Source organism: Pleurodeles waltl, chromosome 1_2 (assembly GCF_031143425.1).
Source record: "Pleurodeles waltl isolate 20211129_DDA chromosome 1_2, aPleWal1.hap1.20221129, whole genome shotgun sequence".
NCBI classification, from domain to species: Eukaryota; Metazoa; Chordata; class Amphibia; order Caudata; family Salamandridae; genus Pleurodeles; species Pleurodeles waltl.
In genome coordinates, this window is record NC_090437.1 from 208515633 (window position 1) to 208659811 (window position 144179).

Consider the following 144179-nt stretch of genomic DNA (forward strand, 5'->3'; position numbering starts at 1 on the left):
CATAAGTCCCCTGGGCATGGCCATTGGGCAAGGGGGCATGACTCCTGTCTTTACTAAGACAGGAGTCATGTAAATGGCGTCTGGGCGTCGTTAAAAATGGCGCAAATCGGGTGGAGGCGATTTTTTGCGTCAACCTGACTTGCACAATTTTTAAGATGCCCTAGCGCCATTTTTCCCAACGCCGGCGCTGCCTGGTGTACGTGGTTTTTTTCCACGCACACCAGGCAGCGCCGGTCTGCTTGCGCCGGCTAACGCCATTCAATAAATACGGCGCCCGCATGGCGCTTCAGAATGGCGTTAGCCGGCGCAAAACTTTTTGACGCTAAACTGCGTTAGCGCAGTTTAGCGTCAAAAAGTATAAATACGGGCCAAAATGTCCTGGAGTCCATAAAGCGGAATACGTCACCCCACCACTGAAAAAGAAAGCTGCCTACCACCGTGATGCAGCTGATGTGTTGTGAAACCAGCAATTCCTCCTTGCTGCAGTGATGCCTTACATTTTCCCACAAATTACAGCTGCTGAGACCTTTGATTCAACATCTCTATTCCCTGATGTGTGTGTGCCCCCCTCAACTTCAACACCAGCACCACCATGGCACAGGAGGCACCACACACATCAGAGGATGAAAATCTGGAAGGAACATCATTCAGCAGAAAACGCACCTGTGGCACATGGACAGTGTCTCTTTAGTTCTGTGCTTAAGATCATGCCATTGTAGTAACTGGCAATGTGCCCTCTTCACTCTACCACTGTTGACTCATCACACAAATACTGCTGTAGTCTCTTTTCCTATCTATTGTCAATTTGCATGCCTTGCGCCACCCTGTAAATACAGCGCAGGGATTTTGGCTTCATTGGGCCACATTAACGTCAAATTGAATTACGTTAATCTGGCGCAAGGTGGCGCTAGGGGCCTATAAATATGCCCCTCAATGGCTTGGGAATTCTCATGTGATAAATATTCTGTACATTGCACATCATCCAAAACAAAACCTGTACTAACTGTTGGAACTCTATGCATTGTGTGAAGCTATTACACTGAGTACTGCTCACTCAAACATAATTAAGGTTACTGATAGCATTTTGGACTGCCACAAAATGTCTGATTCTTCCAATCATGTTATAAGCAGGTACCAGTCAAGATTACTCATGGCCTGTAATATACAGAATACAAGTTTCCTTTATTCATTAACGAGGTGGTCCAAGAACTCATGACATGCCAGAATGATGCTCCCAGCTTAGGCAATTAGAAAATCCCAATTCTTCTTTTTGCGGATGACTCTCTATTGATCTCAAAGACCCCTATGGGGCTGCAAATTCTTGTGGATAGATTTAAATCATTCTGCTGGAATTTTGGTTTAGAGCTTAACTCGAAGAAAACAAAATTGATGGTGCTTCGCTCTGGCTCTCGTAAGAAGTGTTCGATCAGGTTAGATGGAGCTATTTTAGACCAGGTTAGCTCTATCGACTACTTGGGTGTGAGGCTTACAGACTCACTCCTCTGGGACGAACAAGTCGGTAAGAGTGGCGGGCTTCTGCAACATCGGGCAGCATCCATATTACGCCTTTACAGGAATACGATCGCTAAAGTTGTGTTTCCAGCAGTAAAGATCTATGTGGCCAAGGCACAGGGTGCTGCTGTTTATGGTGCAGAGATTTGGGGCATGACAGATAGCAGTAGGATAACTAAAATTGAGAATAGCTTTGCTCGGGCTCTATGTGCTTGTCCCACTAGCACCCCATTAACCCCCCTTTTTTTAGATCTAGGGCTTAAACGTATAGCCGATTTGATTATCTTACGGCCCCTACTATATTGGGTGAGGCTTTGGGTAGTTCCTGAACTGGCTATATATAAGTCTTCCCTATTAGAATTGTTAAAAACCTCTAACTCCATGTCCATACCATGGATCAAACACGTATCTAGTTGGTTTTGCATGCTAGGACTGAGGAACTTCTGGGAGAATCCCCAGCAACTTGTGAAGCCCCATGTAAAAGTATTGAAGAGAGCTTACTGGTCCCACATATGTAATAATTACATTTCTCAGAAATCTATTGATTTTAAATGGTACCCTGTGTTTGAACCATACTTAGATACAATACCTGATTTGTTAGGCCAAAGTTTGTATGCCAGATTTCGATTTGGAACACTACCCCTGAAGGCCTTAACGAGCAGATGGGGACCTAAGTCAAGCTCTGATACCTGTCCTGTATGTGGCATTCCTTCCGAAACAGTAGAACATTTTATGTTTTTTTGTCCCGCCTATTCAATCCCAAGGTTTAAATGGATATATAAAATCTGTAGGGAATTGAATTTAAGGAAATGTTTTTTAGCTTTGCGGATCTTAAAAAGCCACAATTCAAATGTGACAATTTACGCAGTAAGTAAGTTTTTAGCAACAGCATGGCGCATACGCACTTTTTATTTACAATGAGTTGAAATTGTTTTAAGACGGGCAAACATGGATCATTCTTTTTTAAAAATTTTCTATGACATTATGGTTTATATTATTATATTATATTGTATTGTATTGTATTGCTTTGATGGTCTGTTGGCCGAATAAAGCTTATGTGAAACACACACACAACACAAGTTTCCAAAAATATTTTGGATGGTTGCACCACTACAACATTGGTGTTCCAACCAAAATCTATTTCCCAAATGAGGTGGAGTGCAGGGTTCCAACCTTTTGACCAATGAATGTTACACTACTTACCAACACAAATTGATGGTGTCTGATTACCTGTTTTGGAATTTGTGTCCATGCACGGTCATAGTGTCAGGTACATTACTGAATAGTGTATTGAGTGGCTGATACCACTGCCAGTCAGACAGGTACTTGGCCATAGTCACACATGTAAATCATTACTGAATGCACACCCAAAGGCATTTGTTTAAAGTGACCTGTACAAACATGATAGCACCCAGATCGTTAATCATCATGGAGACCATATTGTAGGAAACTAACAAGATTTATTGTGACTATAACATTTCTACTTATCAAATATATAAACTACACAATAACCTACACTAACCTAACCTATACTGACTCATCATAGCTTATCCCTACAGCTAGTTAATCAAATCTAAAATTAGCTTGTACATGTAATGCCACATGATAAACATTGACCCCCACCCTCCATAAGAGACATAAGACAACAAGGATAACATTATCTATAGCTAAACATTGACTAACTAAACCTAATGCCTAAACAAATGTATATATATTTTTATTTTCTTTCACATTTACCCCAAAACATAACCCACTCCCTAAGAAAAACAGAAACAGCAAAAAACTAAACCCACCCCCTAATAACAATACCAACTATGTCCTAAAACTAACCTACACTATGATAACTCACCTATGTCTACATACCCGACTATAAAAATGAACTAGCAAAATTAGGGACAGGGATGGCACTGGGAAGAGAAAAGGGTCCAAAGTCGGTACCTCTTCAACTTTTTCTTGAGGTATTTAAGAATTTTGTGATTCTTATATATCTGTTCCTCCAATTTTGCCAACCTCAACTTTACATCTGCCATGTCCTTCCTCATGTCCTCGTCAAATTTCTGAGCCATTATAGCTGAGATGTTGAGGGAACAGAACCTGCAGAGCCACCGCTTACCTTCTGCGCTGAGTTTGCACTTGTGTGGGTGCTGGTTGCAGCCTGTTTGGGTGGTCCTCCATGAGGAAATGCCTTCCACGACCTCAATGCTTTTTTTAAGTTATATCTCCTGGCCATTCTGTGGTACCCTTTCTCAAAATCACGGATGTGCCTGTACCGCTCTGACCTTTTTTCAACCGCACACTTCTGTGCTGGAGTCATTGTGCACATACATGTAGGCCTTTGTGTCACTCTGCACATGCATGACTCAAGGAACACATACATCCATGAATCCTTAAACTCCTGCATCATGTTTGGCATCACATAGACATGACTATGCAAAATACCATGGTGGTCAAGCCCCTAATAGACATAGGCAGTTGTGCCTGGAAAACATGTACCCTTTGCAACATGACACATGTGTGTTTACTTCTGTGCACCTCAAAATATACATCAGATACAGAAGGCACAGAGACAGGAATGTGCTAATTGTCTGCTTCCTGGTACATTGCTGACCTTCTCATGAATGCAGGTTGGCAGAGACACACTACTTGCTGTGCTCACCGTTGTCATGGCATGGTGAAGCAATTACTATGGCCTACAGTTAGGCAAATGAAAATAAGGATGAAGCTACATTTAGGCCTTGATTTATACTTTTTGTTGCAAAACTGCACTAACGCAGTTTTGCACCAAAAAGTTTAGCACCAGCTTGCACCATTTCTGAGCACAAGCCGGGCACCATATTTAAGGTTAGCATAAAAAACAAATGACGCTAGTTGGGTGGGGCTGGCAATATGGAAGAAGGGGGTTTTGCACCAAAAGATGACGTTAGGCAGGTTAAAGTAAAAAAAAAGAAAAAACCTCTAACCAGTCTACTATCATTTTCTGACGCAAAACCACATGACTCGTGTCTTAGAAAAGCAGGTATCATGCCCACTACCCCAATGGCCAGCACAGAGGACCAGGATCCCCTGGGCATGGCCATTGCACCCAATGCCATGTGGGGGAGGGGGGCATTTCAGGGCCCCCAATGGCACTTAAAAAAAACCTTACCTGTACTTACCTATACTTACCTGGGATGGGGTCCCCCATCCTCCGCTGTCCATCTTGTGTAGGGGGGTGTCCCTGGGGCCTGGGGGAGCACATCTGTGGGCTTGTTCCATGGTGTTTCACCATGGAAATAGGCCCACAGGTCCCCTAACGCCTGCCCTGAACCAGGCATTAAATAATGAAGCAAAGCAAGCTTTGCACCAATATTTGACCCCTCCTTCCCCTGCCTGATTTTAGCGCGGGAATAAATATGGCTCTAAGGCTCCCCTGGGCATGGCCATTGCACCCAGTGCCATGTGGGGGGGGCATTTTGGGGCCCCCAATGGCACTAAAAAACAAAAATACTCAGCTGCACTTATCTATACTTACCTGGGATGGGGTCCCCCATCCTCCACTGTCCCTCTGGTGTGGATGGGTGTGTCCCTGGGGCCTGGGGAGCGCATCTGTGGGCTTATTCCATGTTGTTTCACCATGGAAATAGGCCCACAGGTCCCCTAACGCCTGCCCTGAACCAGGCATTAAATAATGGAGCAAAGCAAGCTTTCCACCAATATTTGACCCCTCCTTCCCCCGTGCCTGATTTTAGCGCTGGAATAAATATGGCTCTAAGGCTCTCCTGGGCATGGCCATTGCACCCAGTGCCATGTGGGGGGTGCCCATTTTGGGGCCCCCAATGGCACTAAAAAAACAAAAATACTCAGCTGTACTTACGTATACTTACCTCGGATGGGGTCCCCCATCCTCCACTGCCCCTCTGGTGTGGATGGGTGTGTCCCTGGGGCGGGCACCTGTGGGCTTATTCCATGGTGTGGGAAATAGGCCCACAGGTCCCCTAACGCCTGCCCTGACCCAGGCGTTAAATAAGCAAGCTTTGCACCATTATTTGACCCCTCCTCCGCAGTGCATGATTTTAGCACAGGGGGATAAATATGGCGCTAAGGCCATGAAGTCATTTTTTGCACGGGAGCACCTACTTTGCGTCTCATTGACGCAAAGTAGGTTTCCACATCCAAAACATGACTTTAACTCCATAAATTGTGCGCTAGACAGGTCTAGCGCCAAAGTATAAATATGGAGCTAGTTTTGCACCAAATTTGTGTCAAAAAATAATTAGCAAATTCGGCGCAAAACAAGTATAAATATGCCCCCCTAGGTCGTGCTTGCCAACAGTTCTGCCAACCTCAATTCCCAGGTGATCCTGTTCCCGGGACATCAAGTCTGCCCACTAGTGTATCAGCTAGTACTCAGTGAGCTGGACAAAAAAGATCCAGGAAAGCTGGAACAGCACCTTTCCCCAGTGCAGCCTTCGTAGCCCATGATCATATGGCCATCCATGGCCACCATGTTTGGAAGGTAGTGGCAGACCAACCATATAAAGCCTCCCAGTTCATCACCAGTCATCCTCTTCTCCTTTCCCGGACATGTTGCAGAAAACCTCCTCTGCAATCTGAAGCCCCACTAAAATATAACAATAATCCCCAACTAACCCCAACTATCCCAACTACCGCAACAAACATATCTACCCCAAAGACAAACCCCCAACAATACTAAGAAAATATCAGCACAAAATGACAAATACAATGACAAAATGGACTTTAGGAACCATACATAGACAGCACACAGCACAAAATAACTCTAATTAACCACTCCTCACACCAGCACAATCACAACACAACCTCTCTCAACCACAGACAACAAGACTGTACAGTAAAAGTGAAAGTAAGTTCACTTTTCCATGTGTGCAGTAAGGAAGCCCTCTTACATCACTTCCTGGGCATATGAATCATGTTTTCTGATCTGTGTCAGTTTTTTTGACGCATGACGGTCATGTGTGAATTTTTGAAGGATGGATGACATGGCATAACATTTCAGTTTAGATGCGCAGACGCGATGCGCCAATTTAAGTATTCACGATGGATAAAATGAAAGTATGCTTCATATTTTTTGATGCATGACAGGCATGTATAATTTTTAGAGGGAAGGCTGGCAGGGCACCCAGAATTACATTTCACAAATAGGTGCCATGCATCTTTATTTTTTAATGCTAGGGCAAAATATGTATTCATGTGTATTACAAGTTGTACCGCAAACACAGAAATGTGTTTCCATATGTATGTAGGTGTGTGGGATGCATGGGAGGACTGATATTGCTGTATGACACTTTTTCCCTTACATGTTTCCACATGTGTACAATGTGTGAACTGTGAGTGTACATGTGTGCTGAAACCCATATTGTTGGTCTAACACAATGTCATGTCAGAATTTCCACAGTTTGTTTCACCACACAACATATGATGGCTGGACAATGTGTGAAACATGTTCATTCACATGCTATCCTTGACAAATGTTTAGCTTAGGATGATGGTGACTTGGCCAGGTTTATGATCCAGTAACCCATAACAATGTAAGTGCAAGTGTGTCACACGCTCTTGTGTGCCCTAAGGGTCAGATTTCATGGTGTAATGCAAAACCTGTAATGTAAAGGTCTCCATGCATGACATTCTTTAAGATGGTGTGTTGACATGTGTCATGGTTGTTATGTATGTGACATGTTCCTGTTTGAAAAGTTTTTTCATTCACGATCAGTAATACATACTACAGCGGTGTGTTTAGGGCTATGACAACTACTAATTGTCAATTCCAGCATGGATATCTGTGCACCATTTTAGCAAAGCTGTGTACTCATATCTGTGTTTACTATGTTCAACTATGTAGAAGCATATGCACTCTACTTAATAGTGCGAAATATAATCTTTTTTAGACAGGTACCATGCCATTGGTAGAAGGTTCTCTTTTGTCCATACGCAAATAGACCACACCAAGCCTGGTCCATCTAGGTGAGGCATGTGGGATGAAATGTGATGATATGATTAGCACACACATTTTGACTGAACAATGATTCTCCCTTTTGTTTTACCAGACTTCCCTTTTAGCACCCATCAGTACTCCAGTGGCACTTTGTATGCCCACACATCCTAATTGTTGCTAGTGTTTGCAGAAGATGACTGTGGTTCCCTCAGCACAGTCCATTGTGCACAAGCAGCAGACCCCTGACTGTGTCAAGAGTGTATGTAGCCCCCTCTGGGGATGGGGGTGAGGGTTTGGCATCCTCAAGTTTATCATCAGCACTGCAATGCACAGTCAACCGCCGACATAGAACTGCACAATTATGGTCCCATGCCCAACTATGTCTTGGTGCCTTTTAGGTTGTTGATGTCAGGCTTGCCCTATTATTTACTAGAGACTTACAGCTTGTTTGTGCTGGACATGTCTCATCATTTGCTAGGGTTTGGCATGACTATGTATACATATGTGAAATTATTCCTCTGTTGCATTGTTAGGTCATTGATAGATTGTAGATTTGGTTCAGATCTGCAGACCCAGGGTACAGATACTGTCAGTTGTCTTTTAATTCTGTTACACTTGTTTGTGCTGGCCAAGCACACTGTTGTAGCTGTTGGCAATGTGACTGGAATACGTACTGATCTACACAATCTCTGTGAATATGTGTCTGGTGTTAGATGTCAGCAGTGTTGTGTTGTACAGTGAGTATGGGTCAATGTGTGTTCAATGTGTGTTCCTTCACACACATTGAAGGCAGATTTTGTGAGGTATGCTTCTAGTTCAACATTACTGCCACACTTTCTGCAGATTACCCTTAGTACACATCTTTCTGATCCTCACTGTCCCTTCGTTCTTGCACATCATAGTAAGTCATACTTGTCAACGTTATTGAAGGACATAGCATCTTCTATAGGCTAAGCAAAATTTGCCCTAGCATTTCCAGGCTTTGCAAGATAACATGACTGACTCCCACACATCACTGAACACCAGTCACAGCACTTGTGTAGTGTCTGAGTCACCTGCACATATTGGATGTCAAAGTAAAGCAAGCAAGTCTCTCAGCTGTCTTTCCCCATTTCTTTGTTTGACATGAGCACTCACACATATCTGCATCCTACAACCTTGGTCAAATGCACTATAAGTATATTTAGGGGCAGATTTATAATTTTCACGCAAAACTGCATTAGTGCAGTTTTGCGAGAAAAATTATAGCGCCGGCTAGCACCATTCCAAGACGCCGTGCCGGGCGCCATATTTATGGAATGCCAGTAGTGGCCGCTAATGCGTTATAAACAGGGCTGGGTTGGCGTTGGGGAAACCAGGGCTTGTGCGCCGAATTATGGCGCTACACTGTTCAGGATGCAGAAAAATTGCCTTTAAGCAATGTAGCACATTTTCTGGTGCACAACACCCATGGATATGGCTCCTGTCTTAGTAAAGACACCAGCTAGGCCCACTACCCCAATGGCCATGCCCAGGGGAAGAATGTCCCCTGGGCATGGCCGTTAGGGCCAGCACCATGCAGGGGGCCCAAGTCAGGCCCCTGAGTGGTGTTGGAGAAAAAAAAAAGTACTTTAAAAGACTTACCTGGGATGGCTCCCCCATCCTTAGGTCTCCTCCTGGTGTGGATGGGGGTGGGCGGGGGAGTCCCTGGGGCCAGGGAAAGGCACCTGTAGGCACTTTTCATGGTCTCCAACCATGGAAATATGCCTACATGTCCCCTTACACTTGCCCATACCCAGGTGTTAAATAATGGAGCTAAGCAAGCTCAGCGCCATTATTTAGGGCCCCATCACTCCGTGCTGGATTTGAGCAAGGGGGAGAAAAATATGTCACAAAGCCCATATCGTCCTTTTCTGGACAGGAATGCCCACCTTGCATCTCATCGACACAAGGTAGGTTTTCCCGTCCAGAAAACGATGTTAACTCCATAATTTTGGCGCTACATGTGACTACGGTCAAAGTATAAATATGGAGTTAGATTTGCACTGAATTAGGGTAAAACAAATGATGCTAATTCAGCACAAACAGAGTATAAATATGGGTCTTAGTTTGTGTGATTACTCCAGACAGCTATGTGTAGGGCCTGCAACTTTCAGCATGTCTGTGTCCTTCACCACAAATACATTTTGGCAAGGGTTTGTGACTTGTTTTGACACTGCTTGACATGCATGCACATTCCAAACTGGATTGAGTCTGACAGACCTACACATTTAGGTGTGTTTGGGCTCTGTATTTGACAATGTCTTGGTCAAACATGTGAGTGCCACTGAGAGGTATGTTTTACATTGTCACCTGTGATTGTGACATTCAGACATTGCTTGATCACGTAGCAGACACAAACCTACCATTGTAGGTACTGACTACTCTTTTCCTTCTGACATCTGCACAGCAGTCTTCACATGTTTTTCCTGGGTTGCAGCTCTCAAATGTCAACCCAACACACTTGTGTGATATGTGTGAGTCAATGAAATTTCTTAGTACAACTGACTAAGCCTACATTTCACGCACACATTCATGTAGCAGTGCATTGTGTGCATTGTTTGCTTATTATTGACTATGTTCCTAACTTATTTACATCTTTTGTGGTCTAGTAATGCTCTCTGAAATGTGATTGAGTTGATTAGGTATGTGATGGTGAAAAGAAGTACTGCATGACATATTTGACTTCAAGTGATTTATTTACAAAATGTTCCTCATTGATGATGTAAATTGTCTCTAAGTGAAAAAGTTGTGCACAATATTGTCTCTTCTGCGTGCTCCAGCAGCAGAGTTTTGTTGTTCCCCATCCTCCTGTGTTGTATCATTGTCCTCATCTTCCTCACTGGGGACATCTACTTGTTCATCCCAGGAGACATTGGTGCGAACACAGATAGCATTATTTTGCATACATGGGTGGGGCACATAATACACTTCCTCCAGTTAGACCTAGGCACCTGAACCTAGATTTCAGCATGTCAAATGTCCTCTTCACCAAATTCCTGGTACTTATGTGTGCTTCATTGTAAGCCCTCTCAGCATCAGTGTGTGGGTTTCCATATGGGGTCATGACCCATGGCTGGAGGTCGTAACCTTGGTCCACTGCAATAGAATGTGAGAAACAGTGTCAGACGTGGATAGGTGTTTATTGCTAAATGCCATGCCACTGTTTTGTTTTAAGTGAAGTGATGAATGTGACATGTATTTGGTATTGTGTATGTTCCTGTTTGAATGCATGGTTGTATTGATATGTGGTGGTGTACTTTCTAGTCATGGGTTATGTCTCAGGTGCCTTGTGATTATAGAATATTTTAAGGTATGACAGTTCAACCATGCAGAATATGTGTGGTTTTGGCTATATATGTGTCCCTTAGTCCCATTGCTTTAGACCTGCAGAAGAGTGATGTTGGCTAAATTTGTCCCTATTGTGAGGCATATTTATAAGCCTCTAGCACCACCTTGTGCCACATTAACGTCATTTATTTTGATGTTAATATGGCCCAACGAGGCCAAAATCCCGTGCCATATTTACAGAGTGGTGCAGTACATGCACTGTGCCACCCCGTAACCCTTTGCACTAGTATATGCCTATGCCATCCATAATGTATACAAAGGGGGCGTTCCCCCGTTAGGGGAGCCGGTAAAATGGTGCAAGGAAATCTATGGCATTTCCTTGTGCCATTTATTACGGCACTTTTAACGCCTGCTCAAGAGCAGGCATTAAAAGGGGGCTTCTGTTCTTTAGAATGGGCCCCTGTGTACTCTGCAGGAGTAGCGCCTATATTTGGCGCTACTCCTGCAGAGTACATCAAAAGAGTAAATAAAAATGGCTCTATTGCCCCCTACCCTGCGCCATGGTGCACTGTATCTTAAATACCGCGCACACATGGTGGCGGTAGGGGGTGCTAAGGGGCGCTGGGAAAGTGGTGCTGCACTCTGTGCAGCACCACTTTCCACAAATCTGCCCCTTTGTGTTTTGAGTGCTATGAGACAGGTGTTGCGCCCTGTGTGTTGCATGTGAATTTCACCCCCTTGGATTTGGAATACCTTCCTTGTACAAAGAGTTGTAGCAAATTGTTGGCTAGTATGCATATGTGAATGTAGTGAAAATGCACAGTCTGGCAAAGTTGTATGGGATGTATTAAGATGTATACAACCAATTTACAGACAGGACAGGACATGGCAGTAGGTGCTTTTCCACACTGCCCAGCATCACCAATCCAGGCCTGCAAAGTGCCATGTCTCATGCAAGGTAGTTTTCCGCAGGCAAAAAATGTTGTTAACTCCAATATTAAGGCGCTAGACATGTCTACCGCCAAAACATAAATATGGAGTTAAGTTTGTGCTGGATTTGCGTAAAAACAAATTACGCAAATCCAGCACAAACAGAGTATAAATATGGGCCTTAGGGCGCACAAGGCAATATCTTAAAAAAAAAAAGGATGGACGGAGTGGTTTCAAACACTCAGCCCCAGTCGCGGATCTGGTTTAATCCATCGATACTTTGCTTGCCACATCACCCCACTTTAGACCTAACTATATGTAAATCAATATTGACCCTGCTCCCAGTGGAACAGTCCAGCCCAAACAACCAAGCCAGATCCTCCCTGGACAGGATTCAAGCCTCCTGGTACCTGTTTCAGGGTATCACCCTTCATCAGCCAGGCCAGTTTGAATCCAGTGGTGCATCAAGCAAAGGACCCTCATCTGGGCATTCCCTAGCCACTTAGGGCGCACAAGGCAAAACCACAAAATAAAATGATGGACGGAGCGTTGAATCTTTTCTAACACTAACTCCCAGTCACAAATCTGGGTTTAATCCATCCTTTTTTTGCTTGCCACGTCACCCCAGTTTCAACCCAGCTTTTTGCAAATCAGTCTTCACCCTGCCTCCAATGGGAACAGTCCAGCCTGAACTGCCAAGCCAGATACTCCCTGGACAAGATTCAAACATCCTGGGACCAGTTCAAGGTATCACCCGTCATCAGCCAGGATAGCTTGAATCCAGTGGCACAGATAGCAAAGGACCCACGTCTGAGCATACCTTAGCCACTTAGGGCCAAAAGTAAATATCACAAAATAAAATGATGGACATAGTGTTGAAACTTTTCAAACACTCAACACCAATCACAGACCTGGGTTTAATCCATCGTTATTTTGCTTGCTACTTCACCCCAGTTTGGACCAAGCTATATGCAAATCAGTTTTGACCCTGCACTCAACAGGAACAGTCCAGCCCAAAATGCCATGCCAGATCCTCACTAAAAAAAGATTCAAGTATTCTGGTACTGGTTTCAGGATATCACTTTTCATCAGCCAAGTTAACTGGAATCCAGTGGCGCTGCAAGCAAGGGACCTATGTCTGGGCATACCCTAGCCACTTAGGGCACTCAAGGCAATGTCACAAAATAAATCCTGGACGGAATGTTGAAACTTTTCAAACATCCCCCAGTCACAAATCTGGGTTAAATCCATCATTATCATGCTTGCCACATCACCCCAGTTTGGACCCAGCTATATGCAAATCAATTTTGACCCTTCTCCCAATGGCAACAGTCTAGCCAGAACTGCCAAGCCAGATCCTCCCTGGACAGGATTCAAGTATCCTGGTACTGTTTTCAGGATATCACCTTTCATCAGCCAGGCTAGCTTGAATCCAGTGGCGCAGAAAGCAAAGGACCCACTTCTGGGCATACCCTAGCCCCTTAGGGCACACAAAGCAATATCTCAAAATAAAATGATGGAAGGAGTTTTGAAACTTTTCAAACACTCACCCCCAATCAAGGATCTGGGTTTCATCCATCATTATTTTGCTTGCCACATCGCCCGAGTTTGGACCAAGCTATATGCAAATCAGTCTTGACCCTGCTCACAATGGGAACAGTCCAGCTCAAACTGCCAAGCCAAATTCTCCCTAAACAGGATTCAAGCATCCTGGGACCTGTTTCAGGTTATCATTCTTCATTACTCAAGCTAGCTTGAATCCAGTGGCTCAGCAAGCAAGGGAACCATGTCTGGGCATGCCCTAGCCACTTAGGACGCACAAGGCAATGTCACAAAAATAAAATGATGAACGAAGTGTTGAAACTTTTCAAACCCCCTGTCATAGATCTGGGTTTAATCCGTTCGTTATTTTTCTTGCCATGTAATCCCGGTATGGACCCAGCTATTTGCAAATCAGTCTTGACCCTACTCACAATGGGAACAGTCCAGCCCAAACTGCCAAGCCATTCTCCCTAGACAAGATTCAAGCATCCTGGGACCTGTTTCAGGATATCACCCTTCATCAGCCAGGCTAGCTTGAATCCCGAGGCCCAGCAAGCAAGGAACCCACGTCTGGCCATACCCTAGCCACTTAAGGCCAAAAAGCAATAGCACAAAAAAAATGATGGACAGAGTCTTGAAACCTTTCAAATACTCACACCCAATAACAGACCTGAGTTTAATCTATTGTTAGTTTGCTTGCTATGTCACCCCAGTGGGGATACAGCTGCATGCAAATCAGTCTTGGGATTTTTTGCAATGGGAACAGTCCAGCCCAAACTACTAAGACAGATCCTCTAGGGGACATGAATCAAGCATCCTGGGACTGATTTCAGTGTATCACTCTTCTTTAGCCAAGCTAACTTGAATCTAGTGGTGTAGCAAGCAAGGGACCTATGTCTGGCCATACCCTAGCCACTTAGGGCACAGAAGGCAATATCACATAATAAATTGATGGACAGAATGTTGAAACTTTTCAAACACCCCCCACCCAGTCACAGATCTGGGTTTAATCCATTGTTATTTTGCTTGCTACATCACCCCAGTTTGGACCCAGCTGTATGCAAATCAGTCTTGACCCTGCTGCCAATGGGAACAGTCCAGCCCAATCTGCCAAGCCAGAGCCTCCCTTGACTGGATTCAAGCATGCTGGGACTGTTTACAGGGTATTACTCTTCATCAACCAGGCTAGCTTGAATCCAGTGGCACAGCAAGCAAGGAACCCACGTCTGGGCATACCCTAGCCACTTAAGGCCAAAAGGCAATATCACGCAAAAAAACAATGATTGACAGAGTGTTGAAACTTTTCAAATACTCACCCCCAGTCACAGACCTGAGATTAATCTATTGTTACTTTGCTTGCCATGTCATCCAAGTTTGGATCCAGGTATATGCAAATCAGTCTGGGTCCAGCTCCCACTGGGAACAGTCCAGCCCGAACAGCTAAGACAGATCCTCCCTGGACATGATTCAAGTATCCTGGGACTGGTTTCAGTCAGCCAAGCTAAGCTAGCTTCAATCCAGTGGTGGGGCAAGAAAGGGACCCATGTCTGGGCATACTCTAGCCACATAGTGGCATATTTATACTTGTTTTGTGCCAAATGTGCTTCATTTTTTTGATGCAAATTCTGTGAAAAACTAGCTCCATATTTATACTTTGGTCTAGACCCATCTAGTGCCAAATTTATGGAGTTAAAGTCATTTTTTGGATGTGGAAACCTACATTGCATCAATGAGATGCAAAGTAGGCATTCCCGTGCAAAAATGACTCTGTGGCCTTAGCGCCATATTTATCCCCGTGCTAAAATCACGCACAGGAAGGGTAAAAAATGGTGCAAAGCTTGCTTTGCTCCATTTGTTAATGCCTGGGTTAGGGCAGGCGCTAGGGGACCTTTGGGCCTATTTCCATAGTGGAACACCATGGAATAAGCCCACAGGTGCCCTCCCCAGGCCCCAGGGACACCTCCACCCACACCAGAGGGACAGCAGAGGATGGGGGAACCCCATCCCAGGTAAGTACAAGCAAAACTTTCATTTTATTTTTTTAAGTGCCATTCGCGGCCCCAAAATGGGCCCCCCTACATGGCACTGGGTGCATTGGCCATGCCCAGGGGACCGCGGTCCCCTGTGCTGTCCATTGGGGTGGTGGGCATGACTCCTGTTTTTTCTAAGATAGGAGTCATGTGGTATGGATGGTTTTGCGTCAGAAAATGACTCCACGCAGCTTAGAGTAATTTTTTTGACTCTAATCTACCTGGCGTCATTTTTTTGTGCAAAACCCTCTTCTTTTTTAAGGTAGCCAACCCTTTGCACAGGCTTGCACCATTCCATAATTATGGTGCCCGGCTGGTGCACAGAAATGGTGCAAGCCAGTGCAAAACTTATTGGTGCAAAACTGCGTTAGTGCAGTTTTGCATTAAAAAGTATAAATCAGGGCCTTAGGGTGTAGGAGGCTGGCCTCGTTTGAAGTGGGTACCTTGGGAACTTACACCTTATACCCGGACCAGTTATCCCTCATTAGTGACAAGTAGTAGTGTTCTAGCAGCTTAGGATGATAGAGGTAGCTATAGCAGAGCAGCTTAGGCTGAACTAGGAGACATGCAAAGCTCATGCAATTCCACTTATAGTTACACAGTACTTATACACAAGTAAAGACAATATTCAGTGTTACCAAAAATAAAGGTAGTTTATTTGGGTGACACAGTACCAAAAATATCTTAGAGGCAATACTCCTTCTGGAGGTTAGTATTATACACAATATAAACACGAGGCGCCAAAATAGGGCAAGTAATTAGACATAGGATAGTGCAAACAATAGGAAATGCTATAAAATGCAATGGGAGAAAATAGGTCTAGGGGCAACACAAACCATATAGAATGAAGTGGAATGAAAATCGCGAATTCCCCCCCAGACATGAGTAGTGTGTGTGGAATCACTGGGAGAGTAAGAATACAGAAAAGTTAAGTAAATTACCCCACCCCAGAACCCAGAAAAGCAGGAGTAAAGTACTGCAAGTGTCCTTAGGACACACTACACCTCATGATTGGGATTACTGCAAGAACTAATCAAGTCTGCAAACAACAAACAGTGGATTCCTGGATCTGAAGACCTGCAAAAAGAAGGAGACCAAGCCCAGAAGTCGAAAGAAGTTCCAGGAAGGACAGGAGCCCCTGCCAAGCCAGAAGAGGGTGCAAAAGAAGAGTCCCCAGTTGGACGAAGACCTCAGAAATGCACCCTAGGAAGATGCCAGCGGGTTCCTACATGATGCAAAGGATGTCCCACGTCGTAAACATGGATGCAGGCGAGGTTTGGTGCTGCAATTCTCCAACAAGCCTTGGTTCTGCTAAAGTTGCATTTTGCATCAACTAGGCGCTATCTGGACCCAGGAGGGACCTGGGGGCCTCAACTCTGTGTGAAGGGGAAGAGGAGCCTCTCAGCACTTCAGAGAGCCTTCAGAGCACCTTATTGCACCCACGGGTGTCCCAGGACATGGGGACAAAGCAGGTGCAAAATGTGGTTGGTGCAGCAATACAAAAGAAGGTCCCACGAACAAATCACAATTGAGGAGAGAACATGCCGGCTGCCGCGCGCGCTGAAGCACTCACTGGCTGCTCGGCACATCGCCCGACGCATCCAGTGTTTTCGGAGGTTGAATTCCTGAATCCTCGAGGGACGACGTTGCCGGCTCTTGCGCTCCCATATCTGTGAATGGGAGCGCCCCAGCGGGATAGCGAGGGCCTCGTTGGAGGTCCCAGCTTTTCCTTTGTGTTGTGCTGGCTCAGGGCCAGCCTGGAACTAGGTCGCACCAGGTGAGCAGCTGCCAGACTTCCCTTCTGGGTCAAAGTAGGCAGAGTCAGCACTGAAGCTGACAGGCTGCTTAATGGAGACACAGAAGCTGCAGGTTTGATGAAAGTGACAAGCAGCTCCAGAATTCGTCCTTTCTCTGGTATATCAGCACCCCAAGATGAGGTAAGAGATAGTGGGTGTGAGGAGAGGGAAGAGAGTCAGTTGGTCACGGTACAGCAAAAAGTGGATCCTATGAGGCGCCATATCCCTCTTGCAAGGCAAAGTTTGCCACGGGCAAACTGACTCCATCAGCAAAAACTTTTTTTAAAGTTAAATCCCCTGACAATTTGGCGATTTCGGAAACCGAGATGGACGGGAGTTTTTCAAGGGGTCAAGAGGTGGAAGTGGAGGCAGGAGGGGAAGGGGAAGATAGCTCCCAAAGTGTGAAGCACCCTCTTGATAGCCAGCAGCTACCCGCGATGTTCCAAGGGACTCTAGTCGACCGGCAGAAGGTTGGAAAAGTCTTGGATAATGAAGGGTCTGTCCCTCAAACTGTTTCATCATTGGGTGATATGTCACAGGGGAGTGAGATTCCTGTTTCCCCCCCTTGTCATCCAGCTCTGGCTTGGTAGGTTTTCGTAGCAGTTTTGGTTCCCCTATTGAGGCAGTGCTCTCAAATCTATCGGTGGACATTAAAAAGGGTTTTGCCATATCTGAAAATAATCAAGGGGAAATAAGAGAAGCTTGTGGAGCCCTGGAGAAAAAATTGGACCTTCTAGTATTAAGAACACAAGCACTGGAAGAGGCGGTGGGAGAAATGAGAGTGGAAATTAGTGACCACAAAAAAGAAATTGATTTGTTGAGGGGAAATGAGCAGGCTCTTCAGAGTAAATTAGAACGGTTAGAGAACAATTCAAGAAGAAATAATCTGAGACTGGTGAATGTTCCGGAGGATGCGGAAAGTGGGAACTTAAAAATGTTCTTGAGCTCCCTTCTTACGAGTGCGCTTTCATTGGAAGAGCCTCTTGAGGAAATAGCAGGGGATATTCAGCGAATCCATAGAGACCCCTTAAGAAAAGGCCAGGAAGTCTCAAACCCAGAACATTTTGATACATTTTAAAACCTATTCTTTGAAAGAGAACATTTTGACCTTGGCTCTTAAACAGAAAACTTTAAAAGGGGATCATTTTTCGTTTGAGGTCAGGTCTGACCTGTCGAGTGTGACTCTAAACAGGCAGTGGGAGCTAGGGAGGCGGATGGAAGAGTTTAGGAAACTAGGTGCCTCGGTTCAGATGAAGTTCCCTGCAATTCTCAAGATTGTGTATAATAATAAAATGTATAACATAAGAGAGGTGGAAGCAGCGGATGAGCTCCTGGGGACGATTAAAGATGGAGGCGTCGAGAAATAATCTGTGTTGTCGAGGGACGGCCGAATGGTGCTTCAAATTGGGTCATGGACCTGAATAATGTTGGGGGGATTTCCTGGGGGGGTAGGAGGGGCACGAGAGGGGGAGGTGAGGGGAGCACAAGAGGGGGAGGCGAGGCTGGGTTTGGGGGGGAGAAGGTCCACGAGAGGGGGGGTGAGGGGAGCACAGGGTGCGGAGTTGATGGGTGGGATATTGGCAAAAGAAAAAAGTCCTGTACACCTCAGTTTATTAGACAACCCGTAAGGCACACATAAGGAAGAAGCAGCCCAAGGAGTTTGCCCCCAGAGGAAACTTCAAATACTTTCTTTGAATGTGAATGGTCTGAGGGTGAGTGGTAGGAGGGATAGGATTATACAGTATTTGAGGAAGTCTCCTGCCCAGGTTTTGATATTGCAAGAACCGCATCTAACGGGTGAAGAGTGTAAAGTTTTATTTGTAAAATAGAAGTGGGTTCGTTGTTGTGTACGTACTGAGCAGGGCTCCCACATCAGGGGGGTGGCAATAGTGCGATCCAGTAGTATTAAAAGTTATACTGCGGGTAGGTGGGTAATAATTAAAGTTAAGTTATTTGGTATACCTGCCACTGTGGTTGGGTTCTATGGTCCTAATACTGATGATATTGAGCCTCTTAAGAAACTGTTCTGTCAATTGTTGGATTTTTCAGACCCAGTGTTAATGGCAGGGGACTTTAACATAGTATTAGATAATAAATTGGATAGATCAACCAAAAGTAGATCAGTAATTAATTCAAAGTCTCAGCAGTTTTTGAAAAAGACGATGTAGGAAAGGGCATTGGAGGATTGGTGGAGAGATAGAGTGGGGCCTCAACAGGCCTTTTCATATTATAACAAGAAGTATAACCACGCATCACGTTTTGATTATTTCTTGGTAGAACAGCTATGGCTAGGTGCGATAGTTAGTATTGAGTATCTCCCCCCGCACTTATCGGATCATGGAGCAGTGGTATTAAAAATGAATTTAGCGAGAGAAAGAGTGGCAAGTCGGTGGACGCTGGATCGCTCTTTATTATTAGATGAAGAAGTCAGAACTAGGCTACTTGCAGAAACGGAGGAGTTTTTTAAGGTGAATATGGGTTCTGCCCCCTTTGAAGTGGTTTGGGACACATATAAGGTGGAGATACAAGGGATTCTTATCAATATTGCCAGTTATAAGAACAAGCGGTATAGGGAGGAGTTAGAGCTCATGGAGGAAGAAATGAAGGTTTGTAGGGAACGCTTCTTGATGACTATAGGCGAAGATGAGAAGCTGATAAGGCAGCAAAGATTGGATGTCTTGAAATTCCAATTGGAAGCGCTCTTGCAAACAAGACTAATGCAGCGATGGGAGGCAAGTAAGTTGGCACATTTTGAAAATGGGGAAAATCCTGGGAAATTACTAGCCTGGAAAATAAAAAGGGATCAAGTAAGAAATTTGATTAAGGAAATTGAGGTAGAGCAGGGACAGAGGACTAGGGAGAGCAGGGAAATTAAGAGTGCTTTTGGACAATTCTTTTCTCAACTCTATACAGAAGAGATTGAGTTTACTGAGCAGGTGGTTCAAACTTGGTTGGGGGAAGATACCCTCCCCTGTTTATCCGTGAAGCAGCAGCATTGGTTGAATAGGCCTATCACCCCAGATGAAATTATAGCTGCCTTGAGGGGAAGTAAGGGGGGCAAGGCCGCAGGTCCAGATTGTCTTCCGGGTGAATTGTATAATGCCTTGGAGCAGGTATTAATGCCCTTTTTGTTAAAGTTGTTTTCTGAGGTATTTGTGAATGACTTCCCTGTTCCGGCATCCTGGAATGAGGCAGTCATATCATTGATTTTGAAACCAGGTAAAAACCCGGCTAGGTGTGAGTCATATAGGCCCATCTCGCTGCTGAATGCAGATTCTAAGCTGTTTGTAAAGGTTCTTTCAGGTAGGTTAAATTTGGTAGTAAAGAACCTAATTAACATGGATCAGAAGGGGTTTATTAAGGGTAGGTATCTACATGAGCTCACCCACACCTTTATAGGGGCAATAGACCTGGCAAGCACTCATAGGACCCCTTTGGGGGTTATAGCTTTAGATGCTCTGAAGGCCTTTGATAGGGTCAACTGGAGCTATTTAGTTCATATTTTAAATAGGTGTAATATAGGGAACAATTTCTGTAAAGCCATTAAACGGATCTATTCAGACCCCTCTGCTAGAATCCTAATTAATGGGGAACTAACAAATTGCTTTGGGATATCGAGGGGAACTAGGCAGGGGTGTCCATTGTCCCCGCTCCAGTTTGATTTGTATATTGAACCCTTCGCCAGGAAAATAAGACAGTGCTCTGAAATAGTTGCTTTTAAATGGGAACAGTGGGAGAGGAAAGTTGCACTTTACACAGATGATTTAATGGTATTTACTGCCAATTTATCAACTGCCCTCCCAGCATTACGAAGATTAGCGGAGGAGTTTGGTTTTGTTTCTGGCTATCAGGTCAACGCAGAGAAGTGAGAAATTATGGTATGGAATCAGGACTGGCAAGGGCAGGCTGAAATATGCCACTTAGGGTTATTAATTACACATGATATTGAGAAGTTAGTGGCGAAAAACCAAGAATCATTGGTGGTAGAGTGCATTAATTTAATGAAGGGCTGGGCCCACTTGCCACTGACAGTACTGGGAAGGGTAAATCTGGTTAAAATGTTTCTTATTCCCAAAATTAATTTTATCCAGAATGCCATTCTGTTATTAATGGATGGCAGATATCTTAAGATACTTCAACAGGCTATCACCTCTTTTATTTGGGCCTGAAAGGGTCCCAGGATTGCGTGGAAAAAGCTTCGGAGGAGGAGAGAGAAGGGAGGTTTATCATTGCTCGATCTACAGCTATATGCCTGGGCCTACCAGTTGAGGAATTTGAGAATGTTATTTACTTCTTTGGACGATTCAGTGGTAGGTGCAATGTTTAAAGCAATGACATGTAACATTCAGGGGGCAGGAAAACAGTTCCTTTTTAAGTATGGAGACCCAAAATATTTTAAGAAAATATGACTAAAAGTTCTGAGGGAGGCAGCTATGTGTTGGCATTGGGTGAAATCCATCATGAAGATTGATTATTATAATCAGCTAGCCCCTATGTGGGATTCCCCGGGCACTCCAGATGTTTGAAAGATGCTTTGGCCAAACCGTTAAGAGATGTCGGTTTAGAGTTCTGGGGGGATCTCATACAGGATACGATGTTACTTTCTTGGGAAGAACTGAGTACTATACAGGCGGCACTCTGTCTAGGTTCAAATATTTTCAACTGACTTCCTGGGCACTGTCCACTCGACAGAGTCGTCAGGGGGAGAACCCTTTATCAAAAGATCTTTTTAACGGCTCCCCCAATGGCTGCAAGATTGCAAGGTGGTATTGGGAGATTCTGGAGCAGATCGACGGAGAGTTTAAGTTGCCAGAGCAGCTGTGGCAAGGCATTATGACAAAAGAAACGGCGCAGTTGGGATGGCAAGAATCATTGAGAACGTGTTTTGAGGTAGTTAAGGCCGCCCCGTTAAGGAAGAATCATTTGTACGTGATACATAGAGCTTACATCACCCCAGCGAAACTCACGAAGATAAAGAAAGGCGAAGTGGTGAACTGTCTCAAATTTGGAGCTCCGAAGGCTGCAGATGTTCACATGTTTATGAAGTGCCCGGGAGTGTTTTTCTTTTGGACGGAAGTAGTGGGTGCACTGTCACAGATGGTAGGAAGGGAACTATCTGTAAGTCTCCCCTTAATTATTTTTGGTAAAACCAGCAATATGGTAGGGTGGTCCAGAAATAATAGGAACTTTGTGTTCTTTGCAATTTTGTTGGCCAGAAGAGAGATTTGTTTAAAATGGATGACGGCAGCCCCGCCACTATATGGGAGCTGGTTGGATATGTGTGTGAAAACTGCTAAAGTAGATCCTAAGGTGGGCAGTCCCGAGCGGAGGAGGAAAAAAAGTCAATTATGGGCTCCTCTTTTGGAAGGGGTTCCTCTCCCTTCCTCCCTCCCTTCTGTAGGGGCATTATGTCCGATGATTTAAATTAAATCCTCCCCCTCTCTTACATCTGGGTCAGCCACTGGGTTCTCCCAGGTGGGCTGAGCAGGTGATACAGGGTCCTCCTTGTGCGATACGTCCACCGTTGGCTTTAAATGCAAGTAGTCCTTGCAGGAAATAAGGTGTGACTTATTGGTGAGGTGTATGAGGACTAAAAAAAAAAAAAAAAAAAAAAAAAGAAGGTCCCACATCGCCGGAGATCAACTCAGCAAGTTGAGCATCACAGGATAGAGTGCTGGAGACCTAGGCCAGGCTGTGCATGAAGGAATTTCGCAAATAGTCCACAGAGGCCTCAGGAGGTAAAGAAGACGCTGTGAACAGGGGTACTGTCGTTCTGGGGGAAGGCAAGGTCTTACCTCCTCCAAATTGTGACAGCAGGACCTCAGAACAGTCTGTGTCGATGGAGTCCATGCTCTGTGATCCAAGGAGCAAGCTTGTCGCTGTGAGAGGAGACCAAGAGAACCGGGCATCGACTTAGAAGGTGCCTGTGTGAGCAGGGGAGTGACTCAGTCACCCCACTGGAGATTTCTTCGGTCCTTCTGGTTGAGGGTGAAGACAGGGAGTCCTGAGAGTGTGCACACCCTGGAAACTGTTGCAGTTCCTGGCTGGAGCTGAAGTTGCAGAAGACAAGTATCCCTTGTGGATACTTTGTTGCTGTTACAGCGGTTCCTGGAGCAGGCTGCGGTTGATCCGAGGTCAGAGGATGAAGTAGCAGTTGCAGAGGATTCCTGCTGGAAACTTGTAAGTAGAATCTGAAGAGAACCCACAGGAGAGACCCTAAACAGCCCTGACATGGGGATTGGCTACATTATCGGGTAAGGACCTATCAGGAGGGGTCTCAAAATATCACCTGCTGGCACTGGCCAATCAGAGCCCTCCAGAGTGCCCCCACACCTTGCAAAGCAAGATAGCTGAAGTCTGAGACACACTGGAGGAGCTCTGGGCACCACCCCTAGGGTGGTGATGGACAGGGGAGTGGTCAGTCCTCTTTCCTTTGTCCAGTTCCATGCCAGAGGGGGCTACAAGGGGTACCTGAACCAGTGTAGACTGGCTTATGCAAGGAGGGCACCATCTGTGCCCTTCAAAGCATTTCCAGAGGCTGGGGGAGGCTACCCATCCCCAGCCTGTAACACCTATTTCCAAAGGGAGAGGGCGTAACACCTTGCTCCCAAAGGAAATGCTTTGTTCAGCCTTCCTGGCACTGAGCTGCTCAGACCCCAGGAGGGTAGAACCCTGTCTGTGAGGTGGGAACACCTTTAGCTGCAGTGCAAGCCTCAGAGAGCTGGTTTGGTAGTACTTGGGGTCCATGGTGGAGCCCCCAAGATGCATGGAATTGGCTCCCCAATACCAGATTTGAAATGGGGGGACAATTCCATGATCTTTGACACCTTACATGGACATTTTCAGAGTTACCATTGTGAAGCTACATATTGGTATTGACCTATATGTGGTGCACGCATGTAATGGCGTCCCCGCACTCACAAAGTCCCGGGAAATGGCCCTGAACTATGTGGGAGCACCTTTGCTAGTGCAAAGGTGCCCTCACACTTGGAAACTTTGCACCTAACCTTCAGCAAGGTAGTTTTCCGCAGGCAAAAAATGTTGTTAACTCCAATATTAAGGCGCTAGACATGTCTACCGCCAAAACATAAATATGGAGTTAAGTTTGTGCTGGATTTGCGTAAAAACAAATTACGCAAATCCAGCACAAACAGAGTATAAATATGGGCCTTAGGGCGCACAAGGCAATATCTTAAAAAAAAAAAGGATGGACGGAGTGGTTTCAAACACTCAGCCCCAGTCGCGGATCTGGTTTAATCCATCGATACTTTGCTTGCCACATCACCCCACTTTAGACCTAACTATATGTAAATCAATATTGACCCTGCTCCCAGTGGAACAGTCCAGCCCAAACAACCAAGCCAGATCCTCCCTGGACAGGATTCAAGCCTCCTGGTACCTGTTTTAGGGTATCACCCTTCATCAGCCAGGCCAGTTTGAATCCAGTGGTGCATCAAGCAAAGGACCCTCATCTGGGCATTCCCTAGCCACTTAGGGCGCACAAGGCAAAACCACAAAATAAAATGATGGACGGAGCGTTGAATCTTTTCTAACACTAACTCCCAGTCACAAATCTGGGTTTAATCCATCCTTTTTTTGCTTGCCACGTCACCCCAGTTTCAACCCAGCTTTTTGCAAATCAGTCTTCACCCTGCCTCCAATGGGAACAGTCCAGCCTGAACTGCCAAGCCAGATACTCCCTGGACAAGATTCAAACATCCTGGGACCAGTTCAAGGTATCACCCGTCATCAGCCAGGATAGCTTGAATCCAGTGGCACAGATAGCAAAGGACCCACGTCTGAGCATACCTTAGCCACTTAGGGCCAAAAGTAAATATCACAAAATAAAATGATGGACATAGTGTTGAAACTTTTCAAACACTCAACACCAATCACAGACCTGGGTTTAATCCATCGTTATTTTGCTTGCTACTTCACCCCAGTTTGGACCAAGCTATATGCAAATCAGTTTTGACCCTGCACTCAACAGGAACAGTCCAGCCCAAAATGCCATGCCAGATCCTCACTAAAAAAAGATTCAAGTATTCTGGTACTGGTTTCAGGATATCACTTTTCATCAGCCAAGTTAACTGGAATCCAGTGGTGCTGCAAGCAAGGGACCTATGTCTGGGCATACCCTAGCCACTTAGGGCACTCAAGGCAATGTCACAAAATAAATCCTGGACGGAATGTTGAAACTTTTCAAACATCCCCCAGTCACAAATCTGGGTTAAATCCATCATTATCATGCTTGCCACATCACCCCAGTTTGGACCCAGCTATATGCAAATCAATTTTGACCCTTCTCCCAATGGCAACAGTCTAGCCAGAACTGCCAAGCCAGATCCTCCCTGGACAGGATTCAAGTATCCTGGTACTGTTTTCAGGATATCACCTTTCATCAGCCAGGCTAGCTTGAATCCAGTGGCGCAGAAAGCAAAGGACCAACTTCTGGGCATACCCTAGCCCCTTAGGGCACACAAAGCAATATCTCAAAATAAAATGATGGAAGGAGTTTTGAAACTTTTCAAACACTCACCCCCAATCAAGGATCTGGGTTTCATCCATCATTATTTTGCTTGCCACATCGCCCGAGTTTGGACCAAGCTATATGCAAATCAGTCTTGACCCTGCTCACAATGGGAACAGTCCAGCTCAAACTGCCAAGCCAAATTCTCCCTAAACAGGATTCAAGCATCCTGGGACCTGTTTCAGGTTATCATTCTTCATTACTCAAGCTAGCTTGAATCCAGTGGCTCAGCAAGCAAGGGAACCATGTCTGGGCATGCCCTAGCCACTTAGGACGCACAAGGCAATGTCACAAAAATAAAATGATGAACGAAGTGTTGAAACTTTTCAAACCCCCTGTCATAGATCTGGGTTTAATCCGTTCGTTATTTTTCTTGCCATGTAATCCCGGTATGGACCCAGCTATTTGCAAATCAGTCTTGACCCTACTCACAATGGGAACAGTCCAGCCCAAACTGCCAAGCCATTCTCCCTAGACAAGATTCAAGCATCCTGGGACCTGTTTCAGGATATCACCCTTCATCAGCCAGGCTAGCTTGAATCCCGAGGCGCAGCAAGCAAGGAACCCACGTCTGGCCATACCCTAGCCACTTAAGGCCAAAAAGCAATAGCACAAAAAAAATGATGGACAGAGTCTTGAAACCTTTCAAATACTCACACCCAATAACAGACCTGAGTTTAATCTATTGTTAGTTTGCTTGCTATGTCACCCCAGTGGGGATACAGCTGCATGCAAATCAGTCTTGGGATTTTTTGCAATGGGAACAGTCCAGCCCAAACTACTAAGACAGATCCTCTAGGGGACATGAATCAAGCATCCTGGGACTGATTTCAGTGTATCACTCTTCTTTAGCCAAGCTAACTTGAATCTAGTGGTGTAGCAAGCAAGGGACCTATGTCTGGCCATACCCTAGCCACTTAGGGCACAGAAGGCAATATCACATAATAAATTGATGGACAGAATGTTGAAACTTTTCAAACACCCCCCACCCAGTCACAGATCTGGGTTTAATCCATTGTTATTTTGCATGCTCCATCACCCCAGTTTGGACCCAGCTGTATGCAAATCAGTCTTGACCCTGCTGCCAATGGGAACAGTCCAGCCCAATCTGCCAAGCCAGAGCCTCCCTTGACTGGATTCAAGCATGCTGGGACTGTTTACAGGGTATTACTCTTCATCAGCCAGGCTAGCTTGAATCCAGTGGCACAGCAAGCAAGGAACCCACGCCTGGGCATACCCTAGCCACTTAAGGCCAAAAGGCAATATCACGCAAAAAAACAATGATTGACAGAGTGTTGAAACTTTTCAAATACTCACCCCCAGTCACAGACCTGAGATTAATCTATTGTTACTTTGCTTGCCATGTCATCCAAGTTTGGATCCAGGTATATGCAAATCAGTCTTGGTCCAGCTCCCACTGGGAACAGTCCAGCCCGAACAGCTAAGACAGATCCTCCCTGGACATGATTCAAGTATCCTGGGACTGGTTTCAGTCAGCCAAGCTAAGCTAGCTTCAATCCAGTGGTGGGGCAAGAAAGGGACCCATGTCTGGGCATACTCTAGCCACATAGTGGCATATTTATACTTGTTTTGTGCCAAATGTGCTTCATTTTTTTGATGCAAATTCTGTGAAAAACTAGCTCCATATTTATACTTTGGTCTAGACCCATCTAGTGCCAAATTTATGGAGTTAAAGTCATTTTTTGGATGTGGAAACCTACATTGCATCAATGAGATGCAAAGTAGGCATTCCCGTGCAAAAATGACTCTGTGGCCTTAGCGCCATATTTATCCCCGTGCTAAAATCACGCACAGGAAGGGTAAAAAATGGTGCAAAGCTTGCTTTGCTCCATTTGTTAATGCCTGGGTTAGGGCAGGCGCTAGGGGACCTTTGGGCCTATTTCCATAGTGGAACACCATGGAATAAGCCCACAGGTGCCCTCCCCAGGCCCCAGGGACACCTCCACCCACACCAGAGGGACAGCAGAGGATGGGGGAACCCCATCCCAGGTAAGTACAAGCAAAACTTTCATTTTATTTTTTTAAGTGCCATTCGCGGCCCCAAAATGGGCCCCCCTACATGGCACTGGGTGCATTGGCCATGCCCAGGGGACCGCGGTCCCCTGTGCTGTCCATTGGGGTGGTGGGCATGACTCCTGTTTTTTCTAAGATAGGAGTCATGTGGTATGGATGGTTTTGCGTCAGAAAATGACTCCACGCAGCTTAGAGTAATTTTTTTTACTCTAATCTGCCTGGCGTCATTTTTTTGTGCAAAACCCTCTTCTTTTTTAAGGTAGCCAACCCTTTGCACAGGCTTGCACCATTCCATAATTATGGTGCCCGGCTGGTGCACAGAAATGGTGCAAGCCAGTGCAAAACTTATTGGTGCAAAACTGCGTTAGTGCAGTTTTGCATTAAAAAGTATAAATCAGGGCCTTAGGGTGTAGGAGGCTGGCCTCGTTTGAAGTGGGTACCTTGGGAACTTACACCTTATACCCGGACCAGTTATCCCTCATTAGTGACAAGTAGTAGTGTTCTAGCAGCTTAGGATGATAGAGGTAGCTATAGCAGAGCAGCTTAGGCTGAACTAGGAGACATGCAAAGCTCATGCAATTCCACTTATAGTTACACAGTACTTATACACAAGTAAAGACAATATTCAGTGTTACCAAAAATAAAGGTAGTTTATTTGGGTGACACAGTACCAAAAATATCTTAGAGGCAATACTCCTTCTGGAGGTTAGTATTATACACAATATAAACACGAGGCGCCAAAATAGGGCAAGTAATTAGACATAGGATAGTGCAAACAATAGGAAATGCTATAAAATGCAATGGGAGAAAATAGGTCTAGGGGCAACACAAACCATATAGAATGAAGTGGAATGAAAATCGCGAATTCCCCCCCAGACATGAGTTGTGTGTGTGGAATCACTGGGAGAGTAAGAATACAGAAAAGTTAAGTAAATTACCCCACCCCAGAACCCAGAAAAGCAGGAGTAAAGTACTGCAAGTGTCCTTAGGACACACTACACCTCATGACTGGGATTACTGCAAGAACTAATCAAGTCTGCAAACAACAAACAGTGGATTCCTGGATCTGAAGACCTGCAAAAAGAAGGAGACCAAGCCCAGAAGTCGAAAGAAGTTCCAGGAAGGACAGGAGCCCCTGCCAAGCCAGAAGAGGGTGCAAAAGAAGAGTCCCCAGTTGGACGAAGACCTCAGAAATGCACCCTAGGAAGATGCCAGCGGGTTCCTACATGATGCAAAGGATGTCCCACGTCGTAAACATGGATGCAGGCGAGGTTTGGTGCTGCAATTCTCCAACAAGCCTTGGTTCTGCTAAAGTTGCATTTTGCATCAACTAGGCGCTATCTGGACCCAGGAGGGACCTGGGGGCCTCAACTCTGTGTGAAGGGGAAGAGGAGCCTCTCAGCACTTCAGAGAGCCTTCAGAGCACCTTATTGCACCCACGGGTGTCCCAGGACATGGGGACAAAGCAGGTGCAAAATGTGGTTGGTGCAGCAATACAAAAGAAGGTCCCACAAACAAATCACAATTGAGGAGAGAACATGCCGGCTGCCGCGCGCGCTGAAGCACTCACTGGCTGCTCGGCACATCGCCCGACGCATCCAGTGTTTTCGGAGGTTGAATTCCTGAATCCTCGAGGGACGACGTTGCCGCCTCTTGCGCTCCCATATCTGTGAATGGGAGCACCCCAGCGGGATAGCGAGGGCCTCGTTGGAGGTCCCAGCTTTTCCTTTGTGTTGTGCTGGCTCAGGGCCAGCCTGGAACTAGGTCGCACCAGGTGAGCAGCTGCCAGACTTCCCTTCTGGGTCAAAGTAGGCAGAGTCAGCACTGAAGCTGACAGGCTGCTTAATGGAGACACAGAAGCTGCAGGTTTGATGAAAGTGACAAGCAGCTCCAGAATTCGTCCTTTCTCTGGTATATCAGCACCCCAAGATGAGGTAAGAGATAGTGGGTGTGAGGAGAGTGAAGAGAGTCAGTTGGTCACGGTACAGCAAAAAGTGGATCCTATGAGGCGCCATATCCCTCTTGTAAGGCAAAGTTTGCCACGGGCAAACTGACTCCATCAGCAAAAACTTTTTTTAAAGTTAAATCCCCTGACAATTTGGCGATTTCGGAAAGCGAGATGGACGGGAGTTTTTCAAGGGGTCAAGAGGTGGAAGTGGAGGCAGGAGGGGAAGGGGAAGATAGCTCCCAAAGTGTGAAGCACCCTCTTGATAGCCAGCAGCTACCCGCGATGTTCCAAGGGACTCTAGTCGACCGGCAGAAGGTTGGAAAAGTCTTGGATAATGAAGGGTCTGTCCCTCAAACTGTTTCATCATTGGGTGATATGTCACAGGGGAGTGAGATTCCTGTTTCCCCCCCTTGTCATCCAGCTCTGGCTTGGTAGGTTTTCGTAGCAGTTTTGGTTCCCCTATTGAGGCAGTGCTCTCAAATCTATCGGTGGACATTAAAAAGGGTTTTGCCATATCTGAAAATAATCAAGGGGAAATAAGAGAAGCTTGTGGAGCCCTGGAGAAAAAATTGGACCTTCTAGTATTAAGAACACAAGCACTGGAAGAGGCGGTGGGAGAAATGAGAGTGGAAATTAGTGACCACAAAAAAGAAATTGATTTGTTGAGGGGAAATGAGCAGGCTCTTCAGAGTAAATTAGAACGGTTAGAGAACAATTCAAGAAGAAATAATCTGAGACTGGTAAATGTTCCGGAGGATGCGGAAGGTGGGAACTTAAAAATGTTCTTGAGCTCCCTTCTTAAGAGTGCGCTTTCATTGGAAGAGCCTCTTGAGGAAATAGCAGGGGATATTCAGCGAATCCATAGAGACCCCTTAAGAAAAGGCCAGGAAGTCTCAAACCCAGAACATTTTGATAAATTTTAAAACCTATTCTTTGAAAGAGAACATTTTGACCTTGGCTCTTAAACAGAAAACTTTAAAAGGGGATCATTTTTCGTTTGAGGTCAGGTCTGACCTGTCGAGTGTGACTCTAAACAGGCAGTGGGAGCTAGGGAGGCGGATGGAAGAGTTTAGGAAACTAGGTGCCTCGGTTCAGATGAAGTTCCCTGCAATTCTCAAGATTGTGTATAATAATAAAATGTATAACATAAGAGAGGTGGAAGCAGCGGATGAGCTCCTGGGGACGATTAAAGATGGAGGCGTCGAGAAATAATCTGTGTTGTCGAGGGACGGCCGAATGGTGCTTCAAATTGGGTCATGGACCTGAATAATGTTGGGGGGATTTCCTGGGGGGGTAGGAGGGGCACGAGAGGGGGAGGTGAGGGGAGCACAAGAGGGGGAGGCGAGGCTGGGTTTGGGGGGGAGAAGGTCCACGAGAGGGGGGGTGAGGGGAGCACAGGGTGGGGAGTTGATGGGTGGGATATTGGCAAAATAAAAAAGTCCTGTACACCTCAGTTTATTAGACAACCCGTAAGGCACACATAAGGAAGAAGCAGCCCAAGGAGTTTGCCCCCAGAGGAAACTTCAAATACTTTCTTTGAATGTGAATGGTCTGAGGGTGAGTGGTAGGAGGGATAGGATTGTACAGTATTTGAGGAAGTCTCCTGCCCAGGTTTTGATATTGCAAGAACCGCATCTAACGGGTGAAGAGTGTAAAGTTTTATTTGTAAAATAGAAGTGGGTTCGTTGTTGTGTACGTACTGAGCAGGGCTCCCACATCAGGGGGGTGGCAATAGTGCGATCCAGTAGTATTAAAAGTTATACTGCGGGTAGGTGGGTAATAATTAAAGTTAAGTTATTTGGTATACCTGCCACTGTGGTTGGGTTCTATGGTTCTAATACTGATGATATTGAGCCTCTTAAGAAACTGTTCTGTCAATTGTTGGATTTTTCAGACCCAGTGTTAATGGCAGGGGACTTTAACATAGTATTAGATAATAAATTGGATAGATCAACCAAAAGTAGATCAGTAATTAATTCAAAGTCTCAGCAGTTTTTGAAAAAGACGATGTAGGAAAGGGCATTGGAGGATTGGTGGAGAGATAGAGTGGGGCCTCAACAGGCCTTTTCATATTATAACAAGAAGTATAACCACGCATCACGTTTTGATTATTTCTTGGTAGAACAGCTATGGCTAGGTGCGATAGTTAGTATTGAGTATCTCCCCCCGCACTTATCGGATCATGGAGCAGTGGTATTAAAAATGAATTTAGCGAGAGAAAGAGTGGCAAGTCGGTGGACGCTGGATCGCTCTTTATTATTAGATGAAGAAGTCAGAACTAGGCTACTTGCAGAAACGGAGGAGTTTTTTAAGGTGAATATGGGTTCTGCCCCCTTTGAAGTGGTTTGGGACACATATAAGGTGGAGATACAAGGGATTCTTATCAATATTGCCAGTTATAAGAACAAGCGGTATAGGGAGGAGTTAGAGCTCATGGAGGAAGAAATGAAGGTTTGTAGGGAACGCTTCTTGATGACTATAGGCGAAGATGAGAAGCTGATAAGGCAGCAAAGATTGGATGTCTTGAAACTCCAATTGGAAGCGCTCTTGCAAACAAGACTAATGCAGCGATGGGAGGCAAGTAAGTTGGCACATTTTGAAAATGGGGAAAATCCTGGGAAATTACTAGCCTGGAAAATAAAAAGGGATCAAGTAAGAAATTTGATTAAGGAAATTGAGGTAGAGCAGGGACAGAGGACTAGGGAGAGCAGGGAAATTAAGAGTGCTTTTGGACAATTCTTTTCTCAACTCTATACAGAAGAGATTGAGTTTACTGAGCAGGTGGTTCAAACTTGGTTGGGGGAAGATACCCTCCCCTGTTTATCCGTGAAGCAGCAGCATTGGTTGAATAGGCCTATCACCCCAGATGAAATTATAGCTGCCTTGAGGGGAAGTAAGGGGGGCAAGGCCGCAGGTCCAGATGGTCTTCCGGGTGAATTGTATAATGCCTTGGAGCAGGTATTAATGCCCTTTTTGTTAAAGTTGTTTTCTGAGGTATTTGTGAATGACTTCCCTGTTCCGGCATCCTGGAATGAGGCAGTCATATCATTGATTTTGAAACCAGGTAAAAACCCGGCTAGGTGTGAGTCATATAGGCCCATCTCGCTGCTGAATGCAGATTCTAAGCTGTTTGTAAAGGTTCTTTCAGGTAGGTTAAATTTGGTAGTAAAGAACCTAATTAACATGATCAGAAGGGGTTTATTAAGGGTAGGTATCTACATGAGCTCACCCACACCTTTATAGGGGCAATAGACCTGGCAAGCACTCATAGGACCCCTTTGGGGGTTATAGCTTTAGATGCTCTGAAGGCCTTTGATAGGGTCAACTGGAGCTATTTAGTTCATATTTTAAATAGGTGTAATATAGGGAACAATTTCTGTAAAGCCATTAAACGGATCTATTCAGACCCCTCTGCTAGAATCCTAATTAATGGGGAACTAACAAATTGCTTTGGGATATCGAGGGGAACTAGGCAGGGGTGTCCATTGTCCCCGCTCCAGTTTGATTTGTATATTGAACCCTTCGCCAGGAAAATAAGACAGTGCTCTGAAATAGTTGCTTTTAAATGGGAACAGTGGGAGAGGAAAGTTGCACTTTACACAGATGATTTAATGGTATTTACCGCCAATTTATCAACTGCCCTCCCAGCATTACGAAGATTAGCGGAGGAGTTTGGTTTTGTTTCTGGCTATCAGGTCAACGCAGAGAAGTGAGAAATTATGGTATGGAATCAGGACTGGCAAGGGCAGGCTGAAATATGCCACTTAGGGTTATTAATTACACATGATATTGAGAAGTTAGTGGCGAAAAACCAAGAATCATTGGTGGTAGAGTGCATTAATTTAATGAAGGGCTGGGCCCACTTGCCACTGACAGTACTGGGAAGGGTAAATCTGGTTAAAATGTTTCTTATTCCCAAAATTAATTTTATCCAGAATGCCATTCTGTTATTAATGGATGGCAGATATCTTAAGATACTTCAACAGGCTATCACCTCTTTTATTTGGGCCTGTAAGGGTCCCAGGATTGCGTGGAAAAAGCTTCGGAGGAGGAGAGAGAAGGGAGGTTTATCATTGCTCGATCTACAGCTATATGCCTGGGCCTACCAGTTGAGGAATTTGAGAATGTTATTTACTTCTTTGGACGATTCAGTGGTAGGTGCAATGTTTAAAGCAATGACATGTAACATTCAGGGGGCAGGAAAACAGTTCCTTTTTAAGTATGGAGACCCAAAATATTTTAAGAAAATATGACTAAAAGTTCTGAGGGAGGCAGCTATGTGTTGGCATTGGGTGAAATCCATCATGAAGATTGATTATTATAATCAGCTAGCCCCTATGTGGGATTCCCCGGGCACTCCAGATGTTTGAAAGATGCTTTGGCCAAACCGTTAAGAGATGTCGGTTTAGAGTTCTGGGGGGATCTCATACAGGATACGATGTTACTTTCTTGGGAAGAACTGAGTACTATACAGGCGGCACTCTGTCTAGGTTCAAATATTTTCAACTGACTTCCTGGGCACTGTCCACTCGACAGAGTCGTCAGGGGGAGAACCCTTTATCAAAAGATCTTTTTAACGGCTCCCCCAATGGCTGCAAGATTGCAAGGTGGTATTGGGAGATTCTGGAGCAGATCGACGGAGAGTTTAAGTTGCCAGAGCAGCTGTGGCAAGGCATTATGACAAAAGAAACGGCGCAGTTGGGATGGCAAGAATCATTGAGAACGTGTTTTGAGGTAGTTAAGGCCGCCCCGTTAAGGAAGAATCATTTGTACGTGATACATAGAGCTTACATCACCCCAGCGAAACTCACGAAGATAAAGAAAGGCGAAGTGGTGAACTGTCTCAAATTTGGAGCTCCGAAGGCTGCAGATGTTCACATGTTTATGAAGTGCCCGGGAGTGTTTTTCTTTTGGACGGAAGTAGTGGGTGCACTGTCACAGATGGTAGGAAGGGAACTATCTGTAAGTCTCCCCTTAATTATTTTTGGTAAAACCAGCAATATGGTAGGGTGGTCCAGAAATAATAGGAACTTTGTGTTCTTTGTAATTTTGTTGGCCAGAAGAGAGATTTGTTTAAAATGGATGACGGCAGCCCCGCCACTATATGGGAGCTGGTTGGATATGTGTGTGAAAACTGCTAAAGTAGATCCTAAGGTGGGCAGTCCCGAGCGGAGGAGGAAAAAAAGTCAATTATGGGCTCCTCTTTTGGAAGGGGTTCCTCTCCCTTCCTCCCTCCCTTCTGTAGGGGCATTATGTCCGATGATTTAAATTAAATCCTCCCCCTCTCTTACATCTGGGTCAGCCACTGGGTTCTCCCAGGTGGGCTGAGCAGGTGATACAGGGTCCTCCTTGTGCGATACGTCCACCGTTGGCTTTAAATGCAAGTAGTCCTTGCAGGAAATAAGGTGTGACTTATTGGTGAGGTGTATGAGGACTAAAAAAAAAAAAAAAAGAAGGTCCCACATCGCCGGAGATCAACTCAGCAAGTTGAGCATCACAGGATAGAGTGCTGTGGACCTAGGCCAGGCTGTGCATGAAGGAATTTCACAAATAGTCTACAGAGGCCTCAGGAGGTAAAGAAGACGCTGTGAACAGGGGTACTGTCGTTCTGGGGGAAGGCAAGGTCTTACCTCCTCCAAATTGTGACAGCAGGACCTCAGAACAGTCTGTGTCGATGGAGTCCATGCTCTGTGATCCAAGGAGCAAGCTTGTCGCTGTGAGAGGAGACCAAGAGAACCGGGCATCGACTTAGAAGGTGCCTGTGTGAGCAGGGGAGTGACTCAGTCACCCCACTGGAGATTTCTTCGGTCCTTCTGGTTGAGGGTGAAGACAGGGAGTCCTCAGAGTGTGCACACCCTGGAAACTGTTACAGTTCCCGGCTGGAGCTGAAGTTGCAGAAGACAAGTATCCCTTGTGGATACTTTGTTGCTGTTACAGCGGTTCCTGGAGCAGGCTGCGGTTGATCCGAGGTCAGAGGATGAAGTAGCAGTTGCAGAGGATTCCTGCTGGAAACTTTCAAGTAGAATCTGAAGAGAACCCACAGGAGAGACCCTAAACAGCCCTGACATGGGGATTGGCTACATTATCGGGTAAGGACCTATCAGGAGGGGTCTCAAAATATCACCTGCTGGCACTGGCCAATCAGAGCCCTCCAGAGTGCCCCCACACCTTGCAAAGCAAGATAGCTGAAGTCTGAGACACACTGGAGGAGCTCTGAGCACCACCCCTAGGGTGGTGATGGACAGGGGAGTGGTCAGTCCTCTTTCCTTTGTCCAGTTCCATGCCAGAGGGGGCTACAAGGGGTACCTGAACCAGTGTAGACTGGATTATGCAAGGAGGGCACCATCTGTGCCCTTCAAAGCATTTCCAGAGGCTGGGGGAGGCTACCCATCCCCAGCCTGTAACACCTATTTCCAAAGGGAGAGGGCGTAACACCTTGCTCCCAAAGGAAATGCTTTGTTCAGCCTTCCTGGCACTGAGCTGCTCAGACCCCAGGAGGGTAGAACCCTGTCTGTGAGGTGGGAGCACCTTTAGCTGCAGTGCAAGCCTCAGAGAGCTGGTTTGGTAGTACTTGGGGTCCATGGTGGAGCCCCCAAGATGCATGGAATTGGCTCCCCAATACCAGATTTGAAATGGGGGGACAATTCCATGATCTTTGACACCTTACATGGACATTTTCAGAGTTACCATTGTGAAGCTACATATTGGTATTGACCTATATGTGGTGCACGCATGTAATGGCGTCCCCGCACTCACAAAGTCCCGGGAAATGGCCCTGAACTATGTGGGAGCACCTTTGCTAGTGCAAAGGTGCCCTCACACTTGGAAACTTTGCACCTAACCTTCAGCAAGTGAAGGTTAGACATATAGGTGACTTATAAGTTACTTAAGTGCAGTGAAAATGGCTGTGAAATAACAAGTGCATTATTTCACGCAGGCTGCAGTGGAAGTCCTGTGAAAGGGTTTATCTGAGCTCCTTATGGGCGGCAAAAGAAATGCTGCAGCCCACAAGGATCTCCTGGAACCCCAATGCCCTGTGTACCTAGGTACCATATACTAGGGACTTATAAGGGGTGCCCAATTTGCCAATTGAAATTGGTATATGAAGTCACTAGCCTACAGTGACAAATTTAAAAGCAGAGAGAGCATAAGCACTGAGGTTCTGGTTAGCAGAGTCTCAGTGACACAGTCAAGCAGTTCTGACAACACACACATTAGGCCACAAACTATGAGCATTGGGGACCTGGCTAGCAGGATCCCAGTGACACATTAAAAACACACTGACACACTCTCACAAACAGGCCAAAAGCGGGGGTAACCTTGCTGGAAAGAGGCTGCTTTGTCACACAACCCCCCCCCCCCAAACGAAGGACAATAAGGCTAACCTTGGCCAGTTGAGACTTTATTATCTAAGTGGTGATAAGTGGAGAGTAGATCTGCAATAGAGTGGTTATTTCCTTTATCATCCACTATAGGGTTACTTCCCTGTGGGGATGTAAACCACCCTGTTTGGATATTTTTACTGAACCAACAGTGTGAGTGTAAATTCTCAGAGTTCCTATGAGTATGTTTTAATGTTGGGCAGTGAGATTGGTCCACTGGGCCTATGTCAAACACAGGAGATGCTAGACAGAGATGCTGTCTCAATAAAGCCATAGCTGGACAAAAGCTTTGTCCATATGGCTGTAAGAGAGAACAGGGTTGCTGTTTCTCTTGAGTTGGAGCAGGGCGGGGCTGCTGTCCTATAAGCGCCACACCAGGACAGGGCTGCTGTCCTAATTGTTGAGAGGCAGTGCAGGGCTGCTTCACTAAAGTTTCTCTGGGGGGCTGGAGGGATGTTCCATATTTACTAAAATGGTGCAGTTTAGCACATCTGGATTAGTAGTTCCACAGAGACATACTTTTACCTCTGGAAGTCCAGCTGTGGTAGCTGATGGCTCCTTTGGTACAGGTTCCACCCCAGGACAGGTTTCTCCCACCACAGGAATAGTATCCTTATAGGCAGGGTGGGGACGGGATACTTTGATACCCTTCTTACCTGTTGATGGAGAGGAATCCTAAGATTTCCGGCCTTTTTCGCTCCTTTGCTTTTTCATTTCATCAGAAATGAGTGGAAGCAATTCCTCAGGGATACCCAGCATGGATGCATGGGTACTAAACTCTACCTCAGCCCAACCTGAGGCCTCTAGGTCATTCCCTAAGAGACAATCTACAGGTAAGCTAGGTGATACCACCACCTGCTTAGGGCCAGTAATTCCATCCCAACTAAGTCGAACTACAGCTAAGGGGAGAGACTGAGTGGAGTTATTGACATCAGTAGCCTGGTACTTCTGTCCAAGGAGGTGTTGTGTAGGTGACACCAAGTTTTCAGTAACTAAAGTGATACTGGCACCTGTGTCCCTGTAGGCCTGTCCCTCAACACCATTTATTAAGATTGACTGCCTGTACTCATCCATATTAAGGGGACAAGCAGCCAAGGTGTCAAGGCCAATGCCACCAGGTGTGACAGAAACTGTCTTAGGACTGTCTACCTCAGTTTATATTATGGTCCCAAAAATGAACCCAACTAGACCTTTAGTTTGACTATTGCCAGTAGTCCCACCGCTATTACCACTGCTGCTAGGGGCACTAGAGTCTGCTGTCTTAGTGATGGTAGACTCAGGGGCTTTACCTGGGCAGGACTGATCCCCTGGCCAATGGCCTTTACCTTTACACATATAGCACCAAGGCGTTTTCTGATTGTGTGAAGAGTTAGAATAAGATGAAGATCATTTTATCCCCACCCCAGAGGAGTTTTATGGACCTGAAGAAGGATCTTTGTGTTTACTTTTATCCCCTTGCTTGTCCTGAGATTTTTCACCATCTTTCTTTCTGCTGTCTTTGTCACCCTCTGTATGAGCGTTTCTGCTCACCCTTGTTCTGACCCATTTGTCTGCCTTCTCTCCCAATTCTTGGGGAGAGGTCAGATCTGTGTCCATAATATACTGATGCAACAAGTCAGACACACAGTTATGCAAAATATGCTCTCTCAGAATCAACTTATATAGGCTTTCATAGTCAGTCACCTTATTGCCATTTAAACAACCTTCTAGGGCCTTCACAGAACAGTCTACAAAGTCTGTCCAGTCCTTTCTGGTCTCTCTGAACTTTATCCTGTATTGCTCAGTGGTTAAGCCCAGACAATCCAAGAGTGGACTTTTAGGAATTTGGTAATTATCTGCATCATCCTCCCTGACAATTAAGAGTCTGTTTCTCCCCTTGCCAGAGAAGGACAGCCACGCGATAGCAGCCCACTGTACATTGAGGACCCTCTGAACTTTCCAGGCCCTCTCAAGTGCAGCAAACAACTTATGGATGTCATTCCCATCCTTGTAAGGAAGGACATCTTTGTGCAGATTCCTAGAGTCAAATTAAGGTTCCCTAACATTTGAATTTCTGTAACTGCTGCTGCCACCATGGGTAACTAACCCCAAACCCTGCCTTTCCTTTTCCGCAGCCTGGGATTCCCTGTCTAAGGCCAACTGTTGCTGCATTACCCTCATTCTGGCCTCCTCTAATCTCATCTTTATGAGTTCCCTATGTAGGGACTGGTCCTCATGGTTAGATGTGTGGGATGGCTCTGAAACAGAGGTAACATTGGAATGGGCAAAGGCCGATCTATCTCTAACAGGAGCCACCCTAGTGACCTGGCCTCTAGGGGTGAAGGGAGCCCTACTAGCGTGTGAACCCTTCCCACTCCCAGTTGTATTAAGGGGCCTGTTAGCAGATAAATCTGTTAAAGTACCCTCCCAAGGATTGTCAGTGTGCTCCTCTGAGACTTCCTGGTTGGAATCATCCTTTACCTCTTCTCCTGTCTGATCTGGACCAGTGCTGAGTCCCTGGTCAGCTTGGAGGAGAAGAGTTAAGAAGAACTCCTTATTGGTGTTCTTCCCAGCCCCTAAACTTCTTTCAATACAGAGACCCCTCAAACTTTTAATGTTTAGATTCTCATATGTTGTTTTCACAACTCTAGGGGCAGCTTCTACAAAAGACATATTGAAAGAGAAAAAGTTTAGGACAGTGAGTAAAAAGTTAGTAGAATAACAGAGCTAACTTTTTAGAGAAAAGAAGAAAACTTTTCAGAACTTTGTAAACACTTTTGCAAAGGTTCAAGAACTTTTTAGAAAGTTAGAAAATTACTTCTAGGTATATATTATATATGCTCTAAGTATTGGAGCAAGTGTTTCTTGTGAAAAGCACCAGAAACAAAGTGGCAAAGCAATTGCAAATACTTCCCACTGCTGGACCACCAATGTAGGAGGCTGGCCTGGTTTGTAGTGGGTCCCTTGGGTACTTACACCTTATACCAGGACCAGTTATCCCTTGTTAGTGAAATGTAGTAGTGTTCTAGCAGCTTAGGCTGATAGAGGAAGCTATAGCAGAACAGCTTAGGCTGAACTAGGAGACATGCAAAGCTCATGCAATACCACTTATAGTTACACAGTACTTATACACAAGTAAAGACAATACTCAGTGTTACCAAAAATAAAGGTAGTTTACTTGGGTGACACACTACCAAAAATATCTTAGAGGCAATACTCCATCTGGAGGCAAGTATTATACACAATATATACACTAGACACCAAAATAAGGCAAGTAATTAGACATAGGTTAGTACAAAGAATAGGAAATGCTATAGAATGCAATGGGAGAAAATAGGTCTAGGGGCAACACAAACCATGTACAAAGAAAGTGGAATGCAAATCACAAATTCCCCCCCCCCAGACAAGTATAGTGTGTGCAAAATCACTGGGAGAGTAAGAATACAGTAAAGGTAAGTAAATTACCCCACCCCAGAGTCCAGAAAAGCAGGAGTAATGTACTGCAAGTTTCCTTAGGACACACTACACCTCGTGATTGGGATTACTGCAAGCACCAATCAAGCCTGCAAACAACAAACAGTGGATTCCGGGACCGGAAGACTTGCAAAAGAAGGAGACCAAGTCCAGAAGTCGAAAGAAGTTCCAGGAAGGACAGGAGCCCCTGTCAACCCAGAAGAGAGTGCAAAAGAAGGGTCCCCGGTTGGACAAAGACTGCAGAAATGCACCCTAAGAAGATGCCAGCGGGTTCCTGCATGATGCAAAGGATTTCCCACGTAGTGAAGATGGATGCAGGTGAGTTTTGGCGCTGGAATTCTCTGAGTCTTGGTTCCGGCAAAGTCGTGTTTTGCATCAACTAGGTGCTATCTGGACTGAGGAGGGACCTGGGGGCCTCAACTCTGTGTGAGGAGGAAGAGGTGGCTCTCAGCAATTCAGAGAGTCTTCAGAGCACCAGATACAACCTACGGGTGTCCCAGGACACAGGGACAAAGGAGGTGCAAAATGCAGTTGGTGCAGGACTTCAAAAAAATTTCCCAAGCCGCCGGAGATCAACTCAGCGAATTGAGCATCGCAGGATAGACTGCTGGGGACCTTGGCCAGGCTATGCACAAAGGAAGTTTGCAAATAGTGCACAGAGGCCTCAGGAGCTGAAGAAGACGCAGTGCACAGGGGTAATGACGTTCTGGGGGAAGGCAAGGACTTACCTCCTCCAAATTGCGACAGCAGGACCACAGGACAGTCTGTGTCCTGTCTGTGTCCTGTCCTGTGTTGATGGGGTCCACCCTCTGTGTTCCAAGGAGCACGCTTGTCCCTGTGAGAGGAGTCCAAGAGAACCGGTCCTCGACCTAGAAGGTGCCTGCATGAGCAGGGGAGTGACTCCGTCACCCAACTGGAGGTTTCTTCTGTCCTTCGGGTGCAGGGTGAAGACAGAGAGTCCTCAGAGCACGCACACCATGGAAACTGTTGCAGTTGCTGTCTGGAGCTGAGGTTGCAGAAGAAAAGTATCCCTTGTGCAGACTTTGTTGCTGTTACAGCGGTTCCTGGAGCAGGCTGCGGTTGATCCGAGGTCAGATGATGAAGAAGTAGTTGCAGAGGATTCCTGCTGGAAACCTGCAATTAGTATCTGAAGAGAACCCAAAGGAGAGACCCTAAATAGCCATGAGAGGGGGATTGGATACCTTATCAGGTAAGGACCTATCAGGAGGGGTCTCTGACATCACCTGCTGGCACTGGCCACTCAGAGCCCTCTAGAGTGCCCCCACACCTTGTAAAGCAAGATGGCTGAAGTCTGGGACACACTGGAGGAGCTCTGGGCACCACCCCTAGTGTGGTAATGGACAGGGGAGTGGTCACTCCCCTTTCCTTTGTCCAGTTTTGGGCCAGAGCAGGGGACAAGGGATTCCTGAACTGGTGTAGACTTGCTTATGCAAGGAGGGCACCATCTGTTCCCTGAAAAGCATTTCCAGAGGCTGGGGGAGGCTACCCCTCCTCAGCCTGTAACACCTATTTCCAAAGGGAGAGGGTGTAACACCCTGCTCCCAAAGGAAATGCTTTGTTCTGCCTTCCTGGGACTGAGCTGCTGAGACCCCAGGAGAGCAGAACCCTGTCTGTGAGGTGGCAGCATCTATAGCTGCAGTGCAATCCTCAGAGAACTGGTTTGGCAGTGCTGGGGGTCCATGGTGGAGCCCCCAGGATGCATGGAATTGGCTCCCCACTAGCAGATTTGGAATGGGGGGACAACTCCATGATCTTAGACATGTTACATGGCCATTTTCAGAGTTACCTTTGTGAAGCTACATATAGGTGTTGACCTCTATGTAGTGCACACATGTAATGGCGTCCTCGTACTCACAAAGTCCCAGGAATGGCCCTGATCTATGTGGGGGCAACTTTACTAGTGCAAAGGTGCCCTCACACTTAGTAAATTTGCTTCTAACCTTCAGCAAGTGAAGATTATACATGGAGGTGACTTATAAGTTACTTAAGTGCAGTGAAAATGGCTATGAAATAACGTATGCGTTATTTCACGCAGACTGCAGTGGCAGTCCTGTGAAAGGGTTTGTCTGAGCTCCTTAGGGGTGGCAAAAGAAATGCTGCAGCCCGTAAGGATCTCCCGGGAACCCCAATGTCCTGGGTACCTAGGTACCATAAACTAGGGACTTATAAGCTGCGCCCATTGTGCCAATTGAAATTGGTATATGAAGTCACTAGCCCACAATGACACATTTAAAAGCAGAGAGAGCCTAAGCACTGAGGTTCTGGTTAGCAGAACCCCAGTGACATAGTCAAGCACTAATGACAACACACACATTAGACCACAAACGATGTGCACTGGCGTCCTAGCTAGCAGAATCCCAGTGAAACAGGCAAAACACACTGACATATAGGTTTTTATCTATGAGCACTGGGGTCCTAGCTAGCAGGATCCCAGTGACACAGTAAAAACACACTGACACACACTCAGAAACAGGCCAAAAGTGGGGGTAACCATGTTTGAAAGCGGCTACTTTCTCACAAAGGGCACACAAGGCAATATCACAAAATAAAAAATGGCAAGAATGTTGAAACTTTTCAAACACACCCCACCTGTTGCAGATCTGGGTTTAATCCATTTTTATTTTACTTGCTACATCACCCCAGTGCAGACCCAGCTATATACAAATGAGTCTTGACCCTGCTCCCAATGGGAACAGTCCAGCCCAAACTGCCAAGCCAGATCCTCCCTGGACAGGATTCAAGCATCATGGGACTGGTTTCAGGGCAGTACTCTTCATCAGCCAGGCTAGCTTGAATCTAGTGGTGCAGCAAACAAGGGACCCACATCTTGGCATACCCTAGCCCCTTAGGGGGCACAAGGCAATATCACAAAATAAAGTGATGGACAGGGTATTGAAACTTAACACTCATACCCAGTCACAGATCTGGGTTTAATCCATCATTATGTTGCTTGCCACATCACACCAGTTTGGACCCAGCTGTATGCAAATCAGTCTTGACCCTGACCCCAATTGGAACAGTGCAGCCTGAGCTGCCAAGCCAGATCTTCCCTGGACAAGATTCAAGCATTCTAGAGCTGGTTTCAGGGTATCACCATTTGTCAGCCAGACTAGCTTGAATTCAGTGGTGCAGCAAGCAAGGGACCCACGACTAGGCATACCCTAGCCACTTAGAGCACACAAAGCAATGTCACAAAATAAAATGATAGACAGAGTGTTAAAACTTTTCAAACACTCACCCTCAGCACAGATCATGGTTTATTCCACTGTTATTTTCCTGACCAAGTCCCCCAAGTTTGGACCTAGCTATCTGCAAACCAGTCGTGACCCAGCTCCCAATGGGAACAATCTAGCCTGAACTGCCAAGCCATATCCTCCCTGTACAAGATTCAGACATCCTTAGACCAGTTTCAGGGTATTACCTTTCATCAGCCAGGCTAGCTTGAAAACAGTGATGCAGCAATGGGAACAGTCATCTGGGCATACCCTAGCCACTTAGAGCACACAAAGTAAAATCACAAAATAAAATGTTTGGACCCAGCTGTATGCAAATCAGTCTTGACCCTGCTCCCAATGGGAACAGTCCAGCCCCAATGGGAACAGTCCAGCCCGAACTGTCAAGCCTGATCCCCCCAGCTACTACAGTCCACTGTAGACACCCTTGTATCATGGTCGGAGATGTGGAATTTATGGGTATGACTGTCTCTGTGCTGTGAGGATTTCCACACCTACACATAATCTATCATTGATTGCCGAAGTGCTAGTCCAATGTATGCTGCAATATGCCCCACAAATGGTAAAAATAAACACTATAAGAGTATCAGATATTTTTGATGATATGTAAATGGTGATGCCACCATTAAGCTTGTATTAATTGTTGGTGTAGCCTCAGGTTTCTACATCATGGTAAATGTGGGGCAGTGCCAACATGCAGGTTGTTTGACGGTGACATGGTCAATGCAATACACATTGCTGACCTATTCCATGGTAAGGACATATGTAGTGGCTTGATTAAAACTTTTGAATGCAGAGGGGGCATTGCTCCACCAGAGCATCAGTAAAAAGTTTCAGCTAGGTGGTGCTAGAAGCTTGCATATGTGGCCATATGTGCAGGTGATGTTTATTGAATGTGGTGGAGTGATCAATGTGGCATATGTGTAGTACTCCAAACATCTGTGCTTCCCTGTCCATGTGTGTGGAGTGTGGTGTAAGTATTGTTTGTCCCACTTGTTTAGTGTGTTGTCTGTGTTTTATAGTATATGCTGGCTTGCCTCCTAGTAGGCCATTGCCATAGTGTCCATCCTGGAAACGTTGATTTATTGTTGAGTGTCGAAAGATGTAGGCATCATGCACTCTGCCCCGATATTTAGCAAGGATGTTGTTGAATATTCCACATTGGTCTAAAATGCCTTGCACATTATTTGAGTGTGTGTGCTTCCTGTTCCTGTAAAGGTGTTTTGTTGCATCAGGAGGGACAAGTTGGACACATGTGCAGTCCATTGCTCCCAGCACATGCGGGAACCCAGCAACTTGGTAGAATCCTTGTTTAGTCTCCTGCTGCAGTTGCTGGGTGTTGGGGAACCCTTGCAGCAGGGTTTGAGGAGCAGGATGGTGGCCAGGGCCATAGGGAGGAAGGTAGAAAAAGATGGTTGATCTAGGCCCTCTTCTTTAACCCCTATGCTGCCAGGCCTTTTCCCCCTCCTGTGCCAGGCCTTTTTTTGCCTATTTGGAATAGTTCTCACTTAGGCCCTCATAGCTTTTTGTCCACATAAGCTACCCATGTCAAATTTGTGTCCTTTTTTTCCAACATCCTAGGAATCCTAGAGGTACCCAGACTTTGTGGGTTCCCCCGAAGGAGGCCAAGAAATTAGACAAAATACAGTGAAAATTTCGTTTTTTTTAAAAAAATGGGAAAAAGGGGCTGCAGAAGTAGGCTTGTGGTTTTTCCCCTGAAAATGGCATCAACAAAGGGTTTGCGGTGCTAACATCACCAGCTTCCCAGCTTTCAGGAACAGGCCGACTTGAATCAGAAAACCCAATTTTTCAACACAATGTTGGCATTTTACTGGCACATACCCCATTTTTACGTTTTTTTGTGCTTTCAGCCTCCTTCCAGTCAGTGACAGAAATGGGCATGAAACCAATGCTGGATCCCAGAAACCTAAACATTTCTGGAAAGTAGACAAAGTTCTAAATTCAGCAAGGGGTAATTTGTGTAAATCCTACAAGGGTTTCTTACAGAAAATAACAACTGAAAAAAACAATATTTAAATTGAGATGAAAAAAACAGCAATTTTTCTCTACGTTTTACTCTGTAACTTTTTCCTGCAATGTCAGATTTTTTAAAGCAATATACCGTTACTTCTGCTGGACTCTTCTGGTTGCGGGGATATATAGGGCTTGTAGGTTCATCAAGAACCCTAGGTACCCAGAGCCAATAAATGAGCTGCACCCTGCAGTGGGTTTTCATTCTATACCTGGTACACAGCAATTCAGGGAAACCTACCAAACCTGTGCATTTTTAAAAACTAGAGACCTAGGGGAATCCAAGATGGGGTGACTTGTGGGGCTCTGACCAGGTTCTGTTACCCAGAATCCTTTGCAAACCTCAACATTTGGCTAAAAAAACACATTTTCCTCACATTTCAGTGACAGAAAGTTCTGGATTCTGAGAGGAGCTACAAATTTCCTTCCACCCAGCTTTTCCCCAAGTCTCCCGATAAAAATGATACCTCACTTGTGTGAGTAGGCCTAGCGCCGCGACAGGAAATGCCCCAAAACATAACGTGGACACATCCCATTTTTCTACAGAAAATAGGTGTTTTTTGCAAAGTGCATACCTGTTGATTTTGGCCTCTAGCTCAGTCGGCAACTAGGGAAACCTACCAAACCTGTGCATTTTGTAAAACTAGAGACCTCGGGGAATCTAGGATGGGGTGACTTGTGGGGCTCTGACCAGGTTCTGTTACCCAGAATCCTTTGCAAACCTCAAAATTTGGCTAAAAAAACAGGTTTTCCTCACATTTTGGTGACAGAAAGTTCTGGAATCTGATAGGAGGCACAAATGTCCTTCCACCCAGCGTTCCCCCAAGTCTCCCGATAAAAATGATACCTCACTTGTGTGGGTAGGCCTAGCGCCCGTGACAGGAAATGCCCCAAAACACAACGTGGACACATCCCATTTTTCTACAGAAAACAGAGGTGTTTTTTGCAAAGTGCCTACCTGTAGATTTTGGCCTCTAGCTCAGTCGGCAACTAGGGAAACCTACCAAACCTGTGCATTTTTGAAAACTAGAGACCTAGGGGAATCCAAGATGGGGTGACTTGTGTGGCTTGGACCAGGTTCTGTTACTCAGAATCCTTTGCAAACCTCAAAATTTGGCTAAAAAAACACGTTTTCCTCACATTTCGGTGACAGAAAGTTCTGGAATCTGAGAGGAGCCACAAATGTCCTTCCACCCAGCATTCCCCCAAGTCTCCCGATAAAAATGATACCTCACTTGTGTGGGTAGGCCTAGCGCCCGCAACAGGAAATGCCCCAAAACACAACATGGACACATCCATTTTTCTACAGAAAACAGAGGTGTTTTTTGCAAAGTGCCTACCTGTAGATTTTGGCCTCTAGCTCAGCCGGCACCTAGGGACACCTACCAAACCTGTGCATTTTTGAAAACTAGACACCTAACTGAATCCAAGATGGGGTGACTTGAAGGGCTCTCACCAGGCTCTGTTACCCAGAATCCTTTGCAAACCTCAAAATTTGGCTTAAAAAAACACGTTTTCCTCAAATTTCGGTGACAGAAAGTTCTGGAATCTGAGAGGAGCCACAAATTTCCTTCCACGCAGCGTTTCCCCAAGTCTCCCGATAAAAATGATACCTCAATTGTGTGGGTGGGCCAGGTGCCTGCAACAGAAAAAGGCAACAAACTTGTAGAGATTATGGGAATAGCACAGCAAGTTGATAAGCACATATTCTTCTTTTAAACATCTTTATGCTGAATCTGCTTTGGGGACCCACACAAATGAGGTGTCATTTTACTTGGGAGACTGAGGGAAACGCTGGGGAGTAGGAATTTTGTGCTGGAGCGGTGGTCGGACAAACGAAAGTCCGGAAAATATGCTTTTTAAAGCAAATTTTGAGGTTTGCAGAGGAGTCTGGGTAAGAAAATGTTGGGGGATCCACACAAGCCACACCTCCCTGGACTCCTTGGGGTGTCTAGTTTTAATAAATGTCTGGGTTTGGTATGATTCCCTAGATGAAGGCCGCACCCAGGACCAAAAACATAGGTGCCCCTCCCCCCCAAACACAGGTAGTTTTGTAATATATCATTTTGATGTGTCCACATACGTCTTTGATGTGCCAAACACTAAAATTGTGAAAAGAAACGCACTTAGGTTATGTGAAAAAGACCCCTCACCCACCAACCAAGTTGGTGGCATGCTTCATCATCGGGGTCCCACCTGAGACACCTAGCGAGTCACAAGTGTGCTGCGACACCTGATAACAGCGGAGCAGGTTTTTTTATTTTTACCACACATACAGGTTGGATTTGGCATGAGGGTGAGTGATGGTTCAGTAGATCAAATTTTATTAACAAGAGATTTCACAAAAGTGAAATGCACTGGTTATAACTGAAAGGCCAAAAAACTGAACCAATGACTCACAGCTCGTGAGCTGTAAAGCCACGGCAAGGCACCAACCGCTTTACAGTCCATTCACACACCTTCCATACATGACATGCACAAGACCATTCACGCCGCCAGCCATGGGCCCAGCACATTATAACACTTGCATCGACAGACAGCGCCAGTCAAGGGCCCATCACTTTCATACGCCCACATGCCAGATACAGCAATCACACCAGCTGATGAGTGTGTGGACTGGCGTTTGGCTGGCACCGCCAGCCAAGTGCCACCCCACCTATATCGCCAGCCAAGCACCACCCCACGCTCACTGCCAGCCAAACGCCACCCCAAGCACACCGCCAGCCAAGTGCCACACCACCCATACCGCCAGCCAAGCGCCACCCCAAGCACACTGCCAGCCAAGTGCCACACCACCCATACCGCCAGCCAAGCGCCGCCCCAAGCACACTGCCTGCCAAGCGCCACCACACCCATACCACCTGCCAAGCGCCACCCCACCCATACCGCCAGCCAAGCGCCACCCCAGGCACATCGCCAGCCAAGTGCCACTCCAAGCACACCGCCAGCCAAGCGCCACCCCACGCACACTGCCATCACTTTTTTTTTGTTTATAAACAACAAAGGAACCACTAACTAATTATAAAATAAGTACAAAACTACAAACACAAAAGCTCTAACTAAATACATGACAGTAATGCCAACCGTGAAACTGAACATTTGAAAATGTAAAATAGGCAGTTTACGCTCACGGTTTTTCCCAAAACATTTTCCTGGTGTGGTAACTTCTAAAACAGCCGGGCACACACAGCCCAGGCTTTGAAGGGCAATTGAGGCAGTACAACCGGCTCTCCCTCCAGATTGCTCTTCGGGCACATACTCTACATTTCTTTGTGGGCAAGTCTTTTTTGGGAGTGGGAGGAATGTGATCTGGAAAGTGGCAATCTTTCAATCTAGGCACTTCCTCCACCACTTCTACTCTAGGAACTCTTGCCCATTCCACCACAATAAGGCTCTCTTTCACTGACTCCTGAAATTTAACAAATGTCATCCTTGACTCAGGTGACCAATCCTTGAACACAATAAAAGCATTAAAAGTTGCCAAATTAAATAAATGTAGGGCCAACTTTTGTACCACACATAAGACTTACGAAGAGCAGTGTAAGGTTCCAACCTCTGATCTACTCTATCAACACCACCCATGTGCCTATTGTAGTCCAAAATGCACGCAGGTTTGCACACTTCCGCAACCTGACCCCAAACAGTCACAGGGAAAGTACTCTCATCATGGATGGTAGATACCATGTACACATCCCTCCTGTCTGAAAATGTCAGAGCTAGCAGCTCATTATTCCGCAAGGCACTGCACTGTCCCCTCTCAAGTTTTTTACAGACAAGCTCCCTTGGATAGCCTTTCCGGTTAGAACAGATTGTGCCACAAGCAACAGTGTCCACTCGAAACAACTCCTTGAACAACTGCACGCCAGTGTAGAAATTATCTATGTACAAATGGTGACCTTTGTTGACAGTCATCTACCAAGTTCCCACACAATTTATTTGCTCCAAAAGTGGCCGGACAACCAGGAGGGTCAATACTGGAATCCCTACCAGTGTACACCCGGAAATTATACACCAATCCAGTACTGCTTTCTGACAGCATATACAATTTAATCCCATACCGTACCCTCTTACTAGGAATGTACTGCTTAAAAACTAAACTCCCCTCGAAAAGGACCAAAGACTCGTCCACACTTATCTCTTTGCCTGGAACATAGACCTCTGAAAACCGATCTACAAAATGATCAAGGACAGGCCTAACATTAAAAAGACGGTCACAATCAGGGTGATCTTGTGGCAAGGCTAAAGCAATGTCTACGAAATGCAGCATACGAAGAAGAAGCAAATAGCGATTACGTGTCATAGTTGCAGGAAATACAACCGTTGCCATCAAGGGACTAGTAGACCAATAAGATGCCAATGACGGCTTCCTGATCAACCCCATCAAAAAAGTCAAACCTAAAAACTTTTTCATCTCTTCCAGATATGTGGGAACCCACTGAGTAGCTCTAGACTGAGGCCTAAGTCTGGCAGCGTTGTCCCTCAAATATTGCTCTGCATACAAATTAGTCTGCTCCACAATCTCTTCCAAAAATAAATCGTCCATGAACAAGTGAAAGAAATGGACAGGCAAAAAATTTTCCGTATTGACTCTACATCCTGGGAGACCAGTAAATGCAGGTAACTGTGGCTGCTCCATGTTTGGGGCAATCTAGGTGTCACGTCTTCTAATGGGAAACCCTTCAGCCCAAGCCTGCTGCACTCTTGGCACATCAATGTCCTCCTCTAAAACAGGCCCTTCATCTGCACTGAGAGGAGCTTCCTCATCAGAAGAATACTCTTGGACAGAAAACTCACTGCCAGAATCTCTCACTTCCTCCTCTGCCTCAGATGCAGAGTCAGTCTCGTAATCATCGTCTGAAGACGACTCAAAGAGCATGCCAACAACCTGGTGAGCGGTCACTCTGCGGCTAGCCATGATCCTCACTAACAACAAATGGATTGCCAACAACAACTAGCACTAAAATAAGTAATAAACACAGTGTAGCTTTATCACAAAGAGTTATGTAATAAAGAACTATACCACTCACTTGCCTGTAAAAGCTACTCACCAGCAACTACTCTGCACAGACACAGCAATTACCAATGATATCCCACTAAAAAGAAAAAAGAAAAAAGAAAATTAGACATATGACAAATATAATTGTGCTCAACTCTAAGGACAATTTCACACACAATACTGCATTTAGTACACCACCTACAAACATGTCATTCATGCATGTCAACAATACTCCTTTGGAGTAACTTGCTTTCACTTACCTAAAACATGCAACTATGCAAACCGCAGGACAACTACTGCCAAAACCGCAAGGATCCACAGCAAAGGAAGCAAAAGCTTTGAACTAGAACAAAAAGAAGAAATAAAGGGGCATATTTATACTCTGTTTGCGCCGAATGTGCGTCAAAAATGTTGACGCACAATCGGCGAAAACCCTGCCCCATATTTATACTTTGAAGTCCGACCCCGAGGGCTTCAAAATTCCACCATGTGCATAATTTTTTGGAAGGGGGAACCAGCCTTGCGTTAATTATATGCAAGGTAGGCACTCCCTTCCAAAAAATGACTTTAAGGCCTGTGCCCCATATTTATACTCTGACGTCATTTTGACGCACAGGAGGGGGTGGGCCTTAAAAAACGACGCACAGCGTGATGGGTGCCGTTTTTTAACGCCTGGGTCAGGGCAGGCGTTAAGGGACCTGTGGGCTCAGAAGGAGCCCAGAGGTGCCCTCCCCTGCCCCCAGGGACATCCCCTGCCACCCTTGCCCACCCCAGGAGGACACCCAAGGATGGAGGGACCCATCCCAGGGAAGTAAAGGTAAGTTCGCGTAAGTATTTTTTTCAGATTTTTTCTGTGGCATAGGGGGGCCTGATTTGGGCCCCCCTACATGCCACTATGCCCAATGACCATGCCCAGGGGACATAAGTCCCCTGGGCATGGCCATTGGGCAAGGGGGCATGACTCCTGTCTTTGCTAAGACAGAAGTCATGTCAATGGAGGTTGGGCGTAAAAAAAAATGGCGCAAATCCGGTTTGAGGCCTGAATTTTGCCTCAGACCTGACCTGCCCCATTTTTTGACGCACAACCCCCATTTTCCCATACGACGGCTCTGCCTGGTGTGAGTCATTTTATTTTACGCACACCAGTCCGCAGCGCCGGCTAACGTCATTCCATAAATAAGGTGCCTGCATGGCGCGTTGGAATGGCGTTAGCCGGCGGTAACATTTTTGACGCACAACTCCGTTGGCACAGTTGTGCGTCAAAAAGTATAAATATGGGCCAAACTGTTATAATCACAAATACAAATACTTCGCCAGTTGACAAACACCCACCACCAAGGAAATTGTCCCTGGTGCCTAAGTGGCTTCTGCCCACTAGGAGGCAGATGGGCCTAAAAAAATAGGCTGATCTGCCCCCAAGTGGGGCAGAAATGGCCAACAGCTCTGTACCCTGTGTGGGGGGGGGGGGTGGACCTGGCCAAAGGGGGTGAATGGGGGTGCCCCCAGCACAAAAAAAATCTCTGACATCTTGGTGCCTTCTGCCCCCTTGGGGGGCAGATGGGCCTAAAAAAAAATAGGCTGGTCTGCCTCCAAGGTGGGCAGAAATGGCCATCACCAACGTGCCCCCTATGGGGGGCGACCCTTGCCAAGGGTGCCGCCCCTCCCACACAAAACACACACACACACACAGGATCCCTGGTGCTTAAGTGGATTCTGCCCCCCCTTGGGGCAGATGGGCATAAAAAAAATTGCCCAAACGCTCTGTGCCCCTTTAGGGGGCCACCCTTGCCAAAGGGGGCAAAAGGGGGCACCCCCAGCACTAAACTAAAAAAAGGGGAAAAAAAAAAATAATCCCTGACGTATTGGTGGTTTCTGCCCTCCTTGGGGGCAGATGGGCCTACAAAAATAGGCCCATCTGCCCCCAAGGGGGGCAGAGATGGCCAATGCGAAATTTCACCCCTTTGGGGGGGTGACCCTTGCCCAAGGGGTCGCTCCCAAAAAACATTGCCAAAACAATGTCCCTGGTGTCTAGTGGTTTTCGCCCCCCCCCGCCTCCGGGGGCAGATCGGCAGAAAAATCGTCCGATCTGCCCCCAGAGGGGGTCGAAATAGGAAAAAAATAGCCCCCAATGGGAGCGACCCTTGCCCAAGGGGTGGCTCCCAAAACTAACCATAAAAAGAAATCCCTGGTGCCTAGCGGGGCCCGCGATCGTGGAGCAGGAATCCACTGAAAACAGGCACAGGGGGAAAGGAAAAACCCTTTCCTTTCCCCCCTGTGTCTGTTTCTCCCCCCCAAACCCCCAAAAAAGGGAAGCACTCACCTGCTGAGTCCTCTCTCGCCGACGCGCTGGAAGCAAATGGCTTCCAGCGTGTCCCTCGGCAATACTTGATGACGTCGGCGCGCTGTGAGCGTGCGGATGTCATCAGATTGCCGAGGGGGGGGTCGGGGTGGAAGGGGAAGGGATTCCCCTTCCATCCACGGCTGGGGGCCCACGGGGGAGCGCTAGCGCTCCCCCTGTGGGCCGGGTGCAGGACGAGGTGATCTCGTCCGAGGCACCCAGGAACCGGTGCCTTGGACGTGATCACCTCATCCAAGGCACCGTACGGGTTAAGCTGTGAGAGTACCGCTCCTATACCATGCTCTGAGGCGTCTGTTTGCACAACAAACTCCTTGGAATAGTCAGGTGCCTTCAGCACAGGTGCTGTGCACATGGCAGCCTTCAGGGAATGAAAAGTGGTCTGGCAAGCCTTTGTTCACATCACCTTCTTTGGTTGCTTCTTGGAAGTCAACTCATTCAAGGGGGCAACAATGGTGCAATATCCCCTGACAAACCTCCTGTAATATCCAGTGAGGCCTAAAAAGGCCTTCACCTCAGTCTGGGTCTTGGGAGACTCTCAAGCCAGAAAGGTGTCAATATTTGGCTGTCCGGGTTGCATCTGGCCGGTCCCTACTTGGTGTCCCAAATACACCAAAGAACTGTCCTATTTGGCACTTTATTGCCTTAATGTGAGGCCTGCCTTTGGTAGGCCCTCCAACGCTTTGCAGAGGTGTTGCAAGTGTTCCTTCCAAGTGGAACTAAACACTGCAATGTCATCCACGTATGCTGCGCTGAGGTCATCGAGCCCAGTCAACACCTGGTTGACCAACCTCTGGAATGTGGCAGGGGCATTTTTCATCTCAAATGGCATTACTTTAAACTGGAAGTGTCCATCTAAAGTAGAAAATGCTGACCTCTCCTTGGCCCCCTCAGTTAGGGCAATCTGCAAATACCCAGACGTCAAATCAAATGTGCTGAGGTATTTGGCAGCTCCAAACCGATTCATGAGCTCATTATCTCAGGGGATGCGGTGTGCGTCAGTTTTAGTGACCACATTGAGACCCCGGTAGTCCACACAGAACTGGAGTTCTGGGGTGGCACAAGGAGCAGCAGCCTTTGGAACCAAGGCCACAGGGCAGGCCCAAGGAATCCTTGAAAACGTAATGACCTATAGGGATAACATATTAGTCACCTCATCTTTGATGCTAGCCTTGATCTTATCAGTCACCCTGTAAACCTTCAGTTTAATGGGTGAACTGTCTCCAGTGTCCACATCATGTGTACACAAGTGTGTGACCCCTCAGATCAAGGAGAACAGGGAGGCAACCTGACCCAAAACCTGGTGACAATCCCTCTGTTGTTTTGAGGTCAGAGAGGGGGAGAGGTTCACTCCCTCCACAGACCCATCCTTCTCTCCAGCAGATAGGAAGTCAGCAAGAGGCTCACTCTCTTCCTCCACCCCATCATCGTTTTTTTCCCTTGTAAGAGAACGATGTGTTGATTTCCAGACGGGGCACCTCGGATCCAAGCAGAGTAAGGTTGACTTAGATGCCCAAGGACGATGCGTGGAAAACCCAGTCACGCAGTGCCAGAAAGCTGCACTGCGTGGGGTTTTCGTCTATTAGAAATGGGGTCTTTGGTCGGCAGTCAGGTTTCCCCATCCAAGCAAGGACCCTCACTCTAGGCAGGGTAAGTCACACACAATCCAAATTATCCTGTGCCCACCCTCTGTTAGCTTGGCACTGAGCAGTCAGGCTTAACGTAGAAGACATTGTGTAAAATATTTGTGCAATAACTCATGCAAGAACACAGTATAACATCACAACAATACACCACACAGTATTTAAAAAATAGAGAATATTTATCTGTTTAAATGCAGGTCAAAACGATCAAGATATGATAAGTACACATTAAAATATCACTTTAGAAAATGATAAAAAGAGTCTTTAGTCTTTAAAAAGCAACAAGTGTCTCTTGCAATCACAAAGTACCTGGTTTGCGTTCAAATTATCCGCAAGGCACCACAGAGGAGGAGATGCGTGTAAAACGGGGAGGTGTGCATCGGTTTCTCCGGGCGCACACAGATGATGTGTCGATAGTTTTCCATGCAGGGAAGGCTTTGCTTCGATTTTCGGAGCGCTGACTAGGATCCTCTTCGGGTTGCGGGGTTTTTGGACGCCCAGGGAGGATGCAGAGAAATCCTGGGTGTGCAGGATGAAGTCACAGGAGCTGCATCGATCCTGTGGGTGATGCAGGGAAATTTCAGTCGCACGGCAGGGGCTGCGTTGATTCTTCTTGCAGGAAGTCGGGCTGCTTCATTCCGGCTCGGCTATGCATCCATCCACTGGACACTGCGTTGAAGTTCCGGTCACAATGCTGGTGCTGCATCAAGCTCCTCTCGGGGAGCTGGGCTGCGTCGTTTCGGTTCGGCGTGCAGTGATTTTCTCACCACGATGCAGGCTGTGCGTCGTTTCTGACAGGTTGTGTGTCGAATTTTCACTGCACAAGGAGTTCTTTGCAGGAAGAAGTCGTTTTGGTCCTGAGACTTCAAGGAACAGGAGGCAAGCTCAATGCAAGCCCTTGGAGAGCACTTCTCAGCAGAGCCAGAAGGCAGCAAGGTAGCAAGGTAACAGCAGGGCAGTAGTCCTTTGTAGAAAAGCAGTCAGGTGAGTCCTTTGGAAAGCCAGCTAGTTTCTCTTGACAAGTTGAAGGGTCTGGTTTCAGAGTTTCTTTACCAATGGTATCTTGTCCAGAAGTGTCTGAGTTGGTAGGGTCATAGGCCCTACTTAAATACCCAAATGTGCCTTTGAAGTGGGGGAGACTTCAAAGAGTGGCTTAGAAGTGCACCAGGTTCCCTTTCAGTCCCATCCTTTCTGCCAGGGTCCCGGTAGGGGGTTTGGCAGTCCATTGTGTGAGGACAGGTCACTGTCCTTTCAAATGTAAATGTCAGGCCCTCCACCCTCCCAGCCCAGAAAGACCCATTTAGTATGCAAATGTGTGCAGGTGTGACTGAGCATCCTGTGTTTGGGGCTGTCTGAGTGAAATGCACAAGGGAGCTGTCCAGTAACTAGCCAGACATGGATTGTAAGGAACAGAAGGATTTAAGTGCAGAGAAATGCTCACTTTCTAAATTGGCATTTCTAAAATAGTAATATTAATTCCAACTTCACCAGTCAGCAGGATGTTTTATTACAATTCTGGCCATATTTAATATGACCTGTTACTCCTTTCAGATCAGAATCTACCACTCAAACAGTAAATGAGGGTAGCCCTAATGTTAGCCTATGAAAAGAGCAGGCCTCACAGCAGTGTAAAAGGAGTTTAGGAGTTCTACACTACCAAGAAATATAAACAACACAGGTATTTGTCCTGCCTTTTTACATAGCACCCTGCCCTATGGGTTACCTAGGGCCTGCCTTAGGGGGTGACTTATATGTAGAAAAAGGGTAGTTTATGGCTTGGCAAGTACTTTTTAATGCCAAGTTGAAGTGGCAGTGAAACTGCATTCACAGGCCTTGCAATGGCAGGCCTGAGGCAGGGTTAAGGGGCTACTTATATGAGTGGCACAATCAGTGCTGCAGGCCTACTTGTAGCATTTAATCCACAGGCCCTGGGCACAAGTAGTGCACTTTACTGGGGACTTACAAGTAGATTAAATATGCCAACTGGGTATGAACCAATGTCACCATGTTTTAAGGGAGAGAGCATATGCACTTTACCACTGGTTAGCTGTGGTAAAGTGCACATAGTCCTAAAACCAGCAAAAACAGTGTCTACAAACTGGAGGGATGCAGGCAAAAAGCTAGAGTTGGCCACCCTAAGGAAGTCAGGGCTAACAGCATCGTTATCAGCCTCCATAAGTGGGTGTTGCTCATCGTTTCTCCAGCCACGATGCATCAATCTCCCAGCAACGTTGCAGGTGGAGCATTGATTCGAGCCGCGAATCCAGAGGCACGTTGTTTATCAGCTGCTTTGCGGAAGGTGCATTGAAAATTTCCCCACAAGGCATTCAGTGTGTGGATTTTCAGTTCTTGCCTGCCAAATTCCCACTTCAACCGGCCCATTGCCTGGATAGGGCACCACTTGGCAGGGCAGGAGTCACAACAGAGGGTCTGGGTGCTGGCAGGGAAAGTCTTTGATGGCCCTGAGACTTCAACAACAGGAGGCAAGCTCAGTTCAAGTCCTTGGAGATTCTTCTCAAGCATGAATACACAACAAAGTCCAGTTTTTGTCCCCTTTCACAGGCAGAAGTAGCAACTCCAGGATAGCCCAACAAAGCACAGTCACAGGAAGGGGCAGCACTTCTCCTCAACTCTTCAGCTCTTCTCCTTGGCAGAGGTTCCTATTGATTCCAGAAGTTATCTAAATTCTGGGGTTTTGGGTTCACTACTTTTACCCCTTTATGCCTTTGAAGTGCACAAACTTCAAAGGAAAGTCTCTCTTGTTTGTAAGATCCTGCCTTGCCCAGGCCAGGCCGCAGACACACACCAGGGGGTTGGAGACTGCATTGTATGAGGGCAGGCACAGCCTTTTCAGGTGTGAGTGACCACTCCTCCCCTTCCTCCCAGCACAGATCGCTCATCAGGATATGCAGGCTACACCTCAGCTCCCCTTTTGTCTCTGTCTAAAGGAGAGGTGCAAACAGTCCAAATGTCAAACTGACCCAGACAGGGAATCCACAAACAGGCAGAGTCACAGAATGGTTTAAGCAACAAAATGCCTACTTTCTAAAAGTGGCATTTTCAAATGTACAATCTAAAAACAAACTTTACTTAAATATGTATTTTTAAATTGTGATTTCAGACACCCTCAAATTCCATATTTCTATTTGCTCCCAAAGGGAATCTGCACTTTAATAATATTAAAAGGAAGCCCTCATGTTGACCTATCAGAGAGATAAGCCTTGCACAGTGAAAACCGAATTTGGCAGTATTTCACTGTCAGGACATATAAAACACATTAGTTTATGTCCTACCTTAAACATACACTGCACCCTGCCCATGGAGCTACCTACGGCCTACCTTAGGGGTGCCTTACATGTAAGAAAAAGGATGGTTTAGGTTTGGCAAGTGAGTACACTTGCCAAGTTGAATTGGCAGTTTAAAAACTGCACACACAGGCATGGCAGTGGAAGGTCTGAGACATGTTTACAGGGCTACTAATGTGGGTGGCACAACCAGTGCTGCAGGCCCACTAGTAGCATTTGCTTTATATGCCCTGGGCACCTCTAATGTGCTATACTAGGGACTTACTATTAAATCAAATATGTCTATCATGCAAAGCCAATTACACATACACTTCACATAGGAGCACTTGCACTTTAGCACTGGATAGCAGTGGTAAAGTGCCCTGGGTAACAAAAACAGCAAAAACAGAGTTCAGCACACATCAACAACCTGGAAACAGAGGCAAAAAATTAGGGTAGACCACGCCAAGGATGCGAAGTCTAACACTTTGCAAACATAAGCTCAGCCCAGGCGTGATGCAGTTTCAAACGCTCACTGTTTCTCTCTGCAGACTGATATCTACACCCTCTTTATAGCCTCTAAGATAAAGCATTTGAGTGGCTGGGCTTCTAGCCCACCACAGGACAGGCCCTAAAACACAACAAGGAAACTGCACAGTTCTGGTGATAAAAACGATACACCCCGTGACTTGGTCTCGCATCCATGACATGGTTGGAGTGGAGACATCAAGTTTTTGGGAAGACAAAAATTTACCATTTTTTGTGGTGTGTAGCAGCAGATTTCGATTTTTGGACTAGGATCAGACACCACCCAGGAAAGCTATTAAAGTCACACACTTTTTAAAACTTGACACCCAATTCAGTCCATGGTGGTGTTACTGATGTAGATCCCACTAAATTATTTTACCCATAATGCTTCACAAACCTTGAACTTTGGCTACAGGAGGCTGCAGGTATCCATAAAATGTGTACCTCCAACTGTTCCCATACTATTCCCAATAAAAACAATTTCCCACTTGTGTGGCTGGGCCTATCACACATGACAGGAAAATGCACCAAGAAAACACCAATAATATTCCTTTCAAATTTAGTCATTCTGGAGATCTGGGTAGGTGCAGTACATGGGTCTGGGTTTTACCAGCCTCAAGGGAAATCTACCAACCTCAAACAGTTTTGCAAACAAGGCATATTGTTGACTCGTCTTGATGACCTGTTCCTCAGACATTATGACCATGTCTACATTTAAAAACAGTGGTAAAAATACTGGGTTAGACTCTCCTTAGTTCCCTAAAAGCATTTCTAGAAGAGATGCGGGGCCTGCAGCACATTTCTATTCTTAAAGCATTTAAAAGCATTTCTAGAAGAGATAAAGACCATACAGCACATTCCTATTCTTTTCCATTGTGCTGGTGCTGTTTTGGCAGCCTAGCTACAATGCTGGCTCATGTGCACTATGGCGCAAGGGTGTCTACATTGCGTGCAAGATTGCTTCTGTGCAGAAAGGGGCACCTTCCTGCACAAAAACAGTCCTGGGAGGCTTTTTCCTATTTCTATGTGTGCTAGAGCATGCAGCACACATAGAGGGAAAAACGAGGAGAAATAAAAATATTTCTTGATATTGCAACTCGAAGGTGTGGGATTTTAGCACATCTTCAGGTTTACCAGGGTTGTTAAACCTGGGAATGCGTCAAAATCCATGGGTGTTACGTGGAAACACTTACTGCAATGCCCATAGAATGCCCCCCTTGCACAGATTTAGGCAACTCTGAGATTTGCACTGTCTTGCCTTACTCAATATCTATGAGGCCATTCAAAGCCATGCAAAGCCGCCTCGATATGGTTGTAAGGTCTGTACTGCAGTTGCATCATAAAAAGTGATGCAACGGTGGCACAAGGGGCTCATAAATATGTCCCAAAGTCTGAACATATGATATCCTATGCACTTTTTAAGCAGTGCATTGATTATAAGGCACTTGCAGTACAATGGGCAGAACATCTGCCATGTTTTGTAAGAGGATACAGGTGGCAAGCAGGTCCTAAGTATGATCAATGTGTATCCATTTATTGGAGTCAGTGATGATATTGTGGTATGTATCTCCTGAAACTGAATTGGCCATGGTAATACTTTAGGTGAGAGTGAAAAGAAAGATTTTCCAACTTGCTCCTTTAGAGTTCCCTGTTATTGCCATGGGGAGATTCTTGGGCTAGAGTCTATAATAACAGGCAGTATCGCCTCATGTTATAATGGGAAATGCAAGCCGTTTCTCTAGCAATTGGGAGTAACATGAGAACCTTGGATTACTAGGTCTAGTGTAGCTTTTCCCTGTTCTGTGAAAAACAGTAGGCCCAAATCTGCAGACACTGACCACCTCCTTAAAGCAGGTGCTAAATGGTTATGGGCTTTCTTGTTTGCATTTGGGAAGATTCAAAGGGGGTAGGGCAGGTTCTTCTTTCCTTCAGCTGGGGGAGCTTCGTCTGCTCTCCCCATGATGGAGGAAATTAGTGTTCAGGTATTGGTTGAGTAGCTGACAATAGCTCTCCATCTCCGGATATGTGTTTAGGTCCATAAATGACAGACATGATCATTCCAGGTCAAGTCACACTGAACACACTTTATTATCTGAAACGGTATACTCCCGGCCAACCACTCTTAAGAACGCATAACGGACCCCTGAGATAGAACAAATTGAAATACTGCATTGGCAAGTTAAGTAATGTGTAACAGACGGTATGTATCCATGAACGGCCATGTAAAGTCATATACTAGCTTAGACTGATTCTCCTCTTCAGTCAGTTTTCTCTAACTTGCAGCACGTTGGAAAGCAGATGGGAACTGTGGAGAGTAGATATTAATGCTCTGCCTCTTTCTTTGCTAAGTATAAACTCTGGATCTGTGATATGGTTTAATCCTCTTGTCTGATACAGAAATGGTGTCTGCTAAGTTTTAATTCTGCAGTCTTGTGAAGTAGAAGTTACTGCTTCATAAGCAGTGAAACTAATGATAATGGCCATCTCAAAGCTAAGAAAGGACACCAGTCCTTCTGTTTTAGCCTTGCAATCGACAACATATGGGTTGTACATTGACAAATGAATCAGGTGGGTATCCAACTTCTTGTACCATCTACGAGTTTTATGAGTTTCATCATGCGGTTGAGTATCTAGTCAGTTTTATCTACTTCACCCATGAATTTATGTATTTTTTATAATCAAGTATACAGTTTAGATTGTGCACTTCTATCAACTGTCCCTAAAACACAACCAGAGAGGTGTTCATATCATGAACTGGGGTGTGCATATGTTCTTTCTATGTGTCTGACAACTTCACAGCTAGCAATTCATTGCAACACAACACACTACATGGATTCTTGGAGCTTTTTATAAACAGGCTCCTGAGAGAATCTTTTGTGGTGTCTTTGTGCCATTGTTGTGCAGCTCACTGACCAGCTGTACTGCTGTGTAGAATGTGTCCACATAAAGGATGTAATCTTTAGGAAAGAGTTATTAAGCAAGGTCCTACTAAACCCTATCACTGTGTTTTATTGTGGAAAAGCAGCCTGCATGATTTATACTGGAGTTCTTCCCTGCACGCATTTCAGGCTGTATGCATATCCAGTGGAACTCTTGTCCTACAGCTAGATGCTGTACCAAGCTCTCATGATTGGTATATACTTCTTGAACAGCAGCCACACTTTGTAAAGTTTCAGAGATTTGTTGATTACTATATACCTTCCTGAAGTCTAAATGTAAGAAATGTTGGCTGAAAAACATTCCATGACATTCCAAACTCTGTCATGGTCCGTTTGGTCCCAATGCAGTGCTGGAGAGTTATCTTAGAAATGCAACATGAGCTGCAGAATCAAAAAATGACCTCTGCTCATGGCAGATGAGAAGTTGGATCTTCCCTAAACTCTAACAAAAGAACAGTAAAGACTGTGTTGATGGTTTGTGCAATATTCCAATGGGTAGTATAAGGCTCTAAGGGGCATATTTATACTCTGTTTGCGCTGAATTGGCGTAATTTGTTTTACACTAATTCAGTAGAAACTCAATGCCTTATTTATATTTTGACTTTAGACACATCGAGCGTCAAAATATTGGTGTTAACGTAATTTTTCGGATGCGTGGAACCTCCTTGCATCAATGAGATGCAGGGTAGGCGTTCCCGTCCCAAAAATGACTCAAACACCCTAGCACCGTATTTATCCACCCGGGCAAAAAAGACGCACGAGTGGGAGGTGGACCTAAAAAATTACATTAACACCAATTTACGTCAAAATGTAATGCCTGGGTGAGGGCAGGCGTTAAAATGAGGCAAACACACCACTACTTAAGAGAACACACAGAAGCAACATTACAACCCACAGGAGAAGATGGAGGTGATAATGATCCAGCTTGCTAGATGGCGCAGAGGACAGCAGCAACTCCTGCACTCACCACCACGACAACCTGACGCACAAAGGTAACGCAGAAAGCAGGAGAGGCTCTTGAGAACCAGGACAATCCTCCTTGGCCTCAGGGACCTGGACATTATTAGGACCTACAGACTGAACCGGCAAGCCATACTACACCTGCTGCACCACATTGAGCCACAAATTACAGTCAGCCTACAGACCCCACACAACATAGCACCTATGACAAAGCTGCTCGCTGTCCTGCACATGCAGGCAAGTGGTTCCTTCCAAACAACGGGTGCACTGGTTGCTGGTGTCTCACAGCCGTCGTTCTCTGCATTCCTGGCAAAGGTGTTAGACGTTATCATCTCCCTGACACCCCACCACATCAGCTACCCCAACAACCAGCAAAAGCAGCCGGAGAACAAACAGGGGTTCAATCTAATCCATGGCTTCACGCATGTGCTCGGTGCAATTGACTGCACCCATGTCCGCCTCGTACCACCTATAGCAACAGAGCACTTATACCAGAATCACAAGCACATGCATTCCATTAATGTGCAGGGCATAGTGGACCACCGGGAACTATTCATAATCATTTTGGCCAAGTATCCTGGGACTGTCCATGACGCCTACATATTCCGGCACAGCAGGATCAATGAACAATTCCAGGATGGACCATTTGGAAATGTCCTATTTGTGGGTAAGCCAACAAAACTAGTAATGTACACATAACACACCAACCCTGTCGGACACACAAGACATACACCACTACAGTAACATATGGCCAGCGTAACACAAATGTGTAGGTGATAACACATATGCTGCAGTACAGCACTATCATTGCACAACACTAATACATACACCCACATGTACGTAACACACCCACAACCTGACAGGCACCCAATGGGGAGGACTGATGCAGAAGTGTACCCTTTGCTATCAGCATAACTATACAGACCACTACAAGTGCCCACAGGTTGCCTACTACGTACACTTCACACACACCACACCAAACAAAGAATAGCACAGACATGTCAATGGCATACACCATGTCCATGTCAGGTAACTTCCAAATGGGCACAGATGCCCCAAGTCATGCCGTGCAAGTCATTAGCAGAACAAATATCAAACACCACACAACTTGCGCCTATATCAACTGCCTCTCATCAACACATACCTAACTTACTGGTATATGCATATACATCTGCCTGACGCATTGGATCACAGACATAGGAATAAAAGATAAATGCCCATCACATACCATGTGCCAGATGTGTGAGTTTAGTGCAACCTCACATGCAACACTCATTGACTCACAACACCATCATGTCAGTACCAGATACAATAAATGGCCCAACATCAGGCTTGCATGTGCACCTATCAACACTGACCCCTTATTGTTACCAACTGCATCCCATACTCCCATTATCGGATTCAAGTTACTGGTGGTGTACGTTTGAAATTTGACACAGATGATGAGGAAGAGTGACCCTGATCTATGTGAAGTTGACGTCGCCTTTGCATTTTTACACATGGCACAAATTCAATGCACATCTAATTTTGTTTGTTTCCTAATCTTATTGTGGGTAGCTATGGTGTCAAGGAAAGATGTTAAGGCAGTGTTGTTGTTTCATCTATAGGGCTATGGTATTACCCTGAATGTGAGTTGGAGGGCATGTACAATTCGAAGTAGAGTGTAAGCTAATAATCTGTACATACTCCACACAATGCTGACACTGAGGGTTGCCTGCCTCTTTTAACAGCTGGAACATGACCAACGAGGAACTGCATGCCTTTCAGAAGAGGGCAGTCCGCTATCGGCACATACTGACAGTGGAATCTGGGTTCAGGAGGATGGCATGCCGCTATCGCACTGGTGAGTGGTGGACATTCACCCAAGGGGGGCCCACACTGCCCACACAGGGAGGTCCTAGCACCACAGCTGTACAGGGGGCCTCAGCTGCCACCACCACAATTGCCCCAGCTGCTGCACCCTCAACATCAGTGCCACAGCCAACCACACCTGCTTCCAGTGACATGAGTGCCTTCAGGGAACTACAGAAGGGATGTCACACAGGTCCTCAGGAAGTTGGACTCTACTGAGAAGGAGATTGAGAAGAACACTAAAAGACTAAAATTCATAACGCGGAAACTCAAGAGGGTCAACTTGTGAATGCCAAAATGTCTCTCATCCCTAGTTCAGTCTCCTCCCTCTTTATTTGTTTTAATGTTTTTAGTGGGGATTAGGGGGTTTACTTGTAGGTTAGTTTAGGTTAGTGGTTTAGTTAGGATGAGTAGGTTTGGTGGGTGGGTTTTCTACTTTTTACATTTTACTATGTGGGTGTGTGGGTTGATGGTGATGTTGGGGCTTTTATGTGTTATAAAAAAATAAAATAAAAATATAACCAAATAAAATATTTGTTTAGTAATAGGTAGAATATGTTCAGTTTAGTATATGTTGTCCTGCATATGTCTTGGGATATGAGGGGGGTGGGGGCCAATGTTTAGAGTGTGTTGTGAAATGTGTTAAGTAAGTGTAGCTTAGAGTAATTAGGGTCTGTTATTGGTTATGTATAGTTAAGGTAGGTAAGGTTAGTTTAGGATAGGTGTTCTTGTTTCTTTTTAGTTTTGTTAAAATCTAATTATACATGTATTGGTACTCCCTTACTTCATGTGTCATATGCTTTGGTCTCAGGGTCTTCCCATGGGTGTAGACTGAAAATTGTGTGTTGTCCTAGGGATTCCGTCCTGCTTCCAGATCCATGTCTTGACATGTTCACCACCTTCTTACAACTGAGCTGTCACATTGCAGCTACAGCACATCTACTTGGCTGTACATCTACCATCCAGTGTATCCACCTCTCAAGGTGACTATGTTGACCATGTATAGGACAGGTAGGTGTGGTACTACAGCTGTCATTGTATGGGTTTTATGTTGGAATGTTGGGCACTGTGGGACATTTGACAACAGCCTACATTTAATTCCTACCCTGCTAAACTGACCAGTGGCAATTACAGATGAGGTTGAGTCTCTCTCCAATGTGTTCTACTGGTACTCCCAGCTGACAATATTGCCCGAGAACTGTTTCACAGCCATTCCTGCCAGATGTAGTGGGTGTAGCATACATGTGTTCAACATGTTTTACATACTCAGTGAATTGCTTTTAGGGGATGAGACCAGCATCAACGTTCCTCATGTAGGTACCATGTGCATAGATATGTGCCCACATATTTATGCACTCTTTTACTGACACTCTGTGACTTACAACATGATACACACATCACTATTCCTAGGCATAGTAGATGTGTCACAACACACAAAAACATGCTGGTTGTGTAGGTGGTGTTTAATGACAAGTGTTATAGGGTAATGTTTACAATGTCCGGGTCTGTGACCCCATTCGTAGAATCCATCCAGTTGTGACACAACACAAGTTCAGGGTTTGGGGGACATGTCATGGGACATGCTTGGATAAAGTGGCTTTCCGTGCAGGGGATTGCCAATTGAAAAGTTAGAGACAAATTCAGCCAATAGCAGAAAGGTCAACAGTGTGTTGAAGAAGAGTGCATATCTGCAACAGTGCTAACAGTGCTAACACTGGCATTATGTCATGCACAGAACACAGGAAGACACTGCCCATGTGACATGGGTTGGTGCTACTGGGAACTCCTATGGATGAAAATGATCGGTTCCACATCTTCATCCTCCGATGTGTGTGATAACTCCCCACTACCCTTGATGGTGGTAGTGGGGAGCAACAGGGGGCCAGACACACTTCAGTGGTTGGAGATGTGGACTCCCAGTTCCCGGCAGCTGCCATCTGTGGCACTACATTTGGCATCACTTCAGCAAGGAGGAGCTGCTGATTTTTAAGTATAGCAGCAACATCCCTGTGGTAGGCAGCCATGTCTGCCCTGAGGGAGACCATTTCCTGGTGCATGGAGTCCATCTTGTCCTCAAGCACGCTGATGCCAGTTTGAGAGGGCAGTTGTTGTAGCCTCTCCCTCATGGCAGCAGCTATGTCCCTCAGACACTCCTGAACTCCACGCATTGGGAAGTGTGTGTGCCGGTTGGCTGCAGACTGTCTGTAGCCATAACCATGCACGTCCGCATCCCCTCAAGGCTGGCTGCCATAGTTTGCATCCCCACCCGCACCTCCTTTCCCACTGGACTCCTACCACTGTTCTCTCAAAGCTTGTGCCTGGGTCGTCAGAGTGTCGTGGCACTTGACATGTCACGTCACTGACTTGATATTTGAGGCTCATTGGCAAATTAGGGCCATATTTGTTTAAAAGTGGTGCAGCACGGTGCTGTGCAAAAATTGCCAATGCCGCACTGCGTCATTTTGGTAACACAAGGATGCACTGTATGTAAGTGAATACGTCGCACCCCTGTGTTGTCTCCCGCGCTGGTGCAAAATTCAGCTGCCAACGCAGGCATCCTTGCACCATTGTGCAAAGCTGTATGCGTTGAGGGGTATGATTGTTTATGTGTGTGCAGGTGTCCCTTCCTGCACATTAACAATCACTAATGGTGCTTTGGCACTTCTGTGTGAGCTGTAGAATGCAGCACACACAGAAGAGCCAAAGCGTCATTTACAAATGCTTGTTATGTGCAGGAAGAGACACCTTCACGCACATAAACAATAATTTATGGCATTTTGCTCTTCCAATGCATGCTGAAGAATACAGCACACATTGGAAAAGCAAAAAAGGAGGAGATATAAATGTATTCCTCCTCGTTGCACCCTGCTAATTTTGGCACTGCCTCAGGTTGCCAAAATTCCATTTATCTGAGGCAGCAGCAAGATGCAGTGGGTGTTGCTGTGGCATCCCCACAGTCTGACCCATTGCACGCACCTTCCACACAGAGTGATGGTTGGGAAGAGGTCGTATTTACAAGGAGACATTAAGCCACAAAAAGTGGCTTAACGCCACCTTGTTAATATGGCTCAGTGCTTAGCACCACAGGAGCGTCACCGAAAGTGACACTCATGTGGCCCTAGGGGCCTATGATGCGGCCCTTAGTTCCAAAGGATTGTTCCTGTACATCATAGCTGCAGTCTAAAGCCCTATGTCCCACCTGCATGTCACATGAAGGGAAGCCCAGTTGGCACAATTTGCTGTGTCATTTCTTCTAAGTGTGTTGTCTATACTTGTTGTGGCTTGACACCATCTTTTCATGTTTAACCTTCCTTTTGCATCCATTTGCATGGTGAGGCCTTGCAATGGGTGTTGCTGTGCTCATGCCACAACACCACACAGAGCAATTTTCACCTGTCACAGTCTTACATGTTTCACATACACCCATGCTGTGCTGAGAACTTGCACCACCCCAGGGATGGCATTGCCATGACACTATTCTCTTGTTGCCATTGATGGCTCCTCATTTTGTTGTTTGTGTATATGTACCACATTGCATGGCACTCATGGACCTGGTAGAGTTCAGTTTCATCTTCTGTCTGTGTAGGTGTGTTTGCCTTACTAAACACCTACATCCTCCCCCTCATTACAGCCCTCCCTGCACTATGATACATGAGTGCAGCATGGTGACAGTACAGCTCATTTGACACAAGCACAGGGTTGAACCCAGTGATGGGCAGTATGGGTATGACATTTCTGCTGTGTACATCATTCTATATGTGACAGTGCCTGATGGTTAATGAGTCCATGGACATAGCCGTTTAACAATTTAACAGGAGTTGTACTTAGGTCAGGGCCTGAAGCAAGTAAGAGGTGATTCTGCAGGCAGGCATACTGGTCCCTTATTTCATGTGCATCAGTCCAAGGGGCACCTGACTGCCATTGTGTATTTGACCGCCCCCCACAGCACAGGTGGTAGTGGCAACTGTTGTCAATGTGGCATGCCCCATGGGCCAATGGCCTGGACATGGCAGGTTTCCAGCAGCTTGTAAACTGGCTATGGCATCTGTCCTGTCACACCAGACCAGTGTTACGTTCAACACTACCCTCCAGGTCTGATTCTGCATTTCCACCAGCCTTTGCATGGTGGTGTAACCCCCCATGAAATGGTTGTTGGTGATGTGGTGGGGTGTGGGCCTGGGTGCCCTTGCACAGCCCATGCACTTGGCATGGGCAGTACAGGGGGTCCCATACCCTGTCCATTTGCCCTTTCCATTGCCTGATTTGCAGGGCTGAGTGCAGAGTGCCCAGTTATACCCAATGCAGCCCAAAACTGGCACTGACTCTATTTGAGCCATCAACAATGTTTACTAAGTGCCCCACAGACCTACCATGAGCATACAGATTTCCAGCTGCCATCCCAAGCTGTGATTCATATTGACAAAAGCAAAGGGTTCACTGCACTGGCAGTCTTACAAACACCTGGCTTGCCCATGTACCATCCCCCACCCGTTGATGTGGAATGATCCACCATTATATTCACTGTCATACCCCATGTGTTGTATGTGTGTGTTTATTTCCCCATTCCCATGTGTCTGACATGGTTGTGCCAGAGTAGTTGTGGGCTCAGCCTATGACTGTTGTGACCTACTGTTTGCTATCTGTGGCACATATTTTTGGTAGTGGCACATTTCAGTTCAGCATCAAGATGTGTGGTTCAACACTACTTCAGTTTAGTTGGTCTGGGTAGTGGCATGTAACCAATGATGCAGGTCCAGCCTGCTATTCCCCCAGCGCCTGTTCAGTTCATTGTTCCATACAGCCTGGGGACACCCTGACTGCATGATGTAGGGATGGCTGACTCGTGTGTTGTCTATGTACAGTGTGGTGGTGCTACCGACGCATGCCTGGGTACTGTTGGGACAGTTGCAATGACTTGTGTGCTGTGAGATGCAGCACACATGCATTTGGGCAATGAGGTAAGGCAGTTGCAAGGTGTTACTGCAAGCGACACCACCATGACATAACCCCAGGAATGGTATTGACTGACTACCTGGTCTCTGAGATCTTGGTCGTGTTGGTGGTACTTATGTTCAGATATGCAAGGGATATTGTGATGTCACTACCAGTGGCACAGTGATTATACATGCCATCCATCCCATGTGCTGCATATGTACATGTAGGTATTTATGCCTGGTGTTCTAAATATGTCCAGGTTGTGTATGTGTCATGGTGCATGGCACTACCAAGGCGTAGGCACATGTGTAGCTTACATCGGGATGCAACTTGCTCAATGTGCATTGTGTCCCTCTACGCTCCTTTGACATGCATTGTGTGAGTCCTATATGCCTCCCCGTTCTTGCACTTGACATTTTAGCATAAATTCCCCCATGAAACTTACCCTGCATTTGTGGTGTTTCCTGGTAGTCTGCGCTGCCCTATCCTTGTATTCCTGTGATGATTTCCTCCAGGATGACCGCCTCAACCATTTTCTCCATCTCATCCAAGTCCTCTTGTGGTGCTGGACTCCCATCTCCAGTTTGCAGTGCTGCCTTCCTGTTCCGTGCCATTTTTTCCTTTGCCCTTCCCTTGCAGTCATGCCAGCATCTCTTGCACTCAGTTACAGTTCTCCTGACCTCTGCCACACTATTGACCTTATCCACATCCTGCTGCCAGATTGCCTCTCTCCTTTCAATTGGCAACTTAGAGGTGACGAAGAGTTGATGTTGATGCTCCGTCACCTCTCTCACCAGTATTTCATGCTCCTCTGTGCTGAAATAACACTTCCTCATTTTCTTCTCCCTCCCCCAGGTCTTGTCTGTTTCCTCCTGGCTGGCTCCTGGTTTAATGGGGTTCCCTGGGGTCTCTCCTGGCTTCCTGGCTCCATTTTGGGTCTCATTTGCACTGTTCTCTCCATTAGCATCAGTTTTCGACGCTATTACGGGCAAAAATGGTGCATTTCTGTTTTGCGATGTGTTTACATGTCATAAACCAGATAAGAGTCATTTTCCTCTGTTAACTTCATTTTGCTTTACAACAAAGTGCAATGGTTAATGTCGGAAAAAATGACTCTAACCAATTTTTTGCACCATTCAGCGTCATAGTATAAATATGACACCCGGGTGGCGTTAGCGCAGTTTTACGTCAAAAAGTATAAATCTGCCCCCTAATTCTTTTCCAAATAGCCAACTGAAATGTAAGTTCACAGTCCATGGCTGTACTTAGTAAAAGCAGCAAGGGGGTTTCGGTGCTCCCTCATAAATTGTTCAACAAACACATTTGTTTGCTCCACAGTTTCCTTTAGTAATACATCATCCACAAACAGTTGAAACTAGTGAACAACTTGTGAATAAGCAATAGAAATTGGTATTGACTTCACATCCATCACCTCTATGAATGGAGAAATCAGAGGGTAGAAACTGTTAGGGATCTGCCAACTGAGCATACTTTATTTTGTTCTGCATGGTACCTACTTTCACTCCAGATTGGGTTACCCAGCCACTGTCTTTGACTTTTATCACACATTGCGCTTGTAAAGCGACATTACATTTGCTTTGCAGTGCTGCATGGCCATGTCCTTCAAAAACACTGGAAAAGGAGTTATCATCTGATGGAACACCACCAACTGAAAAATCACCAATGGTTTCTGAGCCATGATCCTTTCCTTCACATGCAGTCTTAGTATCAGAACCCACCTCAGAGCTTTTCTGTATTTTTTATCTTAATGCTTAAGCAGCATTCATCCAACGAGGCACCATGTATGTTTCATAACTAAAACCTTTCCCCTCAATAATGTGTGCATGTATAATGTAGGGGTACTCAATTAATTGTTCACCAGCTGAGAATTCTCATAAGTATGTATGATGTAAGCAGAAAGTGAGAATGCAGTACAAGGATGCGTGATGTGCAAAATCTTTAAGGGCAAGAAAATAGTAAAAGCAATCCATTAATTTAAAGAAAAAGCTCAGTTGTATCCTTTGTCTATAGTAAAAAGAACAGTTTTGAAAGATAAAGAAAAAACATTGCAACTTGCAACACACATCAAAATGACAAACTGAAATGCTAATACAGTAACTATATTCAAAGAAGCAACATAGTAAAACTTTGAGGATGATGGTTGTGAGGAGATGACAAAACACATTAGGGCACAAACTCCCATGTGCTTTTGAAGTAGGATTGCAATTAATAGGAAAGCTCACCCCCCAATGAAAGGAAGGGAGAGGTACAAGGCTACCCACCCTGGAGACGTCACATCAAAGTGACCATAATTCATTTCTAGTAATCCATTCCTGCTTGGAGATACTGCCCTCCACACTTCTCTCCAATATTTTGGTATGTCTTTCTTCATTAATCCAGCTGGTCTGCTAATCATCTCTCTTGCCTAATCTCCACTGGCACTTATTTTTGTACCTCTCTTTACTTTTCGGTTGTCTCCACTCTCCACTCATCTGTAGTTGCACTTTGGTAATCTGGCTACTTCTTCTCAACCATGCCCTACCCTGATCTGATCAAGTGGCTTATTAAGAACCCACATTGCCACTGTTGCACTGTCCTCTGCCTGGTGGCTTCTGGAGCATGAAACAATGGAACATTTCTTGCTGCCTGGCCTTCTTTCTATCTGAAAACACTATCCTTAATCTGTACCTTGCCTCCACAGGGACAACAAGAAGTCTCCAGGTAAGAATAGTGACCCACCACAGTAGATATGATCTGTACATGGACGCCATCAAATATCATACTGTAAATGTATTTTCTTTTTGACTGCTAGATCTAGACTGAACCTACTTTTGGAGAAAAAAACACAAATCCACCAGAAAACAAACCCTGATAAAAATTAAATAATATAGTCAAACTCACCCCAGACTGCTCTCATGCCCTTTTGCACCTTCCCATTTGTGTTACTTCAAAAGAGCATGTGTTCGCTGATAAATATTTTAGCTTATTTTTTCAGCTGCCTACCTGTTCTTTGTTTTATTTATCCTTTTTGTATTAACACTACAGGGCCGGCCTCTTCTGTTTCTTGTGATGTTACTGTTTCTCTTGTGTACTGGCTAGTAAACGTTAGTTTATAGCCATCATTGACCCCCCTCATCCCTTGTATTATTCTACAAACTCTTATTTGTGTTGATTAAGCTCTCTGAAGAGATACGTGTTTTAACAATAAAGTAAATGGGAACCTGACAACAGAGGGGGTGTCTTTGGATATGTTTGATATGTTTGACACAGTGTTTCCCACGTTTTGGAGGGAAACAAATCACATTTTAATTATTTCACCTTCATTAAGACTTCCTATAGTTAAAAAAACAGATTAATGTAATACCTGAAATTCTTGCAGAGATTGGCGCATTTGAGAGATTTGCAGCTTGGTAAAGGCAGAAAACCCATAAAAGAAACACAAATAGATATTTGGAGCCCCAATGAAAGACAGACATCTTGCATTTGTCCTACTCATGGTTTCCAGAGTTTAATTTTTTAGTTGAGTGCACTGCAAATTTGTGTCCTCCCTGAAATGAGGAGCAGGAGATAGGAATATTGAATAAGTCAGCAATGGCTGTTTCGCTGTTCCAAAGGATCAATAAAGACTGACTTGTTTGGTACATGCAGCGGTGCTAAGGCGCATAGAATTTAGGAAGTGAGACAAGCCATTTTATACAGCATCTGTGCTTTTACTGCCAACAATTGGGGACTGTGTGGCACTTCTGTAATGTAGGCCCTCATTATGACATTGGCGGTCCTGGACCGCACCGCTGGCGGTGGCGGTACAACCGCCGACAGGCTGGCAGTGCGGACCACCGTATTATGACCATGGCAGTGAACTGCGAGTAATACATCCAGTTCTCCGCCTGTACCGTCAGAGTGGTGCGACCAGCGGTGGCGGCGGTTGGCGTTTCTAGGTAGTGATGGAGCCATTTACCGCCGCAGTTATTACGACTCAGGGCACTGCCATACTATCTGCGTGGGTGACACCATTGTGAAAAGCCTGGCGGTCCCCTTTATGGGTATAGGGGGAATTCAGGCTCAACACCAGATTCGCCTCCCTTGGTCACACACAACACCACCAACGCACATACATGTCCCCACACCTCTAACAACATGCCCCCACACACGTTTACACAGAAAAACACACATTCATTATTTTTCGTCATGGACCACAGAAACGCACACAGACACCCCAAACACACAGGGCACACAAACGGATACCCGCACACACCCATAGATGACATTTACCGTACCTTCCTCAGGGGTTGGACATCACCCCTGCAAGGATCCCTATGCTGAGAATAGGCCGCCCACACTGCTGACGTGTTTCCACCGTTGACACACCGCTGTGCTGACTTGTGGGTCATATTTTGGTGGGCGGAGTATTTCTGGCGTGGCAGTGTTGTTTTGCTGACTGCCGATTTTCAACCGTCATTGGCCCTGCCGGTTTGTGAAAACTGACTGTTTACTGGCGGTGTGTGTTTTTGTGGTCATAATACGGCAGTTTGGTTATCACCGGCACCAACGGTCATTTGGCGCCCGCCAACACGGCGGTCGGCCAGCATTACCGCCAATGTCATAATGAGGGCTGCAATGTCTAAAGGTGAACAGCAGACTGATCTGAGGTTTTTAAGATAATTTTCATTCATCCAAGATATTTAGAGGGCATTACATCAATCCAGGTGAAAAGTGGAAATTGTTTCTTACCCATGAATACTCTGCACTAAATGGTTTTACTGGATGAAGATGTTCTTTTAATTACCATGTTTGTAGAGGCAATGTTTGTAAATAATTTATACAGCACTTCTCTGTTGTTTGGAACCAGAGTCCACTAAAGGAGGGCTGGAAATAAAACCTATAAGTACAGCAGTAATTTAAACCCAAATTACCAGTAAATACCAATCTCATAGCAGTGTCCAGACACCATGAATGTGTTCCAACTGGGATAGGAGTCAAGAGGCCTTCATAGGTTCAGAGGACTTGAGTTGAGCTTGACATATCAAAGTGTAATATTGTATTCCCCACATACAGATGAAATTCAATTGAGATTTCTTCAATTCAACAGATCATTAAGAGGAAATGTAAAGGTTAAACAAAATTTGGGTATTGAGGGAAAGCTTGGGAACTAGAGAAAACAACATTATGATGATGGGGTTATATGGAAAATTCAAACGTTTGATTCTTTGACTTCTAGTAGATGGTTGTGGTATGTCACTGAGTACTGGTCCCGCTGTGTTACAGATATGCTTCTTCCATGGTATGAAGAGTCTCACAAAAAGTTTCAGCTTTCCTATATAACACTTGTCAGTAAATGGCAGCAGAAATTTCCAGACCATCAAAAGGTAAATCACAAGAGGGTGAGGCACGTATGATTGACAGATTATATTTTCAAGTGCAGAATACTGGAATCAGTATAACTTCTTTAAGTGACACTGGAATTAACTCTTCTCCTAAGGATCTTTTAACAGCACCTTGAAAGAGTTGGCTGACACCTTGGTTGTCTTTACTGGGCAAGGTCCATAAGAAATCTGCATGATCCATGGACCGAAAACCCGAGGACATCTTGTGCTAGTCATCTTGTGCACTGGGTGGTGCAAACTACAAACGGTAATGCCATTATCTGTATATGGAGAACACAGTTCTAAATTTGGTAAACAATGAATTAAGTGGTTAAATTTTTACTTAGGATGCTACTGCCAAGCCTGCTGAATACCTGGTTTGCAGAATACCAGTATCAGCTAACTTTTATTTTATCTCATGCCTGTGCAAGGGCATACGATTTTTATTAGGACTCTTCTTCCTTCATGTAGTATTCTAGACTCTGTATTCTATTTTTGCATTAGGTATTGTACAAGTTCCTTTTGTACTGTAGAGTGAGTGTATCTTACGAGTGTCATTCCATGTTCTGTGTTCTGGTGTCTCTGGACATGGCATGTCTTGGCAGTTGCTGGCTGGACATGGGACTGGTAGGACACTGTAAGATGGACTCTGCTACATGTCATATTTCTAAATAAACTACCATATTCTACTTACTGGATGTGTCTTGTGGTTCCTTCCTATGTAATCACCACCACTTCATATTGGCATCGAGATGGTGAACATTAGAGAGGAGCATTCAGGAGCCCATCGGCTCTGGTAAGCACGGGTTGTCACTCTGGCTTTGACAATTCCATGTTGCCAGAAAGCACTGCACTTCGCGGATATTTGTTGGAGGTATAAAAGGAACCTTTTCACACACCTTAATGAGGAGACACAGGAAGAGCTTTGGCAGCAGATGGATACATCAGTGTATGGCATTTATGACAGTATCAGGTGTGCATCTCTCTGAGTATCAACAAGAGGCATCTCGGGATGCGATTGTCAGGCAAGCGTCCCTTCAAGTGTACGAACTTTGACTAAAGAGTGTTCACAGGTGTGTTATGCTGTTTATACATGCTCAGGGTGCCACCATCGCGTTCTGCAACAGATACACTGGTTCATGATTGTTAGAAATGGGGTATTTGGTTGACAGTCAGGTTACCCCCTGTGAAAGCAAGGACCCTCACTCTAGTCAGGGTAAGAGAGAATCACCCTCAGCTAACCCCTGTTTACCCCCTTGGTAGCTTGGCAGAGCAGTAGGCTTAACTTCAGAGTGCTAGGTGTAAAGTATTTGTAACAACACACACAGTAACTCAAATGAAAACACTACAAAATGACACAACACCAGTTTAGAAAAATAGGAAATATTTATCTCAACAAAACAAGACCACAACGACAAAAATCCAACATACACAAGTCAAGTTATGAATATTTAAAGATTAAACCCAAAAATAGCACTTAGAAACACAAAATGCTTTGATGAGGTGTTAACACGGTGTCGTAACGGAGTCGTTCCCAACAATCTGACACCAGCGGCGCCGGACACGGAGTCATGTAGACCCCCTGGTACAGTACCTTGGTAAAGAAATGAAAACGAGGGGATGCGCGAAGTCGGGGATCACGGCGTCTGTGCGAAACGTAGAATCCACGCACCTCGATCGGCGTCGGTCAGGATGTGGTGCAGTGACTTCCACGGAGTCACGGACTTCAGCAGGGCTGCAGGGCTGTCAGGCCTGCGAAGGTCGTCACGTTCCAGCGAAGATCACGGAGTCGGATGTAGGCGGCGTCACCGGATTCAGCAGCGGCGTCAGTCCAAAGTCGTCCGAAGTCGATTTCCATGAATTTCCACCAGCGTTCCTTCCAAGGGCCCAGGGGCTGGATAGGGCACCACTTGTCAGAGCAGAAGTCTCTCCAGAGACTCCAGGTGCTGGCAGAGAGAAGTCTTTGCTGTCCCTGAGACTTCAAACAACAGGAGGCAAGCTCTAAATCAAGCCCTTGGAGATTTCTTCACAAGATGGAAGGCACACAAAGTCCAGTCTTTGCCCTCTTAATTTGGCAGAAGCAGCAACTGCAGGATAGCTCCACAAAGCACAGTCAAAGGCAGGGCAGCTCTTCTTCCTCAGCTCTTCAGCTCTTCTCCAGGCAGAGGTTTGTCTTGTTTCCAGAAGTGTTTTAAAGTCTGTGGTTTATATCCCAATTTCTCCTTTGAGGTAGGCCTTCTTCAAAGTAAAGTCTCTTTTGAATGTGAAATCCTGCCTTGCCCAGGCCAGGCCCCACACACTCACCAGAGGGTCGGAGACTGCATTGTGTGAGGACAGGCTCCTAGCACAGATGGCTCATCAGGAAATGCAGACTACATTCCAGCTCCCTTTGTGTCACTGTCTAGTGTGAGGTGCAACCAGCCCAACTGTCACACTGTCCCAGACAGGGAATCCACAAACAGGCAGAGTCACAGAAATGGTATAAGCAAGAAAACACTCATTTTCTAAAAGTGCATTTTCAAACACACAATATTAAAATCAACTTTACTAAAAGATGTATTTTTAAATTGTGAGCTCAGAGACCCCAAACTCCACATGTCCATCCGCTCCCAAAGGGAATCTACAATTTAATCAGATTTAAAGGTAGCTCCCATAATAACCTATGAGAGAGAGAGGCCTTGCAACAGTGAAAAACGAATTTAGCAATATTTCACTGTCAGGACATGTAAAACACATTACCATATGTCCTACCTTAACCATACACTGCACCCTGCCCTTGGGGCTACCTAGGGCCTACCTTAGGGGTGACCGACATGTAAGAAAAGGTAAGGTTTATGCCTGGCAAGTGGGTACACTTGCCAAGTTGAATTTACAGTTAAAACTGCTCACAAAGACACTGCAGTGACAGGTCTAAGACATGATTACAGAACAACTCATGTGGGTGGCACAACCAGTGCTGCAGGCCCACTAGTAGCATTTGATTTACAGGCCCTGGCACCTCCAGTGCACTTAACTAGGGACTTACTAGTAAATCAAATATGCCAATCATGGATAAACCAATCAACAATACAATTTACACAGAGAGCATATGCACTTTAGCACTGGTTAGCAGTGGTAAAGTGCTCTGAGTTCAAAAGCCAACAGCAACAGGTCAGAAAAAATAGGAGGCAGGAGGCAAAAACAATGGGTATGACACTGCATAAGCAAAAAAGTCCAACAATGATTATATATACACAAGATCAACGTGCTGTTATCCAGACACTAATTTCGTACCATAGTAATGAAGAACTGTTTTTTTTTTACAGTAAACTGCTATTGTCTTCTTCTTCAAAATATTGTTGAGCATCATTACCATCTAAACACAGACTTTAAAGGGTTGCAGATAATCCTCCGCAATAAATTAAAATGCTTTTAGCTCATCCAATGATCATTATAAAACTAATTATGTGCTTGACAATCCTTTTGTGACTCTTGGCAATTTTTATAAACTCTGTCTAATTGACACATACCTGCTACCATGTCTGGAGGGAAAAGTATTCAACAATCTCCTTATTTGCTGGATAATCCTAAGAAATCAAAGTTAGAATGGAAGCACTGGATGCACCATTAAAAAAATTATCTGATGGGCAACAACAGTGTTGAATACAGTGCTACGAAGAAACTAGCTACTCTATATAATTGTCTGGGTACTGAAGAACAAAAGATGTTTGATCACCAACCTGACATTCCGCCACCAGTAGGGGATTCAGGAGATGCCAATAATTGGAATGTATATGTGGAAGCAGAAAAACGACTGGCACAGGATTTTTCTGATGAACCAAGTACAGTTTTAGAAAGGTTCAATCTTTTTCAGGGAAACAAATTGCTGATGAAAGTATAGACCAAGATGTAGGAGCCCTAAGAATTTTACAAGTACAGGTAATTTTGAAAATGCTACAGATCAGTATTTAAGAGATCAAATTGTGTTCAATTTTTATTCTAAAAAAGTTCAAGAGCACCTTTTATGTTGCACCAATCCACCCATAGATGAGACTATAAAAATTGTGAAAGGTATGGAACAGTCAGCCCAATCGGTAAACGTATTAGCGGAAGCTTGTACATCTGTTGGTGCATCTTGCAATTCTGATAATACAATTGTGAATGTGAATGAGGTTACAAAAATACAAGAAAGGTATAAAAGTAACAGAATTAGTAAGACACATACATGCTATATATGTGGATCATACAATCATACAGGGAACAGTCAAAATTGTCCTGCACAAGGAAAAAACAAGTAATAAGTGCAAGACAGTTGGACATTTCATGAGGGGGTGTTAGAATGGGGACAAAGCCAAAATCAATTGTGTCCAGGAGATTGAACATGATTATGCGCAAACGTTATTGGCAAACTGAACAAAGTATAAATACTATGACAATTTTAACTTTAGGAGCTGACCAACCTGAAGCCAATATGCAAGTACATGATCAAGATTTAATTTCAATTTCTAAGAAGAATGGGCCATTTTGCAAGGTTAAAACTGGTGAGAGTGACATAAGAATAATGATTGACTCAGGTTCACCAGTAACTATGCTACCCACGTCTTTTAAATTGCATTGGAGTGCTGTTTTACTTAAATAAAAGTTTACATAAGAGCTATAGCTTATGGTGAAGCAGGTATTGAAACTTTTTGAGTTTTTGAGCAAGTTTTCCAATTTTCAGACAAAAAGATTTATACTAAAATATACATTGCTACAAATGGCCGGGACATCAAGGTTGGGTTGATCAAGGTAGGTTGGGCATTATACTTTGACCAGGCACCACTGTTCCTGTGATGTTAGTAGACAACAAAAGAGGAAAAAATTGATCAGCTCTCAGCTATATATTCCTAAGAATTTTCTGAATGAATTGGTAATGTCAAGGGATTTGAACATTAAATAATTTGAAAGCAAAACGCTATGCCTGTTAAACATAAAGTGCAAGATGTCCTTGCCTGTAAAAGACAAATTAAGGAAAAATCTTGATCAGTTATACCGGGACAAAATATTGAACTGATTAATGCTTCAGAATGGGTCAGAGCAGTAGTGTTAGCACAGAAAAAATGGACAGTTCCGGTTGTGTGCAGACATGCGGAAATGAAATTAACTTTTGTCTGCCCTTGAAGGAGCAAAGGTTTTTAGTAATATACATCTTAAGGCTGCTTACTATCAAGTATCACTTAAAAAAAGAATTACTTTCACCGCCCTGTTTGAGGCTTATAAGTATTTGCGCTTGCCATTTGATCTACCATCTGCAGCAAGAGTATTTCAAACAATGTTTACATTATTTAATGGTGTACCAGGAGATCTAGCATTCCAGGATGACATCTTTATCTTTGCTGAAACTGTAGAGGAGCATAATTGTATTCTAGACAAAGTATTGAGCAAACTAAGTAAGCATGGCATGACTCTTTCTAAGAACAAGTGTGCGTTTTTAACTAATAACATAGAATACCTTTTATATTGTATTACGTCTGAATGAATCAAATCTGAGGAAGACCTGATTAACCCATTAAAGGATGTTCCTGCCACTTCCAATATGGAAGAATTAAAATCATTCTTAGGGTTAAGTGATTACTACTCTAGGTTTGTGATGGGGTACGTCACCCTTATGGAACCTCCTCAGAAAATATTGGGGAAAAAGGAAAAAAAATTCTTGGGGTTTAGAAGAGCAAAATTTATTTTGGGAAATTAAGGATATTTTAACTAAGCTGCACCAAAAACTTACATCAATGGTCACAAATGCATAATCACAGTCTATGCAAGTGCCGTGGGTCTTGGTGCCATCTTATGTCAACGTGTAGACAATACTGAATATAATATGGCTTTTGCTTCCAGGGTGCTTTCTGAACCTGTAAAAAGATACAGTACTATTGAAAGGGAATCCCTTGTCTGTGCTTGGGCAATTACAAAATTTATAACATACATTTGGGGTACTTATTTTACTTTATGTATGTATCATAAACTCTGAATGCATTTGTTGGGTGACAAAGGTTCTGTATCTGCTTCTTCTCAACTAATAAGAATTCTTCCTAAACTTTAAGAATACAATTTTGACATAAGGTACATACCTGGCACTACCAACACTAGAGCAGATTGTTTACATTGTTTATCTACACATCCCACAATGGAATAGGAAGGTAATCAGGATGTAGATTTTGCTTGAAAATTAGTGTGGTGTAGCTTCTTTGGATGTTGTGGCTATATGCCAAGGTTTGATATCTGAGAGTGAATGGAACAACATGTGTGATGAAGATGAAGTTTAATTTTGGGTAAGGTGAAACAATATGTGCAACAAGGATGGCCTTCTGTGAGACAGTTTAACAGTGAATTGTATTGTTATTGTCAACTAGCTCATCAACTCACAATTAAGTCTGATATATGGTTACCGGGTGGTAAATGTATCTAAGGTGTTGAGATCTAATATAATTGGATTAGCATATAGGGGGCATTTAGGAGCCACAACCACTAAGAAAACCCTAAGCTGTTATTGTTGGTGGCCTTTTATGGATAAGGAAGTGGATGCATAAGGTCAAACAAACATTGAAGGTTGAATGAAACTCCTTTAATAAATATTTCTATGCCCAAAGGACCATGGAAGATATCACCTCTAAGTTTTGCTGGACCCATTTCAGCATTAACTGAATAGTTAAGGTGTCTAATAGTAATTACTGATTATTATTTAAAATCGGTTTATTATGATTGTGTGCCTAAAATGTACATCCAAGTGGTTATTCAATTTCTATATAAAGTTTTCTGATTAGATTCATATCCTGATGAGTTAGTCACAGATAGTGGTGTACTGGTAGTTTAAGAAACTGTTGAATCATTCTTGAATAATAAAGGTATTAAACATTACAATTTACCTTTATACACAACTCAAATGAATAGTGCTGTGGAAAGGGTTAACTGTTTATCGGAAGAGGGAATTCCACCAGCTGTGACTTGTCAGGCAGATGTTGAGTTCATTCAAAGTAAAGTGTGGGCGTATCATGATACACCTCATAGTGACACAGGAGTACCACCTTTTATTTTGTTGAGAGGAAGGCAATCACACACACAGGTTTGTGCACAGGTTGGTTAAAGGTCAAAGATTGTGCAAACATTGATGAAATAATTGATTTGAAGAAAATAAATTCTAAGGTCAAGCAAGTTCAGGAAAAAATGAAAATATACCATGATACTAGAAGGCATGCAAAGTTGAGTGATGTTGATGTAGATCTTGGGTTATGTTATAAGATATGAAATCTACAAAGACAAAACAGATTTTTGTTTTATTGGGCCATTCAAAGTTTCAAACATAGCACGTTCATCTGTCGAGTTAGATGATGGACGTTGCTAGGCTAAAGAAATTTGATTCTTCTCATTGACTTTCATTGCATAGTAGCTAAGAATAAATGGCAACAACCAAGAAATATGTTTCCACTACTATAAGTAAATGGGTGGGAAGTGATGGTTTTTCTACAAGAACCACTATTAACGACTCCACAGTCACCACCACTACACTTCACTATGTAGGTCTCACTCTTGCAGGTTCCTTTCAACACATTCCTTCTCGCATTTGTCACTGTTTTCCTTTTTTTTTACTTCCCTCTTTTCTGTCACCTTTGCTCCCTTTATTTCTCTTACACACAGTCTGATCATGAAACATAAGTCGAGGTCCCAAACAACGAGTGCTGGTACACGCTGCTCACAAACACCGGTCCTTGTTATGCACTGGGGGCAGCAGTCCCTAACCCCATGATCTACATGGGGGCTGAGATGTACCAATAAGGCTACAAGGTAAGAGACTTGGCAGAGGCTATCGTTTCCAAGGCATAATACTTTCTAAGCCTACTTCTCAAGTGCATTGATAATAAATGGTAAAAAGCTTCGTAGAAAATGTGAAGGGAAGAACGACAGCTTTCACTAGGTAGGAAGATTGTAGGACAGCAGAAGTTGACATCGTGTTCCTTTCTGGTTTTGCCACCACCATGAAAAAGAAGTCATATCCAAAGCCTTTTTGGAGTCAATGCATTATATCATATAGGCATTTGCTAAGCATCCTTCTGCAATACCTTTGGCACCATAACACTTTCATTATCAGGGTGTTTTAGCCTGTACTTAACTTGTGCAGATGGTTACAAGTGGCGAACATCCGCACTGATTTTTGGGGACCAGGATCTCTTTTGCACCAGCAGGCCCTGATTCAGCACAAAAGCATCAACAAGGCTGAAAAGAGAAAAAAGAATGAGGAAAAGAAAGCTAAGATAATAGCGATAAGGGGGGCATACGGGAGTAAAAGACCCGCGGGAGAGGGATGAAGATGGTGATGGAAGTGGGGTTTTAAGGCCAACTTTAAGCCTTTGCCCTTATATATTAATATTATCTTTTTTAACAAAATTAGCACTAGTTTGGGCTGAGCACCGACCTTTTAAGAATCGCCGTGCTAAAAGATAAGTATGCTATTGGGTGTTATATTTTGCTTAATTTGCCTTGACTTCTCACATTTACAAATTACACAGCTACTAAAAAATGTATAAGTGATTTAAAAGTCATTACAAAAATGCTGTTTACCAAACAACCTACCGCTATTTGTATTTATAAGTGTACCTCATGAACCTTGTTATTAAAGTAGCGAACTCAATGTTCCATTCAACGCCTAATTTCTTTGAGAATTGTTATTGCATAATTTTATATGCATATTCATCTTTCCTGCTTTTTATTTTTTGCTGATTGACAGACTTTAACCAGAAATGTGAACGCGTGTCTCCATTTGTTTTATCTTATTTTAGTGCTGAATTTGTTGTTCCATTTAATTTTCGAAATATCATACTGTATGCCAGTGATTTGACGTCTGTGGGGATTAGGAGCGCAGATGTGCTGGATTGAAATTCAAATGAAAAACTAACTATGAAGCTGTTCGTTGAAAGTCACTCTAAACATATTTTGTTTCAGAGAGGATATCACAGTGAATGCAGTTTAACATTAGCGAGTAACAAGGAAATATTAAGCAGTGTATAAAGTTAATTGTTTTCATTACATGCAGTTTTAGTTTGATTAGCATTTTAAAATGCTAAACTTATCATAGTTAATTAGAAAATCGCATAAATTAACTGTGAGCCAACTTATTTGGATTAAGCAATTTTTTGTAATTCAGATTCGTGGTTCTTTGGAAACATTCATGTGAATGTCACGAATATATAAAATCTGTTGTGCTTCAGGGTAGGTACATGCAGGGAGACGCACAGAAGTTAAAATGTGCATCATTAGTAAAAGTTCTTTAGATAATCTACATATGTAAATCAATTTACGCAATTCTCTTCAGGCAATATTTATCATTTTTCATGCAACACAGCAAGACACCATGCTGCTCTGTGTCAAAAGGAACGCTGCATTGCAGATAGGATTGATTCTATGTGTGCAGAATGCAGCACATGTAGAAAGAGGAAAACACGAGGAGAGATCAAAATATTTCTCCTAATTACACCTCCCCTGCAAAGGCATAGCATTTTGACGCATTACCAGGTCTACCATTCATGATAAATCCGGGAATTGCCAAAATCCATGGGTGGGAACACACATGCTCCCCCTGTTGAATGCCCTACTGGGGCAAAGCAATGCACGGCAGCGACTTGCGCTGCTTTATGATACACCAGATTTACAAAGCACTGCAGAGCCTCACAATGGCTTGTTAATCTCAATTAGGTTTTGTGTCTCTCTTGCGTTAGCTTGTATAGCGAAATGGTGAGGCAACATTTGATAAATTTGCCCCTTAATTCATAACAGATGCACCATGATGAGTATTTCTAAATGCTCTAATAGGATTGAGCCAGACTTCTGAAGAAATTGTACCTGTTCAAACCCAACCCTGTAGAAACTGGCAGAGTTTGCAACATCTCCTCGCCCTGCAGCCCACAAGGAATTACATCAGTAATTTGCAACCTCATCTGCAGTCGCAACGCATTGAGACCCATATTTACATCACAGAAAAAGGGCAGGAATGTGCTGCATTGATCTAATATGGAGCATTTCTGTCCTTTCCCCTTAAACTGGTGTCTTTTTGGCAGCCTAGCGTCAATGCAGGCAACCTTGCAATATGGTGCAAAAATGCCTGCATCACATGCAAAATTGTTTTTGTACAGGAAGGGACTCCTTTCTGCACAAAAAACACTCCTAAGAGGATAAACAAGGAGAAGTAAAGACATTTCTCCTCGTTATGCCTCTTCTAGGGAGGTAAATCTTTTTGGCACACTCCTAGGGTTACAGGTGGTTTTAAATCTGGGAAAGTGTCAAAATCCATGGATGTTGCGTGGGAACACCCATGCAACACCCATGGAAATGCTTCTCTGGCACAGAGTAAAGTAATGCTGCGGTTTACGCTGCAGTTTGTGCTGCGTTGCGTTTTTCGAGATTCACAAAGCCATGCAAGGCTGCACAAGGTAGCCTTGCATGGCTTCATAAATCTCACTTAAGGTTTGCATCACTCTTGCACTACGCTGCATGGTGTAAAAGCAATGCAAACCAGGCCATAAATATGGCCTGAAAAGTTACTAATCACTGAACCTTTGCCAAGTAGGTGTTGTCCAAGAGAAACCTTGAGAAAGACAGCTGCCTTTATCAGGGATATAGTCCTCATTCACATGGTGTGATGTGGACAGCTGTCTTCATTAGGGGTGGAGTCACCAATCATACAACGTGCGAGAGACAGCTGCCTTTAACATGGGTGCAGTCACCATTCCCATTTTGAGTGAGCCACAACTGCCTACTTTAGGGGTACAGTCACCATTCATAATGCGTGCAAGGGACATCTGCTTTCATTGGGGGTGCAGTCGCCAGTTACATGTTGTGTGAGGGACAGCTGTCTTCATTGCAGTGCTGGCACCATTCAAATTGTGTATGCAAGACATCTGCCTTTATCAGGTGGTGAAGTAAGCTTTCACATCATGCGTGCAGGACAGCTGCCTTCATTGGGGGTGCAGTCACTACTTTACACGGTGTGCAAGACGGAGTTGTCTTTTTGAGGGTGCAGTCATAAGTCAGAAAGTGTATGATGGACAGCTCCTTTCATCAGGGGTGCAGTTACCATTTACTTTGTGTGCGACTGACAACGACCTTCATAAGAGTACAGTTACCATTTACCTTGTGCACGAGGTACTTCTGGCTTAATCGGGGTACAGTCACCACTTACTTTGTGTCTGTGGGACATCAGAAAACAACGGGGTAGAGTGAAAATGTACACTTAATGAGAGAGACAGCTGCCTTTATTGGGGTGCAGGCACAAATGGCCTTGTATGCAAGGGACAGCTTCTTTTATTGGGGCAAAAGGCTAGCCAATTTCCAAAGCCGCCGTTACTGCATTAAGTTTTGTGTACAGTGTAACTTTTATTAACGATGCAGGCCGTGTGCTCCTCGATGCACCCAGCCTATTTTCTGTGCATCTGATGCTTCTGATTAGAACATTTTACACCAGAGAAAAGGATGGCCATATGATTACACAGCAATGCAAACAGTGCATCAATGCAGGCCAGTTAACACACCTTTTGGATTATTGTAATTCTAATAACTTTGAGCTCAATTCCTTAAGGTGTTAGCAGACAGTTGTACTTTTTTAATTTGTTAATTATGCCTACTCATGTGATAAGGGGGTGACCTTTTTCACAGGAAACAGTTTGCGAACTAAGCAAAGCTTGTTTGCTGTTGGGTCCCAGATTTAGCAGTCTAGGTGACTTGATAGAAACCTGATCGGTTTAATTTGCACTACGGAAAAAAGCTGTAGCCAACTCCATTTCCCATTTTCAGCATGTGGTAATCACATCTGTAGCATGAAGGATTATTTAAAGATGACATATTTAGAAGCCTACTCGGCTTTAAAACTGATCCGATGTCAGAAAGCAGCATGAACTGCCGCATTCAATGTGGTTACCATCACCTACATTGATTAGAGGACCACATTACTTTTCTGATTGAACAAAGCAGATACACCGAAATAATCTTACAACTAAGTTTCACCACTGGCGAGCCTGCAAATATATATATATATATGTATATTGTTTTGCAGTTCATACAGCAGACATCCGCCCAAGGGCATTCATTGGCCTTACATGGGCACCAGATTAGGTATGGGCAGATTGAATTATTTGCCCAGAATCACAGCATATTGATATGAGGTTAGGACTCGAACCTGGTCCCCATTCGTCATTTCGGTCCAGTGGCCATATCTCCTCCCCTTAGTGCTAGAGAAACCTGTTTATTTATGAGAATCTGCTTTCCTGGCACAGTTCAAAAGGTTAGTTTTTCACAGTAATCTATTGAACTTGAAAAAGAAGAGCAATGTCCAATATGAATGCTTGCCTTCAAAGTGTTTTCCTTGTCCTATGATTATGCTGCTGCAGATTTGCAGGGCCCCCTGACGTAAACTGACAAGTGGGGTTCAGTGCAATAAATATAATCGAACGACCAGGAACACAAGAAAAGGAATCTACTGGCCATCTGTTACATTAGGCGGTATTCTTATTTGGTAGAGCATATTACAGCACATGCGTATGCATATCTGAAAGACAGATTAATTTTTACCACTTAAGTTTCAGATGGACATATCAGGTTGCTTTTCTCCTTGTTCCTCTATTGTTCTTGCCCCTGGAGCATAGGCCCTTTACATCAGTTCTTTTTTTCAAGTTCAAAATATCTTATTAAAATGTATGATGGGATAATAGAACATGCTAAAAAGAGAGCACTGAATAAGGTACATATAAAATTGTACACACTTAACAATGCAAACAATATACCTATATAATAAAATTGCTAAGTGATATTTTTAAAAAAGAAATAATTTAAATAAATATAAAAACAGAATATAACTACTTATTTCATTTTTATATTTTTAAATAACAATGTCTTATGCAATGTATTGTTAAAATGTATCTATAAATATAATTCTATATAATAATCAAGAGGTTTCCGAAATAAATGACAATTAGGTGTATTATGAACAACACTCACAACATTTAAGTTAGTTCCTCATCTAATAAATATTAGCAGTTACCACGATGAATGTATGGATAATAATGAAGCATTATTCCAATTATTAATAGTTGATTTTAAAACAGCAGATACCAGAAAGTTGAATAATTTGTTATTTAAATCAGACATTTGTTGTGTGGATAGAGCAATAGATTTACAAATCAAGATATCATAAGAAGGATCATCAGAAATGGTAAAAATGGTGTAATAACATTCCAAACGTCTTTCCAAAACTTAATAACAATAGTACAATTATATGACATATGTCTTAATGAACCAGGACACAAATTACAATGGAACAATTTGGAGAATCTAAAAGCTTTGACTTGTGTAACTTTAGAGGAGTCCATAAACAATAAAATAATCTAAAAAAATAAGATTGGTATAAAGTAGTAGAATGCCAACCAGATATGCCATTCATCTATATGTTCTTCAATACTTCAATATAATGAGAAACAGATATGTTTAGCTGATTATTCCAAAAAGTAGAAAAAGAGTTAAGATTATCTACTGTAAAATCGTTTAATTTTTAAATAAAATTTGGAATCAGCATTTGGGGATGTAGCTACTGTTTGAATATACATTTTAAAATAAGAGGAGTCTTTCTGAGGAACATTGTAAGGAAAAGAGTGAAGGATGGGATTACACATAAGTTCATACTTGAAACTATCTGAGAAAGGTAGGTGATCCTTTTGTTGTAATTCAGTGTAAATTAAAAAGTAATGTTATTAAATACACCTTTTAGATAAGAAATAGCAGCTTTTATTAACAACTGTCAGCATTTGTGACTCTAGGAAGTTTTATGTATGAGTTATACCATAACAATAGATTTAATGTATTCGAAATAGTAGCTTGAAAAAGCAAATCGAAGTCTTGGAATTTTTGTAGATTTAAGAATGGTCAATGATTTTAATAAGGTGGTAGAATTGAACATAGGTAACAAAGCAGGTAAAGGGAAGGGTGATACCAAAGCTTGGTTGATGGGAATCCGAGAAGGTGATATATTTAGATCTGTCTGACTGAACCAAAAAAAACCTTGTTTTCAAATAAAAGCTTCATGGTATTTAAGAACATCTGGCAATCCATAATCTCTATCAACCTTAGCAACTTTTAATTTCTTTATAATTTAAATGATGAGTTTTGTTATTCCAAATAAATTTAGATATACATTTATCTACACCATTATAGAACAGAAGAGATAGTTGAAAAGGTATCATAGAGAGGAGGTAAAAGATGTCTAGAGCAATAACTATTTTTATAGATTCAATTTCCCCCCACCAAGATAAATGTAATGAAGACGACAGAAGGATTTTATCTTCAAAATATTTAAAAACATATTCACAATTCATGGTAATTTATTGTTTAACCGTGGGTGAAAATAATATACCAAGATATTTAAGTTTGTCTCTTTGCCATTTTATATTGTTGTTGGAAATCATATCTGGGATATAGTGAACAGTTAATGGAAACATCTCTGTTTTCTGTATAATTAAAATGTACTCTGAAACCTGAGAGTAAGTTTGATTTAAGTCTAGAAGAAGAATAATGGAGGATTCGGGTTTATGAAAAGATAGGAGAACATCATCAGCATAAGCAGAAGTTTTTATAACAATATTATTAATAATCAGACCCTCAATTTCCTTAAATGTTCTTATGGCAAAGAGTAATGTTTCAATAGCAAGGAGAAAAAAACAATGGGGACAAAGGATATCCTTGTCTACTGCCCCTGAAAAGGTAAAAATTACTAGAGATATGACCATTAATGAAAATCCTGGAAGATGGACCTGAAAATAGTGCTAATATCATGCAGATAGATGAATTTCCACAATTAAATGTGGCTCAAGTTTGTAATCAATAACTCCAATGGACTTTACCACATACTTTGCAGCATCAAGTGCTAGGTCTCCTGAGGGAGAAGAGAACATGGAATAAGAATCTAACGTTATTAACTGAGTGTCTATATTTCATTAACCAGATTGAGCACCATGAATTACAATATCAACAATAGAGGATAATCTGGATTCTAGGATTTTTGCATAAAGTTTACAGTCTTCATTCATTATACAAGATGGACGTTTTAAACTTTGGTGCGATCTTTATTGGGTTTCGGGTTGCCAATTATTAAGGCTTCAGTAAAGGATTCGGAAGTTGAATCAGAAATTATAAAGTGGGTAAATAGTTTGATTAGATGATGTATACGGTGAGAAGAAAAAAATTCCAAATTTCTTCCAGGATGCCACCAGGAGCAGGGTATTTAAGAGGTTTTAGGGATTTAATGACTAACTTGATCTCCTCTAGAGAGATCAGCAAATCCAGTTTATTTCTTGCTGATTCAGAAGTTTTAGGTAAGTCACATGACTCTAAACAATTATCAGTGGTGTCTGTATTAGTAGACGAAGGGTTACTTTACAATATAGAATAATAATCTAACCATTAATTATCAATTTATTTGTGTGTTATAGCTACCAGATCTATTACCATTGAAACAAAATGTACGCCTGATTATGAGAGAGTTGAATGCCAACCCTTTTACTTAACAGGGTGTTTAATTCATAACAGAGTTTTTGTAAATGATATTATCGAAACTGATAAAGATGTGTTCATATTTAACTCTCTGTTTGTCAAAATCTTAAAGTTTTGAGTTGAATGATTTATTATCGCGTGCCATAATAGATATGGTTATGGATCTGTTGTATGCTTTGAAAGTATCCCAATGATTTACCATTGAAGTAGAACCTTCTGGATAAAGGAAAAGTAATCATGTATTGCAGGTAAAAGTTTTGGCTTATCAATGTCGTTGAGTGAAATATTCATATTCAGACACCATTTTCACAAGACTGCTTAGTGAAGTCAAGTTACAGAATAAAAGAAATGACCATTTGATCAGAAAAATCAATATTATGAATATTAGTATCAGAAGTGGAATTGATTAGTTGCCAGGATATTAAATAATAATCTAGTCAGGAATAGGAGCTATGGGGAATAGAGAAAAAAGCAAAATATTTATCTGTTGGATGGTGTAATCGCCAAATTTCTGTTGGTTTTGTAGTTTTAAGAAAATATTTGAGAGAATAAAGAGCTTTGGGAGGACGATATTTAGTTGATGGCATTCTGTCTAACAAGGTATCACATATCAGATTAAAATTACCTCCAATAATGAGCAGAACATTACCTAACTTGAGAACTTCAGAAGTAAATAGATACCAAAATTTTGAATCATCAGGTGTTGGACCATAAACATTAAACAAATGTAAAACTGTATCATCAATTTTAATTTTGACTGTAAGATATTGACCTTCTATTTCAGAATATTTATTTACTATTTAGAGATGGAGTTTTTTTAGCAAAAAGAATAGCAATCCCATTGTTTTGGTAATAGCAGCTAAGGAAACAAGATTATCTACCCATTTGTATCATCTATATGAGTCTCCTGGAGCAAACATATATCTGTTTTATGTTGTGTCAAGTAATCTAAAACTTTAGTACGTTTAACCAGGTGTCGTAAGCCTCTAACATTAAAAGAAACAATTTAATTTCTATTAAGGTTATTCTTATTCACAAAAAGGAGAGAACAAATTTAAAAAAAAAAATCAGTAAAAGGAAAGATTAGCTCTAGAAATGAATGAAAAAAGGATAAGGAAAGACAAGGACAAACATATAAGAGACACAATGAAAACACAAATAATGTTATGGAATCACATACACACCCATGCACAAGAATGACCAGTACAGACAATGCTCTGACAAAGAAAGTCATAAAATGGGAATGTTGTAAGAAAATATAAAAAAATAAATAATTAAAGGTTCAGTTGTCAGACTCATGAATGCAGAGAATGTTGGTCTAAAAATGCACGAAGATCATAAGGACATTTAAATGACTTGGAGAAACCATCTTTCCAAATAATCATAGTAAATTAATCGAAGAGGCAATATTTTAATCCAGAGTTTTTCAGTCAAGATCGAAGTGCTGTAAACACATGTTGGCTGTGAGGTCGTTATAAGGAATTTGGACGTTCATTAGGGAATAATTTATAAGAAGGATGGATGACTAATCAAGAATTAATAATAATGAAGTAGGAAGATTACATGGAACCATTCTTCGGTTTACTTGGTATAAGAAATGGACTTATGTTTTGAACACTGAGGAGAGTGGAAATACATGAAGTCCGATGAGAGGACATTCAATATGAATTAATGGAAATACAAATATTGGAATTTTTATATTTATTGTGATTCTAAAGATATTTTGTGAGAGGGCACATAAAAGTAACCCGGATAAAAACTAAATCATATGTGAGGATCCTGAAGTTTGGAGTGTTATTGTTACTGCCTCTCTTTGAGTCTACTAATGTTAAATTATTGCATAGAACTTCATATTGTAGGAACTGATGTAATTATTGTGGTTAATTGATACTGGATCAACGAGTGCCTCAGTATTGTTGTAGTCAGTGAAAATGTGGACATTGAAGGACAGCCAGCGGGAGGTGGCTAACATGTTTTGTGTGCTTGCACGACTTTACATCAGTTGTAACTGAAAGACTTTTATCCTTAAACTGACACATGAAAGGACTACATTTTTGTTGTACTAGCATTCCTTTTCTTTCCCCACTTCGCTCACAAAACCCGCCAAGGCCTCAGCTAGTCCATTGCTCTCCACTATTTCCCACACGTGCTTTATTGCTCTTTTTAATATTTTTATTCAATTTTTAGGTCTTGCTTAGACAGAGCTTATGCGGTTTTGTTGAGCCCTTTTGTTTTCTAACAGCGGGCTTAGAGACTTCCCATTGCTTACCATTGGTTGGCTTCATTAATAACCTGATTTGTTTGCTTCTTATCAGTCAGTTGCCATAGGCTTCCTTGCTCTTTATTTGTGCGTCTCTTCCCTGAATAGAAGTATTACTTGTGTCCTTCCACTGTTCATTTTTGTAGGTGTTACTATTGTCTTTGTTTTAAAGCACCCTTCCCGAGTGTGTCTTTTCTGATGGCTTGTAGGAAAGTACCATCTTTCATGTTACCCCCAAGTTTACCTGTATGTCAGTATGTTTTTGCCTGTCTCACTGGGATCCTGCTGATCAGGACCCCAGTGCTCATAGTTTATGGCCTAATGTGTGTGTCTGTACAGTGCTTAACTGTGTCACTGAAGCTCTGATAATCAGAACCTCAGTGCTTATGCTCTCTCTGCTTTTAAATTTGTCACTGTAGGCTAGTGACTTCATTTACCAATTTCAACTGGAACACTGGACCCCCCTTATAAGTCCCTAGTATATTGGTACCTAGGTACCCAGGACATTGGGGGTTCCAGGAGATCCTTATGGGCTGCAGCATTTCTTTTGCCACTCATAGGGAGCTCAGACAAACCCTTGGACAGGCTGCCATTGCAGCCTGCGTGAAATAACACACACATTATTTCACAGCCATTTTCACTGCACTTAAGTAACTTATAAGTCACCTGCTGAAGGTTAGGTGAAAAGTTACTAAGTGTGAAGGCACCCTTGCACTAGCAAAGGTGCCCCCAAATAGTTCAGGGCCATTTCCCAGGACGTTGTGAGTGCGGGGACACCATTACACGCGTCACTGCATAAAGGTCAATACCTATATATAGCTTCACAATGGTAACTCCAAATATGGCCATGTAACATGTCTAAGATCATGGGATTGTCCCCTCATTCCAAATTTGGTATTGGGGAGCCAATTCCATGCACCCTGGGGGCTCCACCATGGACCCCCAGTAATGCCAAAACACTCTCTCTGAGGCTTGCACTGCAGTTACAGCTGCTGCCACCCCACAGACAGGGTACTGCCCTCCTGGGGTCTGAGCATCTCAGTCCCAGGAAGGCAGAACAAAGCATTTCCTCTGAGAGCAGGGTGTTACACCCTCTCCCTTTTGGAAATAGGTGTTACAGGCTGGTGAGGGGTAGCTTCCCCCAGCCTCTGGAAATGCTTAGAAGGGCACAGATAGTGCCCTACTTGCATAAGTCAGTCTAGACCGGTTCAGGGACCCTTTGTCCCCTGCTCTGGCACGACCACTCCCCTGTCCATCACCACCCTATGGGTGGTGCCCAGAGCTCCTCCAGTGTGTCCCAGACTTCAGCCATCTTGCTTTGCAAGGTGTGGGGGCACTCTGGAGGGCTCTGAGTGGCCAGTGCCAGCGGGTGACGTCAGAGACCCCTCCTGACAGGTCCTTACCTGATAAGGCAGCCAATCGCCCTCTCAGGGCTATTTAGGGTCTCTCCTGTGAATTCTCTTCAGATTCTGCTTGCAAGTTTCCTTCAGGAATCCTCTGCAACTACTACTTCATCCTCTGACCTCGGATCAACCGCATCCTGCTCCAGGTACCGCTGTAACAGCAACGAAGTATCCACAAGGGATATTTTTCTTCTGAAACATTCGCTCCAGGCCAGCAACTGCAACAGTTTCCATGGTGTGCACACACTGGGGACTCCCTGTCTTCATCCTGCACCAGAAGGACCAAAGAAATCTCCAGTGGGGTGATTGAGTCACTCCTCTGCTCACGAAGGCACCTTCTAAGACAACGATGGGTACCCTTGGACTCCTGTCACAGCAACAAGCGTGCTTCTAAGGACACAGAGGGTGGACCCCATCGACATAGACTGTCCTGAGGCCTTGCTGACGCAATTTGGAGGAGGCAAGACCTTGCCTTCCATGACAACAATGGTACCCCTATGTACTGCATCTTCTTCACCTCCTGAGGCCTCCTGAGGCCTCTGTGCACTATTTGCAAGATTCCTTCATGCACAGCCTGGCCCACGTCCCCAGCACTCCAACCTATGATGCTCAAATCGAGTTGTTCTCCAGTGGTGTGGGACCTTATTTTGTTGTGCTGCACCAACTGTGTTGTGCACTTCCTTTGTTCCCATGCCATTGGACTCCTGCAGGTGTTGTCTGGCATCCTGAGGGCTCTCTAAAGTGCTGAGAGCCCCCTCTTCTTCTTCATACAGAGTTGTGGCCCCCAAGTCCCTCCTGGGTCCAGCCAGTGCCATTTTGATGCAAAACGCATATTTGTCATAACCAAGGCTTGTTGGTGACTTCCAACACAAAATCATATCTGCATCCATCTTCACATCATGGGACATCTTCTGCATTGTGCAGGAACCCGCTGGCATCTTCCTATGGTGCATTCCTGCAGTCTTCGACTAACCGGGGACTCTTCTTTTGCACCCTCTTTTGGGTTGGCAGGGGCTCCTTTCCTTCCTGGAACTTCTTTAGACTTCTGGACTTGGTCCACTTCTTTTGCAGGTCTCCAGGTCCAGGAATCCAGCAGTTGTTGTTTGCAGACTTGGTTGATTACTGCGATAATCCATATCACGAAGTGTACTGTGTCCTAAGGAAATTTGAAACTTGAAGTACTTTACTCCTGCTTTTCTGGGCTCTGTGGTGAGAACATGTACTTACCTTTACTGTATTCTGCACACACTACACTTGTCTAGGGGGAATTCGTGATTAACATCCCACTTTCTTAGTATATGGTTTGTGTTGCCCCTAGACCTATTTTCTCCCATTGCATTCTATAGCATTTCCTATTGTTTGCACTATCCTATGACTAATTACTTGTCTAATTTTGGTGTCTAGTGTATATATTGTGTATAATGCTTACCTCCAGAAGGAGTATTGTCTCTAAGATATTTTGGTACTGTGTCACCCAAATAAATACCTTTATTTTTCGTAACACTGATTATTGTCTTTACTTGTGTATCAGTACTGTGTAACTATAAGTGGTACTGGAGGAGATTTGAATGTCTCCTAGTTCAGCCTAAGCTGCTCTGCTATAGTTACCACTATCAGCCAACGCTGCTAGAACACTACTACTTCACTAATAAGGGATAACTGTACCTGGTATAAGGCGTAAGTACCCAAGAAACCCAATATAAACCAGGCCAGCCTCCTACAATTAGACACTCTTCTTCTAGAATACAAATATATTAGAATGATTGTAAGTATTATACACTATTCCTAACCAATTATGGCAAACTTTATATAATCTCTAACAGATTGGTTTCTCATGATTTTCACAATATGCCCCATTAAGTAGTGTTTCCCAGTGTACATTATCCTGCCTTCAGGCGTGAAGTCAGACCTCAATACACCAAGATCTCCTCCATAAAACTGGCCCATGTGTCTTACCCCACCCATTTGACCAGTATCTCATATAATTTCTTTAAGCATAGTGTTTATGGCCCAATGAACGTTCAGCTTATGTTCTGCTCCTGTATCTTTATATTGTACAGTTGAACAATACTTCCTGTTTAAAATATATGTGGACGCTCACTTCTATTTTTCTTTGTTCTTCCTATAAAATGGAACACATAAGGTCATCTTCCCTTTAAGCACCTACCTTCCTGTCAAACACCTTCATGACCTCCCTCAGATCATCAGATCCCACAGTCTCAACATCATTTTCTATGCAGCTAACACAGAACTCATCCTATCACCCACCACCACCAGAACAAACCTTTGCAACGCCATGGCCAACGCAATTAAATGAATGAGAGCCAATTGCATTAAACTCAACTCTGACAAGACAGAAGTACTCATCTTTGGGAGAAACACATCCATATAGGACCATAGCTGGTGGCCAGCTGAACTTGAACACACACCACTGGACAACACACGCAAGCTTGGCATCATCCTTGGCAGGGAACTGACCTTGAAGCAGCAGATCAACACACTAGCCTCCACCTGCTTCCACACCCTCTGCCTACTCCACAGAATCTTCAGATGGATTCCAGTCAGCAGCAGGAAGATTGTCACCTAGGCTCTAGTTACCAGCTGCCTCGACTATGGCAGTGCACTCTTCTCCAGCATCTCCACCCAACTCCTCAACGGGCTCCAGACCTTGCAGGACGCAGCAGCTAAACTCATACTGGACCTCCCCAGGTCAACTCATATCAACCCCAACTCAGAAGCCTACATTGGCTCCCTATCCAGAAGCGATGCCAGTTCAAGACCCTCACACTTACATTAACCACCAACTGAACTTCAATCAACCCACCAGACACCTGCGCTCCTCCTAACTAACCCTCACACACACACCCCACATTCATCACAGCCACGGTGGCAGCCGTTCCTTCTCCTACATCATCACCAAGAACTGGAACAACCTGCCCCTCCACCTTCAAGCAGTACCCTCCCTTGTGGATTTCAGGAGGAAACTCAAGACCTGGCTCTTCGACAGAGACATCGCACCCCATTACCTAGATGCCCCCAGGGTAACAGCTCTCTGTTATACAAATACCGATTTATTAATTGATTGATTAAGAAATATCAGGTGCATTGACATTTAACAAACATAAGTCAAAGTTCTCTGGCTTACCAATCCTTACCATGATTGCTGACTGGTTAACAACAGAGCAGTGGTGTATCAATGTGCCTGCCGTAGTTGGTCTATCCCTATGGACTGGAGGTGCTTCTTTCCGCAGTTGGCATAGAGGTTCCTGGTGTTATCAGTCTGCATCCTGTTTGCATGGGGCATTCTTCACCTGACCACAGGTGATGAACCAGACTGCTTGGTTTTGAGTGAATATACGACTATGGTTGTGCTCCTATAGAATGCTGTTGGGACTGCACTTGTCTCTGTCTCCTTCCTTTCTCTGGCAATTCTGTATAGATGCTGACAGTTTGTCTCCAGGTCCTGGGAATTTGCTTTCGGAAATTTCTTGTCATGTTTTACCAACTGGGTAGAAACACTTCACCTTAGTATTTCTTGCAACCTTCCCATCTCAACATGGCTACAATTACTTCCAGTGATGTCTCATCCCATTTGCAATCCCATCCTATTTAAGCCACTTTGGATGGTGTTTAGTGTATCATGCTGTAGCTGTTTGTTGGCAGCTCCCTCTATATATATATATATATATATACATATATATATATATATATATATATATATACATATATATATATATATATATATATATATATATATATATATAAATATATATATATATATATATATATATGAGAACTCTGGATAGCTCCCAAGTTTAGGTGGAGAGCAGCTCCAGTAAGGAGCATCCTGCAACACCAGCGACACTCTAGATTCACTCACCTCAAATGTCTGTTTCCCTAGCAAAGATTTTATGCATAGGATCAGCACAGTGCTATCCACGCTGAGCTAGAATGGGACAAAGTATTTTGTCATTTGTACAGCAAAATCTTTAAGCATAGGATTGACACAGTTTCAGATTTTTATGATTCCAATGATGAGTCAGTTAATAAAAGTGGGGGCCAGCTTGAGCCAGACGAACTGAAAGTAGTTTGTGCACAGCCTATATTTAGATGAAAAATACAATGCACCTCACAAATTCCGGGGCGGTGAAATGCCCTCCCTAGAGCATTATACACAACAGGAAGTCAATCATATTATAGACAGATTCAAGCAGAGATCTGGGGAAACATTACTTACATGGATGGTGTGATTATTTGACACAGGAGCCTCTGGAGTAATGTTAGATATAGGAGTCACTCCTAACTTTTGTACTCTTAGCACTGACCCCATAATACAGGACCAGTTTAGGGGTAAAGGGGTAATCAGGATAACCAACAGATCACCCTACTGCAGCTAGCGGTCGTGGGGTGTAAACATAAGTATCCAACAGAATCAGACTGGCCACAAAATGACAAGTTCTGGTACACCTTAAGAGATGCAATGCAGAGAATTAAGGAGGAAGGAATGAAAATTGCTATTTTCCTGGGTTATTGTAGGAAAGGACCATCTTGCCTGGCATGTTACCCCCATATTTCACTGTATATATGTTGTTTTAGTCTATGTGTCACTGGGACCCTGCCAGGCAGGGCCCCCGTGCTCATAAGTATGTGCCCTGTTTGTGTTCCCTGTGTGATGCCTAACTGTCTCACTGCGGCTCTGCTAACCAGAACCTCAGTGGTTCTGCTCTCTCTGCTTTCTAAATTTGTCACTAACAGGCTAGTGACTAAATGTACCCATTCACATTGGCATACTGGTACACCCATATAATTCCCTAGTATATGGTAGTGAGGTACCCAGGGTATTGGGGTTCCAGGAGTTCCCTATGGGCTGCAGCATTTCTTTTGCCACCCATAGGGTGCTCTGACAATTCATACACAGGCCTGCCATTGCAGCCTGCGTGAAATAACGTCCACGTTATTTCACAGCCATTTACCACTGCACTTAAGTAACTTATAAGTCACCTATATGTCTAACCTTCACCTGGTGAAGGTTGGATGCAAAGTTACTTAGTGTGTGGGCACCCTGGCACTAGCCAAGGTGCCCCTACATCATTCAGGGCAAATTCCCCAGACTTTGTGAGTGCGGGGACACCATTACACGTGTGCACTATACATAGGTCACTACCTATGTATAGCGTCACAATGGTAACTCCGAACACGGCCATGTAACATGTCTAAGATCATGGAATTGTCCCCCAATGCCATTCTGGCATTGGGGGGACAATTCCATGACCCCTGGGTCTCTAGTATAGTTTCTGCCCTCCTTGGGTCCAGGCAGCCCTGGCCCAGGAAGGCAAAACAAAGGATTTCCTCTAAGAGAGGGTGTAACACCCTCTCCCTTTGGAAATAGGTGTCAGGGCGGGGAGGAGTAGCCTCCCCCAGCGTCTGGAAATGCTTTGATGGTCACAGATGGTGCCCATCTCTGCATAAGCCAGTCTACACCGGTTTAGGGATCCCTCAGCCCTGCTCTGGCGCGAAACTGGACAAAGGAAAGGGGTGTGACCACTCCCCTGACCTGCACCTCCCAGGGGAGGTGCCCAGAGCTCCTCCAGTGTGTCCCAGACCTCTGCCATCTTGGAAACAGAGGTGTTTATGGCACACTGGACTGCTCTGAGTGGCCAATGCCAGCAGGTAAGGTCAGAGGCTCCTTCTGATAGACTCTTACCTCTCTTGGTAGCCGATCCTCCTTCCTTGGTAGCAAAACCTCTTTTTCTGGCTATTTAAGGTCTCTGCTTTGGGGAATTCTTCAGATAACGAATCCAAGAGCTCACCAGAGTTCCTCTGTATCTCCCTCTTCACCTTCTGCCAAAGGATCGACCGCTGACTGCTCAGGACGCCTGCAAAACCGCAACAAAGTAGCAAGACGACTACTAGCAACCTTGTATCGCCTCATCCTGCCGGCTTTCTAGTCTGTTTCCAGGTGGTGCATGCTCTGGGGGTAGCATGCCTCCTCCCTGCACCAGGAGCTCTGAAGAAATCTCCCTTGGGTCGACGGAATCTTCCCCCTGCCAACGCAGGCACCAAAAGACTGCAACACTGATCGTCTGGGTCCCCTCTCATCCTGACGAGTGTGGTCCCTGGAACTCAGCAACACTGTCCAAGTGACTCCCACAGTTCAGTGACTCTTTAGTCCAAGTTTGGTGGAGGAAAGTCCTTGCCTCCCCATGCTAGACTGTACTGCTGGGTACTGTTTTGTTTGCAGCTGCTCTGGTTCCTGTGCACTCTTCCAGGATTTCCTTCGTGCACAGCCAAGCCTGGGTCCCTGACACTCCTTCCTGCAGTGCACAACCTTCTGAGTTGTCCTCCGGCATCGTGGGACTCCCTTTTTTGACTTTGAGTGGACTCCAGTTTGCTTTCCTTCCAAGTGCCTGTTCAGGTGTTTTTGCGTGGGCTGCCTGCTTCTGTGAGAGCTCCCTGAGTTTCTGGGCACCCCCTCTGTCTCCTTCTCCAAGTGGCGACATCCGGGTCCCTCCTGGGCCACAGCAGCACCCAAAAACCTCTACCGCAACCCTTGCAGCTAGCAAGGCTTGTTTGCGGTATTTCTGCGTGGGTGCACCTCTGCAAGCTTCATCGCAACGTGGGACATCCGTCTTTCAAAGGAGAAGTCCCTAGCTCTCTTCTTTCTTGCGGATCTCCAAGCTTCTTCCATCCGGTGGCAGCTTCCTTGCACCCTCAGCTGGCATTTCCTGGGCTCCCGCCCACTCTCAACACTGTCGCGACTATTGGACTTGGTCTCCTTGTCTTACAGGTACTCAAGTCTGGAAATCCACTGTTGTTGCATTGCTGGTGTTTGTTCTTCCTGCAGAATCCCCCTATCACGACTTCTGTGCTCTCTGGGGGTAGTAGGTGCACTTTACATCTACCCTTCAGGTTCTTGGGGTGGGCTATTTTTCTAACCCTCACTGTTTTCTTACAGTCCCAGCGACCCTCTACAAGCTCACATAGGTTTGGGGTCCATTCGTGGTTCGCATTCCACTTTTGGAGTACATGGTTTGTGTTGCCCCCATACCTCTGTGCTCCTATTGCAATCTATTGTAATTCTACACTGTTTGCATTACTTTTCTTGCTATTACTTACCTAATTTTGGTTTGTGTACATATATCTTATGTATATAACTTATCCTCATACTGAGGGTACTCACTGAGATACTTTTGGCATATTGTCATAAAAATAAAGTACCTTTATTTTTAGTACTTCTGTGTATTGTGTTTTCTTATGATATTGTGCATATGACATCAGTGGTATAGCAGGAGCTTTACATGTCTCCTAGTTCAGCCTAAGCTTCTTTGCCATAGCTACCTTCTATCAGCCTAAGCTGCTAGAAACACCTCTTCTACACTAATAAGGGATAACTGGACCTGACACAAGGTGTAAGTACCTCTGGTACCCACTACAAGCCAGGCCAGCCTCCTACAGTTATGCTCACCGTCTGTTAAACGGACCACTCTCTGTGTCCATGCAACATAAAATTATTCGCCTTGCCCCTCCAGCTTACAAGCAGGAAATAATGACTCACCTAATTAATAAGATAGGGCAGGCATTGAAAGATGTACTAGAGACAGTTCCCAAGTTAGTAGAGCTTGGAGACTGGACAAAACCTGAGGGATCCTCGAGGTCCGAGGGTCACACAGATAATAACAAAGTATCCAGGAGAGACGTGTTTATGGCATTACTGAAGGATGGTGTCAAAAAGAAGCAGATTGATTGGATAGATACCAAAAGTTTGTGGGAGATGTACCATAAGTGAGGGCTGGACAGAAAGGAGAGCAGCAGGAAAGTGAACAAGCAGGATAATAAACAATTGAATTGGGACCAGTCACAGATGCAGGAGGTAGGAGAAGAGAGGGAGAAAAATGTTTCTTCATGAGGGAAAGAGGAGGAAGATGTGGACAGCGATTGGTTAATTGCTGAAAACAGGGAAGGAGAAGAACCTCCTCGCAAGTGTGAGAGCAGATATCCAGTCCTGACTTGGGCAAACGTAGACAGGTTTAAATCAGATTAGGAAGCAGGCCAATCTCCGGTACAGGGATGGGCTCATAAAGATAACAAACCTGATGTTGATTTAGAAATTCACTGAAAGCACAAAAATGTTCAAAGGGTCCAGATCTCAGTTGACACAGGAGTGAAGTCCTCTTAATTTATGGAAGCCCCAAAAAGTTTACAGGTCAGCACTGCACTATGACATGGTTTGTGGAAAGCAATCTCCCGCAGTGCAGACTACTGTTCAAATGAAAATAGACAGAACGCCAAAAAGAGAATATACTGTTTTGATTGTGCACCTCTTAGAGTATATACTGGGAATTGACATTCTGAAGGGGTTGACATTATACTTGGTTGATGCTTGTTAACAATTTGGATTAAAGCTATATATTTCAGTGGCAGCAGGAAGGGTAGGTCATCTGAAGATACCGCCAGTGAAGGTTCCCCCAGCAACGAAGGGGGTTCATTTCAAACAATACAAAACTCCGTGAGGGCATGAGGAAATATGTGAGACAATACAGGAGTTGATGAAGGCAGGTGTGGTTGCTCCAGTCACAACTGAGTGAAACAATCCTCTGTAGCCCATGCGCTGAGCAGATGGGCACTATAGAATAAAGATAGATTACCATGAATTTAACAAATATACACCCCTTTAACACCATCACTTTGATTAAGAGAATACAAAAACTTAAAGGGACATGGTTTGAAACCATTGATATTGTCAAAGCTTTCTTTTCTATACCATTGGACCCTGAGAGTCAGGCGCAATTAAGTTTCTTGTGGAGTGGCAGATAATTTGGGATGCTAAGACTCTCCCAAGGACATGTACATAGCCCCACCATCTGTCACTTGCTGGTGACAGAACACCTGGATGAATTATCTGTCTTTCCAGGGGTGCATTGTATCATTAATTCTATGATGTGATGATTCAGGGAGAGACACAAGAACAGGTGCAGACTCAGTTGGACATGGCTGTGGAACTCTTGCAGAGCAAGGGGTGGATGATTAATACAGATAAGATTCAAGGACCCTCTCAAAATATGAAGTTTACAGGAATTTAATGGAATAAGGGATATAGAGAGATTTTGCCACAGGCAAAAGGAAAGATATTCAAATTTGCCACTCCCTGTGATGGGCAGGAGACTCGGCAATTCATTGAATTGTTTGGCTTTTGGAGACAGCATATCCCTCACTTGAATAAGATTTTGGCCCCTTTGTACAAAGTGACAAGAAAGAAAAATGAGTATGAATGGGCAGAGCAGCAGCAATGTACGTTTGACTTGGCAAAGGAGGCGGGTCAAGGAGATTTATTCTTATGGCCAGTACAGGAAGCAGACATTGAGGTACATGTACCATTCAGATTCAATATGCAAATTGGAGCATGTGGCAAAAACAGGGAAGAAAGAGGGTGCCCCTTGGTTTCTGGACCAATAAGCTACCAGATGATGGAGAGCGATTTACTCCCTTTGAGAAACAATTACTTGCGTGTTACTGGGCTCTAGTGAATACTGAGCAAATTACCCTAGGTCATAATGTTATTCTAATGCCTGAGATTCCAATAATGCAGTGGGTGATGTGTTCACCTAAAACTCACCGAATAGGACATGCACAAGAGGCCAGTATAATCAAGTGGAAGTGGTACATACAGAAGAGGGTCTGAGTGGGACCAGCAGGGACAGCAACCTTGCACGAACTGGTGGCACAGGCCACCGTGCAGGAAGATGAGAGGGTGCAGGAGGTACCAGAGATAAAAGAGTCACCAGCAAGGCGGGGTGAGTCGTTTGACTCCTTATCCCCTGAGGATAGGAAGCATTTATGGTTTACCAATGGCACAGCCAAGTATGTAGGGGTCAAAAGACATTGGAAGGCAGTGTCTTATAACCCAGTCACCAAGATGCTACTATCCACTACAGGAGAAGGGAAGAGTAGTCCATGTGCAGAATTGTGCGCTGTATATCAGACACTGAAATAAATATTGCCTGGGACCTGTCACATTTATACTGATTCTTTGTCTTCCTCCAGTGGGTTAGCCACCTGTCTTTCCACATGGAATGCACATAGCTGGAAAATACATTCCAAAAAGTTTTGGGGCAAAGAATTATGGCAAGAAAATTGGGAAATGCTAGAACAAAGTACCGTAACTGTGTATCATGTAGATGCCTACTATCCCACTGGCTCATTAGAAAAATGGATTCATTCCAGTGCAGGCGACAAAGCAAAAATCTCGGAGGTAGAAGTGGCAACTTCGTAAGGATGGCTAAGTTGGGTCACCAAAAATGTGGACATCTGGGAGAGAAGCCTCTAGCAGGTGGGTAGAGATTAGAGGGATGCATATTACACTAAGTTTGATAAAAAACTGTGATCATGCAGTGTCCTATTTTTCAATAGAGATCTGTCCCGCAAACTGTCAAAGGTCAATTGGGAAGAGGGATGTTGCTGGGGCAGATGTGGCAGATTCATTACACTGGGCCACTACCGACTAGTTGTGGGGGTCAATATGCCTGCAAATTAGTAGACACTTATTCTGGTTACCTTATTGCCGCCCCTTGCAAACGTGCCACTCAGTTCACCACTATAAAGACCTTGGACGGTTAATGTTGTATCACGGAGTCCCACTATAAATTCAAAGTGACAACGGGTCACATTTCAAAGAAAAATTGGTGCAAGATTATTGTTCACAACACAATATTGAGTAGATTTATCACATTCCAGATTATTCACAAGCTGCAGGACTGATTGAGAGAATGAACAGCTTACTGAAAGCCAAATTATGAAAATGTCAAGATTGATCTTTGAGAAAGTGGAGGGAGCATTTAAATGAAGCCCTTCAAATTATGAATAACAGATCTTTGACAAATGCAGAGACCCCTCTAATGCGAATGTTGACACCAGTGTTACAGATACAACCCCAGACCAACACCATCATGTATTGGGAAATAAAACCAGGAGCCTTATCTCCTTATCGAGCCACACCTGAATCTGCAGGTCTTGATTTATATGCTTTGAATATGTACAGACTGAAACCAAGAGAAATGGCTCTTCTTGAAACAAGTGTTGGTATATAGATTCCCCCGGAGCATTTCAGATTGATTGCTCCCTGATCTGGGTTGGCATTCAAAGGTATTCAGGTCTCGGGGGAGTGATCAATACAGACTACCAAGGAGAGCTCAACGTTATCCTTTTGAACATTGGAGACACTGACTTGATAATACAACCTGGAGACAAAATTGTGAAAATCGTAATAATTGTTGTGTATGGAGGAATAGTTAGGAAAGGGATGGCTCCAGCCCTTCTTACAGTGCATGGGGATGGTGGTTTTGGCAAAACTGAAAAAACCCTGGTGCTAAAGTGTGGGTATAATCCCTAAATCATCTGCCTAAACCAGCAGAAGTTATAGCTAAGGGCTGGGACAATGTACTAATCATCATGAAACTAGGAAAGGACAAGTGGGAACATGTACTAACTGATCAATGTTATTTGCGAGAATGATCATACTTATTTCTTTTACAGATCATACTGCAAGGTGTCTTTGTGCTACTTTTACCATCTGGTCAGTATTAGGCCATGTGCGTGTGGATCAGAAGGGACCGAAAGCCCCCAGCTCCGAAGTGATTGACCAACCCCTCCGATCGACATCTTTACTGCACCTCATCTAAAATGTTTGGACCCATCTTTCATGAGCTGTGCTCACCAGATCGGATTTCGTTATGATGAACATGAAGAGTACTGTTGCTGTAATTTCCATGTGCTTGGTCACCATACCAACTCCTGCCAGCATGTTACTGCAAATCTTTAATGCAACCAACAAAGATGGAGCAGTTCAAGAAAGTGACGTGTTGTCACACTTCACCTTATATGAGCACTGCAGTTTTTGCCAAGAGGTAACGGATGAAAAATGGGATCACCTGACCCATGTGATTATTCACAATATTACTACTGGTGCTGTCTGCTACAACTAAACTTGTGATACTTGCAAAATCGGAAAATGTGTTCAAATGCACCTGGAGACAATAACAGGGTTTCCTCATGAGATTCCGTGGGAACAATGAGTACTGTGTCAGCATGAAAACGATGAAACTTGTGAGAATATTAAAAATTGCATGTCTTGCCAACATATTATGACTGCTGCTAGCCACATCAAGCACAATAAACTACCAGTGAGATAGTTGTTCTCTAGTGGAAATACCACTTATACATACATTCTTTCCAATATAATGGGTGAACCCTGCACTTTTATGCAGTTAGGACTCATGATGCTTCCATTTCACTTTGTACATACTCGGGAAACAGAGTAGAAGACTGTGGCTCTGAAATTCAGTTATTATCTAAATCAGAAGATTGAGCTTAAGCATTTCTATAGTAGGAGTTCCAGGATTATCTGTTTATAATACTCAAGTTATTAACAAGTTGGCATGTTTGTCGGTTAAAAACATCAATCACACATCCATCACATTGGCCAAATTACTCCTTGATATACGAGGCACTAGAAATGCTGCATTGCAAAACAGGGCATCCATTGACTACTTGCTCTTGAAGCATGATCATGGCTGCTCAAAGTTTGAGGGAATGTGCTGCTTTCACCCATCAGATCAGTCTAAATCTTTCCAGTCTCATATTGACGCTTTACAAGAATTGGTGAAAGGAGTAAGACAATATGTTGGCAAAGGGTGGTGGGACTGGTTATTTAGATGCCTACCTGATTTTGGGCAATTATGTAATATTTTAGGTGAAATACTCATAGTGATTTGTTTTACAATTATGCTATGTTATTGTGTTCATTGCATACCTAAGCTACTTACAATGTTTAGACTGAAAAGGGTTACTTTTACATCAGTATGTTATGAGAGTCACTGGTCAAATGGTGGAGTGTATTGCTATTTGTATTTAACCACTGACTCCATTTTGGGCTTAGCTTAGCTCCAGATGCTGTCACACCGGCGGGACAAGTATTTTTTTACAGAATGTGTTTATGTTCTTCTTCCTAGCACAAGGTTACACCGTGTTGGAACAAAATGTGGGGGGATATGGAAAGTACATGATAAGAGAAGGCTTTGGCCCTGGAAATGTTTCCATCAAGAAAAAGTACAGCTTCTCTGTCTCGGGCATGCACATCAGGGCAGGGCCCATTCTTTTGTGTTTTTTTGACGCAGACCGAGCACAGCCAGCACTTGAATTTCATAACTTACGCCAAAGGAGGGGGAATTTGCAAGAACCTTCCTCTTGGGTTTGTTTAAGGTATATGTAAGGTGGAGAGGCTTGACACTGAGTTTGAAGGGGTTGTCCTGAACATGGACACACAGTTCAGGGTAAAATCTCTCATGTTGGAAAGATCTCCTACTGCCTTAGCCATCCAGGGCTCCTCGGCTTGATGTTGGCAAGGATGAAGAAATCAACCACCATGGTGATGCATTATAATTTTTAATTATCTATCTTTGCTGTCTGTATATATATATATATATATATATATATATATATATTCACTGCACACATATTCGTTGTTGAGCTATGATTATTTCAGTGTCTCAACGTTTTTTGCTGCATTCCACTTAAATGCTCACATTAATATTTTTGTATGTCCTCGTTTGAGATCTGGGAAGTGCCTTAAAAAATTAATTACTCAGACTAAGAGTGCTGTATTATTTGCATTCTTTAGCTTTGTTTGTTAGTTTGAAGTTAAGCCCTCCTCTACAGCACCAGTGAACTACTGAAAATGTACGAGGCTCTGTGTTTTCCGAATGGCTTCTGTGTTATTTCTTGTTATTTCCTTCACAGCGCGATCTCGCTGGACAGTAGTCGAGCACTTTGCATGACATTGACCCTGTTACATGGATAATTCTACTTTTGCTGGTTAGATGGATAATTCTACTTTTGCCAATTACATAGACAATTTCACTTTTGCCGATATGTTCACTGCGAGTGAACTTCTGTTTCCTTTTATGTGTCTCCTTTATATTCATGTCGACCATCGGCTTGCATATGTGAAACTGTTTTACTTTTTATTCTCAGTTTATGTGGCAAGAAAATTCTGGTTAGGAGCTTACAACGCTAATAGCTCTAACTTGAGCAAATGTGAGACCCATTGCTCTTTCTGTCTTCTGTGACAGTTAGTTTCACTTTTTTGTCTCACCGTGTATGTTGCTTTCGCTCTCTTTTCTTGCAAACCTCTTTCTCTCACTTGTCCATGCCATTCTGTATCTCTTGTCAGCGACCTTTCTCATCACTGACTCCTTCTTTCATCAGTGTTTGAGAAAAAAAATGTTCTTACGTTAGTAGTACTTGGCCATTTCAAACTACATTTTCCTAAACCGGCCATATGTTTTCTGGTCACAGAAAATACAGAAAGCTGCATTTAAAGGACTAGATGCAGTCTGTCTTTGTTCTTCAAATGCCAGATGCATTAGAGAGCATACTGTGAAACTTTTAATTCTATGCTGTGTTGATGTTTTTTGTTTTAACTTCTTGTAGCTGAGACATTTAGCTGAACAATCCGCTTTGGTTGTTACACACAGTGACTATTTTCTGTGTACATGTCACATCTTTTTCCCATCCGTGTAGCCAAAGAAGTGTGACTGTATGTTGCAGTGAGCTCATTACATGTTCTTGTTTGCTGTAATCCTTTCCACACTCTAAAATCTTTCATAAGAACTGTAGGAAGGTGGCTTTCTTCTAGCGTGGTTACCCACATTTGTGGCCTGTTTGTCAGTGTTTGTCAGTGTGTTTGTACTGTCTCACTGGGATCCTGCTAGTCAGGACCCCAGTGCTCATAGTTTGTGGCCTATATGTCAGTATGTTTTACTGTTTTGTCAGTATGGTATGCTTGACTGTGTCACTGGAGTCTTGCTAACCGAAACTCCAGTGCTTATGCTCTCTCTGATTCCAAATTTGTACTTTCATACTGGTAACCCAGTATTCCACTCCAAATTGCAATACTGGAGCCCCTCTTATAAGCCCCTAGTATATGATAGCTAGGTACCCAGGGCATTGGGGTTCCAGGAGATCCTCATGGGCCGCAGCATTTCTTTTGCCACCCAGAAGGAGCTCATACAAACCCATCTTTAGGAATGCCATTGCAGCCTGAGTGAAATAGTGTAAGCACTATTTCATAACCATTCTCACTGCACCAAGTAACTTCTAAGTCACCTGTATGTCTAACAGTCAGACACTGAAGGCTAGGTGCAAAGGAGCTGTGTGTGAGGACACCTCTTCACTAGCAGGGGTGCCCCCACATCATCCAGACCCATTTTCCTGGACTTCGTGAGTGTGGGACGCCATTATAAGTGTGCACTACATATAGGTCAATACATATATGTAGCTTCACGGTGCTAACTCCGAATATGGCCACTTGAGTTGTCTAGGAACTGGAAATTGTACCCCCAATCTGATTCTGATATTGGGGGGGCAATTCCATGCACCCTGGGAGCTCCACCATGGACCCCAGTACTGCCATAACAGTCTACTGAGGCTTTCACTGCAGCCCTAGCTGCTGCCACCTCACAGACAGGCTTCTACCCTCCTGGAACTTGGGCAGCCCAATCCCAGTAAGGCAGAACAATGCATTCCTTTTGGGTCCGGGGTGTTACACCTTCTCTCTTTGGAAATAGGTGTTACAGGCATGGGAGGGGTTTTCTCCCAGAGCCTCTGGAAGTGCTTTGAAGGGCAAAGATGGTGCCCTTCTTACATATTCCAGTCTATATCAGTTCAGGGACCCTCTAGCCCCTGCTCTGGCATGAAACTAGACAAAGGAAAAGCGAGTGACCACTCTCCTGCCCATCACCACCCCAGGGGTGGTGCCCAGAGCTCCTACAGAGTGTCCCTGAGTTTTGCCATTTTAGATTCAAAGGTGTTGGCATACTCTGGGAGCATCTGATTGGCCAGTGCCAGCAGGTGACATCAGAGACCCCTCCTGATAGGTCCATGCCTAGTTAAGTGACGAATCCCCCTGTGAGGGCTATTTAGGGTCTCTCCTGTGGGTGTTTTCTCAGATTCGGTTTGCAGAACTCCAGCAGGACGCTTCTGCATCCATAACTTCATCTTCTACCATTGAATCAACAGCAGAACTGCACCAGGAACTCTTCAACTTTCAACAAAGAAGCCAGGACGACTACTACAACTCCGTAACTCCAGTTTCCAGATCGTGCACACTTTGAGGACTGCCTGTCTTCATCCTGCATCAGACGTAGTCACTTTCCTGCTTCAGCAGGCGCCTCTCTGCAGCGATGATCAGTACTCTCGGTCCCCTCTCCCAGTGATGATCGTGGATCCTGGAACACAGGTGGTAGACTAAAGTGACGCTGACTGTCAAAAGGTCCAGCTGTCCGAATTTGGTGGAGGTAAGAACTTGCCTCCCTGTGCTAGACAGCAACCCTCTGTCCCACGTTTTTTGCAGCTCCACTGGCTTCTGTGTGCTTTACCAAGAATTCCATAGCACAGGTCCCCAGCACTCTATCCTGCGATGCTCAGCTCTGTGAGTTGTTCCCCGGCAACGTGGGATCGCTTTGTGTAGTGCTGCAATGACCACCATTTGCAACTCCTTTGTCCCCGTGGTGTGGGACACCTGTACATGCTGCCTGATCTTCTGAAAGCTCTCTGAATTCCTGAGAGCCTCTTCTGTCTTCCCCTCCTGGGTAGAGTCGACCTGGTCCTTTCTGGGCCCAGGCAGTGCCATTTTTTATGGAAAGTGAGTTTTGTGTTTACCAAGGCTTGCTGGCAGAATCCTGCGACAAAAACCAGACTGCATTCATCCATCCAACATGGGACATCTTCTGAACCAACCAGGAACCCGCATCTATCTTCTTTGGTGCAATACTGACTGTGTCTTTTCGCTGGTGGTTTTCCTTTTGCACCTTCATCCAGGTTAGCAACCTGGATGATATTGACTGTGTCTTCTCTCTGGTGGTTCTTCTTTTGCACCTTCATCCAGGTTAGCAGGGGCTCCTGTTCTCTCTGGACTCTTCAGTGCTTCTTGGACTTGGTCCCCTACTTCCACAGGTCATCAGGTTCAGGAATCCATTGTTGGTGTCTTGCAGTCTCTTCTTTTTCTTTCACTGTCTTCTACCTAGAATTCTAGCGTTTTAGGAAACTTGCTGTGTTTTACTCCTGCTTTCCTGGGCTCTGGGGTGGGGTATTTTACTTACCTTTGGTGTTTTCTTACACTCCCAGCGTCCCTCTGCACACTACACTTGTCTAGGTGGGATACCGACTTTCACATTCCACTATTTTAGTATATATTTTGTGTTCCCCCTCTGCCCATTGCAACCTATTGTGATTTTCACTATTTGCACTATTTTATGACTGTTTACTTACCTGTTTTTGGTTACTAGTGTATATATTGTGTGATTTACTTACCTCCTAAGGGAGTATAGCCTCTATGATATTTTTTGACCTTGTGTCACTAAAATAAAGTACCTTTATTTTTGGTAACACTGAGTATTTTCTTTCTTGTGTGTGAGTACTGTGTGACGACAGTCATATTGCAGGAGCTTTGCACAAGTTGGGTATATTGATCGTTATTTAATGAATAAAGAAGAAACTAAAGGATTCCTGTGAGTGGTGTTTGACCTTTGTCAACTTGTATATATATATATATATATATATATATGTGCGTGTGTGTGTGAGAGTATTTTAGTATTTTATTTGTTTCGGCATTTGTGCCCTTACAATCATAACAACAATGAAACAGTTGACACTGACATTAAAAACCAATAACAACATCCTAAATAAAAGTGTGACACAGTTGCATTCACTATAATAATTTCACCTAAAAATTCCCATTAAGAAGAAACTTAAGTTACGGTTGTATTTGCATTGTTTACCAGCCTAAAATAGAACCAAGCTAATCATTTAAAACAAGGTAAAGTTGGCAAGATAGTCATTCTTCAAGTGATAACACATGTACTCCAAGCTTGCTTTGGCAATAGTCCATCACAAACAATGAACAGAACTAAATATATAAAATGAATGTTTTTATATCAGAGTTGTTAAGCATAGGATGAGCACAGTGCCGTGCATGTCAAGCTAGAAAGACACAAAGCTTTCTGCATTTGCACAACAAACATTTTAGGTAAAGGATTAGCAAGTGCAATCCATGCTGTGCTGAAAAATGTTAAAAGCCATTTGCACTCCCGGCACATTATTACAGCTTTGAATTAGTAAAATACCATCCCTGCCAACCTAGAATAAATAAAACCAACCCCTGAATTGTTTTGCTCTGATTAGAGCTCACCGGAGAGGTATAGCTTTGTACAGGCAGAAGGTAGCAACCAATATAAGTCAAAACTGTGCTCTCAGCCTAAAACGTGGGAACTGACCAGGGTTTTCTGCTCCTTTTTGGGGCACTCTAAGCCTGAAAGGGTGTTGTTATGAGAAATATAGTCACCAATCTGACAGAAAAAGGTAGAATTCAAAGTAGTATGTCAGCTAGCTGTTAGAAATGGTGTCTTTGGTTGGCAGTCAGGTTATCCCCTGCCCAAGCAAGGACCCTCTCTCTAGTCAGGGTAAGTCACACACAATTCAAATTATCTTGTGCCTACCCTCTGGTAGATTGGCACTGAGCAGTAAGGCTTAACTTAGAAGGCAATGAGTAAAGTATTGGTGCAATAAATCATGTAATAACATAGTATAAACACCACAAAAATACACCACACAGGTTTAGAAAAATATATAATATTTATCTGATTAAATGCAGGTCAGAACGGTCAAGATTTGATAAGTACATGTTGAGATATCACTTTAGAAAATTATAAAAAGAGTCTTAAGTACTTAAAAGAAATAAGTGTCTCTTGCCCTCACAAAGTAACTGGTCTGTGTCTAAATTAGCTGCTAGAGGCCACAGAGGAGGAGATGCATGGAAAACAGGGAGATGTGCGTCGGTTTCTTTGGATGCACACAGAAGATGTGTCGATATTTTTCACGCGACCAGGCCCATGCATCGATTTCCGGCATGAGGACTTGAATCCTCTTCTGGTTGCGGGGTATTTGCGTGCCCCAGAGACAATATGGAGAAATCCTGGGTGTGCGGGATGAAGTCACAGGAGCTGCGTCGATCCGAGGGGTGATGCAGTGAAATTTCTGTTGCACAGCAGGCACTGCGTCAATTCTTCTCACAGAAAGTATAGCTGCGTCATTCTGGCTCAGATATGCATCGATCCAGGGGGCTGTGCATCGAAGTTCCGGTTGCAATGAGGGCGCTGCGTCAATCTCCACTCTTGGAGCCAAGCTGCGTCGTTCCGGTTTGGCATGCAGTGATTTTCTCATTGCGATGCAGGCTGTGCATCATTTCTGGCAGGCTGTGCATTGAATGTTCACTGCACAAGGAGTTCTTTTGCAGAGATGAAGTATTTTTGGCACTGAGACTTCAAAGAACAGGAGGCAAGCTCAATCCAAGCCCTTGGGGGGCACTTCTCAGCAGAGCCGGAGGGCAGCAAGTCAGCAGGGCAACAGAAAGGCAGCATTCCTTTTCAGCAAAGCAGTCAGGTGAGTCATTTGGGCAGCCAGGCAGTGTCTTTTGGCAGGTTGCAGGTTCTGGTGCAGATTTTCTTTCCCAGGAAGTGTCCTGTCAAGAAGTGTCTGAGTTGGTAGGGTCAGAGGCCCTGTTTAAATACCCAAATGTGCCTCTGAAGTGTGAGAGACTTCAAAGAGTGGCTTAGAAGGGCACGAGGTCCCCTTTCAGTTCCATCCTATCTGCCAGGGTCCCAGTAGGGGGCTTGGCAGTCCATTGTGTGAGGGCAGGCCACTGTCCTTTGACATGTAAATGTCAGGCCCTCCACCCTCCCAGCCCAGGAAGACCCATTCAGTATGCAGATGTGTGCAGGTGTGACTGAGCATCCTGTGTTTAGGGTTGTCTGAGTGAAATGCACAAGGGAGCTGTTAAGTAACCCAGCCAAACGTGGATTGTAAGGCACAGAAGGATTTGAGTGTAGAGAAATGCTCACTTTCTAAAAGTGGCATTTCTAGACTAGGAATATTAAATCCATCTTCACCAATAAGCAGGATTTTCTATTACCATTCTGGCCATACTAACTATGTCCTGGTTACTACTTTCAGATCAGAATCTACCACTCAAATACTATGTGGGGGTAGCCCTAATGCTATCCTATGAAAGGAGCAGGCCTCACAGCAGTGTACAACAAATTTAGGAGTTTTACACTGCCAGGACATATAAAGCACACATGTTCATGTCCTGCCTTTTACCTACATAGCACCCTGCCCTATGGGCTACCCACGGCCTACCTTTAGGGGTGACTTATATGTAGAAAAAGGGGAGTTTAAGGCTTGGCAATTACTTTTAAATGCCAAGTCAAAGTGGCAGTGAAACTGCACACACAGGCCCTGCAATGGCAGGCCTGAGACATGGTTAAGGGCTAATTAAGTGGGTGGCACAACCAGTGCTGCAGGGCCCCTAGTGGTATTCAATTTACACACCCTGGGCACATGTAGTACAAATTGCTAGGGACATATAAGTAAATTAAATATGCCAGTTGAGTATGAGCCAATGTCACCATGTTTTAGGGAGAGAGCATATGCACTTTAGCACTGATTAGCATTGGTAAAGTGTGCAGAGTCCTAAAGCCAGTAAAAATGAGGTCAGGAAAAGAGAAGGAGGAAGGCAAAATGTTTGGGGGTTACCCTGCAGAAAATGCAATTTCCAACATATCCTCCTTCCAGCCTAAAGCCAGGGTAGGCTAATCAACACTCTGATGGACTTCCCTGCTTAAGGCGATAGAACATGGACAATGGACCACTACTGCAGGGGCACTTGCCAGTTCTATGCCTTTCTGAACTCAGTGAGGCTCCTCTGTCTATACTCTCTGGGGCCACTGAACTGACCCATTGGGAACCCTTCTCCTCATCTGAGGAACCCCATCCATCTGTGAACCTCCTAACTTTAATTTGCTCACAGAAACATCCCACTATGCAGACAGTACCAGCATGGCAACAAAGGGATGTGGCCCATTCCACCCCTTAGGTCTGACTTCTGTCCTCAACCCAGGGAAAACTATGTCCACAAGGACAGCAACCTAAAGAGGCCACTGACAGCTGTCAGTATCAGGAGCCAGGCCCCAGACCATCCACTGCTAAGTGGAGGTCTTGAGCAGGGCCACTGGACAAGCTTCTCCTCCAGCCTTGAAGCAGGTATGGAGTTTCCTAGGGGCTCCTGAGGTTTCTCTGACCTCTGAGGTATCTCAGAATGGGGGGGGGCAGTAGCCCCAGGGGTCTTGTACCCTTTCTCCACTCTACCTCCCAGCAGTTCAACTTAGGGTCTGTACCCTGAGGCTGAACAGGGGACAAGGGTAAGTCCTTCCTCACTTTGCCCCTACATCAGGGCCCACATACCCTCCTCTGGGGAGTGGTACTGCCAGACAACTGAACTGTCAGGACACCCATAGGGGTCACCCCTCTCAGTTTTCCTGACACTAGGGGTAACTCATTTCCCAGAATGCAGTCATTGAGCATCTGGGGACTATGACCCGCCTCTGGGTCACCTCTCTACCCTACTCCACGGATACCAGGGCCATAGGCTGGAAATCCTCCTCATGGGCTGGAGTCACCCTACACACCTGGCAGGTGTACTGCTCTGGGGAAACTAGTCTCTCCACCATCATGGTGTGACTAGCCCCTGTGTCCCTCAGAGTGGTGACTGGGACCCCATTCACTCCCATCTGGTGGAAGTGACGACTCCCACCCTCAGGGAATACCAGCTTATCCTCTGAGTCTACCTCCCAAATGAAGGAGATGAAGGCATGGTCTAAGACCTGCCCCTGGGGACTACTTTCCCCTAAGGCCACATTGGCCACCCCTATAGAGGACCCGCCAGTGGCTGATTTCTTTGGACTGGCAGAGTTCCCATTCCTGTGACCTCGCTGGGAGCACTTAAAGCAGCAGGGTTGGGAATGGGAAGCTTTGGGCCTCCACCCACCAGACCCACCACCCTGTTTCTCAGATGGGGCATGCGAACCCTTTCCTCCCTCCTTACTCTGGGACTTGTCTGGGTCATCTTTAACCTCTTCCTCACTCTTTTGGGGGGAACCAGAACCACACTTCTTGGGGTCACTCCCAGGTACCTTTTGGACACTCTGGTGCTAACTCAGAGGTCCGCCTGTTCAGCAAGCTTTCTAGGATCAGTCAGCATGCTGTCAACCAGGTGCTGGTGCAACTCTGAAGAACAGATACTGAGCATATGCTCTTTCAGAATTGCATTATGTAATCCTCAGTGCTTTAAATGGGCCGGTACTCTCCGGTACTGAGTACCGGCACTTTTTTATTTTGAGAGGAAGAGTACCGGCACATCTCAAGAAAAACGTAATACTTTTAATTGGAGAGTACCGGCACTTCTCAGAAACAAGCAGGTACTCTATTACAGAGTACCTGCACTTCTATTTTTCCATTTAAAGCACTGATAACCCTGCGTAATTATTTACTTTACTGCCCCACACCCATCCATTCAGTGCCTTACCGGAGAAATAAAAAAAGTCTACCCAGTTCTGTGTAGAGTTTGGTGCTGTCCCTGACCCTCTGACGGGATTTCTCAGGTGTCAGCCCAAACTTGACAAGTAAAGCAGTTTTCACTGATGCATATGTGTACCAATCCCTTGGGTCCAATGCAAGGAGTGTGTCCCTCTCCACTACTGGTACATACCACCACAAGGCTGCCCCCCATTTCTCTTCAGAAACCCCATGAGCCCTTAGTGAAACTTCATAAGCAGCCAACCACTTATCAATGTCACCTCCCACCACATAACTTGGCACCACATTTTTGGGTATACAAGCCTTCCTTTCCCTAGCAGGTCCTGCATGCATGCTGCCATAATCACTGCTGGACTCAGACTGCCTTGTCTTGATATCCAGCTCCTTGAGACTCAGTTCATGAGACAACAAAAGTTACTTTTCAGCCAAGGCTTTCTCAGCTCCAGCCTCAGCTCTCTCAGCTTTAATTTGCTTGGATGCTCTCTCAACCTCAGCCTGTTTGGCTTCTCTTTCTGCCATCCTCTCTTCCTGTTGAGCTTCAAATTTTAACCTTGCCATTTCTAGTTGAAATTCCCTCTCTTCCCTCCTTTCTTCTGCGGTCAGGCCATTGCTAGAAACACTGCTCCCTGGTTTAGCAGGGGGGATAATTTCAGGGGTAACATCACCCACTTTTGGCAAAACATCCTCTGAGGGGCCATCCTCTGGACCCTCCTCCTCAACATTGTCATCTGAATAATCTTCTGCCTAGGCCTTCAGCGCCTTTTGGTATTCCTCCTTTCTGGAGTCACCCCGGGTAGGTACTCTCATCCCCTTGCAGTACCCCTTCGGCTGGTTAACAGTGTATGTCTCCAGCTTGGCTAGGTCAAAATCTTCAATTCCTGCTTGAGACCCAGCCAGAGACATGTTGAATTAGGATTTAATTAAAATGTCAGTCAGAAAACGAAATTGCAGAAAAAGATTTAAAAAATCAAGTTGACCTCCAACTGTGGGTAGGTAGTGCACACGTAGCTATTGTATGTCACTAAACAAGTACAAGTCCTATCCTCACCACTGATCACCAACATTAGAAATGGGGTCTTTGGCAGTCAGATTACCCCCGTCCAAGCAAGGACCCTCTCTCTAGTCAGGATAAATCACACATAATCCAAATTATCCTGTGCCTACCCTCTGGTAGCTTGGCACTGAGCAGTCAGGTTTAACTTAGAAGACAATGTGTAAAGTATTTGTGCAATAAATCATGCAATAACACAGTATATATACCACAAAAATACACCACACAGTGTTTAGAAAAATATATAATATTTATCTGATTAAATGCAGGTCAAAACAGTCAAGATTTGTTAAGTGCACATTGAAATATCACTTTAGAATATTATAAAAAGAATCTTAACTTCTTAAAAGCAATAAGTGTCTCTTGCAAACACAAAGTACCTGGTTTGCGTCTAAATTATCCGCAAGGTACCACAGAGGAGATGCATGGAAAACGGGGAGGTGTGCATCGGTTTTTCTGGGTGCACACAGACGATTTTTTCAAGCGGCCAGGGCCTTGCATTGATTTACGGCATGCTGACTTGGATCCTCTTTGGGTTGCAGGGTAATTCTGCACCCTGGGGACGATGATGAGAAATCCTGGGGGTGCATGACAAAGTCACAGGAGCTACGTCAATCCGGTGGGCAATGCAGGGAAATTTCTGTTGCATGGTAGGTGCTGCATCAATTCTTCTCACAGGAAGTCGGGCTGCATTGTTCAGGCTCGGCTATGCGTCGATCCAGGGGGACGTGAGTCGAAGTTCTGGTCGCAACACTGACACTGCATCAATTTCCACTCGGGGAGGCGAGCTGTGTTGTTCCGGTTCGGTGTGAAGTTATTTTCTTACCGCTATGCAGGCTGTGCGTCATTTCTGTCATACTGTGCGTTTAATTTTCACCGCACAAGGAGTTCTTTTGCAGAGATGAAGTCTTTTTGGCCCTGAGACTTCAAGGAACAGGAGGCAAGCTCAATCCAAGCCCTTGGAGAGCACTTCTCAGCAGAGCCAGAGGGCAGCAAGGCAGCAGGACAACAGCAAGGCAGCAGTCCTTTTCAAAGCAGTTAGATGAGTTCTTTGGGCAGCCAGGCATCTTCTCTTGGCAGGTTGCAGATTCTGGTGCAGAGTTTCTTTCCCAGGAAGTGTCTCGTCAAGAAGTGTCTGAGTTGGTAGGGTCAGAGGCCCTATTTAAATACCCAAATGTGCCTTTGAAGTGGGGGAGACTTCAAAGAGTGGCTTAGAAGGGCACAAGGTCCCCATTTAGTTCCATCCTCTCTGCCAGGGTCCCAGTAGGGGTTTTGGCAGTCCATTGTGTGAGGGCAGGCCACTGTCCTTTGACATGTAAGTGTAAGGCCGTCCACCCTCCCAGCCCAGGAAGACCCATTCAGTATGCAGATGTGTTCAGGTGTGACTGAGCATCCTGTGTTTAGGGTTGTCTGAGTGAAATGCACATGGGAGCTGTCAAGTAACCGAGCCAGACATGGATTGCAAGGCACAGAAGGATTTTATGGTAGAGAAATGCTCACTTTCTAAAAGTGGCATATCTAGACTAGCAATATTAAATCTAACTTCACCAACAACCAGGATTTTCAACTACCATTCAGGCCATACTAACTATGATCTGGTTACTTCTTTCAGATCAGAATCTACCACTCAAATAGTATATGAGGGTAGCCCTAATGCTATCCTATAAAAGAAGCAGGCCTCACAGCAGTGTAAAACGAATTTATGAGTTTTACACTTCCAGGACATATAGAACACACATGTTCATGTCCTGCCTTTTACCTACATAACACCCTGCCCTATGGGCTACCTAGGGCCTACCTAGGGCCTACCTTTAGGGGTGACTTATATGTAGAAAAGGGGCGTTTAAGGCTTGGCAATTACTTTTAAATGCCAAGTAGAAGTGGCAGTGAAACTGCACACACAGGCCCTGCAATGACAGGCCTAAGACATGGTTAAGGGCTACTTATGTGGGTGGCACAACCAGTGCTGCAGGACCTCTAGTGGTATTCAATTTACACACCCTGAGCACATGCAATGCACTTTGCTAGGGACTTATAAGTAAATTAAATATGCCAATTGGGTATGAGCCAATGTCACCATGTTTTAGGGAGAGAACATATGCACATTAGCACTGATTAGCAGTGGTAAAGTGTGCACAGTCCTAAAGCCAGCAAAAATGAGGTCAGAGCAAGAGAAGGAGGAAGGCAAAATGTTTGGGGGCGACCCTGCATAAAAGGCCATTTCCAACATAGCCAACCCATCTGAAGCACACAAGTGTAAAGATTCCTGATGCCCATATGTGCATGGTTTCTGATTTCAGGTACTGTTGCCTTTCAAAGTAAGTAAAGACATACAGAAGAACTAAATATTTACTACTTGTCAAATAGTCACATGTAATGCATTTGAAAGTGCTGTTTTAGCCGATTCTGAGATTCTGCATCCAAAGTCGTAGTTACCTCTTCAGGGCTTGTTATGAATATTATTTTCTTTGTTTCTAAAGTACCACTGCATTTGCCACCTTTCCATTCATAGATCACTTTAGACCCCCTGGCCGCTTATCCTTGGCAGGAGAAACAAGGTCGTTCTTCTCCATCTCAAAGTTAGCAGTCAGACATGAATAAGATGAGTGAGGTCATTCCACATGTGTGGTACCGATTTTTTTCGGCAGAAATTGAAGTTTTCTTCACAGATTTTGGTCAATATGAAATTGTATTCATTTTTTGTAGTATAGTAGTATATTCCGAGACTATCTATTATTGACTAAGCTTCCATGCAGAAAGAAAGCTTGTAAAACATCAGAATGGAGTATAGTTATGGCAAGGGAAAGAGGTCATGAGTGACAGCAGTTATAATAGACTAGCAACACTGAAGATCTGACTGAGCTGCGCATTAACGTTAATAGCAGATAAGCTGAGTGGGACTTTAGGTGAGCAATAGGTACCTGAATAATAATTATTTCTAGCCAAGACTTTCAGTTTGAGTCACTCAGACACCCAATGAAGGCTTCTGCTACCGGCTGTAACTGACTTTAGTAAGCATGTGTGTGCTGTTAGGTGTACAAACATTGAAATATGTGGACAAAGGAATAGTGTTTAAGGGTGCATATCCCCTGCTTATAGGATGCTGATTGAATTATTTGAGGAAGGAGAACGAAACCTTTGCATCTTGACTTTTAAAGTTCTGTAACGTTGACGATAAACAGTATGAGTGCAGTTCTGTATTATTATTTTTTTGGCTGACTTGGCAGGTATTACCTGCGAGGAATATTTTAAAATAAACATATAGAGGGCTTTAGCTTCACCAAGAAGACAATTTCTCACTCACGTCTTGCCATTGATTTAGGTGTATCATTCCAGATCCTGTGGAGTGTTGACATTGTAATTCATCATTCACTATTTTTAATCACAAAAGTATGCAGAATCATTATTTTTGTTTTATTTTATTAAAGGCTTTTCTTAAGTGCTCCAGACCACTTCTTTTAGTAGCATCTAAGCATTAAGGAGGGCACCAGAAGCAGAGTGGAAAGAGACAAGGTTTAGCAGTGGGTTTGAATAGACTATGGGAGTCATTATGACCCCGGCGGTTGGTGTAATGTGGCGGTAGTACCAACAGGCTGGCGGTACATACCGCCACATTATGACATTGGCTGGTTGGCTGAAGCCAACCCGCCAATGTACTACACCGACCGCCATGGTACACAATCTCCAGCCTGGGGGCCGCTGCTGTCCCACTGGTGGCATTATGACCCTGCCTACCACCATGGTTTTTGTGCGTTCGTAACGCCACGAAAACCATGGTGGTAGGCCCTACCAGTGACAGGGAATCCCTTCCTTGTCACTGGTAGGAGGCACCCCCACCCCCACAGCACTCCCCAGACAACCCCCACTCCCCCCTCCATCCACACCCCCCCTTCCAACCCTCCCCCATACACTTGCGGGCACACACCACACATTCACACACTCACTCACACAGGCATACCCACATTTATACATGCATGCATCCATTCATTCATGCACTCATTAGTACACACATCCAAACTTACACGCAGAAACACATTCACATTTCCATTAATTCACACAATCTCACACATGCACACACACACACGCAAGCAACACTACACACTCATTTGCATTCACGCACACACTCACACATTCATACACACACCCACACACACACAACATCCCCTCCCCCTCCCCTGTCGGAAACCCGACTTACCTGAATCCAGGGGGTCTTCCGGCAGGGAACGGGACATCAGCAGAACACTGCCAGGCCATATTAATGTCACAATACGGCTAGCAGTGGTCTACTGGCGTGGCGCTGCTGGTGGTAGCAGCACCACCTTAACACCATCCACCAGCATGGCCACAGTCAGATTTCACCCTTCTTGTGGTGGAAATCCGGCTGTGGTCATAATATGGCAGACGGATGTTAGCCTCGGTGACAGTTCATTGGTGGCCGTCGCCGTGGCGGTAGGTGCCACTTACCGCCAAAGTTATAATGTGGGCCTATATGTTGTCTAATGGTCCCACTAGGGAATAAACAGATGACAGTCTTAGATGTGAAGAAGTCTGAAGCCTTATTGCAAGGTGTGACCAGTCTCCAGCATCTGACTGGTGGGAATCATGTATGTCAACTAGACACCCCTCCTAGGACAATATGTCTACTGTAGTGTGTGCCATGATAAAGAGATACATTTTGAAGTATTTCCTACATTTAAAGTAGTTATTCTCAGGTCTCAGGTGGCTGGTTAAAGAGTTCCAAGGGGAGGACCCATGTTTTGGAAGATAGTGGCTTCATCTCTTTTCTATGTGAATTAATGGAGAGACAGCAGACCTCGAAGTTTCAAGTTGAATGTTATGGAGCAAGTATTTTACATGTGTTTTCTGAGTCCAGCCATGTAGCACCTCATGAAAAACTGCAGAGAGTTTTGAAGGATGTCAGTGAAGCGATTTGAAGCTTGCAGTAATGTGATCATGTCTCTTCCGATGCAGCACACTTTGAGCAGCTTGGTTTTAAGTTCTAGCGTGCAAGTGCTCTGACATGTTGTAATCTATCTGTGGGCTTTTAACCACACACACCGGACGCCCATCACTATCACTTGTTCATGGGCTTGCCTTTCAAAAATCCTTTGTTTGTCCCTCTTTGGGACAGTTTTGTTGCCGCCTTGGCCATCAATCCTGTTACATAGATAATTACACGTTTGCGGATATGTTTGTCTGCAAGCAAACTTCTTTTTTCTTTTATGTCTCTCCTTTGCACTCACGGCAGGTGTAGTGCTTTGAATTGGTTTGCTTATGATAACTGTTTTACTTTCCATTTTCAATTTATGTGGCAAGAAAAGTTCAGTTAGGAATTTACAACACTAATAGCTCTAACTCGAGGAAACGCAAGACCCATTGCATTGCAAATGCTTGTTATACATTGCTGCCAGTGCACACCGAGGACTGACACTCAAGGACAACAGTTGGTGGTGGGCCCAGGCCAGGAGCATGCAAAAGGCAGCATGAATTATATCTGGCCTGCTTCAACTGGTTTCACTTTCATTTCAGTGCTTGGGATCTTTTAGAAAAGCACCCTACCCCTACGCACTTTTAATTTAAACAACAACATTGCAGTTTGTCCTGAATGTTTGTAGCCTGCCTCGTCCCAAGGTCACCCATGATCCTGCCCTCAGCCACAATTATCCAAAGGGAACGAGTATGACGATGTTCCTAGGTGAATGGCAGATATGCACTGCTTACATCACTAACGTGATATAGGGCCATGTGTACGAACACATTTTCCCATTGACACAGAATGGGAAAAACCCTTTGCTACATCTGGCCCATAGTCATCATACCAGGAGCTGGGTGGGCGATCCTCTAGAGACACACCAGGCAGCCATCCATACCGGCGGAGAACAGGACAGGTACATACATTTATTTTTAAAAATTACTGGGCCCACCGCAGAGGGGAGACCAATTTAAGAGTGTGCGTGGCACAGACAAGGGCAGTGCACTCGATATATAACATGAGCTGGGGTGGAATGCCGTGTTCGCCCTTGATTAAAGAACTTAACTGCACCTTTTGCATTTTCCACTGAAGGAAAGGAAGTTAGCTTTACAAGAACAGCAATAGAGTAACCCATCAATGTGCACATTGTATTTAACATGCACTTCCTTATTTTTGCCATGAACAGTGAGGATCCTGTTTTAAAGCATAATGCATACAGTTTTTAAGAAAAGTAAGTATTTCAACAATTGTGGAACTACAGTACCATGCTGAAGTATCATGGTTTGGCCCTCAAATCACAAATCTGTTTCCACTGTCAGATGTGGTCTATAATGCTATTGGAATATTGACAGCTCATTAAAGACAATGAAGTGGCTCAGGACTACAAATGACTAGTACAGATGCTCTGCTACATCATTCCACTGCGTGTTTTTCCATTGCGCCCTGTTTCGTTTAGAACATTCTATCCTCAGTGGGCAGTATGTTCTAACAGCATTATAGCTTTTCTGCATCTGAACACCTTGTATGCAATGCACTATTGGCAGCAAGCCACCTTCCTTCCCTTAAGTCTTCTGTACTTACTAGCAGATAAGCTGGTGGATTTGCAGTGGCATGCAGGAGATATTCCGAACTCATGGACCATCCATCATGGTGTAGTTTATGCAGCACTGCAGACACTGCAATTCATCTGGAGCTGACCGTGTGCACTCCTGCAAACAAGCTCTTGTGAGCATCATTTCCAGCTCACCTTTGCTCCTGTGACCCAGAAATGAATTGATTAAATCGTTAATGAACACATGCAGAGTAGTAGGTGCAGAAAGTTGTGTCAAGCAGAGTAGACCAATCTAGCTTTAAAAAGATCTCAGGCTTGAAAGCCTTTTGAGAAATGTCAAGTTAAATTTTTGGCAAATCCTGTCCTAGGGCTAATCATCAAGCAGAAAAATCCCAGATCACCTGTGTTTGAAATACTTGAGACTCATCAAATTGCACAACTTCCCACTGCCACGAAATCCTTATCCCCATTAACAGAGGAAGCCTTACTCTCCAGGGTTGCCGTTGTACTAATAGGGAGACCCCAATCGACCATGAACTAGCCAGGAGGACCCACACACGACCCTCGAGAGGGAGAAGAAGAAAAGGAAGTGTTGTTTCAGTGCAGAGGAGCAGGAAATACTGGTGAAAGAGGTGACGGGACACCAGCATCAACTTTTTGTCACCTCAAAATTGCCAATTGGGAGGAGAGAGACAATTTGACAACACATTGTGGACAAGGTAAACAGTGTGGCAGAGGTATGGAGAACTGTCACTGAGTGCAAGAAATGCTGGCATGACTGCAAGCGCAGGACCAAGGAAAAAATGGCAAGGAACAGGAAGGCAGCACTGCAGACAGGAGGTGGGAGTCCAGCACCGCAGGAAGCCCTGGACCATATGGAGGAGATGGTGGCAGCCGTCTTCCCAGAGGAGATCGTCACAGGAATTCAAGGACAGGACAGCGCAGACTACCAGGAAACAACACAGATGTAGGGTAAGTTGCATGGGGGACAAAAATGCCTAAATTTTAACTGCAAGCAGGGGGAGGTACATACCTACTACACAATGCATGTCAGCCATGGAAATCAGGCAGGGGAAAGGGGAAAGGGGCACGGCACGGGTGCATGGGCTGTGCAGTGGAAACCAGGGGCACAGCACAACACTACACCAACAACCTTTGCATGGGGGTACTCTGCCATGCCAAGGCTGTTTGAAAGGTCAAGCCAGTCCAGGAGGGTACGGTAGACCGTAAAACTGGCCTGCTGTCACAGGACAGCTGGTACTGTCACAGCATAAACTAGGTCTCAATTTCCAGTCTCAGGCCATATCCGCAATTGGCATGTACCATTGACAACAGTTGCCACTACCACCTGTGCTGTGTGTGCTGGTTAAGTAGCAAATGGCAGTTAGGTACCCATGGATCAAACACACCCAAAATAGAGGGTTCAGGATGACAACGTTATCAATCCCCCTTTAGTTCCTAACAAAGTGTAAATCCTGTCAAATGCTCATGTCTATAGGCGCAATAAACATCAGGTATTGTTACTTACATTATGAAGTACACAGCAGTAATGTCATACCCATGCTGCCCATTCCAGGGTCCACCCCATGCCTGTGTTACAATAGCTGCAATGCCACCTTGCAACATCCCAACTGTCATACTGCTAAGACAACAGCATTGAGGGGGAGGACATATGTGTCTAGCTAGTTAAACACACCCGCACAGTCATAAGAGGAAATGGAACACTGCCAGGCCCATCAGTGCAATCCAATGTAGCACACATTCGCAAACATCAACATGGCACACTACCAATGCTGACACCTGTATCGTGCCATGCCAAGGCTATACATAGTATGTGCTAGGTCTCAGCAACGTACAGGTGTATGTGAAATATCAGAGACTGGGTCAGTCCCATATTGTTCAGTGTGGTGCAAGTGGCATCAGATCACCCACAGCCATTGCAAGGACATGTTAATGGAAGTAGAGGGAGTGTTGAGTAGGACAAGAAGGTGGCAACACACAATTTGGACAGAATCTACACCTAGAGGATGCAACGCAGACAGTTCCTCTAACTGCCCACACTACACGTGACATGCAGGTGGGGCATAGGCCTGTGAGAATGCTAATATTAATGACAGGAACAGTGAACAGGAACCAAGATTACAATGTCTCACTAATAGGAAGTCAGTGACATCACATTACAACTGCCACAACACAGACACACTAATTGTACAATATCTCATTGCAGAGGACGATGGCTCTCCTGTGGATATGCCTGTCTTGGACTTCCCTGGTGACATGGATGACGAGCTGACAACCATGAGCCAGCAAACCCTCCAATATGTCCTTGGACTCCTCCATACCGCACCTCCAGTCGCAAGGAGGAGTACAGATGTAGCAGCCATCACAGAGGACCCACCCACCACCCCAATAGTATGACCTGCCAGCTCCAATTCAGCTGAGGACTCTGATGACACTGGTACCATCTTTGAGAGGACAGTAGTGGGAGTACAGCGGGAGCTGGCCAAGGAGGTGCTGGTGGGGATGCAAAATATGGCAGCCATCTGCAGAACAGTCAACAGCCATGCAAGTTCAAAAATCGCTACTGCAAGGACTACAACAATGTGTGAGGGATTTCACCACAGCAGTTTGGGAGTTGCCACAACACCTGGCATCCCAAACCTTTCACTTCGTACACAAATACAATCATGACACCCTCAAGGCCAAAGTGGCTGCCTACCACAGTGATGTAGCTGCTGTACTCAAGAACCAGCAGCTTCTCCTTGCTGCAGTAATGCCCTTTATAGCCCCACAGTTGGCAGCTACCGGGAATTCTGAGTCCACGTTTTCAAACATTGAAGTGTGTGTTGCCCCTTCAAACCCACCACCACCAAGGGCAGAGAAGACGACACACACATCAGAAGATGAAGACGTGGAACAGATCACCTTCGCCCATAGGAGTACCAGGTAGCACCAGTCCATGCCACATGGGCACTGATTTCCCACGTCCTGTGCTTGTTAACATGCCAGTCTTGCTACAGTTGGTAACATGAACTGTTCTCCAGCACACTGTTTACCATACCACTATGCACTGCATTAATCTCTCACTACTCATTGGCAATTCCTGTTCCTCTGCATTGAATGACACTTCACCACAGCATGTCCAATGACATGTCCCTCACCATTACATTTGTGTTGCGTCACAATAGAAGGAGTCACACTAATAGACTTACAATCCTGCACTATGTAAATATTGCACTACAGCACTTTAAAATAAATAGCACTTACACAACCACTTTGTCTCTGTGTAATGTGACACATTAACTGTGTAGGAGATTTGTGATGTATGTTACATGTCAATGGCCACAGAATGGAATGTCAATACAACAGTGTAGAAAGAATGTGGGCTGATAACTATGCACAGAGGTCTGGATTTTATCATCATCTGTGCTTCCTTAGGCATATATCTGAAGTTAAAATATGACAAACAGTATAATGCTGTGTAGAACTGAATATGTCAGGTCCAAAGTATGTACATGATGAAACTCAGGGCCATATTTATACTTTTTGAAGCACAACTGTGCCAACGCAGTTGTGCGTCGAAACTTTTAACGCCGGCTAACGCCATTCCAAAGCACCATGCGGGCGCCTTATTTATGGAATGACGTTAGCCGGCGCAGCTGACTGGTGTGCGTCAAAAAAAATGACCCACACCAGGCTGCGCCGGCGTAGGGGAAAATGGAGCTTGGGCGTCAAAAAATGGGGCAAGTCAGGTCTGAGGCAAAATATTGGCCTCAACCCGATTTGCGCCATTTTTTTGGACTCCCAACCCCCATTGAAATGACTCCTGTCTTAGCACAGACAGGAGTCATGCCCCCTTGCCCAATGGGCATGCCCAGGGGACTTATGTCCCCTGGGCATGGTCATTGGGCATAGTGGCATGTAGGGGGGCACAAATCAGGCCCCCCTATGCCACAAAAAAAAAATATATATATACTTACCTGAACTTACCTTAAGTTCCCTGGGATGGGTCCCTCCATCCTTGGGCGTCCTCCTGGGGTGGGCAAGGGTGGCAGGGGGTGTCCCTGGGGGCATGGGAGGGCACCTCTGGGCTCCTTCCGAGCCCACAGGTCCCTTAACGCCTGCCCTGACCAGGCGTTAAAAAATGACGCAAAAGCGGCTGGACGTCATTTTTTTTGACCCGCCCACTCCCGTGCGTCATTTTTGCACAGGAGTTTAAATAAGGCGCACATGCCTTGGAGTCATTTTTTAGACGGGAATGCCTACCTTGCATATCATTAACGCAAGGTAGGTGTCCACGCAAAAAAATTACGCAAACTCCAAGATCTTTGGCGCTAGACGGGTCTAACGGCAAAGTATAAATATGGAGTTTGCTTGGCGTTGGATTTGCGTAAAAAAAAACGATGCAATTCTGGCGCAAACAGAGTATAAATATGCCCCTCAGTGTGGCCCACCTTCCCTTCAAGACAATCATGATATATGTAACATCTGACCGAAACTTTAATCACACACCATACAGCAGGAATGGATGTGTACAAGTGTATGGACAATTATGTGACCTGGGAGTACAATGTAAGAAATGATAGGTGTGAGTTATGTATGCAGAATTTCATAAGACTATGACATCACTCAGCTTATCAAGGTTCACATGAACATCAGGCTGCAGGCAGACATCTCACAGTGCCCAGGATTCCAACACCAGACTCAAACTATGACAGATTTAAAATCACACCAACCTTTACAACACATTGGGAACCATAGTTACCTTGATTGGTGGGTGCAATGGATGGCAGAGGCATAGAGAAGTAGCTTTGTTGTAGCTGCCAATGTGACAGTTAATTTGGAAGTGGGAACAACCATGTCAAGAATGGGATCTGAATGCAGGATGGAACACAAATGCAAATACTAAATTGACACTGTACACTCATGCAAAGGCCCTGATCCCCAAGCATATGACACATACTGTACTGTAAAGGAGTACATAAAACTTTATTATATCAGTATGAAAGGAAACTTAAACTATAGGAAACACCTAAACTAACCTAACCTATCCTAACTATACATTACCGACAACTGGCCCTAACTACCCTAAGCTAAACTTACTTACCACATTTAACTAAACACTGTAAACATCAACCCCGCACTCCCCTTTTATGACGGGACACATGTAGGACAACATATACTAACCTAAACACATACTAACTTATCCTAACCAAATATGTATTTTTTTGTAAACCTCAACATCATCAACCCACAAAAAACATGTAATAATATAACACCCTCCACACCCAATCCACTGATACTAACTAAACTAACAGCCTACTCTAACCTAACACTAAGCCCTCTAAACCCACTAAAGAAAAGAACAAGGAAAGAGGAGGGAGGGGAGTGAATTATGGGTGAGGATCCAAAAATCACAAATTGGCCCTCCGCGGGATCTTCTTAATACCCTGCAGTCTCCTGCTATAGCGGGCCACCTTCTACTGCAGCCTGTCCATCTGGCGCAACATACGTTGCATGTCACGTTTTAGTGTCTGGAATTCAGCCATGTCCACTACAGCAGCTGGGGTTGTCTGGGTACCACTTCTAGAAGCTGGTGCTGGTGATGGTGCCGTGGTTTGAGGGGGAGGTATAGGAGGTGCTGCTTGTGGGCCCTGGGCTGATAAGGTCGAGGGACCTGCTGGAGTGGCTGTCATCCCTGGGGCCACTGTGGTCTAAGCTGTGGTGGTGGAGGCAGTTGTGGGGAATGCTGGCCCTCCTTAGGCAAATGCCCTCCCTACCCCTGTGGCTCTCTGATGTCGATATCTCCGTGCCATATTGCAGAACTCAGCCTCCACATTGAGTATGTGGCGGTATCGCACTGCCCGCCTCTGAAATTCCCATATCTCCTGGGTATTCATGTTGGCAGCTGTAAAAATAGAGACAGCCAACCATTAGTGACATCATTGTGTGATACATCTATAGATGATATTCTAACACTTCATCAAAAATAGCACATACAGTCCAAATCACAGTACAGATGATAGAATGTCCCTGAGGAATGACACGCCAACGCAGCCTACCCATCAACTATCTAACAGCACAGCAATGCACAACAAGGTGTGTACTTAATTAAATGATCTGTGCATATTTTTACTGCTATTAGTCACATAACAAATGCTGCAAGTACTCAACATGTACCAGGCCGACTAATAACTATCTTCAGGATCAAAATCAAGGCACACAAGACCTGTGATTTGTATATGGAACTTGCAGGACGGTATGCAGCTGGTAATCATGAGGGGGCATTGTAGTTTGGAACACATTAATGCCTGAATTACATGTCTGTCATTTACACTGTGATCATAACACCTAGGTACACATATTTTCTAGCCCTAACCCTATGCCTTGGGGGGGATGGATATGCAACACATACTTTCAAAGATCAAGGACAACCACAAAGCTTTGGACAGATGTCCATGGGTTTAGTAAGTCCACCACAGGTAAGGAGGCCTGCCAGCTAGGACTGAGTCAACCATTGGACAATCACATCTATATTTATTTTTCTAATTGCGGACAATTTTCAACAACATTAGATCTCACTGACACCTTTCCAAAATCAAGCACATTGATGTAAGCACCCATCTGGCCGTGACCTGCATGCATGCCTATGACATTTCACTCAAGTGCCACAAAAATGGAGTACAATATGTGGACCAAGATTCTGCGGGAAAGTCACCCATACAGTCTTACATGTTCATTACAGGGATGCGCAAGTCTGTGTGTAAAACTCATGCATCACTGGTCTGTGTGAATTAGGGTATGACTTGCTGACTAAATTATGACACTGGCCACCTCCAAATTAATTATTGGCATACATGTAGCAACAAATCACCTTGTTCACCTGCCCATGCCTATTGCGCAGCACTCAACTCCTAATATATGACTCTCTGCCGCAGAATGTCTAACTCTACCATGGAACAAAATGTCAACCTCCAATCAAGTCACATATCTGATCACGTGCCAGCACATCATACCTTGCGATGAGTCCAACACACAGGAGTCAATCACACAACAGCTGCAAACACAACACAGGACAAACATATTAACACTTACTGGATACGCCTGGGTCCGCAAATCGAGCCACTTCACCAATTGTGTAGGGGGCTGGTCCACCTGTAAAACATGGAAGTATGATATGTGCTCAATGTCTGCCCACTGTGCAAAACTTGGAACAACAAACACTGTGTGTGACATTTTATATGATAGAGCTGCACATCAGGTATGTAGACACAACTACAGACATACTACTGCAAAAATGCATTGACACTGTCACTCCAGTGAGTGATAGACACACATATGCACACATGCACTGGCCCTAACAATCATGCGGTGCCAAACATGATTACTCAATTTTGTGCTCAATTCATTCCAGAGGGTACTCCATTTCATCATTTGTAATTGGGAGACACATGCAAAGCTGCATTACTGGTGCACTGCAGTACCAGTGAGTCAGGTATTGTGGCTTGTGCATCAAGGGACAATAAGTAATTGTGTGGTGCTCATGTGGGTTGATTTGCTTTCAGGAATTATTGTGCTTTCAGTGGTCCATTATATGTGTGCCAGTGTTGTATGTAGGTTACATATGCCACATTGGCAGTGTACCCAGAGCCGTATATGCCCCCTATGACAACATGATGGCTGGGATCCTGTGTGTTACTTGATGACAATGTTATGCTAAACATGGATTGGCCACTTATCTGATTCAAAACAACAAAAAGATGTATGCTGACAGTGACTTATTTGATCATACGTGACAGAATGCATGGGCACAGGTGTAGTCATTGCACATGAAATGTTTTACTCTGGGCCCTGTGTACCTATATCAGGTATTCTTAAATCACACTTTGCCAGATTCATTAACTTAGAATTGCCAAGTTGGGTGATCAGTGGTAGTACAACCAAACTGACACTGTCCGCTAATTAAAACATGGATTAGCAAACGTCCTACTTCTGCAATTATGATGAGGTACGTCTCTATTTGAATGCACCTTGAGAATGGCAGCACTACCAGGAATTCTGGCCGCTGATCTTAGCATACCACCATGTCTGTGATAGCCTTCATACTGAGAACTTAATAATTGTACACATGCTGCACTATATCAGCAAGAGAGTACCAAAAGTAAAATAACAACCATTTCGTCTCTTAACCTCTTGGGTGCCTTGGACGAGATGATCTCGTCCAAGGCTACAGTTCCCCTGTGCCTTGGACGAGATCATCTCGTCCATGGCACAGGGGAACTTGGGGGCGCGCTAGCGCGCCCCCCGTGCACCCCCCTTCCCCCCCCAAGTCGGGGATGGAAGGGGAAGACCTTCCCCTTCCACCCCCGACCCCCCCCCACCCCCCCCCCTGTGACGTCAGCACGCGCGCTGATGTGTCACAGGGGCCTCCCTCGTCGCGCTGGAAGCTCTGCTTCCAGCGCGATTGAAAAAGAAATGCAAAAGCATTTCTTTTTCAATCACTTGGGAGGCCCGGAGGGGCTTCAAAGGGAAGGAAAAGTATTTCCTTCCCTTTGAAGTCCCTCCGAGGGTTTCAAAAACCGGATTGCTTGCAATCCGGCTTTTGAAACCCCACTAGACACCAGGGATTTTTTTTTTTTTCTTTGAAATTGTCAAAAGGGAGCGACCCCTTGGGCAAGGGTCGCTCCCAGGGGGGGCATTTTTTTGAAAAGGCCTTTTCTGCCCCCCCTGGGGGCAGAAACCTCTAGGCACCAGGGACCATTTTTTTTTTTTGTTTCATTTTTTTTTATTGAGGTGGGGAGCGACCCCTTAGGCAAGGGTCGCTCCCCTTGGGGGAAAATTATATTTTGGCCATTTCTGCCCCCCTTGGGGGCAGATTGGCCTATTTTGATGAGGCCAATCTGCCCCCAAGGGGGGTAGAAACCACTAGACACCAGGGATTTTTTTATTTTTTTATTGTTATTGACAAAAGGGAGCGACCCCTTGGGCAAGGGTCGCTCCCAGGGGGGGCATATTTTCGGGAAGGCCTTTTCTGCCCCCCCTGGGGGCAGAAACCTCTAGGCACCAGGGACCATTTTATTTTTTTATTTTTTCATTTTTTTTTTTTTTGGTGGGGAGCGACCCCTTAGGCAAGGGTCGCTCCCCTTGGGGGAAAATTATATTTTGCCCATTTCTGCCCCCCTTGGGGGCAGATTGGCCTATTTTGATGAGGCCAATCTGCCCCCAAGGGGGGTAGAAACCACTAGACACCAGGGAGTTTTTTCTTTGCGTGAATTTCACGCAAAGGGAGCGACCCCTTAGGCAAGGGTCGCTCCCTGGGGGGGAGGGCAATTTATTTTAGGCTATTTCTGCCCCCCCTGGGGGCAGATCGGCCTATTATTAGGCCGATCTGCCCCCAGGGGGGGAAGAAACCTCTAGGCGCCAGGGCAAATTTTTTTTTTGTGTTTTTTTTTTTGTTCTTTCTTTTTTTTAGAGATGGGGAGCGACCCATCAGGCAAGGGTCGCTCCCCTGGGGGGCAAATTGTATTTAGACCATTTCTGCCCCCCTGGGGGCAGATTGGCCGATTTTAGGTCAATCTGCCCCCAAGGGGGCAGAAACCACTAGGCACCGGGGATTTGTTTTTTGGCGCCAATGTCACGCAGGGGGAGCGACCCCGTAGGCAAGGGTCGCTCCCGGTGGGGGGGGTGGGGGTTGGGGGGGCAAATTTATTTTAGGCCATTTCTGCCCCCCCGGGGACAGATCGGCCTATTATTAGGCCGAACTGCCCCCGGGGGGGGGGGGGCAGAACACTCTAGGCGCCAGGGCAATTTTTTTTTTGTGTTTTTTTTTTTTTTGTTGTTTCTTTTTTTAGAGATGGGGAGCGACCCATCAGGCAAGGGTCGCTCCCCTGGGGGGGCAAATTGTATTTAGACCATTTCTGCCCCCCTGGGGGCAGATTGGCCGATTTTAGGTCAATCTGCCCCCAAGGGGGCAGAAACCACTAGGCACCGTGGATTTGTTTTTTGGCGCCAATGTCACGCAGGGGGAGCGACCCCGTAGGCAAGGGTCGCTCCCGGGGGGGGGGGGGTTTGGGGGGGCAAATTTATTTTAGGCCATTTCTGCCCCCCCGGGGGACAGATCGGTCTATTATTAGGCCGAACTGCCCCCGGGGGGGGGCAGAACACTCTAGGCGCCAGGGCAATTTTTTTTTTTTTTTTTTTTTTTTGGTTGTTTCTTTTTTTAGAGATGGGGAGCGACCCATCAGGCAAGGGTCGCTCCCCTGGGGTGGCAAATTGTATTTAGACCATTTCTGCCCCCCTGGGGGCAGATTGGCCAATTTTAGGACAATCTGCCCCCAAGGGGGCAGAAACCACTAGGCACTGGGATTTGTTTTTTGGCGCCAATGTCACGCAGGGGGAGCGACCCCGTAGGCAAGGGTCGCTCCCGGGGGGGGGGTGGGGGTTGGTGGGGCAAATTTCTTTTAGGCCATTTCTGCCCCCCCGGGGGACAGATCGGCCTATTATTAGGCCGAACTGCCCCCGGGGGGGGGGCAGAACACTCTAGCCGCCAGGGCAATTTTTTTTTTGTGTTTTTTTTTTTTGTTGTTTCTTTTTTTAGAGATGGGGAGCGACCCATCAGGCAAGGGTCGCTCCCCTGGGGGGGCAAATTGTATTTAGACCATTTCTGCCCCCCTGGGGGCAGATTGGCCAATTTTAGGTCAATCTGCCCCCAAGGGGGCAGAAACCACTAGGCACTGGGGATTTGTTTTTTGGCGCCAATGTCACGCAGGGGGAGCGACCCCGTAGGCAAGGGTCGCTCCCGGGGGGGGGGGTGGGGGGGCAAATTTCTTTAGGCCATTTCTGCCCCCCCGGGGGACAGATCGGCCTATTATTAGGCCGAACTGCCCCCGGGGGGGGGGGCAGAACACTCTAGGCGCCAGGGCAAATTGTTTTTTGTGTTTTTTTTTTTTGTTGTTTCTTTTTTTAGAGATGGGGAGCGACCCATCAGGCAAGGGTCGCTCCCCTGGGGGGGCAAATTGTATTTAGACCATTTCTGCCCCCCTGGGGGCAGATTGGCCAATTTTAGGTCAATCTGCCCCCAAGGGGGCAGAAACCACTAGGCACCGGGGATTTGTTTTTTGGCGCCAATGTCACGCAGGGGGAGCGACCCCGTAGGCAAGGGTCGCTCCCGGGGGGGGGTGGGTGATGGGGGGGCAAATTTATTTTAGGCCATTTCTGCCCCCCCGGGGGGCAGATCGGCCTATTATTAGGCCGATCTGCCCCCGGGGGGGGGGGGGCAGAAACCTCTAGGCGCCAGGGGAATTTTTCTTTTTTTTCTTTGTTTTCTTTTTTAGAGATGGGGAGCGACCCATCAGGCAAAAGTCGCTCCCCTGGGGGACAAATTGTATTTAGGCCATTTCTGCCCCCCTTGGGGGCAGATTGGCTGAGTTTAGGTCAACCTGCCCCCAAGGGGGCAGAAACCACTAGGCACCGGGGATTTGTTTTTTGGTGCCAATGTCACGCAGGGGGAGCGACCCCGTAGGCAAGGGTCGCTCCCGGCGGGGGAGGGTGGGGGTTGGGGGGGCAAATTTATTTTAGGGCATTTCTGCCCCCCCCCCCTGGGGCCGGCTGTGCTACAGGCCAAACACCACAGGTAGGCACCTTGCAAAAAACACCTCTGTTTTCTGTGAAAAAATATGTTGTGTCCACGTTGTGTTTTGGGCCATTTCCTTTTGTGGGCGCTAGGCCTACCCACAGAAGTGATGTACCATTTTTATCGAGAGACTTAGGGGAACGCTGGGTGGAAGGAAATTTGTGGCTCCTCTCAGATTCCAGAACTTTCTGTCACCGAAATGAGAGGAAAAAGTGTTTTTTGGGCCAAATTTTGATGTTTGCAAAGGATTCTGGGTAACATAACCTGGTCAGAGCCCCGCAAGTCACCCCATCTTGGATTCCCCTGGGTTTCTAGTTTTCAAAAATGCACTGGTTTGCTAGGTTTCCTCAGGTGTCGGCTGAGCTACAGGCCAAAATCCACAGGTAGGCACTGCTTTTTATAAAAAAATGTGATGTGTCCACGTTGTGTTTTGGGCCCTTTCCTTTCGTGGGCGCTAGTCCTACCCACACAAGTGAGGTATAATTTTTATCGGGAGACTTGGGGGAACGCTGGGTAGAAGGGAATTTGTGGCTCCTCTCAGATTCCAGAACTTTCTGCCACAGAAATGTGAGTAACATGTGTATTGTTAGCCAAATTTTGAGGTTTGCAAAGGATTCTGGGTAACAGAACCTGGTCCGAGCCCCGCAAGTCACCCCTCCTTGGATTCCCCTAGGTCTCTAGTTTTCAGAAATGCACAGGTTTGGTAGGTTTCCCTAGGTGCCGGCTGAGCTAGAGGCCAAAATCTACAGGTAGGCACTTCGCAAAAAACACCTCTGTTTTCTCCCAAAATTTAGGATGTGTCCACGTTGCGCTTTGGGGTGTTTCCTGTCGCCGGCGCTAGGCCTACCCACGCAAGTGAGGTATCATTTTTATCGGGAGACTTGGGGGAACGCTGGGTGGAAGGAAATTTGTAGCTCCTCTCAGATTCCAGAACTTTCTGCCACAGAAATGTGAGGGACATGTGTTTTTTTAGCCAAATTCTGAGGTTTGCAAAGGATTCTGGGTAACAGAACCTGGTCCGAGCCCCGCAAGTCACCCCTCCTTGGATTCCCCTAGGTCTCTAGTTTTCAGAAATGCACAGGTTTGGTAGGTTTCCCTAGGTGCCGGCTGAGCTAGAGGCCAAAATCTACAGGTAGGCACTTCGCAAAAAACACCTCTGATTTTTTCCAAAATTTAGGATGTTTCCACGTTGCGCTTTGGGGTGTTTCCTGTCGCCGGCGCTAGGCCTACCCACGCAAGTGAGGTATCATTTTTATCGGGAGACTTAGGGGAACGCTGGGTGGAAGGAAATTTGTAGCTCCTCTCAGATTCCAGAACTTTCTGCCACAGAAATGTGAGGGACATGTGTTTTTTTAGCCAAATTTTGAGGTTTGCAAAGGATTCTGGGTAACAGAACCTGGTCCGAGCCCCGCAAGTCACCCCTCCTTGGATTCCCCTAGGTCTCTAGTTTTCAGAAATGCACAGGTTTGGTAGGTTTCCCTAGGTGCCGGCTGAGCTAGAGGCCAAAATCTACAGGTAGGCACTTCGCAAAAAACACCTCTGTTTTTTTCCAAAATTTAGGATGTGTCCACGTTGCGCTTTGGGGTGTTTCCTGTCGCCGGCGCTAGGCCTACCCACGCAAGTGAGGTATCATTTTTATCGGGAGACTTGGGGGAACGCTGGGTGGAAGGAAATTTGTAGCTCCTCTCAGATTCCAGAACTTTCTGCCACAGAAATGTGAGGGACATGTGTTTTTTTAGCCAAATGTTGAGGTTTGCAAAGGATTCTGGGTAACAGAACCTGGTCCAAGCCCCGCAAGTCACCCCTCCTTGGATTCCCCTAGGTCTCTAGTTTTCAGAAATGCACAGGTTTGGTAGGTTTCCCTAGGTGCCGGCTGAGCTAGATTCCAAAATCTACAGGTAGGCACTTCGCAAAAAACACCTCTGTTTTCTCCCAAAATTGTCGGTGTCCACGTTGCGCTTTGGGGCGTTTCCTGTCGCGGGCGCTAGGCCTACCCACGCAAGTGAGGTATCATTTTTATCGGGAGACTTGGGGGAACATAGATTAGCAAAACAAGTGCTATTGCCCCTTGTCTTTCTCTACATTTTTTCCTTCCAAATATAGGAGAGTGTGTAAAAAAGACATCTATTTGAGAAATTCCCTATAATTCACATGCTTGTATGGTCACCCCGGAATTCAGAGATGTGCAAATAACCACTGCTCCTCAGCACCTTATCTTGTGTCCTTTTTGGAAATGCAAAGGTTTTCTTGATAGCAATTTTTTACTCTTTATATTTCAGCAAATGAATTGCTGTATACCCGGTATAGAATGAAAATGCACTGCAGGGTGCAGCTCATTTATTGGCTCTGGGTTCCTCGGGTTCTTGATGAACCTACAAGCCCTATATATCCCCGCAACCAGAGGAGTCCAGCAGACGTAACGGTATATTGCTTTCCATAATCTGACATTGCAGGGAAAAGTTACAGAGTAAAACATAGAGAAAAATTGATGTGTTTTTCACCTCAATTTCAATATTTTTCTTTTTCAGCTGTTATTTTCTGTAGGAAGCCCTTGTAGGATCTACACAAATGACCCCTTGCTGAATTCAGAATTTTGTCTAATTTTCAGAAATGGTTAGGTTTCTGGGATCCAGCATTGGTTTCATGCCCATTCCTGTCACTGACTGGAAGGAGGCTGAAAGCACAAAAAATTGCAAAAATGGGGTATGCCCCAGTAAAATGCCAAAATTGTGTTGAAAAATTGGGTTTTCTGATTCAAGTCTGCCTGTTCCTGAAAGCTAGGAAGCTGCTGAGTTTAGCACTACAAACCCTTTGTTGATGCCATTTTCGGGGGGAAATCCACAAGCCTTCTTCTGCAGCCACTTTTTCCATTTTTTTTAAAAAAAACGAAATTTTCACTGTATTTTGGCCAATTTCTTGGCCTCCTTCAAGGGAACCCACAAAGTCTGGGTACCTCTAGAATCCCTAGGATGTTGGAAAAAAGGACGCAAATTTGGCTTGGTTAGCTTATGTGAACAAAAAGTTATGAGGGCCTAAGCGCGAACTGCCCCAAATAGGCAAAAAAGGCCTGGCACAGGAGGGGGAAAAGGCCTGGCAGCGAAGGGGTTAAATGGTATAATGGAAGGAGTCAGTGGTCCCTTGCACAACATCATGCTAATAAATAGTTTGTGACCATGCGTTCGCAAAGAGCAGGATCCCATGAAGAGCCCTTCAGTTTACAAAATTGTTTGTCTATAAAGTGACACAGATGGTAACTGCACTAGCTCAGTACCAGCAATTGCACACAAGCCAAAAATGTTGTTGGGCCCTTCTACCCAATGATAGGATTTCAAAGCCTACTCTGAAAAGCCACAAGATGAACCTGTTTTGTGCTACTGCAATCTGGTAGCATCCTGGCACATTTGGGTTTCCCCATGTGAAAGATTTTCTGTTCAGACGTAAACACACAGAAACAATGAACTTAGGGCCAGATATATATATTTTTTGTGTTTCATTTGTTTACGCTACAGCTATGGAAATTAGCAAAATACATTTGATTGTAGCAAGTGTGCTATACTTTTGCATCCAGAAATAATGCAAATGAAGCACAAACATAGTAGAAATATCGGCCTAAGATATTAGAAGAGGTGAGGAAGAGCTTTGTACGTATAGCCATGAATACTGTTCAGACATGGTTTAAAAAACTGGGGACTACATTGGTTCCTTGTATTAGCATGTGAAATACATCTCATTCCTGGTACACTTACAGGCCCTGATTCATAATTTTGTTTGTGCTGCATTACCATCATCTATTGACGCAAAAGCGGCACAAATTTACAAGATAAATTTGTCTTTTTTAAGTTTGAGCAGCTTTTGCGTCACCAAATGACGGTAATGCGTTGCAAAATTTGTATAAATCAGGGCCACAGTTTGTTCAACTTGCATTCTACATGTCCACTAACATTGCATGCAGCATGTCACAAAATCTGCTACTGTCACTCCAGAGCACTGTACTATACACATTAGTCAAATTTGTACTCACTAACAGAGCCACCAATCACCACACCCAGGTGGTTCAGCAGGTCCTGCTCTCGGGCCACCAGGTCAGCCCAGCGATGCTTCAGCTGGTGGTTGTTGCGCTAGCTGATGAATATGTACTGCAAGTGGAACAGCACCTTTGCCCACCTGAGCCTCCTTGCCTCCGTGTGATACCCCTGTATCACCCAGCCCCCAGCCTCCAACATTAGGGGGAGGAAGTGGCACACCAGCCACACAAATGCCCCTAGCTCCTACTCACCCATTCACCCCAGACATGGCCTTCCCAACATATCAAGAACAATAGGGGAGAAAAGGGTTAAGAGTGAAAAACAGGGAAAGGAGGTAGGTAAAGAAAACTTAACTAACCCACAGACAGCCCAACAATACCACAACTAACAATACCCACAAACAGACTCCCAACAGTACAAATACAAACCTAATCGCAATAAATGACAAAAAAACACTTACACAGATTACCACAGACACTTACAAAACACCAAAATACAATAGCAATAGCACACAGGAGACAAATTCACAATATTCACAGAGACAGCTAAAGACACAGCCACACAGTCTAGAATAATCGCAGACTGCAAAGTGAAAGTGACCGGACACCCACTATACCATTTCTGTAAACAGGATATCCTATTAAATCACTTCCTGTCTCAATTGTGGGCCGTTTTTTTGTACCACGTATAATTTTATGACGCTTACAGGGTTTGCGTCAATATTTTTTGACGCATATGCATGAAAATTCCCCTGCATTCAAGAATCAATATATTCTAAATAGATAACCGCTTTCCTGGGTTGCTGTGTTGGAATTAACACTAGGGACCAATTGATGTATAATGTGTGTGAGCGTCATTTTTTAATGCATATCCGTAAAACTGTGTTTGTGTGATTTTTTAATTTTTTACATGCATGCAGCCTATAACTATACAAAGATAGGATGGTATGACCTGCAGTGCATGTTCTAGTGTTTGGGCACATGTGGCAGACCTTACTACTGTGACCCATATTACTCATGTTGTTGTGCAGGATTAGCTATCTTACCTGATGCAACAGCAACACAAACTTTGGAAATAAAATTGGTATTTTCTAGTTTGAGCAGGTGTTGCATCAACAGAGGACAGCAAGGCTACGCAACAAAACAAATAGAATAATGGCCTGTGTGTATATGTCAGTGAATTGGCTGTTCAAATTATTGTTGTGCCTCTGTTGGACCGTCACGAGAAAAATTTGGCGTAATGTGTATGTATGAATGTGTTATAAATGTGTATAATCATTAGATGCCATTCATTGAGGTACATCAGTCATGCTATGTGTTTGTTATATCTGTTGCATCTTATACTGTGTGTACTTCCTTGACTTTGGGGACAAAACATTTCCCATGACGAACTATACACAGAATAGATTGAGGACGGTTTATATTAGCTATGTCAGATATGTTACCCCTCACATGTAATGAAATGTTGGATACCACTTCATGGTCACTTGTGTGTATACAACCCATAAGTCCATCATTAGAACATGCTAGGTAGGTACAGTGTTTGTAACACAGTCTCAGATCCAATCCTAAAATTGTTATGTACCCCACAGTTTGAGTCATGCAAATGACCTATGTTTCTCCTGTGGCTGTGGAGGACCAGCAGACCATGCTGCATGTGTTCACATATCTCCAGTGGTTCATTGCACCAACGTGTCCAGTTCAAGTGTGTGGCCATGTGTAACCTGTGTCAGTATTGGCCTCCATGTTGTCACAGTTACGTGCAGGTCTAGTCATGAGTCTCTGGAGCCAACCCTTGAAGTAGCAGAGTATCCTTCAAAGCAGATTTGCCCAAAAGCCAAATATCAACTAACAACACACATGGGGATAGACCAGCTATGGCACTGAAGAACTTTTAGAAGGCTGATAACAGTGCAACCTTGGTGTGCTCAAATGCGTTATGGATCAGTAATAGGAAACAGGCAGATTTCATCACAACATTTGTACACAGGGTGGGCTCTACAATTCCCACTGCAACAGGGAACATCAGTGCCTCTGTGCTGATTAATCTCACAGCTACTCACCACGCAAGCCCCATCAGAAGGTGGCGGCAGAAGTGAATCTGTGTCTGAACCGTCAGGGCACAAACATGTTTTGTCCTTACATACACATTAGCAACCCTTGTTTGTTGTGCTGGAGGCACCGTACCAAATCCATGCATATAGCCATGGCACACTGTCACTGTTTGGCAATAATGAATACATGCTAAAACAGATAAGGGATGGGGGCTGGATTAGGCCATTTGAATACATGTCCTAGAACAGAATACAATAAGTAAACTGATTAAACTATACTATACATTTGAGGATTCATCGTAAACCTACCACACACAATACCCCAGGAGGAAAGAGAGGGCATGGAAAGCAACTATGAGACAAATGTAGCCACCGGAACCTCTATGGTTAACGCAAAGACCGGAACCAGTCTGGCTAACAGGATGCAGGCTCTGTCAGGAACAAACATGAACAAGGCAAATACACTGTGAGCAGACTCTCACTGGAACAAGTAGGAACAACACTGTGGGAACAAAAAACAGTTTCTGCTGTGGTCTGCACTGTTACACATTCCCCCCAGGGCTCTGGAACACAAGTGATTTGTACACCAATGCACAACAAGGAGATTCAGAAAATGGCAGCTTCTAAGCAGTTCCAGGCAGCAGCAAGGGCAGGGCAGGTTAAAATGGCTGGTCTGCATGGAAGTGCTCACAGGTGTGTGCACCTTCAGGGCCATATTTATACTCCGTTTGCGCCGAAATTGCGTCGTTTTTTTTTACGCAATTTCGACGCAAAACTAACGCCAACTAACGCCATATTTATACTATGGCGTTAGAGGCGAATAGCGCCAAAGTTCCCGGAATGTGCGTCATTTTTTAGCGTGAACCCCTTCCTTGCGTTAATGATATGCAAGGGAGGCGTTCCCGTCTAAAAAATGACTCCCAGGCCTTTACGTGGTATTTATACTCCCGGGCAAAAGAGACGCCCGGGAGTTGGCGTGGCTAAAAACGGCGCATTTGCGCCACTTTTTAACGCCTGCTCAGGGCAGGCGTTAAGGGGCCTGTGGGCTCAAAATGAGCCCACAGGTGCCCTCCCATGCCCCCAGGGACCCCCCCTGCCACCCTTGCCCACCCCAGGAGGACCCCCAAGGATGGAGGGACCCACCCCAGGGACATTCAGGTAAGTTCAGGTAAGTATAATTTTTTATTTTTTATATTTTTTTTTGGTGGCATAGGGGGGCCTTATTTGTGCCCCCCTACATGCCACTATGCCCAATGACCATGCCCAGGGGACAGAAGTCCCCTGGGCATGGCCATTGGGCAAGGGGGCATGACTCCTATCTTTACAATGATAGGAGTCATGTTGATGGGGGATGGGCGTCGTTAAAAAATGGCGCAAGTCGGGTTAAGACGATTTTTTCGACGTAACCTGACTTGCCCCATTTTAAGACGCCCATGCGCCATTTTCCCCCTACGCCGGCGCTGTCTGGTCTACGTGGTTTTTTCCCACGCAAACCAGGCAGCGCCGGTCTGATTGCGCCGTCTAACGCCATTCTATAAATACGGCGCCCGCATGGCGCTTCAGAATGGCGTTAGACGGCGCAAAACTTTTTGACGCTAAACTGCGTTAGCGCAGTTTAGCGTCAAAAAGTATAAATATGGGCCTCAGTCTCTCACAAGTCCTGGAGTTGAGAATCAAGTGCAAAGGGCCAACTGGACCTTTTACATGGGAAGCAATGGACAGCTGATTGTAGGTCTTACCGACTACCAGGCAGTACATTATCGGACCTAAAGTCCATGCAGACTGATTAACTATGACTATGGCATGCCATACTGAAGAGGGAAGCACATAGGAATCAGAATGGGAGTCTGGATAAGTGTAGATGAAGATTCTCAGGGTACAGATAGTCCATTTACAGCGCCACCTAGAGAAGGGTGGGGAGAGACTTAAAACATGGCAGTGGCAGGACTTATTACCTGGGATGGACTGCAGAGGGCATGATTTGTGAGCAATGCTTGTCATACCTGGGGCACTGCATTTTCAGGTTTGATGCACTTCTTGTCACACATGATCCTGTCAGAGATAGCTGATGTCACACTTACTGCTGTCAAGGGTCTGGGCATACATTTCTGTTACCAATACAATTGCACATCCACTGCCTCAAATATGAAGCACTTTTTAACCTTATGATTGATGGTGTCTTAGTTGGGTGTCATAAGCTGCAATGGACCATGTTGGCAACATGGATTTGTCTCATAGCTGTGGTCTTCTGATATTGCCCTTCAAATGTGAAATAGACAGGATATATGTCATTAACACCGTATGTGATGTTTGCTGTACATTCATACCCATCAAATGTGGTGTAGCTATTTCAGTATGCAAAATTGTATTTCTGCAATGCTCCATGAGGCAAAACTCTGATTATGATTCCTAGAGATCATGTGATGCATAAATAATTACCCAGAGCATGATTGAGTGACGAAGTGAGGTGTTTAATTACATATGATCACAAAGTGGTGATGGTGACCATAGTTAGAAGAAGTTTAGTACGATGTGTGGTTTCCGATGTAATCCTGCAGCTGTGTTTGGATGTTCCCCCTCATTTTCACGGACAGCATCCTCCTCTTCCTCCTCTTCAGGCATTTGTTGATCCGGTTCATAGAGGGGAATGTTC